Below are 144179 nucleotides of genomic sequence, written 5' to 3'. Positions count from 1 at the left end.
TGTATGTTTTGCAAAGTATATTAAGTATAAATTATAATAATAAAGTAATAAAGTATAATAAAAAAGTAAAAGTATAAGAGTGCTATTTTCCTTTTTAAAAAACACATTGACATTTCTATTTTTAAGAGGCTAAATTGGATTAATGGTATTTCCATTCATTTCAATGGGGAAAGATGATTTGCGTTTGGAGTGTTTTGAGTTACACACATGGTCACAGAACAAATTTAACTCGTATCTCAAGGAACCATTTTACTTACATTAATGCCCTCACATGCGGGAAAGGAGAGCCACAGTCACCAATGCACTTTATTTTCTATACAGCTACATTTTATGCTTACAATATTTTGGGGTGTTCAAATATGTTTACTATGTGTTAGAAAAAATGCGTTACAATCAGTTCAAATGTGTTTAGAGCATGTGGGAGGGGTAAAACTAAACAAATATATGTTTTTCCTATGGTCTCTCTATATCGGGAATTTTCACCCGTTGTGGGTGGGTCTGGAATGTATGCCCTGTGGTCAACGGGGGGGGGGGGGATTCACTGTATGCAGCAACGACAACATCCTCACTGTTTGGTGCCCAGATCATCTTCTACCAAGAGCAGAGCTTCCGGGGCGACAATTATGAGTGCAGCAGCGACTGTCCCGAGCTGAGCAGCCACTTGAGTCGCTGCAGGTCGGTGCGTGTCAAGAGCGGTGCCTGGGTTCTGTTCGAGAGGCCAAACTACTTGGGCGACCAGTACGTCCTCACCAGGGGCGAGTACCCAGACTACCGCCACTGGAAGGGCAACAATGACAGCATCCGCTCCTGCCACCTTATCCCCAGCGTACGTTCCTAGGGATGGTCTGAAAACATTTTCAAAGGAAGCTTCATTCCTGCTGTTTGTCTGCCAAACACATTCAGAATCTTGACGTCTCAATTTCATGAGAAAAAAAATTAGATTAAGAGTCTTATTTTTGCGATAATATATATTATGAGAAACAATAAAAAAAAGTATGGGAGTAAACTTGTAATATAAATCATAATTTTATGAGAATAAAGTTGTATTATTCCAGGAAAGATTTACAGGAATAAAGTCATCATGTTTTGAGAATTGAGTAAAGTTGGAATATTGTAAGGAAAAAGTTTTAACTGTAGAAGAATACAGCGCAATTTTATGAGAATGAAATTGTAATATTTGGATTCAAAATGTAATGAGAATAAATATAATGAAAAAAATGCTCATGGTTTTCTAAAAATACAAAAGTAATATAATTCGTAAAATTGCAGGGAAAAAGGCACAATTTTATAAGAACAAAATTATTATACGATAAATAATCCACAATTTTATGTGAATAACTATGATGAATAAATAGTCACAATTTAATGAGAAGCAGGAAACTTCATTTGACAAGAACAAAGTTGTACTATTATGAGAAGAAAAGTTGTAATTTTACGAGAATAATAATCATAATAATAATTGTAATAAGTTAATTTACAAGCATACAATTTTAACATTATGAGGACAAAGTCATAACTATACAATATATTACAATTTTATGAGGAAAAAAATGTACGTAATATTAAAGGGACAATTTGAAGTTCCATTTTTTTTGTCATAAGCAAATGGATGGATGTTTAAAGTTTGTATGAACTGAAAGAAGAATATTATTAAAAGAATCTTTTGAAAAATCCCCATCTGGGCCCATCTAATTGAATTTTAATTATTATTTTACAGACGGCACGGTGGTGGACAGTTTAGCACATCTGCCTCACAGTTCTGAGGACCCGGGTTCAATCCCCGGCCCCGCCTGTGTGGAGTTTGCATGTTCTCCCCGTGCCTGCGTGGGTTTTCTCCGGGCACTCCGATTTCCTCCCACATCCCAAAAACATGCATGCTAGGTTAATTGGATACTCAAAATTGCCTGGAGCTGTGAACGTGAGTGCGAATGTTATTTTGTTTATATGTGCCCTGCGATTGGCTGGGGACCAGTTCAGGGTGTACCATGCTTCTCGCCCAGAGTCAGCTGGGATAGGTTCCAGCAACCCCGCGACCCTAGCGAGAATAAGCGGTATGGGAAATGAATGAATGAATATTGGATGGATGGATGGCTGCGTGGCTGAGCTTGGAAAGCCACCGCGCACGTCACGTCGCCCTTTTCACCAAGTCGGCGGGTAAATTGATCGCCTCTCATATTTGTATTGACTGCATTCTATAAAATACAACATCAAACCGGTAACATTGTACAAGCATGTTTAACACAACGTCCCAACTTCATTGGAATTGGGGTTGTATTTTGTTGTCCAAGTTTAGTAAGATGGAGGCGTTTCTTTGTGCAAGAGCAAGGGCGGGGAATGAAATGAAGCCGTATTGGAATACTGCTAGCAGTTTGAAAACTTGCCCATTTTCCCTTAAAGAAGAACAATTTAATGAGAATAGATATAAGAAAATGGTCAGAATTTGTCATGAGCTGGAGAAAAAGTCACAATTTAATGAGATGAAAAATTGGAATGTAATCTAATTTATGACAAACTTTATGAGAAAATAGTCACAGTTTCAATGAAGAAAGTTATAATTTTGCAGGAAAAAAATATTTTAGGTTTTTTTTTCAGAATAAAGTTGAAATATTACAGGAAAAAAGTATTTTACAAAAATATGTATAATATTTCTGTCCAATAATACACATTGTATTCTAATATTTTTAAAATAAATGTTAATAATATTGTGAGAAATATTAAAGTTGTAAAATAGGCATTCTACCTGAATAAAATTGTAATATTATAAAAATGTAGTACAAATGTTTTTACAAGAATATAACGTGTGATTAAAAAAAGTGAAAAGAGAACTTTATACAAGAAAAAGAAATCGGCTTTATATACAGTACATGGTTTCCAGTCCTGGAACCTTTCTGACACACTTCGTACTGTATGTTGTGTTTATGTTTGTGTGTTTCACCATAATATGACAAATGTAGCCTGTAATACATGTTCAGTAGAAAAACGCATTCCATTCCTTGTTTGTTTTCCAGTTTTCCGGCACGTTCCGAATCCGCATCTTTGAGAAGCCTGACTTCAGTGGTCAGATGTTGGAGTGCACGCAAGATGTCAACCAGCTATCAGACGTTTGGTCCCCGGAAGCCGTCCACTCGGCCCAAGTGCAGGACGGCTCCTGGATCTTCTACGAGCTTCCTGACTACCGCGGACGGCAGCACCTGTTAGAAAGGGGCCAGTACCGCCGTTTCGGCGAGTGGGCCGCCATGGAGCCCACGGTGGGATCCCTCTGGCGCGTCCGCGACATTTAGATGCAACTTTACTTGAAATAATGAATAAAGATAGAATGCAATGAATCGGAAAACTTAATTTAAAAAAAAAATATATATATATCCAAGTAATTTTAATACTATGAAAATAAAGTAAAAAAATAATTAATTTTACAAGAATAACGTAATCTTACAAGAACATACAGTGGACCCCTAATTTACTTCGGCATTCACGGATTTACATATTTGCAGATTTTTTTTGGGAAACCCATCCACCAGGATTCACCGAAACCCCCGCTTATATGCGATATTTTCCCCTGATCCCCCACTTATTATTATCCTTTTTTTTTTTTTTTTTACTCAATCCCCCGTTTATTCATGTTTTATCGAGCAGAAAAAAATCATGGCAATTACAATTATCATCATTTTATTTTGCTTTTTACATTCGGGCCAGGTTCCTATCCCCTGCAAATAGCGGATGTCCACTGTAGTTGTAAATTGTAATATTATGGGAACAAGCCAATAAGGGATTGTTCATGAATGAAGTTGAAACATGGAAACAAGTTTGAAATTCCAGAGGCTAATGTTGTGTGGAAAAAAAGAGAAAAAAGTTGTAATATTACAAGGACAAAGGCACAATATTATGAGAACAGAGGGGGGTAAATTGACACAAGTCACACAATATTGTGGGGAAAATCTTTTATTTTACAAGAATTAAGTAGTTTCATTACGAGGGAAAAGGCAAAATTTTACACGACGTCAGTTATAATGAAATTAGAAAAAGGAAGGATAAATGTAATTTTATAAAAATAAAGTTGTAGCATTATTAGGTAAAAGGCGAAATGTTACAAAAATAAAGTAGCACGGTGGGAAAAAGAATAAAGGATCAAAACATGATGTTACAGGATTTTGTTTTGTTGCACAATAGATTTTCCCAAATAAAGTCATCGTAACAACAATTACCAGAAAAAAGAGCAACGTTCACATTTTTTTCTATACGGTTTATCGTGATTAGGAGTACCCGAGGAAAACCCCACCTTCTTTTTCTTGTGAGAACTTGGGTGCCGATGAGGCCACGTCGCGTTGAGCACAAAGACTCGACGGGATTTGTCAGTCAGAGCGCGGACAAGCCAGCTGGTGTTAGGGAGCTGATGACTCAGCGGGATTTGTTAGTCCAGAGCGTGGTGCATGCCAGCCGCTGCTGTTAGGGCTGATGCTCAGCTCACTGGCACGACACTGAGAACAACTACAACACAAAGGAGGCATGGCTGCCAGGTTGTCACCTCCCTGTAGTCAACAAGCCCTCTTGTGGAGGACATGTTGGATGTGAGCTTGTGGCGTATACTTTGAAGTTGCTGTTCTGAATGGGGGAACAACTGACACCCTAAAAGAAGCTATACCTCAAAAAAGCGGAGGGCTACCCAAGAAGTGGAGCAATACAGACAAACAAAGTGGATATCCAAAATAAAATGGGTTCCCAAAAATTAGGTATACCCCCCCCCCCCCTCCAAACAAAAAGCAGATTTGCCCCCAAAAAGCGAGGGATACCCAAAAACTAGATGATACTCAGAATGTAGAAGGATATCCATCAAGGAGAGGGTTGCAAGCCAAATTCGGTGTGGTCTCCAATTGTGTAGTTCCACTGATATCCACTAGATAGCAGCACTGTTGCGTTACAATGAGTGTGCTGCACCAGCCAACCCCTGCAAGTGGATGATGTCGACTCTGACGTCCAAATATTTGAAGTGCTACTGAAGAAGAATTAATTTCATGAAATGCAGAGTCGTAAATTGTTATCTTTGGTTAAGGTAATAACAAAAGAGCTATTGTGATTTAAAATCACACACACACACACACACACACACGTCGAGTATTTTTAAAAACGGTTTTCAAGTGAGGCCTACGTGACGTCAAGCTACAGAGGCAACTGGAAACACCATTACCATGGAAACCAATCTGTGCTCCACTTATCTGTGATCATCCATCCTGGATGTGAGACCTAGAAAGCACTGTTAACTTTTGCAACCCAGTGAATAGCTTCAATCATTATTATGTAGTATTCTCTCATTTGGTCGTTCCCCCCTCCCACTATGATTCCTCGTCTTCAGCTCACTTGGATTTTGTTCAAGCTGCTGTGAACTCAACGCGCTTTGCTCTGCTGACGTCTCCTTGCTCGTCTCAGTTGCATCGGAGAGAAACGCTTGACAGGCCAAACGTCCTCACGCTGCATTTAGCCCCAGCGTGCATTTGTAGACTTCGAACATCCACGAGTAGGGCTGCCAATCAATCGCAAAGTAAGTCGCAATTCAATGGTAATATCAACAGATGTCGTTCACCATATTGACTTGTATCACGTTCCGTCCATGGGACGTGATGCTGCAGTCCGGACAAATACAACAGTGAAAGAACAAAAGGCGTAGGCGGGTTAGACGGGGTATTGGTTATTTCCTAGTCCAGCGAAAGAGGGACTGCGCCGCTGTGGGAGTGAATACAGCCCATTTCAATCATGTCCAATCAAAACGGCTCCTCTCCTTCCCTTTAAATGCGGCGCAATGTCAGCCTCGACGGAGACATCTCTCTGCGGAAGAGGACGATGTGTAATCACCGCTCTTGGCCGGTGTGGCGACAGACAATGTGAGCGGGCATGCTGGATCCTATCCCAGCTATCTTCCGGCGAGAGGCGGGGTACACCCTGAACTGGTCGCCAGCCAATATATTTTATATATATATTCTTTAACCATGCTTGATTTTGATTCTTCAATTGCTTGAGCTGTTTGGTTGGTGTCTTTTCTGTCTTGCGAAAAGCTTTTAACTCCGGCCAGCGCCACAGATGGCTTTCAGTGCACATGCACACTAGCTAAAGCAAACACTGCTTTATGACCAAAGAACAGAGGGACTAAAACCTACCCAACACGCAGACGCATAAGCCCGGTGGTGGGTGCCAGTGTTTACAGTGGCTTATGAGGGGATCCTGGGAGGGGGCTATTTTTAGCTCTGGTTTCATCATTCCTCTCCTCTGCTGGAGCTCTCTGCTGCATTCTAATGAAGAGACCTTGTGTTTGCAGTGCGCTCACAAGACAGGCACAAGAACGCCCTGACATTCACACATTTTTCTCCCTTGCTGGAATTCAGTGGTTGACAATGTTGCGTTTGCACGAGGGGTGACGTCTGAGAGGCATGACCAAGATCGCCACAACGTTCGCAAAATCTGCAACACAACATATAAATAAAGCATGACAGGAAGCGAATGTTGCCAATGGCGCGCCAAGGTCATATGTTAATTTGTAGGCGAGGCTTTGTCTGGTTATTTGTTTGTGTCCGTGCGACGTCTTTTTTGATCCATTGGCCCTGATTTTTAGGTACTCTTCCAAGGTTGCCATTACATTTACTGTATAGGATATTGCACACATTGATGACACCATAAAAATGATCACATTTTCCCACAAAAGTGTCCATACTTTTTAATGAATAAAACCTAAAGGAAAATATTCTCGGTAAAACAAACAACAACAACTTAAATTGCTTCTACAGTTAACAGTTTTTGTTTTTGTTTTGTTTTTTGCTAAGAACTCACTTATTTGCAGGTTTGGTGCTCAGGCCAAAATGACTTTGGCACCATCTTGTGGCATCTCAGTGCCACCTAACTCTGTTGAAGTGAGTTGAGGAGTTTCATTTAGACATAAGTACTGCTTTTCTGCCATCTTGTGCCATCTTTCGGCAATAATAAACCTTTACTTATTTGAGGATTTTTGCTATTTTCTTCCGGACTCGGCCCCTATTACTCACCAATAGCGGGGGAACACTGTACTCAGACCCATCGCTTGACCTTATTCTTAAGGAGTGCACATAAATAAATAAAGTTTTGTTGAATGCATAAATTCAAAAAATAGAAAAGGAAAACAATTGTCATGAGTTGTGCTCTGCAGTTCTTTTGTTGGAGCTCGGGTAGCGCTTTCCGCCCCTCTCGCTCTCTCTCTCTCTCCACCTCTCTCTCTCTTCCTAGTAAACAGCACCACCTGTCATCAATCAGCCTTCATCACCACCTGCATAAAAGCCTGCCATATCCAAGACTCCACTGCCAGAGTATTAACGTTCTCCTGTGGTACAACGGCTCTCAAGCATACAACTGAGCTACGCCATTCCTCGCTATTTTTCTGACCTCTGTGTTTCTCCTTGTCCTCAGTGCTCCCTCCATGTCCCTCGCTGAGTTGACTTCTTCCACCACGCCGCCAAGCCAGCCGCCTGTTCTCGCCACCGCCTGCCACACGTTCCCTGCCTCAACAACCCACCAGTACGTCTCAAGGACCATCTCCATTCCCTTTTTCAATAAACCTCTCAGCCTCCGCCTGCTTCTGGGTCCAGTCTAAATCAACTCGTCACAGAATACTCTGGCCACCAATGGACCCAGCAGCGTTAAAACGACCCGAGAGCGCCGTGGTGAGCCAAACCACTACCTCCCCTAGCTCTCACTCCCGTATGACGGCTCCTGCTTGCATTCTTGGTTCTGCTCACAACACACCTATAATTGCGCTCATTGATTCCCGTAAAGACGATAACTTTATTCTTGAAGGATTAGTACATCAGCACCAACTCCCTCTCCAACCACTCCCGTCTCCCAAGAAAGTCACAGCCCTGAATGGGCGAGTCATATCCCCTGTCACCGACCAAACAGGTCCATTCACCCTCCTTATTTCTGGAAATCACCGTGAGGACATTTCTCTTTTTGTCATCCCTTCCCCTGAGATCCCTCGAGTCCTCTGAATTCCCTGGCTCAAAAAACATAACCTAGACTGCACGCACTTGTCAATCACTGCATGCAGCCCTCACTGCCATTCACACTGCCTGCTCTCTGCCATACCGCCCTCCTGTAAACTACCATCGCCTGCCACACCTGTTGACCTCCCGAGTACCCAAAGAATGTCATGATCTCTCCCCGCTTTTCAATAAAGAGCTGTCCATTTCTCTACCCCCCACAATGCCCTTATGACTGCGCAATAAATCTTCTGCCGGGAGCACCTCTTCCCTACCGGCCGTCTCTTTAACCTCGCCGCCCTGAGAAAAAGGCCATAGAGGATTATATCCATGATTCTCTGGCTTCTGTACTCATTCGGCCTCCCTCGTCTCCAGTAGGGGCCGTTTTTTTCTTTGTCGAGAAGAAAGATACCACTCTTCGCCCCTGCATAGACTACCGGGGACTCAATGACATTACCGTAAAAAATAAATCACCACTACCCCTCATGGATCCGTCATTTGAACTCCTGTGTGACGCCCAGATATTCACCAAATTGGACCTACGAAATGCGTATCCGAGAGGGGGACGAATGGAAAACTGCTTTCAATACCTGCCTCGGACACTTCGAATACTTGGTCATCCCGTTCAGATTAACCAACGCCCCTACAGTCTTCCAAACATTCATCAATGACGTCCTCCGTGATATGTTAAACCGGTTTGTTTTTGTTTACTTGGACGTCCTCATTTTCTCCTGTTCCTCCGAAGAACACCACAGACATGTACGCCAAGTCCTCCAGTGCCTCCTCGAAAACGGCCTGGATGTCAAACCCGAAATATGTGATTTCCACCTCCCCTACGTACACTTCCTAGGCTACATCATTGCCAAAGGACAATTGCAACCAGACCCTGCCAAAATCCAAGCAATCATTAACTGGCCCACTCCCACCACCTGCAAAGAACTACGTTTCCTCAGGTTCGGCAATTTCTACCGCCGCTACATCCGCAATTACAGCAAGGTCGCAATTCCTCTCACTAGCCTTATATCCACCCGCTCCCCGTTTCAGTGGACCCCGGCAGCATCTCAAGCTTTCCACCAACTCAAGACCCTTTTCACTAGTGCTCCCATCCTACGCCATCCCGACCCTTACCTCCAGTTCGTGGTAGTTGACACCTCAGACACTGGGACAGGGGCCGTTCTCTCACAGTGGGACCCCTCTTCTCAAAAACTTGCCCATCCCAAGCCGCCCTTGGTCCCAAATTGCTCTGGACTTCGTTACCGGCCTACCTCCCTCTGAAGGTAACTCAATCATTACCACTATTGTCAATCGCTTTTCCAAATATGTCCATTACGTACCCCCCCCCAAACTACCATCTACCTTTGAAACTGCTAACCTCCTTGTCCAGCATGTCTTTAAACTCCACGGAATCCCCATCGATATTGTCTCTGACCGACGTCCTCAGTTCTCCTCCCTTGTCTGGAAGGAATTCTGTAAAGTGGTGGGAGCAGCAGCGAGCTTGTCTTCAGCATACCATCCACAGACCAACAGCCAGACGGAGCGGGCGAATCAGTCCCTGGAATTGGCCCTCCGCTGTGTTGTTGCATGCAACCCCTCCTCATGGAGCTCATTCCTCCTGTGCATTGAGTACGCCCACAACTCTCTCACCAGCTCCGCTACCGGTATGTCCCCATTCATGGCTTGCTACGGTTTCCAACCTCCATTATTTAGGGAGCAGGTGGTGGCGGTTCCCGCGGTAAAATATTAAATTATTATAATGTAATTATAAAGTATAATTGGGCAGCCTTAACCTGGTCCGCAGACAAAAAAAAAATGGCTCGTGGACCTTCATTGCTCTCCTACGCCTGAGTACAAGGTGGGTCAGTCCGTTTGGCTTTCCTCCCATGACCTGCCACTCCAGACGGAATCCTGCAAACTCACTCCGCGCTTCATTGGTCCTTTCCCTATCATGAAAATCATCAATCCCACCAATCTGTCCAACTGAAACTTCTGCAATCTCTAATAATTCATCCTACTTTCCATGTGTCACAACTCAAGCCTGTCTCCACCTGCGCTCTTAGACCTCCACCCCCCCACCCTCCCCGCATTATTGACAACCATCCACCCTTCACGGTTTCGTGCATCCTCGATGTGAGGCCCAGGGGAAGGGCGTACCAGTACTTGGTAGCCTGGGAGGGGTATGGTTCAGAGGAGCGCTCCTGGATTTCCTGCAAACTGATCCTTGACGACTCTCTTCTTTCGGATTTTTACGCGGAAGCCGAGCAGGACGCCAGGAGGCATGAACTGTGCCCTGCAGTTCTTTTGTTGGCGCTCGGGTGGCGCTTTTCGCCCTTCTCGCCCTCCCTCTCTCTCTTCCTCGTAATCAGCATCACGTGTCATCAATCAGCCTTCATCACCACCTGCATAAAAGCCTGCCAGATCCAAGACTCCACTGCCAGAGTATTAACGTTCTCCTGTGGTACAACGGCTCTCAAGTAAGCTACGCCATTCCTCGCTATTTTGCTGACCTCTGTGTTTCTTCTGGTCCTCAGTGCTCCCTCTGTGTCCCTTGCTGAATTTACTTCTTCCACCACGCCGCCAAGCCAGCCGCCTGTTCTCGCCACTGCCTGCCACATGTTCCCTGCCTCCCAACCCGCCAGCACAACTCAAGGACCATCACCATTCCCTTTTTCAATAAACCTTTCATCAGAACCTCTCAGCCTCCGCCTGGTTCTGGGTCCAGTCTGAATCAACTCATGACAACAATCTTCATTTTAGATTTCAAAAGGGTTCTGTTGCTGCTGTTTTCGTTTCTGCTTGAAATGGATTAAAATGGATCTTCGAATATTTAAGATTGCCAACCCGTTTTAACCTCCTTGCTTGCCGTACTATGAGTGTGCCAGTGTACCGCAGCGTACTCGTTCGGCCTGAGTTATTTATAAAACCTTACATATTTTACAGACATGGTATGGCATTATACAATACCACACAAGAAAATCGCAGACTCATTGTGAAAAATGTGTGGGATTATTGCGTACCAACATTGACGTATTTGCCACAGAAGCCTGCGCACCTAACATTGTTTTTAGTAAGGCCTTGATAGGCTGTTGCAGATTAAATTGGCCATAAATTGAAGAAAATCATACCATTTTTTTCGGTATATTTTTTGTTATAGTGATAAAGAACTCAACACCAGTATCACCAGATACTACTACTATGATAAAATAATAAAACAAAAATTACATTAAAAAATTATTTATTTTTAGAGATTGCGTCTCTAGTGGGGAGGGGGGCACAAGCACTTTGGTGGGTGGGCACAGCCCCTTAAGGCCCGCCCATGGAGACGGCTGAGACTGTTCTACTAATTTACTATTGCTACTACTACTACTTACTTTAACTACTACACCAGTTATAACAATATACTATACAACTACAAACTAAAACGGTGTATCACTATTACGACCACTATTCCTTTATTACTACGATTACTACTACTACTACTACTACTACTACTACTACGACGACTATTACTACACTACTAATAATAAACTGCACAACTACCACTACTACTGCAACAGTTGTACTATTAATAATATATCAGACTACTACTACCACACTACTTACAGGGCAGCGGATACTGTACTACTAGTATAGTATAATATACTACATAGTACTACCACAACATTGTGGAGTGATTATATGTCATGGTCTACTGGAATGGTAATTGTCAGGATCATTTTTAATACTGTGCAGGCAACAGTCTTGTTTAAATTGTATACCCCCACAGAAGAAGAAGAAACTGATTCGTTCATTCCAAGGGTGCTTTCAATGTCTATTTTGGGAAAAGTGTTGTCTTTGAAAAAGGGGGCGTGGTCAACTGATGTAACGAGATTCCCAAGGCAAGGCTCTATTAATAGCACTCCCGGCAAGGGAGAGGAAAAGCGACATATCTGTGATGAAGCGCTGTGTTTCCTTGCTGCCACCGCTGCTTTTGAACGTCACACACATTTATAGTTGGCCTGCTGGCACTCGCCACTTCTATTTTTGGAAATAAACTGAAAAGTATATCAGAGAGGTTTGTTTTCAAGTGAGAAAGAGAGAGACGATTGACATAATATTATTTTTGTCATAGAAGATCGTATTACAGTTTACTTTGGATTTTTTTCTTTTGCCTTTCACAAATTCCACACAGGTGTATTATTCATCTCATCAAGGCTTATGTTCCATTCACCCGATGATGTTTTTCTTTTCAGTGTAAAATTAACATAATCTGCAAAATAAATGTCTTATATTCGAAACACAAAATAAAATCCATTCCTTGGTATTTATGGTTACAAAATACCAGAAACAGTCAGCGAAGAAGTTTGAAGCTCGTCTGTACTCGACTACCACAGCCACCTTTTGGCACTTCTTCCTGTTCCCTCTCCATTTGGTGTCTTTTCAGCCATCAGCAAAGCATAAGTCATTTTACTTTGCTTTTTGTCTTATCTAGTTTTATCAAGTGTTTTTTTTCTTTAACATTTGTTTCACAGTTCAGGGTGTTAAAATGTTATTAAACTCAGACAAAACTGTTTTGCTTTTGCTTTGGCTTTCTTGTTAAGTTTCTTTTTTGTAATACTGCTGTAAACCTGATTATTGTGGGGTATCGTTACAGACCCACCTTCAATAGGTAAAGATCCGCGATACAAACAGACTGGAAGATTTTTTTTTTTTTTAATAGTAATAGTTATTTTCCCTCCCCACTCGCTTTAGATACATTAAAACTTAATAAAACATAATTTTTTAAAACGCTGTAAACATATCTTAACATACTAAAAAATTGCAAGCATAAAATGTCTGTACGTGTTGTAGTGTCAGTACATGTCTCTGCTTATTAAGAGGCAGGGCTTGGTTAGGTGGGCGTATAACATCAGCGAATCTGCGGGTGAGTGGGCGAGGTCTGGGGCCGACAGAAACTCTTGTGTGCATGTGCTAAATGTCTTTGTGTTTTTCTGTTAACCACAAATCAGGTGACTGTGACTCTCCTTTCCCACATGCAAGGGCATTAAAGAAAGTAAGTACTGTAAAAAACAGAAAAAAATGAACTGGTTCCCATCATATCACAGGGCACACATAGACAAACAAGCATTGACACTCACAGCGATTTAAATGCATGTTTTTGAAAGGTGGAAGGAAGCTGGCGTACTTGGAGAAAACTCAAACAAGCAGAAAACACGGAAGCCTGAATTTGAACACCTGAGCTCAGATCTGTGACACGTGTGTGCTGCCTCAATTATTTCCTTTGGGAAAAATAGTTTCCAAATCCCCACAAATCATCCGGGAAAAGATTGCATTCCACATTGGTGTTGTTTCCTGCTCTGACTGACATTTTGTCAAGGTTTTTTTTTTACGATGTTATTTGAATAAATGACATTTGCGACGACGAGTAATTAAACACTTGTGCAGCGGCAGCATGCATTAATGCATTGATTTGATTTGAGGCAGCGGGAAGGATATGAAAGGTGGCACGAATGGAGCGTTTTAATTAAAAACTGCAGAGACACAGTGACCCAGGAAGAAGAAGCACAGAATGTGCCCGATTCTGACCGGGCCAATCTATGACAAACAATAACGGGGAGCCAATTAGTTCCATCACAGGGAGTCGCAACTCTCTAAAAGCTCCCACTCTCTGTTCTACACACTCTTTGACTTCACGACCCACACGAGGATTTTAGCCTCGTGCTGTCATTACCTCTCTCTCTCCTGTCATCCATACTGTTCTAAAAGCTGCAACGCTGCATTGCAAATTGCCCCATTGTGGGACGAACTTATCTTATTACTGCAACATTGGCTCAATGAGCCACACTCATTGAGATAAATAACTATGCGAAGGTCTTGGGTATTCCCTCACTTGCACTCTGTTTCAATAGATGTTTCGAATTTACTCTCACTCTCACCACACTTCAGTTGTACAGCCGGGTCCACTACCTCTGTCCTGCATGCGTCCCGTCCTGCCCTTGTCCTGTCCAGTCCTGTCCTATATTGTCCTGTCCTTCTTTCTTTCACACTACTGCCCCATACAACACTCAAATCTAATGTGTCATTGTACTAGGCTCTTCCGATATGATTTTGTTTATCCTTTCACTGTCTCTCCCTTTTGTTTTTTCTGTCACTCCCCTTTAAAACTTTGTTCTGTCCGACTGTAATTTTCAATAAAAATCCATCAGAATACAAAGAACCAGATTGGCAGCTTAAAAACTCCATTGTGGCTTTACTGTTCCAGCATGAAAGGGATACAGATGCTTCTGCTTGACCTAACAGGACAAAAAAAAAAAAGAAAAAAGAAAAAAGACAGTCTCAACGGCGACATCTCTGTGCGGAAGGGGACGATGGGTAATCACAACGATTTCTGCGTGAGTGGAGCATTGTCATTGTTCTTGGGCCGGTGTAGCAACAGACAATGTGAGCGGGTACCCTCATTAAATACAGAATGAGCTGGTGATGATCGCCGGCGACTGAAATATGTCTACGGACCTCAATATCTGTCTGCTTGTGCCCCGATCAGATTAATCTAAATTGTGTTAGACCAGCTGCGCCGGCAGTTAGACATGGTTTGAGCAGACATAAATGTAGACTGACTTACTGCCACTGAATTGTCACTCCGCTGGGTGCATCTCCAAGTAAATACCCTCGCTGCACAGGAATGAAAAGCTTGGCGCAGACCGGGATGCCAAATTGGCACAACACGCAGCGAGTCTTGTGCTTGCATGAAAATCAGAATCCGCTGGCATTAGAGCCCCGCCACAGATGCGTTGTCAGAGGAGAGGAGCCATCTCATTCATAATATAACATGCAAATTGCACGCACAGGTGCTCCCGTCCTGTACTGTGCCGTGAACTTAAATTTTGATTCTATTGATTATTTTTGTTGTTCTGTTTATTTCTATGGAACATGTTGGCAGTTATCATGAATAACTTGTGAAAGCAGCAAATGTTTTCATGACTTGTCATGTGGGCTCAGGCATGGTTCGAATGGACTAGTGAGACTAAGTACTGTACACTTATTTTTCCAGTGCTTCAGTTTTAAATGATGAGCCTTCCATTGTGTAAGTGGCCGTTTGAGTGCCTGCTAATCACATTAGGCGGGAGACAGAGCAGAGTGCCCGATGGTGTTCAGTGAACTGAATCCACCAGCAAAGGTGTAAATGAAAGAAAATGATCAGGGGTGGGGATGTGCTAATCACGTGAACCCATTGGCTTTTCGAATCATCCATCCATCCATTTTCTGAACCGCTTCTCCTCACTAGGGTCGCGGGCGTGCCGGAGCCTATCCCAGCTATCATCGGGCAGGAAGCGGGGTACACCCTGAACTGGTTGCCAGCCAATCACAGGCCACATACAAACAAACAACCATTCACACTCACATTCACACCAATCGGCAATTTAGAGTCTCCAATTCATGCATGTTTTTGGGATGTGGGAGGAAACCGGAGTGCCCGGAGAAAACCCACACAGGCACGGGGAGAACATGCAAACTCCACACAGGCAGTTGCTCACGGAATTGAACCCCGCTCCTCAGAAGGGCGATGCTTCTACTGCGGGCGGTAGGGTCATTCCGTGAGCAACTGTCACGTCAAGGTTGCCGGTAAGGGCACGGGAGTGATGAGTCTAAATTTCATTAAGGAAGACCCTTCCCGGGTTCTTCCTTAAGTGACACGATGCTCTCCTGATCAAGAAATTCATACACCTGTATTAATTGACTCCGGTTCTGACGCAAACTTACTCAACTCCTTCCTCATTGGACGGATACACCTTAGAACCTTTCAAATAAAACGTCACCGCAACACCGATGCTGCAGACGGCAGTTTTATGGGCAAGATGACTCACCGCACCCAAACACTCACATTGACATTTCTTGATTCTCACTCAGAACGCATTCGTTTTCATGTTTTTGACGCCATGAATCACGACCTTATTTTAGGGAACTCATGGTTGAAATTACATAACCCACACAGTGACTGGTCCTCTGGGCAGGTTATGTCAGCAATTGTGCCCAGAACTGTTTCAAGCCTCCATGCGATGTTCAGGGCTATGTTTCAAATGAAAATCCACAGACCCCATCAGGGGATCCTGATTTATCTCAAGTGCCCACCTGTTAACAGGACATTAAATAATTTTTTTCCAAGTCAAAGGCCAAATACCTTCCACCCCACAGACCTTATGACTGTGCAGTTAACTTGCTGCCTGGAATCACACCTCCACAAGGGAGGTTGTTCTCTCTTTCAGGGTCGGAACACAAGGCTATAAAGGAGTATGTGGATGAATCACTGTCAGATGGGATTATTCGCCCATCTTCCTCCCCTGTGGGAGCCGGATTTGTCTTTGTGGACAAGAAGGACAAGACTCTGCAACCCTGTATCGATTACAGACGACATAACTGTGAAAAACAGGTAGCCTCTTCCTCTCATCTCCACCACCTTTGAGTTCCTTGAGGGAGCCCAGGGTTTCACCAAACTAGACTTAAGAAATGCATATCATCTAGTTAGGATAAGGGAGGCGGATGAATGCAAAACAGCATTCAACACACCAACGGGACATTACGAGTATTTGGTAATCCCTTTTGGACTAACTAACACTCCAGCTGTTTTCCAGAACTTTGTCAATGATGTCTTGCGTGACAGGTTGAATGTGTATGTTTTTGTATATTTGGACGATATTTTGATATTCTCCCCGGATGAGGAGACTCACATCATTCACGTCCGCTCTGTGTTGCAGCAGTTACTACAGAACAAACTTTATGTCAATGCTGAGAAATGTGAGTTCCACAAGTCGTCCGTTTCTTTTCTGGGGTTTGTGCTGGCTCCAGGTGAAATCAAAATGGACCCTTGAAAAGTTGATGCCGTGACTAATTGGCCCACTCCCACGTCACACAAGGATGTACAAAGGTTCTTAGGGTTCGCTGATCTCTACAGAAAGTTCATTAGAAATTTCAGTTCTATAGCCTCGCCTTTGCATGATCTTACCTCACCACACAGACGTTTCGTATGGAACCTGCTTTGTCAGGCAGCTTTTCAGAAACTAAAATCGAGCGTCACCTCCGCTCCCATCCTCAGTTTGTGATAGAATTTGATGCGTCTGATGCCGGTATAGGACCAGTGCTCTCCCAGTAATGTCTCAAGGATGGTAAATTACATCCTTGTGCTTATCTCTCTAAAAAACTGAGTCCAGCCGAGAGAAATTATGACACAGGTGACCGTGAACTGCTGGCAGTCAAGGTGGGTTTGCTGGGAGCGAGCCCGCCAGATGCTGCTGCGCCAGGGACGGTCCTACAAGACCCCAGCTGACCGTAGGAGGACAAAGTGGGTCAGCGAGTTGGCTCTCTACCAAACATATTCCAATCCGGGTGGAGTCCAGGAAGCTCGCTCCCAGATTCGCGGGGCCCTTCCCCATCACAAAGATCGTCACCCTGGTCAGCATGAAGCTTAGGCTCCCAAGGTCAATGCGGGTCCACCCTGCTTTTCACGTCAGCATGCTCAAGCCCGCCCGGGAGTCCCCTCTGGTCCCGCCTTCCAGGCCCCCGTCTACCCCCCGGTTCATGGATGGGGGCCCTGTCTTCACTGTGAGGCGGCTGTTGGAGGGGGAGGGCGTTTCAATATCTGGTGGACTGGGAGGGCTACTCACTCGTTTGGGACTTCCACATTGCGCATCCTGGGGCTCCAGAGCCGTCTGGGGCCGGCCGTTAAGGGAGGGGTACTGTCTTGGGTGTGTGTTCTGGTTGTTGTCTTCCCCCTGTCTCGTACACACCTGCTCCTGAGAGCATCTTCACCACCTGTGAATCGTTCATCCTAATTAACCCTTGCATTTAACCTTGTGTCTCATTCTTTCTAGTCGCCAGTTCGTTGTACTTTGTCGTCGCGTTCTAGCATTCCTTGTTTCCACGTCACCGACTCACAGTAAGACTAGACCCTGTACAGATTATCGACCTTGCCTTTTTGCCTCACGTTTTTGGATACTGTTGCCTTTTCGGATTGCCTGCCTGTGTACCGACCTCTGCCCGTATATTAAACCTCACTTTTTGTAAACTGTCCATTTGTAGTGGAGCCGTGCATTTTTGGGTCCTATCCTCTGTTCCGTTCATGACAGTTTTATATTTTGAACGTTATTTTTAACACTGTGATTTCTGTCATGTTGTACTATAAAAATGTCAACAGAATTATTTAGCATTTACCACGTGAAGAATTGTCAGCTAAGATTTATCTTCGAGTCATATGCAGTCATCAAAGGAGCCACGTGTGTGTGGCTCACGAGCCATACTGTAGGTTCCCGACCCCTGCACTCGTGGTACGCATATCACACTGTGAGAATCACTACATTACTGAAATGTATTTGTTTTAGGGCTAAATAATTTAATTACTGTTTAAGTGTCTTGCTTTGAGCCTTCATAAGAATCCAGCAGTACAGGGAAATACTTTTTGTGGTACTGTTTGAAAAGTCATGCAGCATGTTCGTGACAGAAAGTCATGTTGACATCATGTTAACATGATTGGCCCTCTGAAATGTCAAAACCCACACGTGAGGTGCCCTCGCTCACTTCATTGATCCTCAGTCAATCATTGTCTCTTCTGTCTTTCGATGCAAATGTCAGGCCGCTACATCCATGCAATAAAAAACTGCGTGTGTCTGGTGCTATAACTCATTACATGTTGCGTGTGTGGATAAATCTTCCCTGCTGAAGTGCCTTTAAAAAAACAAAAACGCTTCTATTTATGATATTGGAATTCTCTCCCAGTTAATGAAAACAGAGTAGATGAGACTGAAAGTAATAACTCAACTTAATTTCCTGGCTCCTCGATATTTTAAAAAGAAAAGAAAATAATCTCTTTATTGGCCTGTGTCATTCATCTGCTCTGGCCGCTACTTCCTAAAACAAGTCTCATGGTTCTCATCAATGACATTTTCAGCTCGCTGTCTATAAAGTTCTCCAGTTGTGTGCTGCTGGGCCCCAGGACTACATTTTTATTGCAAAAGACAAATGGCAAAAACTGTACCACACATAAGGGTGGTGTTAAATTAATCCTGGTCCTGTTTGGGACCAATTCTGTAGTCCATGCAACATATTTCAAAACATACTATGGAACTACTGAACAAATGTTTGCATTATGAGCATTTGTGGTTTAAATGTTTTGCTGCGTTTTATGACAATGACTAGACATAAAAGCACTGATGGAGTGCCACACACAGTGCCGCGTTCGCAAAGGCGTGCGTGTGGGAAGTGTTACCGCTTCACAACACATCGAAAAACTAAAAAGCAGAATGGTGTGCACAACATGAGCTTAACCTGCAATGATAAACCTTTTTGTTTGTTGTATTTTTTTTATGAATGCTATTTTTAGGTAAAAATAAATCTTTGTTCAACTGTCAAACCACACGTGCATTTAGTACCGCCTTCCACTTCCTGTTTTGTCGTCATGATTGTTGTATTGTGAGTGTCACACACTTCCTGTGTGGCCGCTGAAGTCATGGAGGTGACGTGAACTTTAGTTCAAATCTGCCTGCAATAACAATGCATCGTAGTCATAGTAAAACAAATGAACAACAATACATTACAGGGTGTCAAGTCAGGGTTTCAAAGTAGTGTTTCAATCGTGGTTCGTGATTTCCAATTAGGTTTTTTTTGGCTAAGCTCGAACTCTTCCCAGTACTTGAAAATCAAAATATGTTCACCATAGACAAAACATTTGTAATGGGTTTCATTCTTTGGACCGACATCCGTGGCACATAACAACACTTCTGTTATTTCAGGCAAATCAGTAAGATAGTTGATTCATTCATTGGCTGGAAATAAAGGACAGGGTGCTGCTGGAAATGTGAGAGCGAAGAGAGATGCAAAAAAAAATAATAATTGTGGAAGCTTTTTTCCGTCCTCTGGGGATGTGATTCTTTTAGGACTGCAACAGCAGTAAGTGGAAATGATGCTGAATTCTGAGAAATGAGAAAAAAAGCCCACTGAAAGACGGCTCTGGTGCATTACCGCGTGATTTGGCGTGTGCGCGCGTACGTGTGTGTGTGCGCGCGTTGAGCAGTTCAGGCAAACGGGGCGGGTCTGGCTTCGTTCATCAATGACGTCACGACAGAAATAGCCGGCAGCGCAACAACAGGCCGACATGTTGCAATGACACCTTTACTGGTGGCTGACACGCTGAGCAGTGTGTTTGTGTGTTTGTGTGTGTGTGCTTGAGTGAGCGGGAGGATCTACAGAACACAGCATGGCTTTTGGTTTTGTTTACCCAAAATTCAACAAAAATTTGAGTCGGTCAGTATAGCACTTAACCCTAACCCCAGCCCTAATACTAACCCTGAGCCACCTTAAACCACAAATTCTAACACCCCAATACAAAACCCACCACTAACTCTTATTCCAATTCTAACCTTAACCCTAACCCCAACCCTAACCCACTAAACCCAACCATAAGCAACATTAACCCCATCATTTAACCCTTACGTGTAACCTACCCAACCCTAATTCTAATCCGCCACGTAGGGGCCCGATGTGATTGGTGACTCTCGTGATTGGTCCGTTTTAGTCACATGCTGTGATGACGTACTCAGCTTTTCCCTTGGTTCCACAATACGGCCATCCTGACTTTCATTTAGTGGCCGCACATACCACCTACGCCGCCGCCTTCTTGATCGATTTTGCAATATAATTAAACGTATCATCTGGTCATTTAGGTCCATTTGTTCTAGCAGGCACTGTTCCACGGTCGCCATTGTTGTTGCTTTGTTCCTTGTTCCGGAAAGTAAAAACGGCTCCCGGAATTGGCCATAAAATGCAGAGGAAACTCCACCCTGTGGTGTCCTAGTCATCATCATCATCATCATCATCATCATCATCATCATCATCATCATCATTTCAGTTTTCATACTTTCTGTGACATTTTTTGTTTGGTGGCGTGCTGTGAATTTTTCCAATATAAAACGGTTGTCTTGGCTCAATAAAGGTTATGAACCACTAGCCTCAACCCCAATCCCAAGCCTAACCCAATAAACCCATATTTGTTGGTCTTAACAGGAACAGCAGGAAAAACAGAATGTGTTTTTTGGCACCCTAATATATTCCATAATGCACAAGCAACAAATTATCTAAAACAGGTGATAGAAATTGGAGTATATTTGATTAATAAATAGCAACAATTCAAAACTTTAAGATTATCTTTCATTATTTTCGTTGTATTATTTTATTACATTTAAATTGAATTTATTGTATATTTTTCATTGCTATTGTATTTGTATTGTATTTTGTTGCTTTTTATATGTATTTTTTTGGGATTGTAGTATATTGTATTGTATTTTTGATTGCAGTTCTTATCATCACTACCAATTTGTTTGTATTGCAATTTCACTGGCAAATTTACTGCCATATTTAAAATATTTTATTGCATTTTTCTTGCCTATTGTCATGTTTGTGTTTTATTGCAATTTAATTTAGTCATTTTTACTACCATTTTTGTAGAGCTTTATTGTACTTTAATTTAACTATATTATGTACTGTATATACAGTCGCTGAAAAAAATATTTAACGTGTCACAATTTTTTTTCAGTAAATATATTTCCAAAGGTCCTATTGACAGGAAAATTTCACCAGATGTTGGGAACAACCAAAGTAATTCATACATTAAAAAAAAGTAGAACAAACAAGCTCAGAAATGAAGTTGTGTGTAATAATGTGAAATAACACAGGGAAAAAGTATTGAACACTCCAACCAATGACAACTTCAAGACGCCTCCTGCATTGCTCTGGTGTGATTTTGGCCCATTCCTCCACACAAGCAGCCTTCAAATCTTGAAGGTTCCGTGGGCTTCTTTTATGGACCTTGAGTTTCAGTTCTTTCCATAGATTTTAGACTGGATTCAAGTCAGGTGATTAGCTGGGCCATTCTAGCAGCTTTTTTTTCCTTTGAAACCAATTGAGAGTTTCCTTTGCAATACGTTTTGGATCATTATACCTGCTGAAATGTCCACCCTCGTTTCATTTTCATCATCCTCATAAATGGCAGCAGATTTTTGACAAGAATGTCTCTGTACAATTGCCCATTATTCCTTCCTTCAATAATGTGAAGTATATCAGTACCATTTGGTGAAAAGCAGCCCCACACCATCATGATGGTGTTTTTGGGGTGATGTACAGTCCCATTTCTCCTCCAAACGTGGTGTGCATTATGGCATCCAAACAGTTCAATTTTGCTCTCATCCGACCAGACTATATTTTCCCAGTATTTAACTTGGCTTGTCCAAATGTTGTTCAGCAAACTTTAAACGAGCTTTGACATGCTTTTTTTCAGCAATGGGGTTTTGCGTGATGAGCGTGCATACAGGCCATGGTGGCGGAGTCCTTTACTCACTGTTTTCCTTGTGACAACCGTACCTGTTAATTCCAGGTCTTTTTGAAGCTCTCCATTTTGTTGGCCATCAATTCGTACTGTTGCGGATTGATTATTGACAGATTGTAGGTGTTGTCTTGGTTTTCCATGCCTTTTTGCACCTCCCTTTCTTTTTGTGTTTTTTTCCGCACAACTTAATTTCTAAACATCTTTGTTCTACTTTCTTTGAATGTATAGATTACTTGGGTTCTTCCCAACATCTGGTCAAATTTTCAGCTCAATAGCACCTTTGGAAGTATATTTAGTGAGAAAAATGGTAACGTGTTAAATACTTATTTCAGCTCCTGTACTGTATATATACTGTATTATTATTAAAAATGACAATTAGTATTAAAATCGTACACAAGCAAACCGGATGAGATTCGACATTGCAGCATGTGACATTGCAAACACATCTCACATTTTGTTCAAATCACATGACGGACGAGGCATTACAAAAGAAAGGGATGGCTCAAAATAATGATCCTCGGGTTTTCGTCTTCAAAATGTGTTTATCTTCACCAAATAAATGAAGTGAAGTTGCTCACAAGCGAACAAGGCAATGAGTTGCTAAAACGTGAGAGGAAACAGAAAGAGGGAAGAGAGCGAGAGAGGGAAGCACACAAGGGTGAGTGAGAAAGAGAGAGAGAGAGAGAGAGAGAGAGAGAGAGAGGGGCAGAGCTTCAGAGGGAGGAAAATAAGGTTTCTAGCATTCAGAGTGGAGGAGGATGAGGTGAGGGTTGTTGCTGCTCCCGCTGGTCCTGCCGCCGTGTGGACACAACTCTGCGGGCTTGCAACCGCAGGATCGGCCCCTCGCTTGGGCTCCTGCTCGTCTGGGATGTTAAGCCGCCTTCGTCCTGTGAACGGGAAAGAAACCAGGTAGGGAGGACTTTTGGCTGTCATTCATGCTGTGTTATCTTCCTTCTACATCTTCATTTGGCTACCTTCAAGTTCACTTTGCACATCTGCTGTAGCGCTTTAAGATAGGCGTGTTCAACCTCTGGCACGTGGGTCATTCATCATTTCCATGCAAACCTGAAAACACAAAACCTCAGAGGAACTGTAATAAAAAGGCCCACAAATATTTGACCTACAAATGCTCCGAACATATAATGATAAAACATTGTGCAAATCATTTTTGTTATTATTTGTAGCATGGTGGGGTAATGTTTGATCACCTCTGCGTCACAGTTGAGTAGTTCTGGGTTCGAAGCTCTGATCACGTGTGGAGTTTGCATGTTCTTCCCGTGTTTGTTTGGGTTTTCTTTAGGAACTCCGGCACCCTACCACGTTCCAAAAACATGCAAGGAGAGCTCAGAATGTGAATGATTTATTGTCTATATGTGCCTGGTAATTGGCTAGTGACCAGTCCAGGTAATAATAATAATAATTTCATGTGAATAACGTTTTTACCAACTAAAACATTATTCTGTTTTGTTTCGTATTTATATGACTAAGGGCCCCATTTTCGTGACTATTTTAAATCCGGCGCGGCGGGTGGGCATCGCAACTGTGCGCCAAGGCCGGGTAGGACTGGTGCTGGTAATTTTGTAGACCAGTGCAGCCCGGCGGATCAAGAGGATGATGTGCATTTGCAGCTACCTGTTGTGATGAAGAGAGAGCTAAGCCAAAAGGCAAAGCTCTCGATTTACCGGTCAGTCTACGTTCCTACCCTCACCGATGGTCACGAGCTGTGAGTCATGACCAAAAGAAAAAGATCGCGGACACAAGCGACCGAAATGAATTACCTCCCCAGGGTGTCCGGGCTCTCCCTTAGAGATAGGGTGGGAAGCTCGGTCATTCGGGAGGGGCTCAGTCGAAACGCTGCTCCTCCACATCGAGAGGAGCCAAATGAGGTGGATCGGACATCTGGTTAGGATGCCCCCCGGACGCCGCCCTGGTGAGGTGTTCCGGGCACGTCCCGCTGGGAGGAGACCCCGGGGACGACCCAGGGCACGCTGGAGAGACTACATTTCTCTGCATTGATATTCAGTATAAATATATTTTTTGTCATCACATAGGTTGTTATGTTTAAATTGAATGCTAAGTGAGTGGAAAAATTATTTCAGTGACTTCAAATTTAGCACCAGATATCAATGTTTATTACCACTCAGTGTTTTAGAGGCGATCAATATCCATCTCCAAACCTCCACCATCGGACCCGTCCCACACAGACCTGTGCGAGTCATCGTCACTTCCTGAAAGATATGGTTCAAATGAAGAAGGTTGAAGTCCTTCGTTATAACTAGTTCTCTCCTCTTCATCACTCAACCTAGCGTCTTCCTCAAAAACAATCAATAAACCACTCCAACCTTTGCTGAAATCGCTCAGAACTTCGTCCGCTTCAGCGTACCTTTAAACACACGTATACCAAACTAGCTAAAAACACTTGCTCATTAAATGCCTTATCATATAGTTATTGATTTATTCACGAGTTTGTCTTGTCGAGTGACGCTCCAGCATGAGGCGGCTGACAGCACGTTTAACGACATCTTGTGCAGCCGGATGAGATGTTTGTTGATTCCGAGGCACCATCCACTTGTCCGTGCTTTAAAGATGATGGTTCTACCATTTCAGATAACATCGGTCCATAAAAGGTTTTCTTTCACTTTCAAAAGCCATGAAAGCATAACAGTTTCCACTGTCAGTATGTTACAAGCTTGTAGGATGCCATCTGACTGCAAAATAACCTTAGTGTTGAATGTATAATAACCTGGGGTAGTGTAATAGGTATTTTATAGTCAACAGATAGGTGCCAATATTTTTCAAAGTCAAAATGACATGAAAAAATTTTGCTTTTCAAAGACGAGAAGATTGCTCCTCCAGCCAACACTGCAGTGTGCCGCAAAGTTCAGCGTCAACTTGGTTTTGAGATTGAGCGCGTCGCATGTTGTCACTATCCGTTTACATCAGGGGTATTCACCTAAAATTTTAAAAGGTCCAAGGTCCATTGAATCGGATTAAAAAAGAAACTAAAAAATCAAAATGGAAGACCTTGAAAAATAATCTTAATAATTACAAATCATACTTTTGACTGACAGAGTTTTGGTCAATCAGGCATGCACAAGTGCATACGCAATAAAATGTAGTTGCATTTGGCTCAGCGCAGCTTTTGGGCTCTACATTTCAAAATGTAATTCATAGAGTAAAATAAAAATGCACAAATGTAGTTTAGAAACGTAGGCAGCAGTAAATTAAAAGTGCATAAACAGTCAGATTTTGAGAACTGCAGTCATATACAGCATAACGTGGGAAGATGAATTGGAGCGGCGTTCTGTAGGGGCATTCGCTTAGCTGTCCGTTCACCCTGCAGCGGCACTTCCCCCTCCGGTCACGCCGCCTCCGCTTGCTCCGCTGATGGCTTGTGCTGCTAAGCGAGTCCGCTGCTCCGCCGGCCGCTGGGTCTTTCCACTTTAAGCTCTCCGAGGCTCGCAAACGCTCAACATGTCACATTAATAATTAATTATGATCCTCAAGTAAACACTGCTTTAAAAATTGCCAGCGTGTTACAGATTTCTCTCGTTTTGGTTCCGAATATAGAAATCTGCTCAGGGCAGGGGCGAAAGTATTCTAGTGGGATAGACCACAAAATCATGAAAAATCAGAAACTATTTGCCTTATCACCTTCCACAGAAAAGCAGTTTCTCAAAATAACTAAAATATCATGGATACTGTAATTGCTTGAATAATTGGTTTTAGCGTGTTTAAAAAAAGTCGAAGGATGTCAAAGTGGCCCTCGCATCAATTTTTCTGCATGCCGCCCTCTGAGGAAAACGTTTGGACATCCCAGGCTACGAACAAAGTCAGACAGACAGAGAAACAAATAAACAACAACAACAACACCACAAGGATAATGAAACAAGTTTAATAAGATCTTTGAGGTATAAACAAATGAGAAAGTAACACAAAATATAAAAGACCTAGAAAAACAAATTGACGTAAAATGGAACTGCAAAACTTGCAAACACGAAATTAATTTGTAAACTATGAAAGATGTTTTTTTTTTTTTTTTTTTTTTAACAAACGTAAAAGGCTTTATGCGCCACCAACTTCCACATTCGGTAAAACATGCGAAAACAACTTCCGGCACAGGTAAAGCGGAAACCTACAGCAGGTGACTGGGACATAGCACCGGTGACAACTTTAAACATCTACAATGTCTTTTGTCCCCCACAGATAACAATATCCAATGGTTAGGCTTTGTTCATGTTTACATACAGTATATCATATTTGTATAAATAAAGGATATACATGCATCTAAATTTGAACCTGTCTTTTCTTTATTGAACGTCACCGTGCTGCCGAAGCCAATCATGTGCTGTATGCGATAGTACAACGTTGCATATATAAGGTATCCTAAACCAGCTGGTGAAGTGTGTTGTAAAGTAATAATGACATAATAAAGTACGAAGCTAATCATATCATCCAAGTGTAATGGAGATTTGAACAATTAAAATACCACCTATATTCAAGCTAGAATTGCCAACTGTTTCATCATCCTCATAGTTATTTTATATTTGCATGTTTATTTGTCATATATGCACTACATACAGTATATACTGCACGCATATACACAACACACACACTGTATATACATTATCATATAAATGCCTACGCAGACATATGCACTTACGCTCCCCGCTCCCCATCCTTATTTTTAAACATAGTTCGGGAGCAACAGGATTTCAATTCATGATCATAATCATTCCAAAGGTTGAATCCTCTTACGGAGACACCTCTCTGTTTTATATTTGTTGTTGTTGTATATATTTTTGAAACCCCCCTGTTCCTCTCAGATTATAACAACTGTCTCTTATTTCGAACATCCTCTGAAGTACTGTGGCAAAGTCGATTGTGCTGTGCTGCTTTGAATTCAACTACGTCATCGAATTTCAGTGTATTTAAGTTGATACATAGTTGATTGGTTTGTTCTATATAGCCGGTTCGATGAATAATTCTGATTGCCTTTTTTTTTTTTTAGCTTGAATTCCTTGATTTTTAAAACCACGCTATTACTTTACATTCTCTTTTATTATATTTAATTATATTTTTATGGTGTTTTTTTTTTTTTTTTTTTTTCTTTATTACAAACATGGATTTGGGAGCAGGAAGGAATTAAAGGCATATGCAAGTAAACCTAATTCGGAGCTTGGTCAACTTGTAAGTCAAGGTACCACTGTATATACAATTTGGTTTAACCAAGTCAGTAAAAGGGGATGCATGGTAGTTAGTGTGGTTAATGGTTAGCACGTTCTTCAAATCCCTCCAGTTTTCTCCGGGTATTCCGTCTTCCTCCCAAATTGATAAAACATGCATGTTAGGTCAACAGTAGATTTTAAATTGCCCATATTATCGTAGGTAGGGTTTGTCGTGGTGGAATGGAAGCAAAGAAATGTTGGTTAACCCAAGCGCAGGGAAGCCAGCAAAGCATGCGGGGTAGGAGGGAATGTCAAAAAAAATAAAATAAAAAAAAGAGACTATTTACAGAAGAAGGAAAACAAAGGTACATCACACCATGTCTACACGTCGTATGTGCTGTGATTGACTGTCAATCAGTCCATTGTGTACCCTCCCTCTTGCCCGAAGTCAGCTAGGATGCGCTCCAGCTCACCCGTGATACTAATGAGGGCAAGCAGGATAGGAAATGAATGGATACCCTACATCTCTTGTAAGTTTGGGTGGTACGAACCCTTTGATTTAAACATTTTAGTACAGATTCATTTAGTATAGATGGAAAAAAAATATACTTGCTATGATAAAGTTTCACGTGTCCCTTTTCATCTTCAAAAGAGACATTTTACAAGCGTTATGTCATTTTAAGGATGAAAAACAGAAGCCAGTCAGTGGATGCAGTGTTATTTAGTGGGAGCTTTACACCAGTGTTTCCCAACCTTAATTGAGCCAAGGCACACACACTTTATTTTTCATTCGTCAACATCTCACAGCACCTCACTAAATGATAATTGTCACAAAAAAATTAAATACACAGGTTTATTGCCATCTGGTTTAAGACCATTTAATTTTCTGCCTGTACTTATATGTTGCTTGTAGATAAACAATTCTAAATTTTTTTGTAGTAAACATTTTGGGGGAAATTAGGTCTGCTAGCAACTGGCTTATAGCGGCGTCCAAATTTAGCAAACACTTCGAAAACATCTTTGCTGTTTGACACTAAGTAGAAGGAGGAAAACGCTTCTGCGTAGTAATCGCATTATCACAAAAGTCGTACAGCTTTCTCTAGTGGGTGTCTCCGCAATGACAGCGACGAGACTGCCATCTCGACCGGGTCTGCTGCACTTCCTGTCAAGAGGTTCGTCCCCGGAGCAGCTACAACACGGGGGGTGTCAGTTCGGCACATCCTGTGCAGAAAAAAAATGATAAAACAACAACATTATTGTCCTACTTCCTGCATGACCATATGTCAGCAAGCACCCACCCCCCAACCCGCCATTGTCGCTGCAAAAATCTCCTGTAATAGCGGCACTGCTCTCCGTGTGCCTTGTAGCAAGTGAATTGACATTTTACATGACAAAGGTGGCCTGTGTGGGCAGACTAAGTGAAGAGCAGTCACAGGCACAAGTAAGCTTAACAAAGTGACATGCAAGCGCCATGGCAACTGTGCAGGTAGAAAACACCAAAAAAGGGCCATGGAGATCAACCGACGTGAATGCTTGTACACTTCTTTTATTTCTTAACAATAAATGGAAAAATAATCTTCTGAACATCTTTTTTGATATTGTCTAAACGTCATTTCAGTTGACCGTAATCTAAATTGTCTTTAATGTTTACGGAAATGTACATTAGATTCCCTGAAGACCAAATTGTCTTCAGTGTTTACGAAACACATACATCGAGATTCGAAATTGTCTTAGATGCTTCCAAAGACACGTAAATGTGGTTTGTTTACAAAGATGTACATGAAGTTCCAAACCTTGGATTGTATGTTGGGTTTATTGACGACTAAGAATTGTCTTCTGTTTAAAAAAGGTTAAGTTTGCTGCAATGGCTTGCTTCGATGTTAACGAAAACACAAAGTTGGGCTCGCTGAAGACCCCAAATTGTCATCTGTTTATGAAAAAAACTTTTAAGCTTTGCTAAAATTGTCTATGACGATTACGACAATATATGTGAGGCTCATCAAAGATTTTTGTCTCAATTGTTCACAACAAAATTTGCATGTTAAACTTGCCGAATGCCCCAAAACTGGATTAAAATCTCATGTTGAGTTGACTAAAATGTTCTTTGTTTGCGAAAACATATGCAGTATGTTAGGTTTGTTTATGAGTGTATGTTAAATGGATCAAAAATGCACACAATGTTTATAAAAACATGTACATTAGGTTATTGAGGACAATATTGTGGTTGAAGCTAACAAAATAGGTAATTTCGTGTCATTGTAGACTCAAATTCTCGTTGATGTTTATGCAAACGTACACTAGGTTTATCAAATATTCAATTCTCTTTAGTTGACCAAACGTATGTCAAAGATGAAGTTATCACTGATGTTTCAGAGGATGATGGCACGGTGGACGGCTGGTGAGCACATATGCCTCACAGTTCTGAGGACCTGGGTTCAAATCCGGCTTCGCTTGTGTGGAGTTTCCATGTTCTCCCCGTCCCTGCGTGGGGTTTCTCTGGCTACTCTGGTTTCCTCCCTCAAAAACAATGCTCAGTAGGTTAATTGAAGACTCTAAATTGTCCGTAGGTGTGAATGTGAGTGCGAATGGTTGTTTGTTTCTATGTGCCCTGCGATTGGGCCTTGCCTCTCGCCCAGAGCCACGACCGGAGTGAGAATTAATGGTACAGGAGATGGATGGGTGAGTTTCAGAAGATATGTAATTTGTAAGAAAACTCAAAACTGCGATTAGCTGGCGACCAGTTCAGGGTGTACCCCGCCTCTCGCCCAGAGTCAGCTGGGATGGGCTCCAGCACGCCCGCTAACACAAATTAGCATAGATGTTATGGTATTTACAAACTTTCCAACAAATACTACTTTAAGACATGGGAGCAGTATCACATACAACAAGAGAGATTCGGACTTCGAAGCCACTGTGTATGGGTTGACTATCAGATCGTGCAGGTGTATCTAATGTTGCGACTGCTAATAGTATGCTGACGGTGTATGCGAAAAGAAGCAGATAGCGATCTATGACGGGTAAGTCAAGTGCCCTTCATGTAGTCGTCTCTTTCCGTCGTGGTGTTTCTCTTTGCACTGCAGCGACGTCATGGTTGCCCAGCAACCCATTGAGCAAAACAGAATCCCTCTCTGCGCCAGAGGGGGAGGCCCCCTGTACACACACACAAACACACACTCTCACACACACACACAGGCAAAGACCTTCACACACGCACACACTAAAACACACAGAGATCCTCCTTTTGTCCCTTTACACAACAACACATGCATGTCCATGAGTACACGCGTGGTACTTTGAGAAACACATAATCTATTGTATGTGTTCTTTCATGTTTTAGCCGATATGTTGAGATGATGCGTGTGTTGTCTGAAGGGAAAAATATTCAAATTCAAACAGTTGAAAGTGGCTTTAAATAAAAAAAAACAAAGAAATCCTGTTTGCAGAGACAGGTGATGCCTGCTTGAACCCCTGACGTCACATAAATCCTAATAATCTTTACAATAACAAAACACATTTATATTTTTGGGGTGAAAAATGATAAATATCCAATCATCTATTCTCTTGACTCTGTATTCTGTTCAGGGTCCTGGGAAGCTGGAGCCTATCGCAGCTGACTTCGAGTTAAAAGCAGAATGTAATAGAATATAGCTTTATTGTCACTGTCACAGGCAGGGGCCTTAAGTGCCCAGGGAGCAGTTCAGTGTACAGTACAGGTGTCTTGTCACAACTGTGGGTCCGGGGGGATGTTGAGGGTGGATGGTACATTGCCGCATCCTCTCAAGCTCTTGCCAAGTTGTTTCAGATTTTTTTTTTGGGTCCACATTCTTCTGGCACTTGGTGACTTGAACCGGGGTCCCGGGGTATTTTTCCATTCCATCCATTCTCCATACAGTTTATCCCCATCAGGGTCGCGGGGGCGTGCTGGAGCCTAGCCCAGCCGACTTCAGGCGAAAGGCGCTCTGGACCGGATGCCATTGAGTACGTTTATCTTGTCTCTGTCAGCATCGGCATCAGAAAAGGTTTGTGTCCTGTACTGACGTTAACTATCAAGTAGCGATGCATCAAAATTTAGGCGGCTGAAATATTAATATATATACAGTCTAAAGTCGTGGTTTGATCAAGACATAGTCGTGCAGCATAAATCATCCATAAATGTAACAGTTAAATAAGGCCCACATTCAACCAGTGCTAAAATAAACACATTAACAACAAAACTGAATGTCTACATTAAGTCAAGAATTCAAATTTGCATGGCACACTGAATTGTGGGAACCGCGCGGCTTTACCATCATTATCCTAGCGGCTCGTTCAAACTGGAGCGTCCCTAATGTCGCCCAGCCTTGCTGCTTTCCATTGATCGCTTACTAAGGTGGAATGTACATTCAGATAATACATATTTAGAGTATAGGATAACCTTTATGAGTCCCACAATGGGAAATTTGCACCATTTCAGCAGCAATAATGGATACTGGAAATACAAAAGGAGCATACAAGAGAAGACATTTGGCGGCTGCAAATGCATCCGCCAGACAGTAAAATAACAAATATTTATGCCATAATCTATTAACGATTACAATTAATTACAACCGAACAGTATGCAAAATTATTTTTATCCTACTTCATCTCATACTGCAATAGCGGTCCTACTTTTATGTTATTGATATAATAAAAAAAAAAAAAAAAAAAAAAGAAGAAAGACAATTCAGACAAATGTTTCTAGAAGTGAATTTCAATGGGCAGTTATAGCCATAAACGCAATTTTGCCAATGATTGGCCAAGTTTTATAATTAATAATTGGAGGGTTTGATTTATGTTTATATTTTAATTGATGTAAGCGGTTTGTGTTGAAAAGCGAATGAAAAGAGCTTATTAATTCACTTTGATTGATGCTTTCAGATTTTGACCTTGGGCTCCCCAGTTTCTGTTTTCGGGTTCGATAAAGAATCACTACTGTCAAGCAGAAGTGCGAACTGTCGAATGCTCACCATTATTCATCTTTACATTCTCTAATGGTCAGCTTTTCCTTCTGAGACTTAAAGGATGTGGTCTTCAAAACGTTAAATGCTCTCTGCAGATATGCTGCAATTCACTTGTATTAATTCTCACCTGCTGCATTTTAATGGGTGACAATAGAGTTCACACAATTTATTCAGTGCATAAGTGTTTTTTGCTCCACCTTTCTGCAAATAAAACAGCAATACGTTGATCACAGAGCGATTACATGTCTCACAGTAAAGAACACTGGTATCAGCTGACTTTGTGTAGCTCTCCAGTGTGTGTGCAGGCTGCAACTTGGCTCTCAACTCCCCGCTCCTGGTGTGTGCGATGCTCTGCGTTATCCGTGAGCTGCCTTCACATGAATGATATGCACCCTCAACATTCACTCCAAGCCACTTCAGTAATGGAATATTCTCAGAATAGGAAAATAGGAGACGTCCTTGTTTAGCTTCAGGAACCCAGGAAAAAAAAATATTCCACAGAGCTTGCTGATGTTCTTCATTGAGTTTGTCTTGCCACCTCGCAAGCTGATGATTCGATATTTCTTTTTGGTCAGTTTGTTTATGAGCAATAATTTGCGCAACATTCACATGCTCCTTGCTCTATTTAGGTTTGTCCAATAAATATATATAAAAACATTCTTTTTACACAATATTTGGCCAAAACGGAATTTAAAGCTAAAGCTAACCGAAAAGGCGTAGGATGAAGATTCAAGCTTATTATGCATTGTTAGACATTTCATAGGGTTTGTACAGTAGCTTACTGTTGCCAGTAACGTACGGTTGCCAGTGACTTACTGTAAATTCAAATTTACAGTCAGTAAATTAGATTACGCAATCTAAGGTGAGTCTGGCTTCTCACTGTCACTCTTGCCCATGTATAGGAAAATTGCAAATTCAGCAATTTTAACAATGAAATCATGGACATTATTGTATTCAAAAAGAAAGTCAATATGAATCACAGACGAGGGAACGAAAATCGTAAATATTTGATGTTATCATTGTTTTTTTTTTTTTTTTTTTTTACTCTACACCAGAGCCTCCCCTGCCTTCTCTAACCGCACATCCCTGATGGGTACACAGTTTTCATCGACACTGTTCATTTAACAATATGTTTGCTATGGTGGATGGTGCAGAACTGCACTACATCATACACAGATCTGTTTCTAATATTTGGGTTAAAGGTTGCTGTGTTACTAAGTGTATACGTTTGCGTGCAGGTGTGAACATGGAGTCATGAGGAAGACATCGCCAAGATGACAATCAGACAGGTTCTATCTGGCCTGACCTCATCCTGACACATCCTCCTCCTCATCATCACAGCTCATGGTGGACATTTTATATATATATATATTTTTTTTAATTAAAAAAAATTCTAAAAGAATCAGGGACATAATTCTCCTCCAGGACGAGATGACCAACCTCTTAACCTCAGTCTTCATCCTAAAGCTGATCTGAGATCAGACCTGTTTCTGGTGGAACTACATCCCCTGACCTCATCAAATTAAGCAATTATGGGAGACAGGAGCTGGGTATGTCTGAGCCCGGCTGAGTTCAACCAGCTGCAACAGTACAGCGAGTGTAAGTATTTACATACCATGACACACTATCTATGTTGGTGTTGGTGTGTTTGTAAAAAACAAAGTGGTGTGTTTTAGTGGTGTTGTTGGTGTGATATGTAAAAAAATCATGGGGCTGTTCCAACCAGGTTGGCTACATACCAGGAATATTATATTGGGTTTGTTGAAGCCTCTAAAGTGTCTTTGACGTTGAAAAAAAAGTTGGATTATTAGAAAACTAAATTGTCTTTGATGTTTTCAAAAACATGTACACTTGGTGATTCACTGATGGTGTAGTGGTACACTCACCTGACTTTGGTTCGGGCAGCTTGGGTTCAGTTCCCACTCAGTGACAGTGTGAGTGTGAGTGTGAATGGTTGTTTGTTTGTATGTGCCCTGCGATTGGCTGGCAACCAGTTCAGGGTGTACCCCGCCTCTTGCCCGATGATAGCTGGGATAGGCTCCAGCACGCCCGCGACCCTAGTGTGGAGATGCGGCTCAGAAAATGGATGGATGTTTATGAATGTTTACAAAAACTATGCATTAGGTTAATTGAAGACTACATTTTGGTCGATGTTTATGAAATTATGCATGTCAAGTTAATTGAAGACTATATTGTCTCTGATGTTTACACAAATTGGCATCATAACAATCAAACTTCACCCTCCTGCTTTACGATTATTTTGGTTATAAACTGAACAACCAGCAAAAAGTAGTGCTCTGTGGGATTTTGACCATTTTTCTTCTCCGCCTTGCCAAATGTTCTCATGGTCTATCATAGTATCTATGATGGACTGTAGGCAGCACTGCTAAATCCTGAAGGCACACCATGGTTCAGCCCGCGGTTTACCACAGTTGCCAGTACGTTCGCCCTGCCGCATCATGTTCTGATCAGGTCCCTCACACTTTCTACGGATGAAACGTTGAAGCCAGGCAACTTTGGAACAGGCTTGTGGCCCCAAAAGAGTCGAATAAAGCTCCATTTTACCTGCCTGGCCCGGCTTCAGAGTCAGCATCAGCACAGGGGGGGAACAAATTGCCACTCAATTAATGTTTGATTGTTTTTTAATTCACAAATCCTTGTCTTGTACCAAAACTTACTCAAGAGCCCATTATTGGCATACACACTGCACAGTGCACTCTCATATCTAGAAAATGTCTGCTGTGTCAGACCGTAGTCGAACGTAACTAGCATTTTCGCGCCATGTCCATTAACCATCACACGTAATTGAAGGCGATAAAACAGCGACCCTTTCCCTATTTTTCTGTGAGAACAGTGGAAAAATGGGACAAAACATGCACTAAATGTGGCAGAAGGTAACACAACCTGCAAGGGCCGTGAAACGCCTTGGAATACAACGGCTTACCGTCCCTCTACGGACCTTCTCCTATTTCTGCCCTATTATGTAAGGTCAGGTTTAGATGCATTCACACCATTTTACTACAGAGGACTAGGTTTCCCATCCGTACCGTGACTGCCGTGGCAACGTTTTTCACTGTTTAAAAATCTCACCAGGCATCGATGGCAATAATGGCCTGTCACTTTAGCATGTTGTGCCCCCCACCCCCACCCCCACATAGTATGGAGTAAAAACATATAGGAACATAGTACAAGCAGGCATACATTCGTCCTCTGTGATGATGATGTGTGCTGTTCATGGCAAGACTGTACTGTCATTATTGTTGGTCAGTCTCCATGCCTGTCATCAGACACAGAAACACTGATTGTTCGAGTTGTCACTCAGTGTGCTTTCAAGTCCACCTATTCAATTTTACTGAAATCTGTCTATGAAAATACTTATTGTTTGATTCATTGATAAAAGTGCAACATACATATCTATATATATACACACACACACACACACACACATATATATATATATATATATATATATATATATATACATACATATATACATACATACATACATACATACATACATACATACATATATATATATATATATACATACATATATACATACATACATATATACATGCATATATACATACATACATATATACATGCATATATATATATATATATATATATATATATATATATATATATATATATTGCCATGGGTGTGTGTTCCAGTTGTTGTTTTCCCCCTGTCTCGTACACACCTGCTCCTGAGAGCATCTTCACCACCTGTGCCTCGTTCATCCTAATTACCCCTTGCATTTAACCTCATGTCTCATTCTTTCTCGTCGCCAGTTCATTGTACCTTGTTGTCGCGTTCCAGCATTCCTTGTTTCCACGTCACAGACTCACAGTAAGACTAGACCTTGTTCCAATTATCGACCTCGCCTTTTTGCCGGCCACCGCCCCCGAACTACAAAGTGGGTCAGCGGGTTTGGCTCTCAACAAAGCATATTCCACTCCGGGTGGAGTCCAGGAAACTCTCTCCCATGTTCGTTGGGCCCTTCCCCATCACAAATATCATCGTCATCGTGAAGCTTAAGCTCCCAAGGTCGATGTGGGTGCACCCAGCTTTTCACGTCAGCCTGCTCAAGCCCGCCTGGGATTCCCCTCTGGTCCCGCTGTGAGGCGGCTGTTGTCGTCTCATCTGAGGGGGGGGGGGGGGTTCAATATCTGGTGGAGTGGAAGGGCTACGGGCCTGAGGAATGTTCATGGGTGCCGTCTGCGTTTATTCTTCCACGTTGCTCATCCAGGGGCTCCGGGGCCATCTGGGGCCGGCCGTTAAGGGGGCGGGGGAGGTACTGTCATGGGTGTGTGTTCCGATTGTTGTTTTCCACCTGTCTCGAACACACGTGCTCCTGAGATCCTCTTCACCACCTGTGCCTCGTTCACCTTAATTACCCCTTGCATTTAACCTCATGTCTCATTCTTTCTCGTCGCCAGTTCATTGTACCTTGTTGTCGCGTTCCAGCATTCCTTCTTTCCACGTCACAGACTCACAGTAAGACTAGACCTTGTTCCGATTATCGACCTCTCCTTTTTTCCTCACGTTTTTGGATACTGTTGCCTTTTTTGGATTGCCTGCCTGTGTACCGACCTCTTCCCATATATTAAACCTCTCTTTTTGAAACTGTCCATTTGTTTTGGAGTCGTGCATTTTTTGGGTCCTATCCTCTGTTCCATTCATGACATATATTACATCAGTCTGCTGGTCTGCAGCTCCAGTTATATAAGCAAACCCTAACATAAACATGGACATGCACTAAATGGGACAGGGACTTTCATCTGGTGGCCTTGTGGCATATTTGTTAGTCAAACAAGCACGTGCCTGGACTCTTCTTCTTGTCCTTGTGCGGAGGTTTATTACCGGTTATCAATGTCTATCCATCATTCCCTGAGAGAGTCACTGTCTAAGGTTATTGAGAATAGATGTCTGATTAGTGAGACACTGCATTTTACCAACAATAGTAAATTCTGGGGCTGGCTACATAAGTGGCAGGCTATGCATTTAGTACCTGGGTCTTCAGTGAGGATTTTCCCGACTTAATCCAACTCATCTGAAGCACTTCAGAATCAATATTTGTCTAATAACATAACAAAAACGTAATCACCAGAGATTCTGATTATTAAATGTATAATGTGAGCAGATCGCTTCAGGGCTGTTTTACTAGTCAAACTCAATTTGCTCTGACCAACCAATCAGAGGACAGAAAAATGCTGACATTATTGTGGGACAGCTAGTTGACCTTGTGAGGTGAATTTGAAATCTGATTGGTCCAAGAAAGAGTCCCATTGCTAATATACATTTAGTTACAGTACATCGGCCGGCACTGCTGATTCTGAAGGCCCTAGGCAGATAAGACTAACAAGGCAGTATGTAGAGCTGGAAATCTGATAGGCCAAAAAAAATCTAACATCCAAATATACGTACATGAAGCAGTGCAGCTATTGTGAATAAATTAACACAATTTCATGGAAGAAATGTTAGAATTTAGTTTGGAATTGTAGGTCATTGTAGAGACAGCCAATCTCCGAGTCACAAGAAAGATCCAGGCAACTGGTTGTCATTTTGACGAAGCAGAAGAAAATAATATGGTGCGGGATGAGGGCAGACAGATCTGCCCCTAAAACGAGCCAGTTTCACCATGGAAAGGAATGTGTGCAAATAACGTATGTCTCTAATTTTTTATCCCTAGGGTATTTTGATGAAAGCATGATTAAGACATGGGAACTGTATTAAATTGAGAAGAAAACGGCTCCTTTAAGTTACCAGAAAGCTTTCTTTGTTATATAAAGGCTATGTGGCATTGAAGATTCTTTAAGGAAAAATATAACAATATAGAAACTGATGAAGCGTGCCATTAGTATTTATTGAACTGCTGTGAGTGATTTTTTCCCCCTCTCTTTCCTCCACAGACTCGACAAAGAAGTTAAGGGATGTTCTCGAGGAGTTCCACGGTGAAGGAGTGCTCTCCAAATACAACCCTGAGCAGGTGTGTGCACATCAGCGTCATCTTCATTCTCTTATTTTTATCACTATTGTATTTTGTAATTGAGTTTTGGCTACAGGCAAGATACTGCATCTATCCATTTTCTTCTGCTTATCCGAGGTCGGGTCTCCGGGGCAGAAGCTTTAATAGGGAACCGCAGACTTTTGTCACAGTTGGTAACCAAACAATATTGGACTGGACTCAAAAGCAGACTGAGACTGAGGAAGCAGTGTGAAGGGGTTTATCGGGGTGAAGCGCAAGGTCAAGAATTCCAAGGCTTGAGCTGGGTACGGAAGAGCTGGGACTGGAGCGTGAGCAGGTGGGTGAACTTGGCAGTGCAGTTGGGATGAGCGTTGTGGCTGGAGGCACAGGAAGGCACTGGAGGAGGAAAACAGAGAGTTATTTCATGCACGGGTAATTAGAGAATCTATCCTTATGAGCAGTAGTAACGAGTCGGCCGGTGTACCGCATGGGAGCGAGAATACTCTGGCGCTGGAACACTGGAACTGGCAGGCTTAAGTGCAGGCAGTGATGAGTGCTGATTGGAACCAGGTGCAATGCAACTAACGTAGGCACTGTATGTTTGTTGTTGTTGTTGATGATGTTTTGCTCTTTATTAGACTAATAAAAATTATAATGCTCTCGCTGGTAATAGCATAAGTGAGGCAAAAATAATTATAAGAAAAAAGATCAAAAGAAATGCGCAGAAAATTGGCCAACAGAGCAATTAATCTTTTAAATGACAATGTGTCATCCCTCATCGGTTTGTTGCGCCACAATTAACCACTGAATTAGAAAAAAAAACAGACAAAAGGAAAAACAAAATCTGAATGTCCCTGTGTTATTATGGAAGGAGGGTCTTCTTCAAAGAGCTCTGATCTTCCTCCTCTTAACTCCACCTTAGTTAAAGTTAATGAGCAATAAACGGTTATCATATTTACTGTATGTAGTGTTTTATTTCTTTATAATAGTGTGTTTTCACTTATTTCTGTATTGCACTGTATTTATTTTTAACCACACACTGATAAAAAATGGTAAGTGTAATTGAATTTGGAGGCTGGAACAGATTAAATGCATTTCCATTCATTTTAAAGGGCAAAATTACCTCAGTTTAAGAACGTTTCAGGTTACAAAAGGGGTCACCCAATAAATTTAATTTGTAAACCGAGGTTCCACTGTACTGTTTTTTTTTTTTTTTCTTTCTTTTTTTGCAGGAGGTGGGGCTTGAAACAACCCCTGAAAATGCTTATCAGCAGTTTATCCATCCATATCATATTATATCATATCCATACTCATACCCCTTATTAGGGGTTTAAATTGTTCAATTGTTAACGCCCCGTTTCACATTCCTCCGTGCCGCTGCTGTCCGACTTTTTTCAGCCTTATAAGAGCACAAGATCTCACCCAATCAAGATCTCAACCAAGTTTGACCTTTTCTCTGTCTAGTAACGTCTTTTATTATATTGTGCCGTCATCTGCAGAGGTTGAAAGAACAAGTCTATTTTGACAATGCAGGGATTATAATGTACATAACTCTTGTCAAATGTAGGGAGTAAAATAAACAAATGTCTGAAAAAGAAATAAGTAAAGAACAAATACTGTACCTGAAAAATCTAATTAAGTATAGTTATGAAGTATTTGTACTTAATTTCTACCCACCACTGCCCTAAGGTTCATTTACAACTGAATTGTCACAATTCTACAATAGGTTTATTGAACATCGTGTGATACGATGCAGTTCAACGACCACTTTCATCATTGTTGTCAAGAATATTTCTGCTTTTCTCATCTTTTCTCTCTTCCACCTTTGGCTTGATGATCGACGTGAGCGCTCCTCCCTCTGAATCCGTGTGGGCCAGACAGAGTTTGCACGCACATGCACGTGGGCTCACCTGGCGCCACAATGGCTGACTTTGGCCTCGCTCGCTGTCATCTATCAATTTTCTTGTGCTTGCAGGCATGAGTCATTTGGTGCACTGGAGCAACCGCAGTGTGAATTGCCGACAAAGGAGGCGTCTTCCATCTTGTTTCAAAAAGGAGGGGAGATGAGCAACGGTTTTTTTTTGTTTTTGTTTTTTTGTCTCGTAGTTCGTTTGTATCATAACTCTTTGAAACTGATGCGTGGGTAAAACAGACGGCGTCCACACACCCACATGATATCCCTGCACCATCACATATGATCTATTATGAAGCTTGCTGCAGAGCTGCAGTGAGTTTGGTTGAATGCAAAGCTTAGTGTTACCTTCTGATAAGTGACACGTACTTGATTGTTCGGTGACGTTTTTGACTTGATGAGGAGTGCAGAGTTTTTATTTATGGCGATGGGCCCACTGCACATATAGACTCTTATTTAGAAACATATGCTTGGATTTTGACACAAGCACCGTGCCGTGAGTCGCCTGACATAGCATGCACCAAACTGAGAGAGAAAAAAGATTGGCGTGGCGGGGCACGCCTCCAATCCATTGTACTAAGAGAGTGAGACTTTGTGTGAAGAAATGCCTATATACTGTATTTATCATGTATTGTTTTTTTTTTTTTAAAGTAATTTCGTGTGCAAATGTCCACATGTGCAGTTAAAAACGCGTTTGTGACGTTAATTGGGACATGCGTTTAAGCCCGGATAAAAAAATGGCTGGCAAACAAATGATGCGAGTGACTCGCTGTGGTGACGACCCATGGCAGGAAAAAGCTGAAAGTCTCTTCTTGGGTTAGATGTCGCCGACAAGCTAAACAAATGTATGAGAATTTAAAACAATTACTCAATAAGTTGTGTTACGCAAGGTACATGCAGTTTATAGATCGACTGTGATCTGTAAGTTGCAACTGTAAATGAAAACTGATTCATAATAATTGCACTACTTTTTATGACATTTGAGATTGCTCATATGATTTGAAGCAAGATTTGCAACAAGATAATAGTCAATAAATGTGAATATTGTCCCAAAATGTAGTTGTAATTACTATGTGCACCCAAAAAATACTCGCCATTGGCCGGTATAGTATATGGGTGGTGGCTCATTTGCATGGAATAGGACCACCCCCTCAAAAAGGGTCAAATAAGCGATGTACTGAGCTAGAATTTTCTATCCCTTGGCTATTTTGACAATAGTTTTTCAAGCATCAGACATGTTGGGGACGAGTGGGCAAAAGTAGTCATGTCCACATACATTTTAATGATGATTGATTGCAGTTTTCTGACGTTAAGTGTTGTAAGCTGTTTACATAGCGAGCGCCCATATATGGAGAGCAAACGCTTGTAACATCCATAAAATCACAAATATGGGGTTATCATCAACCTGTGATATTTTCACAGGTTGATGTGGGCGTAAGTAGAAATGTCCGCATACATTTTCGTGGTGATTGACTGCAGTTTTTGTCCGCTGAATGTGCTAAAACCACATCCACGGTGTCAATCAAATAGCATACATCTTTCTTTTACCTGCCCGTCCCTACATGTAGCAAATATATATCAGGGTGAATACGTCACTCATTGCCCAAGTGCGTCACTCGGCTCCATTTTAGCCACGGCCCGAAAAATCTGGACTGAAGTGGTGCAAAACAGTTTAATGCGATATTTCCACAATTGAGTCTTTTCACACAAGTACAGAATCAGACTCAGAATCAGAATCATCTTTATTTTGCCAAGTATGTCCAAAAAAACACACACAAGGAATTTGTCCCTGGAAGTTGGAGCTGCTCTCGTACGACAAGAGACAGTCAATTGACAGAGAATACTTTTGAGACATAAAGACATTGAGAAAAACAGTCGCTGAGCAGCACAGTGGTCGACTGGTTAGCACATCCGGCTCACAGTTCTGAGGACCGGGGTTCAAATCCCGGCCCCGCCTGTGTGGGGTTTGCATGTTCTCCCCGTGCCTGTGTGGGTTTTCTCCAGGTACTCCGGTTACTTCCCACGTCCCAAAAACATGCATGGTAGGTTGACTGAAGATTCTAAAGTGCCCATAGGTGTGAATGTGAGTGTGAGTGGTTGTTTGTTTCTATGTGCCCTGCGATTGGCTGGCGACCAGTTCGGCGTGTAACCCCGCCTCTCGCCCGAAGATAGCTGGGCTCAGAGGCTCCAGCACGCCCGCGACCCTAGTGAGGAGAAGCGGAACGGAAGATGAATAAATGAATGAATGAATGAATGAATGACTTACTGTTCCTGCCGACTCTTCCTGTCCTTTCCTTGCAGTGTGGTGCAGCGGAGCCTTACCTTACTTAAAACACAGTATAGTTAGAGTCGCTGGCGCATATGCCAACATTTGTTATTGGGCTTCTGATTTCCAAATTCTGCCGAGCGAAAAGTGTGACACAACCAGGCAAATGAATTAATAGTAATAATAATAATTTATACATAACATAAACCTGATTGACTTGAAAAGGGGTTTAACAAAACGCATACAGGCTTTCATTTGCCTGCTTTGAATGCAAGATGAGGATCTTTATTGCCATGTGGTTGAATGATCCACTCTGAGCATACATTTCATGTGAGATGCAGCGGCCCCTTTGTCCATCATTTTGAACGTGCCAGACGAGCTCCATCAGATGTATTGTGCCCTTCCCAAATGAACTATGCAAAAGTGTCATGGCTGTCCTTGGCAACGATGTCACGTGGGCCATGTGAAACCTTTTAGAATATTATTACCACAAACGCATCCATCCATCTTCAGCAAGTACACAAATGGAGTGGGCTTTAATATTTTATTGGCATTAGTTTAGCTGCTCCCAGGCCTCGTGGATAGGCCTCCGCTGCTGCGCCGCTGTTGCTGCTCCTGCTTCTCCCAGGGCCTGTTGACAACTCCGGTGTGGCCCACCGACCGCTACGAGTCATGCTTCCCTTTTGGAAAGGTGATGCCCAGTCCTCCTGTACCCATTGTGCCAACTCCGCAATTCTTGACACATGACGATCTCTGCTGACACTCTATTTGCTTGTTGCGGGGCGACTCACAGTGACACAGCCTATGATTACTTCCTGGATGGTCCTCTGATTCGCACTTTGGAGTACCTACAGGATTTCGCCACTACTTAGCCACTCCTACTACACACCGGTAGCACTGCCAGGCTTATCCTGCCCTGTTCTGCCTGTCTAAAGCTAAAACGTGCAACAGTGGAGACACGGGTGGGTAGAACAAAAAACGTTACCGACTAACGTGATATTGCGTTGCATTGTGGGATAGCTATCAAAGATCACTGGTCCAAGAAGTCACCACTCAAAAACAAGTAGAAAAAAAGATTTGGTCTGTTTGAGTCTGCTTTGCAAGTGGATCAACCGCTGATGACGTGGGAATACTATCAGAATTCATGTTAATAAACTTGTTCCAAAAAAGTGAAAAAGAGACAATGTCCACAAACCAATGTTGATATTCAAGCTGTGATCTATGAAAATAATCACCTCATCTTCCTTAGTTTCTGCTATAACAGCTGCGTATGTGTGTGTGCTGTGCGCTTATCGCACAATGCATGGCAAATTAAAGTCTGCCGGTGAGTTTTACCAAAAAAGGAAAGAAGAGTGCGGGTGGTGGTTTCTTTGAGAGCTGGCGGGGTTAAACCAACAGCGGCAAGTTGGGGGGGGGGGGGGTGTTTCGTGAATGACGGTGGTCTGAACCCACTGCGCAGCTGCTTGTTTCCATTCCAAATCCTAAGGTGCATAACCTGATCTGCTTTACCTTTTTTGGTGTACAAAAGTTGGCCCCTTCGATTTTTTGATGGATGTTATCATAGAACTCACTGAATAACATTTAATTGAAATATACCACAAAAATATCACAAATGTGGTTTCCTTCTCTTAAAGCGTATTAAACACTACAGGGCCTTGATTTATGAGTTGCATTCGTTTCATTTTTCATTTCTTCCCCACTGAAATTAATTGAAACGTCATTAATCAGAACCAGCCCCCACCCCCAAACCCCCCAATAGCACTGTATTCTTCTCAGTGCTCCTTGCAAGTATTTTCATTTTGTATTTGACTGTTTGACTATTTGTCCTGTTCCATTAATGGCTGAAAGTGCATTGGGGAATGTCCCTCCCCTTTTTTCTTTTCTTTCCACTCGAGCGGTGGCGTTTCTGAAGCTCGCTCATAATTCAAATTTTGGCTCATAGCACAAAACAAAAAACTGACCAGGTTACGGCTTGTAACTCTTAAATTATAAGTCCAGGTACTACCACTGCACTACACAACAAGGCTTGGTAATGTTAACATTTTGAGTTGAAATATTCTATTTGAGAGCGGCGTCGCTGGGCTGGCGGAGTGATTTCAAAGTGCTAACCGCAAACCATAGACATGAATAGAAGACGAGATAAGGCAGCACGTTATAGCAGCCCGGCGAAGCGACGTGCCTGCGGAGGGGCTACGTTAGTGGGGTCAACGTTCCCATCAAATGCAATGCATGTATATTGAAAATAAATATGTGCTTTCTTATTTCTCAACCGATTTTCACGAGGTTCACATTTTTTTGTCAGCGTCAAAGCATGTGCTCAAAGTAGTAGGCTAGGAGGGGCAAAGTGTCAGAATACGTCATAGCTACCGATGGTTCATATTTAGTATGACAGCAATAGATCTACCAGCGGAAAACCATCTATGCCCCTTCCTGATAGGCCGCAAAGCAACCACTTCCAAACATGGACAAGCTTGCACCGGACGTATGTAAGCGAGCAATCTTTTTTGAGGACTGTAGACATTAAAAACAAAGAAAAGTAACAGACTTCGCTGTGAAAATGATATGAGAGTGGAACGAAAGAGAACAGCAAAATCACATTCATGTACAATTTTCATTGAATTGAGTTGTTGTTGGAAATGTTTTTCTTTGTTGTGTGAAATTCATGCTGTGTTGGTTTTTTTCTTTGAACAACGTGACTTTGTGTCCAACGTTTAAAAAAATATATACATACCTGTTTTACATTTGAAATATCCATACATCCATCCATTTTCTCTACTGCTTATCCTCACTAAGGTCGCGGGTGTGCTGCAGCCTATCCCAGCTATCTTCGGGCGGGAGGCGGGGTACACCCTGAACTGGTCGCCAGCCAATCGCAGGGCGCATAGAAACAAACAACCATTCACGCTCACATTCACACCTACGGGCAATTTAGAGTCTTCAATTAGCCTACCACACATGTTTTGGGGATGTGGGAGGAAACCGGAGTGCCCGGAGAAAACCCACGCCGGCACGGGGAGAACATGCAAACTCCATACAGGCGGGGCCGGGATTTGAACTGTGAGGCAGATGTGCTAACCAGTCGTCCACTATGCCGCCGCCTTTGAAATAAACCACATTGTATTTTTTCAATTCAGAATGGTTCTGTAAATGGGAGTGTGAAACCTGCGGGGTTCAGTACCTCCAACAAGGTTAAGAATCACTGCTGTAAAGAACTCAATAGACAATTTCGTCTCAGTCTGCCTATGTCTTCTTCAGACTTCAGAGAGACTTCAGAGAGGAATTATTACTATATTAGTTTTCATTGTGGCGGCACGGTGGCCGACTGGTTAGAGCGTCAGCCTCACAGTTCTGAGGACCCGGGTTCATTCCCCGGCCCCGCCTGTGTGGAGTTTGCATGTTCTCCCCGTGCTTGCGTGGGTTTTCTCCGGGCACTCCGGTTTCCTCCCACATCCCAAAAACATGCATGAATTGGAGACTCTAAATTGCCCGTAGGCGTGACTGTGACTGTGAGTGTGAATGGTTGTTTGTTTCTATGTGCCCTGCGATTGACTGGCAACCAGTTCAGGGTGTACCCCGCCTCCTGCCCGATGACAGCTGGGATAGGCTTCAGCACGCCCGCGACCCTCGTGAGGAGAAGCGGCTCAGAAAATGGATGGATGGATAATTTTCATTGTATCAATTTAGACGCCACTCTCTGGGCCAGTGGGGGAAATTGTCACGTGCAACGTGTGCAAATGCACTGGGCGGCATTGACGATTGGCTTTCCAATTTAAAGATCTACCACAAGCTGTTTTCGGACTGTATTTGAAAGGGGGAATAAATATAGTCAGCTGGAATGAATATTAAACAGTGTCATAGCAAAAACGCTGTAAATTCTGAATGTCACGCAACACAGGATGGCTGAGGTCAAATTAGTGGTGAATAGAGTTATCTAAAGTTTTCCAAAACAGATCGTCAGTTGTATGTCATAACGAGAACTGTATTGGTTTTAAAGAATGTATGACACCTGATGCATTTAAATATTCCTTCATTTGTATTTTGCCCTTGTCTACTAGGCTTTCGCCATTCTTCTGGATTGGTCAAATTGTTTCAAATTCATGGTTGTGAACATCTCTATTCAGATTTGTACAATTTTGTAAACTTTTTTTTTTATGAAATATGTGTTGAGTGGACAAGCTGATTTAAAATAGTTATGGACGTGGAGACTAATGACATCATCTTGAATCCTTTTATCCTTCCTTCCTTCTCTTCTCATTGCTTGTGATCTTTTTACGAATGCTCACATAAAACAGCAGCGAGATGTTCTCGACAAAGTAAGGCTCGGCCCAGGTGGCGCTGCGGGCGCATGCTGTGTGTATGTCTCTGTCAGTGAACTTCATGTACATTGGCTCTCAACATTCACAACATGCTGCTCAGCGTCACCCGACAGCAGATGTAAAGTGGCAGCAGGGGGTGGACTTTACTGGCTCAATACATGCAAAGATTGACAGTGCATTGTTAAGTGGCATTAAGATTATGCTTTACCGTGGCAACACTGACAACAATTATTTAGCCGTCTGACGCATACTGTATGTGTTTAAGGTATTCATTGTGCATGACGGTGACCATTCTAACCCACTTTCCATTGTTTTTTGTTCTGCTGGGTCATTATTGTCATACTGTGTACCACTCAATACAGTACATTGGCATCTTAACACTGCACAGTGAAACTCAACAATGTGCACCAAATTGACAAAAGCATTGTGACAGACCCCACGTACAGGAAGTGAAAAGTTCATCAAATATAATGGTCTTGTAACATTTCCGGAGGTATTCCACGCATACACTATATGGACAAAGGTATTGGGACACCTACAGAAAGTGAAAAGTGGCGATAATATAATTTATGGAGGAAATGAATGGACCTAAAACATTTCCCTGAGGAACTCCACTCACACACTATATGGACAAAAGTATTCAAACACGTGGCCATTGTGGGTATGTCTTTTGGGCTTGTTCTTCCACACCGTACTAATACACCAGTCTCATATTATAGACCTCGCTTTTTGCACTCGGTACAGAACAACAGCCTTTCCCAAACTGCTCGCACAAAGTTGGAAGCATACAATTGAACAACTGGCTTTGATGAGATGAAGAATCAAGAAGTGGCCAAGTCCAACCCACAATTGATAAGTTAATTAACCGATGTATCCCAAAACTTGGGTCCATACAGTGTACTTTACTTTCATCAACAGGCACGTTTAAGTGTTTTCGATATCAGAAGCTCATTGTGTTGCTATTGTTTCATTCATTCAATCATCTTTCTTTCACAGAGGCTTAGTCCAAAATATTTTTCAGGTTTTTCTGCTGATATGAAGCAAAATTAATTATGCCGTACTTGTCATCAACTAAATATGTGCCCCTCGTGCAGCCAATCGACTATGAGGGCTTCCAGCTCTTCATGGCCACCTACCTGGAGAACGACATCCCGGAGGAGCTGTGTAAGCATCTCTTCACCTCCTTCAAGAGCAAAACGGGCGGCACCTCGCCTGACCATTGTCGAGCAGCAGGAAGCTTACTGGGTGAGCTCCCCTCACGTTAAATTCATTCATTCTTCTTGCAGTATACAACGCGACAACTTTGAACGTGGAACCCTTAACCTGGAGAGGGACAACATTTAGCAACATAAATGGAGGTTCCAAACGATCGTCATATCAGCCTCATAGCTCTGAGGTTGTGGGTTCAAATCTCAGCCCCAGCTTTCCTGTGTGGAGATTGTATGTTCTCCCGTGCTCGTCTGGGTGCTCTGGCTTCCGATATGTGCCCTGGGATTGGCTGATGACCAGTTCAGGGTGTCACCTGCCTGCGTGTCACTCCTAGTCGGTTGAGATAGGCGCCAACTGACCCATGACCCTTATCGAGATAAGCAATATCGAAAATGGATAGGTGGATAAATTCAGCTTCACTATAATAATATCACAATAAAAGGATAATGGCAAAAGAAGAGGGAATAAATCTAGGGTTGACATTTTGAATTTCAGTGAGGGTTAAATGTCTTCATTTGTGTCCTTATTCGTATGCGTGGAGATATACAAACTTTGCATAATTGCTAAGTAGCACAAATACTGTTATGAAGAATATTTTAATGATGTTTCTGCATCTTTTTTGTGTGTTTTAATTACCCATAAGTGTGAATGTAAGTGTGAATGGTTCTCGGTGTTACCCTGGTCCCCTACTTTGGACCTTCAAATATATCTGCTGAGATAGGCTCCTGGTAACCCGTGACCCTAATGAGGACACACGCTCGAGAAGAAAAGATGAATGGATGGATTAAAATAGGATGTCAAGGTGTTGGAAGCGGCCACCACAGCTGCCTCACAGTCAGAGGTTCAGCGTTTGAATCTCAGCTGTTTGGGTTTTTCTCCGGACACGCTCTTTTCCTTCTGCATTGAGGATTCCAAATTGTCCGTGGGCGTGAATGTTGGTTTGTCTACATGTGCCCTGCGACTAGTTGGCAACCATTCCAGGGTGTCTCTCTCAAAGTCAAAAACTGGAGAGGCTCCAGTTTAGCCACGACCCCAATGAGAACAAGTGTTGGAGAAAATGGATGGACAGTTGTTTCGGCCTTGCACTGCCACCTGGTGTTTGGTGAATTGCAACTAACACGGCGAAGGAGGGATTGAGTTTGCTATTTTCACTAGTGGCAAACATCGGCAATGTTCTCGGGTAAAGAAGAGAGAAAGAAATATTAAAGCTACAACATGATGTTCATTCAAGGCAACCGTTTATGTTATTGCTTAACATTTTCCCGACTCTTGTTGTAATTACGGTAGAAGAGAAGGTCAAGCATTGGAATTAAGGCCCATTAGTCCTGCGTCAATGTTGTCTTATTGCTGCTCAATGTGTTTCCTTCTCAAAGAGTCCTGCTCCATTGATGCTGGTATCTCTATTCACACCGAGGTGGCCTGTGCCCCCATCACAGGTACTAGCACAACTGCCTTGACAGGCTGGCCGTAGCCCCTCTCTACCACTGCTTGTTGTGTTAGTTTTTTTTTACATTGTGGAATCCATGTCGTGACATTTGTCATAACTTCACCTGCCTCCGAGTCCCCATTGAGTTTCTTTTCTCTGAGATATTATTGTGTTCTGCTCCTTTGCTTTAAACTAACCAGCGTTTGGCTCCTTTGTTTTTTGTTTTTTTTTTGCAACAAGGGAACCTCTAAAGTCGAATGCCCAAAACATGTTCAGTGAACATCAAATGGCTTGTCGCTACACAGTTTGCTTTTCTGAAACACTTATTGCAATCAAGGATAAGCTTTACCGTCTGCGCTTACTTGTTATCAAAGTTAAACTGATAGCGTTTAACTCCCCCCTCCCCCCCCCCCCCCCCCCACCCAAAGAATTCAGGATTGCAACACAAACTCACGCAAAACTAAAATGCTCCTTTTCACAAAATGGAAAAAGCCTTTCTCACATACACGACAGCAACTCATTTAATATATGTGAAATGTGCTGCGTATTTATGAGTCTTTCACTTGTATGTCAAAGTAGTGTGTCAAACCTAAAGCCTGGGCCAGAGCTGGCCCACCACATTATTTTGGCTTGTGAAAGCAAATTATGGGTGTCGACTTAATGTTTTGGGTTTTTTTTTTTGCTAAAATATCAAAATTGGAAATTGTCTTCATTTTTAATAAGGTTGAGATATTGCGAGCATTTTTTGTTACCAAGCCCCGTTTTAAAAAATTGTATAATAGGTGAACAAACCAAGTTTTACTGGCTTCTGATTTTCAAATCTAGTTCTACATCAATTGGTTGTGTATTTGTAATAATATTAGATAATCATACATTTATATGGGTTCATAATGGCCCACCAAGGGAAACTACTGTGGCCTGTGCCAAAAATGATTTTTACACCCCAGAAGTAGAGTGTTTTGTTTTTGTCTTACAACGACTAACTTATTTTTACACTTGCATCACAATTAAAAATGGTAAAAGGAGACATCTCCTACATTGTTAAGAGTGTTTAAATTATCACCATTAACCATTTTTATTTGTTTATTTTTTTTCTAAAATAAGGAGCAAAATAGTAAGACTCAAGCATCAACATACGCATCATCACATCTGAGTATTTTATTGCTTTTATAGCTTACTTGTTACAGTGTAGAACTTATTTTTACACTTCTATGGCACTTTGGAATGTTAAAATGTGACACAACAAATTAAACCCGGCAACTGATGATTTTCAAATGGGAAACATTGTTTCGGGTCAACTAAAGGCTCGTGTTCGACTTCCGAAGTTCGACTTGATTCCTTCTTTAAATGACTCCTTCCTTTTGTGTCCAAGGCATGAACGGTAAGAGCATCCTGTCGGCGATGGGTCGACACACGCCAGAGCTTGCCTGCGGCACCGGGGCCCCCGCCTCCCCTTGTTCGTCTCGCTCCTCCTCGCAGAGGTCCCGAACCGGGACCCGCACGCCCGGGGGACCCCACCGCTCTCCGTGCAGCCAGGTCAAGTCTTCCCAGAGCAGCAATAACACCCTGACCCCCAACGCTGGCCCTGCCCGCTCGCCAGTGTCGCCCCCGAAACTCTCACCAGGTAAGCCAGGCAACTTATCTTAAAAATCTTCGTCAATTGTAGCGCAACTATGTCAATTTAAAAAAAAATGTATTTCCATTAATAATTGGATTTGTATTCACTTTATTGGAATGTATGAGAAACTCCACAAGCTATATAGTTGGATACACTGCGGTTGTCAGCAACCACATATAGTGGTGCCTTTAGGTACGAGAGACAAGACTTAAAAGTTGTTCAAGATAAAAGCTATCATTCGGTCAAGTTCTTTCTCTGACTTAACAGCAAAAAATTGAGACACGAGCGCTTTGCCTTAAGTCTGCTTAGCTTAATGCTAAGAAACAATGCAAAAGGCCTCAGAAGGGCTAACCAATAGCGTCTGTTGTTGTGTTATAGCTACACTTTACACCGATCTGATCGGCTTGATCGGTATCGGCTGATAATTATAATTTTATGCTGATTGGCTGATCGGCTTTAATGTCATAATTTGCCAATCTCCGCAAAAGACATTTACTCCGTTGTGTACCAATCCAAAAGCTAGTTTATTTTTAGCCTTGTCGTGTGTCTTTTGACGTACTATCGTAAACATCTGACAGCCAATAAAGTGTTTTTTTTTTTTTTTTTTTTTTAAAACATGTCGCCGGTGTGCGACAGACAACACGTAAGGCCCTGATCAGATGACACGACAAATTCGGTCTTTCACGATTGCACTATGTAAGACTACTGCAATAAAATCTTGTATTCCGACACCACCGCATCCCGTCTTTTACGATCACTGGGCTTTTTCTTGTCAACTCAAACGCGACCGGATACACTCGTTACCATGGCGACGACATGGCGCCGTTATTATAGGAACACAATGGGGGGAAAACGTGCGGTGGTGGTCACCGGTGCTCGGGAGATTCTGTTCATTTAAGCATTGCTTGAGGTATGTTCACATACTTTTAATACGATACGGCTCACAAGCAGGTTTCGGTGTGTGTGATGTAATTTAAAGACAATAAAGTAATTAAATTACAGTCAGTTAGCACCCATTATTTCAGTCATGTTGCAATGATGGTTTGCCCTGATTGATTAGAATACATGACCTGACTAGAGCAGTGATTTCCAACCTTTATGGCGTAAAGGCATATGTTACAATTGGCAAATCTCACGGCACACCAACAAACAAAAATGTCACAAAATGTAGATACACGGTAAATACTGTATGTACTTCTTGCCATCTAATAGAACAGCATTTATTTGTTATGTCTGTTACTATGCCTCACTGACATAAACAGAGGAACAAAGATACGTTATTTCTTGTAAATCAATAATGCTTTTGAGCAATTCAGTAAAAATTGATAATTTGCCACGGCACACCTGACGATTGCTCATCGAGTATATACAGTAAATGACCAAGTCATTTAAATAGACACATCGCTCCATCTTGTGATAGGATCGGTGATCGGTTATTGTTTTTTTTTCAACTCGCTGATTGGTGAAACCAAAAATCCTGATTGTGTAAAGCCTAGTTATAACCCTTTAAGCAATGGATATTTGAACACAAACGGTGCAACAACACATATAGACAATGTAAAAATACAGGCACATATTCTTTCGCCTCTGTGGAAAAATATTAAAAAATGACTGCAGCTTATTGAGTCACAGTAGTTGTAAAACTTTGTTTGTATCTGTATGACTAATGCACTTTCCCCGGTAGCCAAATTGCTCAAAGCAGGAGAAGCTGCAATGAATTAAAAATTATCCACAAACTGTTCAATTCTTTACATCCTATTTTATCCATCTATGTTCTTTGCCCCAGTCCATTTTAATTTGATTTAATTGTACTAATCTTAATTATCTGGAGGGGGGGGGGGGGGGGGGGGAGTTTAATTTACATTCTTCGTTACATTTTTGGTTCCATACCACACAGAGAGGCAGGGCAGAAAGATATTGATAATGATGTCATGGAGATATTTTAGCCATTTATGTATTGTATGTACATTTACAGACACCAAAATAATAATGCGATTGTACAACTGTGCTACACCGTAGATCACTGTTTGATTTGTTGATTGATGTTAAAATAACATCGACAGAGAGAAGCCGCTCTGAGAAGCCTTTGTCGCTGCGGAGGAGCCCATCGCGCCACAAAGGATCCCCTCAGTCAGTGCCGCAGGTGGTCTTCCTTAAGGACATCGTCTGCTACCTTTCCCTGTTGGAGCGCGGCACGCCAGAGGACAAGCTGGAGTGTGAGTGACAGGCATGGGGACAGAATGAATCAGGTTTCTAATTCGCCTCAGACAATAACTTTCCGCTGTTTGATAGGTCATCGCAAAACCGTTACAGTTTGTCTAGCGAAACATGTCGTTAGCCATCGGCACACATTAATACATTAAACTCTTTTATGCCCACAATGGGTCACGGAGGTGAAGAAAAGAAGAAAGCGAGAAACATAAGGCACAACCATAATGTTCGGAAAACACACACGCAACTTAAAATTTACTTTTAATCAAATTAAAGTGTTTTATAATGAAGATCTCAAAGATCCTGTCAAGGAAACACACAACGCTGTGGAGTGAGCACATGCCAGAGTCGACGAGAATGCTAATCCCTGTGTAATGTAAGAGCATCCTTACAATGATGGCACATGCCACCTGGGGCGAGTATTTGTCTTTGACACGCCGCTGTCTATTAGTGGGATGGCCACAAGCAGCTATGGTCCGATCCCTGCCGCAAATAGCGACAATCCACGTTTCATGCCCACCTAAAAAGGTTAATAATTGCCGATAGAGGCCATAAGATGGTTGCAAAGCACAACTGTTGTCTGAATGAAACTCTTCAACTCACTTTACCTTACTGTAATTCCCTGACACCAAGATGTCACAAGATGGCAAAAAAGAAAATGCACTACCTTTGTCGAAATGAATCTCCTCAATCTCTCCTTGTGGTATCTTCCTTGGCACAAGATACCACAAGATGGCGTGCAAGTAAAACATTTATTTCTTTGGCCCGAGCACGAAAACAGGAAAATGTTGAGTTTTTCAGCGAATAGCGGTGGCTAGGTTCCCCAGTAACATCCGTGCAAAGGTTAATTTGCCGATATGCAGGTGTTCGCTGTACATATCACTGATCATGCTATGATGCTAAAGCCCCACTTGTCTTGGGTGCACATTGAAGAGGCTCATTTCCACTCACTGGAAGGAATATTCAGCCATGTGAACTGCATTCCTGACCGTTGAGCAGTCATGAGCGCTCTCTTCGTCTCCCTTCCAGTCATGTTCCGGCTGTACGACACGGACGGCAACGGCGTCCTGGACAGTTCGGTGAGTTTCCCCACCATCTTCTTCATCTTTCTGTTGTCTTTCCCTCCTCCTTACTTACCCATTGTGCTAAGAATAGAAGCTGGTTGGCAGGCGGCGTGTTGACATTAAGATCGTTTGTAACCCTCAGTCCGTTTTAATGCTAGCCAGATTCCGAGGCATAAACAGAACATTGCAGACTTGGTAGCATGTCTTTACATCACGTTTGGATGTGAGAGGTTGTGTGATCCATGTGCCGCAATGCTTTGTTTTGTCCTATTTGGGATCTTTGGTAGGAGCTGGACCGCATCATCAATCAAATGGTGCATGTTGCCGAGTATCTGGAGTGGGACTCGACAGAACTACGGCCGGTGAGCAACAGAGCACACACATTTATAACCACTGTAAAGTAAATAATGGGCATGAGGTGGGGTGGTCCGATACCCTAGCCCCTCCCTTTGGGACTGGTCGGGGCGCTTTGGTTGGGCTAGGGGACCACCGTGGGTCCTGGGGAGTGAGTGGCGTCTCCCCTGGCTGGGTCCCCCGCGGGATGGACCTGCTGGCTTGGCCCCCCCTTGTGGATGGAGGGGGCCGGGGCCACCCTTCCTCAATGTGCTGGCTCAGCAACACCAGTTGACTAACATGCATGTGATATGGTGTTCATTCACTCATAAGTTGAAACAAGGCACGCTATAGGCTTTAATTGCTTGTGCTAAGACAACTAACAATAAGCACAGCTTATATTAAGTTAACACCTCACAGGTCTCATCTTGTCGTATTGGTTAGTTGCCGCATGTCCTCAACGGGTGTTCCCCCCTCCCCATCAACAAATAAGAACACAGTTTGACTTTTGTAACGTTACTTGTGGTCAAATATCTAGACTGTCTAACTATTGTTCGCACCCCTATGCCCCTTGAAAGAACTGTAACTTCTTGCGCTTTCCTACTCTGAAAACAAATATAGTGCAGCTGAGCCTTTGGTCGGTGGACGTCAAGACAAGCGATATGCCTTTGGCGGTACAGCAAACTCATTTGAAACGGCATTAGAAAATATAGCATACAGTAAATGTGTTTCACGGGCTATTTTTAAACAAAAACAGGCTTTATTGTTCTTAACTTGTATGAAAGTGGGTCGTGACTTTGCAACAATAGGAAAATCCCGGGTCCCAGGGTGACAACAGTTGAGAACCACTCTTTTAGATGATGTGTGTCCAAAGTCTGGCCATTGGCAACCCACTGAACATTTTTTATTGGTCTGTCCCATAGTGTAATAATAATATTAAACACGGCCTGCAAGATTACAAGAAAAACGATAAAATGTTGGCAAACATAGCACACATTTCTAAATGAAAAATAAAAATATGTGTAAAAATAAAATTATATAAAATAATGGAAATTAAATCATACAACGTGTCATACTTTATTGAAAATATGTCACATGATCACACCGATAACACCAAACTGAGATTTAGACCGTTTTTTTTTTTTTTTTTTTTTTTTTTTAATATTGTATGTTGAGCTGCTTAGCACATGTTGCCCAAGAACCGGGGCCTGTTTTTAAAAATAGATCACCAATGATGGGACATTGTAAAATCCTAGGAATGTTGTAGAATTGATCACTTGAAAATAATTATAGAAATAAAATGTTGCATATTGATAGTTATCTGTTTCCTACCTTGTTAAATCATTGCTGATAAATATTGAGAGAAGGAAATAACATGTCTTCTCCTCGACGAATATAATTATTTTAAAATGGTTTAATTATTATTATTACATATTTATAAGAACATATTATGAAAAGTATTTGACCACATTTTTAATTTCAGAAGTGTGTATCAAGCTGGTAGCCCTTCACAGTAATCAGTACAAAGAAGTAGTGCAGAATTTCAAAAAGGTTGGCAACCCCTGACCTGCAGGGTATCGAATTGGGTTTAGCATACATCATAAACACAAGGTGAGGTGGAGCCCCCTTCTTCCTTCCATTTTTCCATATGTGGCCTTCACTGGAATAATTTTGGGCACTTCTCCCATAGACACCCACAGAGACACAGTCTCCAGGTTTGAGCACCAAATTCTACTACTTTTGAGGGGTTACACTATGTATTGTATGTCGAAATCTCAACGAACCTAATCTAATTGGAGCTCGAAAGGGTTTCTCAGGGCTTCCGCTTCTACCATTGTAGATTCTGAAGGAAATGATGGAGGAGATCGACTACGACCGGGACGGCACAGTCACCCTGGAAGAGTGGATCCGAGGAGGCCTGACCACCATCCCCTTACTGGTTCTGCTAGGCATGGATGCGGTTTGTGTACACATTTCTCTAATTGCTTGCCCCAAAATTACAACTATAAATGTCTCTAAAGTCTAAATGATGTCATTCATGGGGGTTTCAGTGAACAAATGTACTCATGAGACACAAGAGACCTCTGCCAAGGTGTAAACATTTGTCACCTCAATATTTATGAGGGAATGAGTACCAAGGGAACAAACTGTAATGTAGTTCCTCTTCTACCCTGTAAATAAAAAAATCTATAGTCATCTGCAAGCTTCTGTTGCACAATCTATTTAGATATGTCATCTCAATAAAATGGAATTAATATATTCTAATTTACTGAAACCTACCTGTATAAAATAAAACTCCATACCTCAAAGACTGTCTGCAGTCAGGTTGGCATTGCAAATATGAATCAGTTGTAATTGCCTCACCTGGATAAAGGGTTAGGTTTTAAAGGTATATATTTAAATATTTAATTTAAATATAATATTAATATATATCTAATATTTAAAAAATATTTAAATATAATATATATCTAATATTTAAAAAATATTAGAAATTTTTTAATGATCAACATCAGCCCCATTTACTTAAGCTATCCTGAACTAATTAGTGCGATGGAAACGCAAACCACATGGACCACAGGAACCTTTTGCTCGCAGGAACTCAAAAGTTCCTGGGCTGGTTGGTGGCAAAGCTCCTAAGATTTAGAGGTTAGCTGTTGCAAAACAGCATACTAATTATAACACAAATACGGGTTCCTCCCACATCCCAAAAACATGCATGGTAGGTGGATAGAAGACTCTAAATTGCCCGTCGGTGTGAATGTGAGATGCGAATGGTTGTTTGTTTATTTGTGCCCTGCGATTGGGTGGCGACCAGTTCAGGGTGTCCGGGTGATAGTGACGCCCGCGACCCGAGTGAGGATAAGCGGTACAGAAAATGGATGGAGGGATTTCCACATTTAAATCTACATCCAAGTGTTTTTCCTAAATTGTGCATTTCAAAGTTACTCATTTATTTATTGTGTACATGCAAAAAGAAACCATTTCTATTTCTCCCACCAGAATGTGCAGGAGGACGGCCAGCACGTTTGGCGCCTAAAGCACTTCAACAAACCGGCCTATTGTAACTTTTGTCACACCATGTTGCTGGGCGTGCGCAAGCAGGGCCTCTGTTGCTCCTGTGAGTGGGTAGCTATGACCATGCTAATGTACATGTATGCGACATGTAAGTTGTCACTAAAAAGTGTTTTTTCTTTTTGTTTTTTTTGGGGGGGGGGGCGGTGGATAGTATGCAAGTACACCGTGCACGAGCGCTGTGTGTCCAAAGACATTGCCGCTTGCATCAGCACCTACGCCAAATCTCGCAGGCACACCAACGTGAGCACATAGGCACGCACACACACACACACACACACACACACACACACACACACACACACACACACACACACACACACACACACACACACACACACACACACACACACACACACACACACACACACACACACACACACACACACACATCATACTGTATGTACTTCCGGGTGGCAAGATACTGAGCTTTCTCCGTTGGAACCACTGGTAAACAAATCCTTGTACAGTATGTCATTTGACCAAAGCAGAGCAATTAAGGAAACAGGGTAAATGGCTTGAATGGTGGTTTTAGCCTTTTTCTCTACCGCCGTAGTTTACAGTTTTTTTTACAGACCTGTGAGAAAATCCCTTCCACATAACCTAGGTGATGGAGGTTTGGTTCCCAGTCGGTCTCGTTCAAAGTTGCTACCACGTCTTGTGAGCTTCTCTGAGAACAATTTACGACATTCACTCGATTTATCCTCCTCAACAAAGGGCTACGCTGGACTCATTTGGATTTATTTTGATGGAATTTAAAAAAAAAAAAAAAAAAAAACGAAACCTTTTGGGGGTATATCTCGATGCAACACCAAACACAACAAATATCACTCCAAGTGTGCAGTTTTCAATTACTTTTCTGCCACCCTGAAGTACCCTGGAACCTATTGTTTACACGTTTATGAAAATTATGTGGTAACTTTGATTGACTTGTTTGTGTGTGTGTGTGTGTCTGTAGGCTATGCAGCACGTGTGGATGGAGGGCAACTCCCCAACCAAGTGTGACCGATGTCACAGGAGCATCAAGTGTTACCAAGGCCTGACCGGCCTCCACTGTGTGTGGTGTCAGATCACTGTGAGTAAGGATGAATGGATGGATGCGAACACTTTAAAGGTGAAGCACTTTGGCTTTATTGTCTTGTATTTATTATTCTGTGACTAAAAGCTCTTTAGATTTATTGACAGTTATGATTGTCAAAATGTTACCCAAAATACGGCCTCCACAGGCGATAAAGCCATTATGATTGCAACCGTTTGTGCCTGTAACAGATTGCAAGGGCTCCTCGGTTTATGAGGCCGTTCCATTCCTATAGCAGAGACGTACACTGGATCCATACATGAGTCGATAATTAAGTGAAACTAACGCAGCACAGTGCAATATAGTTCAGCACAGTCATAATCATAGTCAATATTTCAATGAAAAACACTTATAGACCATAAATATAAAAGTTGTGATGCACTGAATCTTCGGCCACTGAAAATATTCAGCTGAAAATGGCCCAATCGGACCGAAATACTTTTGTCACTGAAATAAAACGGCTAAAACAGGATGTTGTTAAGATGCGAGCAAAAACTGTGGCCAGTGCGCAGTCGTGTACACTATATTGTAAACTGAAAATAAAGTAAAATAAAAAATGGCGCGTCCACATTGAACAGTCGCCCAACTTGCAGCTGTTTCTTCCTGTTTCGCACGAGCCCTATCTATCCCGATTGGTCGAATGGAGCATGTTGATTCTTGGAGCAAAAACCTACTGACCACTGTAGCAGGGCCCATGCTCTCAGGCGGGAGCACCAGAAGCTCAAAACAAGAGTCATTGGCAACAGACAAATAAGCTGGTTGGCACTGCCAGAGAAGATTTGGCATTTTTTTCTTCGTGGGTCCAACCCACTTACATAGTCAGCTGTGCCGTTGATCCCACAAATGTATGTTCCTTACAAATATGGTATCATTGAAAAGGGAAATAAACAGTCTTACCAACGGTATAAAGTTTACTACAAAGAAGCATCGTTGCAACAAAGTGATAATCTACCAAACACAAATGTCCTTTTTATTTTTGGTGTACCGTTTGGTTGCAATACTACTTATATCCACTAGAGGTCCTCACTGTCTTGTTTTTAACATCAAAGCTGCGCCACAGAACAGCAAGCAAATGCCATCAAGTCTTTTTCTGTCTAGACTGTTGTATAATATGTAAATCACATCATACTTAGCACTATTTTTGTATTCAGTGTATTATGTAAGTGTAGAATTTGCATGGTCTCCCCCCCACCCTCAGTCCTCCTCCAACGTTCCCCAAAATATGCATGTTGGTTAATTAAAGATTTGAAATCGTCCATAGGCCCCTCATTGAGGCGTCACCTTTTCGTGGTGGAGGGGTTTGTGTGTCCCAGTGATCCTAGGAGCTAAGTTGTCTGGGGCTTTATGCCCCTGGCAGGGTCACCCATGGCAAACAGATGCTAGGTGAGGGACCAGACAAAGCACGGCTCAAAGACCCCGTATGAAGAAGACAAATTATGGACTCAGGTTTCCCTTGACTCAGGTCACCGCAGCCCCCCTCTGGAGCCAGGCCTGGAGTTGGGGCAATCCCCGAACCCGTTGGTGGACACCAATGGTGAGGGATGCCGTCAAGCTGAAGAAGGAGTCCTATCGGGCCTTTTTGGCCTGTGGGACTCCTGAGGCAGCTCATGGGTACTGGCTGGCCAAGCGGAATACAGCTTTGGTGGTCACTGAAGCAAAAACTCGGGCATGGGAGGGGTTCGGTGAGGCCATGGAGAAAGACTTCCGGATGGCTTCGATGAAATTCTGGTCCACCATCCGGCGTCTCAGGAGGGGAAAGAAGTGCACCATCCACACTGTGTATAGTGGGGATGGGGCGCTGCTGACCTCGACTCGGGACGTTGTGAGCCGGTGGGGAGAATACTTCGAAGACCTCCTCAATTCCACCGACACGCCTTCCCATGAGTGAGCAGGGTCTGTGTTCTCTGAGGCGGGTTCTCCTATCTCTGGGGTTGAGGTCGCCGAGGTGGTTAAAAAGCTCCTCGGTGGCAAGGCCCCAGGGGTAGATGAGATTCGCTCGGAGTTCCTCAAGGCTCTGGATGTTGTAGGGCTGTCCTGGTTGACACGCCTCTGCAACATCGCGTGGACATCGGGGACAGTGCCTCTGGATTGGCAGACTGGGGTGGTGGTCCCCCTTTTTAAGAAGGGGGACCGGAGGGTGTGTTCCAACTACAGGGGGATCACACTCCACAGCCTCCCTGGTAAGGTCTATTCAGGGGTGCTGGAGAGGAAGTTGAATCCCAGATTCAGGAGGAGCACTGTGGTTTTCGTCCTGGCCATGGAACAGTGGACCAGCTCTACACCCTTGGCAGGGTCCTCGAGGGTGCATGGGAGTTCGCCCAACCAGTCTACATGTGTTTTGTGGACTTGGAGAAGGCGCTCGACCGTGTCCTCGGGCGGCCCTGTGGGGGGTGCTTCGGGAGTATGGGGTACCGAAACCCCTGTTACGGGCTGTTCGGTCCCTGTACGACCGGAGTCAGAGTTCGGTCCGCATATCCGGCAGTAAGTCGGACTCGTTTCCGGTGAGGGTTGGACTCCGCCAAGGCTGCCCTTTGTCACCGATTCTGTTCATAACTTTTATGGACAGAATTTCTAGGCGCAGCCGAGGCGTAGAGGGGGTCCGGTTTGGTGGCCTCAGTATTGCATCTCTGCTTTTTGCAGATGATGTGTTTCTGTTGTCTTCATCAAGCCTTGACCTCCAACTCTCATTGGAGCAGTTCGAAGCCGAGTGTGAAGCGGCTGGGATGAGAATCAGCACCTCCAAATCTGAGACCATGGTCCTCAGTCGGAAAAGGGTGGCGTGCCCTCTCCAGGTCGGGGATGAGATCCTGCCCCAAGTGGAGGAGTTCAAGTATCTTGGGGTCTTGTTCACGAGTGAGGGAAGAATGGAACGGGAGATCGACAGGCGCATCGGTGCCGCGTCTGCAGTGATGCGGACTTTGTATCGATCCTTTGTGGTAAAGAAGGAGCTAAGCCGAAAGGCGAAGCTCTCGATTTACCGGTCGATCTTCGTTCCTACCCTCACCTATGGTCACGAGCTGTGGGTCGTGACCGAAAGAACGAGATCCCGGATACAAGCGGCCGAAATGAGTTTCCTCCGCAGAGTGTCCGGGCTTTCCCTTAGAGATAGGGTGAGAAGCTCGGTCATCCGGGAGGATCTCAAAGTAGAGCCGTTGCTCCTTCACATCGAGAGGAGCCAGATGAGGTGGCTGGGGCATCTGATTCGGATGCCTCCAGGACGCCTCCCCGGTGAGGTGTTCCGGGCACGTCCCACCGGGAGAAGATCCCGGGGACGACCCAGAACACGCTGGAGAGACGACATCCTTCGGCTGGCCTGGGAACGCCTCGGGATCCCCCCGGAAGAGATGGATGAAGTGGCTGGGGAAAGGGAAGTCTGGACGTCCCTGCTATAGCTACTGCCCCCGCGACCTGACCTCGGATAAGCGGTAGAAGATGGATGGATGGATGGAAATCGGCCAAAGTCAGCTGGTGTAGGCTCCAGCACAGCAGCGACCCTATTGAAGACAAGCTCTTGAGAAAATGGCTGAATTATCACATTTGTGTGCGCGTCTTCGTGCTGTCGTCCGCAGCTCCACAACAAATGCGCGTCCCACGTGAAGCCAGAGTGTGACGGAGGGGCCTTGAGGGACCATACTCTGCTGCCCTCCTACATTTGTCCTGTTGTCCTGGTGAGTCACATTCTACACTTCATATTGTACCACATTATACAATGACGACTGACTACAGGGGCTGTCCTGAGCGACCAACATGAAACAGGTGTGGCAAAAGTGCTCACACCCTGTACTCAGTGTTGGGCAGTAACTAATTACGTGTCACTACATTACGTCATTTCAGGACAAAAATGATGTAGTCCATTACATTAATGGCAGAAAATGTGATTAATTGTCAAATGATCTCCAAAACCATTTTGAGAACTTGACAGTTCGGCGCAACGAAAAATATTCTATGCCCAAATAAGTGTTTCGCTCATGTCAATCATCTATCTTTATATTCAAAGAAATAGCTTTGCTAAAGTAGCAAATTGAGTGACAGAAAATGCTGGTAGACAACCCATTCGCTACAAATCATTCTTGTAGCCAACAGCATCAGACCATTCTCTTAAATAAGGCCAAAGATGGACAATATCTTGCTTCTGTTGTCGTGGTTGTTAAAATACTCAAGTAAATTACATAGTCCCGAAAAATCCACTGAAATACAGTACAGAATTGTTTTTACTCTGTTACTTTATAACCGATACACTCTCCCCGATTTGGCCTGTCAACAACACGTTGCTTATTTGCCTTTGAAAAAGATCACATCACTTTCGGGCGAAAACAGCAGGTGCACACGCCAGTCGGAGCGTCACGCCGCCGCTCTTATTAACTGGTCTTGTCGGAATAAGATTTCAGTTAGCACCTGCCTCCATTTCATACTTTGAAATTGATTCTGTTTTGAGCCTATGTGACCTCCCAAGAGCCCTCACAAGTGGCTTTAAGATAAGGAGAGAGCCTATAAGAAAAAAAATACTTGCTCATTGTTTGGAATTTACCTCTTTCATTTTGCTTGATACACATCATTATTATTCATTTTTCAACTTAAAGGAAGATGTCCGCTGGAATGCGTTGTTCATTTGAATGTGATTTCAGCAATTTTATTTTATTCTCCGAGTGTTATACTTTCATGAGGTCATGTATGCAGAAAATAGGCTTGTTGTTGCACTTAAGGTATTTTAGAATGTCTACAATTCTCATTGTAACAGTGGTGTAGTGGTTAGCACTGCTGCCTCACAGTTCTGAGGTTATGGGTTAAAACCTCGGCGCAGGCATATTGCATATTCTTCCTGTTCTTTGCGTGGGTCTAATTTGCTCCCACATTCCAAAAACATGCATGCTTTTTACGTTGACGATTCGAAATTGTCTGTGGGTGTGAGTCATTGTTTGTCTCAGGTGCCCTGCGATTGGTTGGCTACCAATTCAGGATGTTCCTGCATCTCTCACCTAAAATAACCCTCATGAGGATAAGCGACATAGAAGATGAATGAATGGATGATTTATTCTTTTAAGGTCTAAAGCTGCACATGACTCCACTCGCGTCATCTTTCACCGGTCTTGTCTTCAGGACCGCCAGTCAGTGGTGAAACGCGGCGAGGGCGAATCGCCTCCCTGCATCAGCCCGGACGACATCAACCAGATGCTCAAATTCTGCCCTGGAGACGGGCAAGCCCTGCAGGTAATTCACCGCTCCTGGCGGGTCTCCAAGCAAAACTTGATCTGTAGGCTAAAGAATTGATACAACTTCCTCTCTACAGATCTCACCCTTCCCAGGCACTCACCCGCTTTTGGTGCTGGTCAATCCCAAAAGTGGCGGAAGACAAGGGGAACGGTAAGACTTATTTTCTCTCTCTCTCTCTATATATATATATATTATATATATATATATATATATATATATATATATATATATATATATATATATATATATATATATATATATACACCTTTTGTCAACCTTTTGCATATGTTTATTGGTGGTTCCCCTTCCAAAGCAAGAAATTCACTCACAGCTCTCTGCTTCTGACTGGCATCTGACAATGACGTCATTTTCCAAAATGGTTGACAGGAAGAGGACAGGCTTCAACAAAACTGCTTTTTAAATTAACCTATTAACATACGGATAGTTTGAGACGACAAAAATCAAGATATGGACAGTAGTATGGGGATGCATGACCATGACACCAACAGTACAGGAAGTGAAAAATGAAGAAAATGTGTTCTGACTTCTGAAAATGTCTAAGTAGTGTAGTAAACAAAGTACAAATACTGTTACTTTCAGGTAACTGTACTTTACTTGACTATCTAATTTTCTGAGGACCTTTGATTTTACTCCCTACTTTTCAAAACAGATAATAGGATCATTACTTTTAGCAACTTCCACAGACAACAAAACGAAGCAAATTATCACCATGAAGTGCTTTTGGTATCTTCTTTAGGGTCACTCAGTCATCACGAAAATGTAGCCGAATAATGAAACTCAGAGGTCTTATTACTAGTGGCCAAACATTTGCACACATGCCAGTACAATCATTCTCTCAAAATGTGTTTTCTATATTATATACCATTTTCTTTCCTCATTTCATTTCATGTACTTGATTTTGGCATGTCCCACTCACTACTGTGCTCACCGCACTGTTTGGAGTGCAAATTATACAAAATAAAATCCTGGTTTTATTCTCCCGAACAATTTGCTAAACCCATCCATCATTTTGATCATCTAAATTCTATTTTCATGATCATATTGCACATTTTGCATGTCTCCTTAAAATTGCTGTCCACCCTGTCATTATGGGGTAACTGTGCCATTAAGAAATCCTCTGATGATTTCAGTGACATTACTGTCAGCATTTTCTTTCTTCAGTGGAGGCTGAAACAGTGGTTAGTTGCAGAGTAAATATTTAGATTTATGTTATATAGTTTTAATCATATGTGTGCAGTTGGATGTTGTCAAGCTTAAAATGTTCACTATGTCACAGTGCATATCTAACAGCATCACATCTATTTAATGCAGTGAATATGAAGATCAGTGGAACATTTCGGAGATGTTTTTTTTGAAATGCGAAGTCTCAAAGGCGCCTAAGTGATATTTCCTCAAAAAAAGACTTAAATTGTAAAAAGAAGTAAAGTCAACCACAATTGAAATCTTTATTGATTGAGAACTTGATTGATTCAGAGGTTGGGGACCTTCAGGTGGATAAAACAGGGACAGGACAGGGACATAAAACAACGTGAACCAGGAAGCATTCACGAATATGAGTGAACAGAATGGGAGACGCACGACATTCCCCATTCATGGCCTCATTTCGAAGAGTATTGTTTCATCTGTGTCAAATGCATTGTGCCTTGTGACCAGCAGTTTTTGGCATTCAAAAATTGAAAGTTCAATATCATTTGCTAGTTCAGCTTTTTTACAGTTTTTATTATTTTTTTATTTTTTTATTTTTGAATGTTCATAATGCAAACAACGCTATGGGAAAGCAGTGTCTTAATGGCATAGCCGGCGGATTATTTAAAAAAAAATAATAATAATAATAATAATATATATATATATTTTTTTTTTTAAATTTTTTTATTTTTATTTTTGATGACCACTTCGTAAGTTCATAAAAAAGGGAAACCATTATTGGTGCAAAGTTTTTTGTTATCACAGAGGGAATTGTATATACGTAAGTGGCAGTAAACATTTATTTTTACTTTTGTATTGAAATAATTTTATAACTGAATTTTACTTAAGTTGAATCAGTACTTCTACTTTTATCAGTCTTTTTTTATACAAGTACAGTATCTGTACTTCTACATAAGTACAGAGTGTGAGTACCTTTGCCAATTCTGTTCTTTTACCCATTGAAAATAAATATTTAAATATAGATACAATTAAAGAAGATTTGACCAGATTTTTAATTTCTGTTTCGGGCTTTCAAAACTGGATTCTTCTCCTTCTTCTTCAGGGTTCTCAGGAAGTTCCGGTACCTTCTCAACCCACGGCAGGTGCACAGTTTGGACCAAGGTGGCCCAGCGGTCAGGTAAAGTGCTATGCATTCTTTTGATTTAAATCTAATTAATTATCGACATGGTCAACCTTGACACTCAGCAGCCAAGACATTAGGTACGCAATCCAATGGATGTAGGTCGCCTACAGGGTTAACTTGTTTCTCAAAAGAGGCCGAGTGTTGCCATGGTGCCATAGCAACGGGCTCAGCTGGCAGCGAGGTGAGAGGGAGATTGGCTTTGGCCCACCAACACACGCATGTGTTAGACTGTCGCTCATAAAAATCCCAGTGCAGAACAGACAATAGGGATTAAGTGGATTAATGAACATTTCACAGTGACATAGACAATGGAAGTGACTCATGTGTACAGAAACTCCAACCCCCTAACCACTGAGCTATTTCCACAATTCCCAGCAATGGTACAAACCCTAATTTTCTCTGGATCCATGGGTACATATGATAAGATTTAACATAAATGCAAAAGAAGTACAACTTGATGAGATTTGACAGATAGAAGCATCTGAACATGTTAAATGGTATTTGCCATGTTACATCTCAATTACTGAATTCCTCTGCATCTTCATACTGCAAACAAATACAAATTTACAAGAAATAGACCTGCCAGAAATATTCTTAACAATATTGCAGACTGTCGATGCCTCTACTCCATAACAAACATGTTCATTCGTACCGTGTATCATATGAATTCTGCGGGTGTATACTGTATACTCGGGACTATCCGTGGGCGTTAATGGTCCGCTGAGTGCCAGGTGGCTGGCCAGAGAAAAAGGCGTCTTTGGCCACGTGCAGCTGCCACAGATGAAAGCCTCCATCGGCACCTTTGTCCCGACTCAGATGAAAGGTCCCTTTGAAGGTCACGTGCCCGCATAGGAAACTCTCAGTTGAAGATGGTGAAGGTGGAGTGAGCACATGTGGATGGACAGTCTCTCTTCATCTCATTCCTAGGCTTGCAAAGGGGTGGAAAATCTCCAGTAAATCTCTCTCCGTGCCGGGTACTTCGGTTTCCTCCCACATCCCAAAAACATGCACAGTAGGTTAATTGAAGACTATAAATTGCCTGTAGGTGTGAATGTGAGTACGAATGGTTGTTTGTTTCTACAGCATGTGCCCTGCGATTGGCTGGCGAACAGTTCAGGGTGTACCCCCACCTCTCGGCTGGGATAGGCTCCAGCACGCCCGCGACCCTTGTGAGGATAAGCGGTACAGAAAATGGATGGATGGATGATGCAGTGCATTAAAGCAAGAATAAGTATTCGTGAAGCACCCAAACTCAAACGGACCAAACGGAGCGTCCTTATTGTCGCCCAACCTCGCTGCTTTTTGCTGTTGGGGGTGGAATGCTTATCTACGAGCTACAGCTAACATGGCTAAATACGATGCCGAGCCGAGGACGTGCTAAGTCACAAAAGTCACTAATCATCGCCTCCATGACAGCGAATAAACTACACTTTTAGACAAGTATCGTAATAACGAAGGATGGGCGGAGGATAATACAAGAGACCGACGAGAGAAGAGGAAGAGCAAAATAACAGGCATTTTAGTACATGTTTATAGAGGAAAATATTGTAATATTTGAAGCCAGAAATTAGTACGTCACCTCTGCTACGTCACTTGAAAAAATGAACCTATAATTTTAAAGTAAATTAATATCATGAATTGTTATAATATAAGATAACCTTCATTAGACCCACAATGAGGACATTTGCATTATTTCAGCAGCAGTAGTGGATACAGGAAACACAAAAAGAGCATGCAAGAGAAGACAAATGCATCCGCCAGGTTGATGCAATACAGTGTATACTGTATTTTATAAAACAAATATTGAAGCCATAATCTATTAACGATTACAGAATAATAACTACGTTGTGAAAATGCACAGTATGCAGATTTTGTTTTTATCCTCTTACATAACATAATGCATGCAATATCTGTCCCGTGATAATGATCTTGACATAATTTTTAAAATATGAAACATCAGACAAATTATTCTGAACGTGAATTTCTATACGTTGGCAGCTCTGCAGTCATAGCAATAAATGCAATTTTACTAATCATTGTCATTGATTTATAATATATATATATATATATATATATATATATATATTGGTAATTAGTAATAATACTAATTAATTAATTAATAATTGGTTTGATTTTTTTTTATATTTTAATTAACGTAAAGCACTTTGTGTTGCATTTTTTTGTATGAAAAGCACCGACAAATTCAATTTGATTGATTGATTGATAGTCTATTTCTGTGTTTTGGCTTTCGGTTTTCGGCCCTGGGTTCCTCAGTTCCGTTGTTTTGTTGTTGTTGTTGTTGTTGTTTTTGGTTTCCGTCAAGAATTTTCATTTCTATAATAAGTACTTCATAACCATGGCAATTGTATAATTTGAATAGCATCTGTCATTACCATAGCGACCAGATCGGTGTCTTGCTAACATAACTTCAGAATTGTGTCGTGCCTTTACGAACTTTGGCAATTGGGAAATTTCCTGAAAGCAGTATTAACACCAGCGAAGCTAACATATTATCACATATGTCCCTCCAGGCTCAACTTTTTCCACGACGTCCCTGATTTCCGAGTGCTTGCGTGCGGTGGCGACGGCACCGTGGGTTGGATCCTGGACTGCATAGGTACCCGTAGGACTCCACTCAATTGAGCTGTATTTATGTCACCCCTCTCAATTTGAGATGCTGCACACAATTGTGATGTGTTACAAAAAAATGTTGAAAGGAACTTTTTTGTGCTTTCTTTTCCAAACCGCAAACTAACCCAGATAAATGCAGACTATGGATAAAGCTATGCAGTCATCCACATATCATTTGAACCCCTACATTTGACCTCTATTTACAGTACAACCTACATTAAAATAGTGTTTCCATGAAATGTTATAGATTTATTGCCAACAGGCCGGCACGGTAGATGACTGGTTAGCACATCTGCCTCACGGTTCTGGTTCGAATCCCGGCCCCCGCCTGTGTGGAGTTTGCATATTCTCCCCGTGCCTAAGTGGGTTTTCTCCCACATCCCAAAAACATGTGTGGTAGGTTGATTGAAGACTCTAAATTGCCCGTAGGTGTGAATGTGAGTGCGAATGGTTGTTTGTTTTTATGTTCCCTGCGATTGGCTGGCGACCAGTTCAGGGTGTCCCCCGCCTCCCGCCCCCCGCCCGAAGATAGCTGGGATAGGCTCCAGCAGCCCGCGACCCTTGTGAGGATAAGCGGTAAAGAAAATGGATGGATGGATGGATATTGCCAACAGCCTATTCTCTTTATTTCGTAGCATTTCGCTTGGCTGCACTGCTTTCAGGTGCATGTATGATTTATTTTCCCATCAGATTTCAGCCTCTGTCTGTCAGATGGCATGTCAATCTAATCTGCCTTCAGAATCAGTAGTGCCGGGCGATGCATTTCAAACTATATTAGCAATCACCAATTAGTTGGCAAATTCACCTCACAATAACAGCACCATTTTTCGGCCCTCAGATGGTCAGAGCAAGGCAAGTTAGACTGGCAAAACACATCTGTAGCAAACAGCACACATGAATACATTTAAAAATCAGCCTCTCTGGTGATTATGAAGTATTTTATTCACATTCTTTATGTTTTTGTCATGTTATTAGATCAATTCTGAACTGCTATGATATACGTGGAAAGGTTTTGTGCTGTTATATTACATTTTGGTATAGTGTTGATAACTTCTTGGTTTCTATAATTGCAACGTGCTAATGGTTGTATTAAGAGGTGGATAACTCCCCACTGACGGCCCAGGTACCAGCTACTGCTTTCAAGGGACCCAAGGACCCTTTGTTGATGGTAAACAATGTACAGCAGGGGTATGGTCTGTAAAATAATGCAGATAAATGCAAGCTACAAATAAAGCTATGCAGTCGTCTACAGTCATATGAATCCCTTTAAAAATCTACAGGCACGCCTTTGTCTGTTGGATAAAGCTACGCGGTTTTCCACATAGTCATTTGATTCTATCAAAACTCCTTTGTCTGTTAGCGATGTATGCGTTAGCCTCAATCTGTTTTTGTTTTTCACGATTTTCTAGTTTCACCTTGATATAAAGTATGGTAAAATGTAACTTTCAAAGGCATTATGCACACTCCTCTGCCTGCTTATGTGACAAAAATGTTTTGAAACAGAAAATTTGTGAGGTCGTCATGACCGATGATACTAATGCAAATGAAAGCCTCCAAACCTTTTTGGAAAAAATAAAAATAAAAAAAAATAAACTGCCCTTTCATCCTGTCTGTTCAGTTACCGGTGAGCAAATGTGACAACAGAAATATGTCTCTGCAGACAAGGCCAACTTCGCTCGGCACCCCCCGGTGGCCATCCTCCCGCTAGGGACAGGCAACGACCTGGCACGCTGCCTACGCTGGGGGGGAGGTGAGACCCCTTACTTGCTACCCTACGCAGGCGAAGTCATGACTTAAAAGTGCAAACCGTTTATTGGAAACAGACTATTGAACAATATTTGTTTGTGATACTCCAGCTTGCAAAAATTGTGTGCGAAATTGTACACAGCACGTTAATTACATCCACATGATAGAATTACATGGCAATAAAGATATGTACTGTGGCTGCATTATGTAACCTCATGACGGGAAAAAAGGTTATTAAGATGTTAAGTGGAAAGCGGTTAAAGCCTGAATCATGAGTTTTTACTCAAGGATGAGGGGCACACAGTTTTCATGAAGTTGCTGTAAAAAAAAAAAAAAAAAAAGAATAGACAAATGGATATTTCAAAAAAAGGCGAGCTTGTGGCAACACAGCCATTTCGTTGATTTACCATCTTATGTGACAAGCTACACTGCTCAACCGTGAGTCACCCAGAGAGAAAATATCACCAATTGCTCGATATTTTTAGGTTTGAAGATACATTGACAGGATACATAATAAAGTACTGCCTATGAGTTTCATAATCCACTGTAATAGAGTCACATTAATAGTCGTTAAATAAAGGCACTTAAAGTAAGGCAGTTATTTAAAGTTAGACCCAGGAGTATTTTGACTATGGCATATGTTGTTTTAATGATATTTGCCTCTATACACCACCGCAAATGATTTGAACCAAAATGATCACGATGTGATTGAAGTGTGTGTAAACAGTCAGCCAAGAGGTTTCACACAAATATCACATATACCATTGAATTCGGTCAGCCATTTTTTTGGTGTTTTGATGCATCATTGTCCATAATTTACCCAATGTGCAACAAATAAGGCTTATTCTATTCTATTTTTTGTATATATACTACAGTAAATGTGTGTTATAATGTGTTGTCAGGATACGAGGGGGGCAGTTTGCTAAAGTTCCTGTGCGACATCGAGCACAGCATCGAGGTGGTGCTGGACCGCTGGAACATCGACATAGTGCCCGATGACAAGGAGGAGAAGGGCGACCCGGTGCCCTACAACATCGTCAACAACTACTTTTCTATCGGAGTGGTAAGAATGTTTAACTGTAACATATTCGCTACTGCTGCGATTGGCTGGTGACCAGTCAAGAGCATACTCTGCCGCTCGCCCAAAGTCAGATGGGATAGGCTCCAGCTGTTGTGTTTTGGATTAGACATTCTTAAAAATATATAAAGTTACATGTTTTGCGTTTGACAGCCAGAATAAAACAACCGATAACCCGTTGAAGGAATTTAGTAAATCTTTTTTTTGGGTCAGAAAAAAAAAAAAAAAAACCCTCATACGAAGCATGCCAACAACCCAATATAAAACATGATTTTACAAGATGACGTCTGTAATTCTGACTGGCATTCCAGTAGACTCTGCATTATGATCACTGCACAATGTTGTGTGTATCCATTTTTATGGTCTCGGTAGCTACTGTATGTGAATTACCAGTTCTGTCCTCTCGCCATAATTAGCATAATTATCCTTTGTATTTTGTCTTTCAATTTACTGTACCTAAATTATAATACACAGGTAACATTGTTTCATAGTACTGTATGCCAAAATATGTACTTACATACATGCATGTAATGCCTCACCCTAATAATAAGATGACTTCAACATGTAGCAGATGCATCATTGAGTTGGTCCTTTTTGGACAACTTTCTTCATTGGTTGATTCAGTTGGTTGCCAGGTTACTGTTACTGAGCAACCCATCTTATGATCGACTCGTGTTCCAATGGAGTTACTGGCCAAAGGACTCATTTATGTTTTTTTTTTTTTTTTTTTTTGTGGAACAACACACACGCACACACACACACATTTATCTTCAGGTTGGTCAAATGGTTATGTGTTGTCACACATCAACAGTGTAGCATCGTCATGGCAACGCAGCAGCTGTGCAGTCGATACTCACTTGAATGAAGCCTCAGTCATTACACTCACTAGATCAATAACTATTTTGCAGCTAGTTAACTAACTAACTAACTAAATAGTTGTTGACCAGTGAGCTGAAAACAAACCAAATCCTGTAGGTATCTAGCTCACTAACTAAGAGGGTACCTAACTTACTAGGTAACTCACTAACTGGCTACATAACAAAATAATTAGATATCAGTTAACTAATCATTTGACTAACAGGCTAGGTATTCAGAGGTGAGTAGAGTAACCAAATATTGTACTCAAGTAAGAGTACTCTTACTTTAAAATAATATGACTCGAATAATAATAATATAATAATATGAAGAAAAAGTAAAAAGTAGTCCTCCAAACATTTACTTGAGTAAGAGTAAGAAAGTAGAGAATGTGAATGTGAGTGTGACTGGTTGTTTGTTTCTATGTGCCCTACGATTGGGTGGCGAGCGGTTCAGGGTGTACCCCGCCTCATGCCCGAAGATAGCTGGGATAGGCTCCAGCAGCCCGTGACCCTAGTGAGGATAAGCAGTAATGGAAATTGATGGATGGATGGATATATTCCCAAAAACTTTCAAGATAAACGACAGTATCGTTGACATTTTTATGCCACTGATATAATGATATTAGAGCAAAATAAAGAATTTGTACACATCTTACAAATTGTGCCCTGGTAATCAAACATATGAGCACAAGTGTGTAATGTTCTCTCATTTACTAAATAAAAGTAGGGGGGCATTTCACAATAAGCGCAAGTTAAAAAGAGCAAGTTAAACGTGTTCTAATCAGGTACTGAAAAATAAAGTTTGAGTTTCCCCCTTTCTGTTTGGCATCTTGACACAACAGTGAAGTCTCAAACAATTTTACACATTTTAATTTAACAAATCGTAACTGAATCATTTTAGAGGTTATGTTTTTTTCAAAACGTTTGTTTTGGGTCATAATGACGTTGCACATTGCACATGCATTTTTAATAAGCGCTCCCAGTGGTAACCGTGTGGTCACCTCGATAAGGAGCTCTCTAGTTCTGTCTGTTTTTGTGTTTTTTGTTTGCCTTTGGAGACATTACGCGACTTACTTGCTAAACATTAGGGAGTCTACTCCGGACTTTCTTTCACCAACTTTCACAATTTCTTTACTCTGAGTTACTCACTGGTGGAGTGGCTGTGATATATGGCACTTTGAGGCGACGGCACAGGGGGAAGCAAGCCGGAGTGCAGGTCAAGCTCCGGAAGAGAGGATTCCGAATGCCGCTCCCATCGATTCGCCTTGCAAATCTACGCTCTCTACCCAATGAAATGGCGAGCTTCATCTTCTCACAAAGACCAGAAAAGACTTTGGACCTTCCGCTGCCCTGTGCTTCACGGAGACATGGCTATGTGAACACATCCCCGATGACCCCGCGTCACGGAGCTATCAGGGAAAACACCAGACGGCGGAATATGCTTCTACAACGAGAAATGGTGTACTGATGTCTCGAAGCTCAACACACACTGGAGCCCGGACTTGGAGTCGCTGTTTTGAACTGTAAGCCATTCCACTTGCCACGCAAAGGTCGCCTCTTTCATCCTCGCCGTGGTTTACATTCCTCCCCAGGCTCATACGAACGCCACACTGCTAAATCTTGCCAAACAAGTAAACGAACTTGGAAAAAAAAGCACCCAGATTCACCCCTCTTGGGGACTTTAACAAAGCTAAACTCAACCACAAAGTCACTAAATACAAGCAACACATTGACTGTCCTACCAGGGCCAACAATATTCTAGACCATTGCTATACCATGCTAAATGACGCATACCGTCCTATACCCGTGCAGCTCTGTGCTCATCTGATCACTGTTTAATTCACTTAATTCAAGCATACAGGCACAAACTTAAATGTGCGAAGCGTATGGTGAAAGTAGACCAATGAAGCAAAGCTAGAGCTTCAAGGCAGTTTAGATATTATGTCAGTCTGTGTGACGATGTGTGTGTACCATCAAAGACATTTTGCACGTGGTTCATTGCCAAACTTCAGGAACTCCGCCAGGCTAAAGAGGACGTCTATCGAAGTGGGGACAGTGCTAGGAATCGTGCTAGGAATCAGCTGACAAAAGAAATTAACATCGCAACGAAAATTATGCAGAAAAGCTGGAAAAAAGGTTTACTGCCAACTAGGGTTGGGCTTCGAGAATCGAGAACCGATTGGAACCGGGACAAACGTTCCGGTTCTCCCGGAATTGTTCAAATTTGAAATTTTAGTTCCCAGTATCGATGCCTAGTCCGCTGACCCCGAAGAAGAAGTGGCAAAAACCAACAAAGAAGAACTCACACAAGATGTGCTTGTGTCCAATGGCGGCAGCGGCGAACAAAAGTGTGTCTTAACGTTGTTAAAATTAATGACCAGAATTTTAATCATGATCGAGATTCTAGCTGCCACGATTAAATGAGCCTGATCATCGGCGATTTTGTTTACTTTTAAAATACAGTCACTGCTGCACATGAAAAGTGCTTCATATGCAGCAGTACCCGCAACCTAGTCAGCCAGCCACCAGGGGGCAACACAGTTAAGGCTTCATGAAGCCCCGACACCGCGCTCCAGGGCTACCTTCAAAATAAAAGCCTAAAATGGCATTTATGTCCATCCATCCATCCATTTTCTGTACCACTTATCCTCACTAGGGTCGCGGGCGTGCTGGAGCCTATCCCAGCTATCTTCGGGCGAGAGGCGGGGTACACCCTGAACTGGTTGCCAGTGCACTGAAAACTGTTAATGAAAACCGTTACATTTTGTTTGTTGAAAGGTAGTGCAATAAAGAGATTTTCCCCTAACATGAAGAATAATCATGACTAATAATCGTGATTGTAATATTGATCAAAGTAATCGTGATTTTTATTTTGGCCATAATCGTGCAGCCACCTGTTGGAATTCATACAACAAACTCCTGTAAGGCATGGCTTCCCGCGAGTATCAGCTTTGTGTTCAATTAAACAGGCCCAAGTAAGTCCATATGTTGCTAAGTTGAGATAAGGCTACCGTTATTTAATTGTTCGTACTTTGTGTCACATTTTTTGTTTTGTGGTGTCCCATAAGATTTTTCCAATCTAGAATGGGTGGCTCAGCCTAAATGTTGTTAAAATTTAATATTGTGCTAGATAACTAAATAATTACATAGCAGTTAACTAACCTGCTGGCTAACTAACAGGCTACGTAACTAAGTAGCTAAATTAACTAGTAACTTACTAAATAACTGACTGGATAGCTAGCTAGCTTCTACTACATTCCAAAGCATTATATACATTATATAGATATTTACACAAGACGGGTATTTGTGGTGTTTAGTCAAATTCTAAGCCGAGTCATCAACATACCATCTTAAGAGCCAACCATCTGTTGTAGTTTTATCTTTTTTTCTTTTTTATTACGTTCTGTGTCACACTCCCCAGTGTCATGGCATAACTGGACGAATACAAATAACTCTTAGTCATCGCATGTACAGTTTATCATAGAAAAAAATAAGATGCAAATGCCCAAAAAGGACATCGTGTGCACAGGTAGAAGAGGATGCACCGTGGCGATGTTACACAACTGCACCCCCGCTGATGTCTGCGCGCTTGCCAGACTGAACACACTTGTCAATGAGTGAACTGTGTCTTCTGGTTTCAGCTTTCTGAATTGTATCACTTTCATTTCCCATTCAAATCTACAAACAGTCACAGTCCTGTGTGACGATGATGTTAGTTTCGTAATATTACTATATAGAATTTCCTAATTATTTAGTTAATAATTTAGTAAATCTTTGCATGAAAAAGTAATCCATAAATCTTTGCATTAAAAATTCATGCACTGTTAATAAAATTTTGCAGGTGAAGGTTACTTGTTTATTAGTTTATTATTTTACTATACGATACAGTGAATCCCCGCAGAGTCACATTTTGAAATTTGCCTTATCACAGATTTTTTGGGGAGAACTTCATCTCATCTATCCATCCATCCACCGCTTATCCACACAAGGGTCGTGGGCGTGCCGGAGCTTATCCCAGCTGACTCTGGGCAAGAGGCGGGGTACACCCGGAGAAAACCCACACAGGCACGGGGAGAACATGCATACGCAACACAGGGGAGCCCGGATTTTTAACCCGGGTCCTCAGAACTGTGAGGAAGACGTGCTAGCCAGTCGGCCACTGTGCCGCCAAGCTCATCTTTTTGTCTTTTTTATGCTATCACAGTATTGTTGTGCTGCCATCTAGTGGTATCTTGGTGCCAAGGAAACAATTTGGAGTGGGGCGCATCATTAAGACAACAGTAGTGGTGGCAAATGGATGGATGGATAGCCCTAACCCTCCATCCTCTTGTGGCATCTATAGGCAATTATAAACCCATTTCGGGGCATTAATTCCTCACATAAATCCGCTATTTTCTGCAGGGCTTGGTCCCTGTTCCCTGCAAATAGTGGGGGTTCTGTATATACTGTACAAACTCTAACCAACTACAGTGGAACTTCTTTTTTTTTTATATATTTGAAATTCTGTCCATAAAAGTTATAAACAGAATCGTTGGCAAAGGGCAGCCTTGGCGGAATGCAACCCTCACCGGGAACGGGTCCGACTTACTGCCGGATATGCGGCCCAAACTCTGACTCCAGTCATACAGGGACCGAACAGCCCGTATCAGGGGGTTCGGTACCCCATCAAGGTCAGCAGCGCCCCATCCCCACTATACACAGTCTTGATGGTGCACTGCTTCCCCCTCATGAGACGCCGGATGGTGGACCAGAATTTCCTCGAAGCCGTTCGGAAGTCTTTCTCCATGGCCTCACTCCTCCCTCCTCCCATGGCCTCACCGAACTCCTACCCATTTGCTTCAGCGACCACCAAAGCCGCATTCCGCTTGGCCAGCCGGTACCCATCATTCCGCTTGGCCAGCCGGTACCCATCAAGGCCCGATAGGACTCCTTCTTCAGCTTGACGGCATCCCTCACCGTTGGTGTTCACCAACGGGTTCGGGGATTGCTGCCACGACAGCCACCACCTTACGGCCACAGCTCCGGTCGGCCGCCTCAGCAATGGAGGCGCGGAACATGGTCCACTCGGACTCGATGTCCCCCGCCTCCTCCGGAACATGAGCAAAGTTCCTTTCGGAGGTGGGAGTTGAAACTCCTTCTGACAGGGGATTCTGCAAGACATTCCCAGCAGACCCTCGCAATACGTTTGGGCCTGCCACGTCGGAACGGCATCTTCCCCCACCATCGGAGCCAACTCACCACCAGGTGGTGATAAGTTGACAACTCCGCCCCTCTATTCACCCGAGTGTCCAAGACGTGGCCGCAAGTCCAACCCCCCTGTCAACAGACGCCTCCCGGCATCCTGCCAGGCCCCCCCGGGTATCCGCGTAGAAGTCATCCAAAAGGGTATGATCGAGTATACCTTCCAGGAAATCCAAGACCCCTCCTCCGGCCCGTACCCTTCCCAGTCAACCAGGTACTGGAACCCCCTCCACTTAGGCGTCACGTCGAGGATGCGCGACACCATGAAGACCGGATGCTTGGCAATAATCCGGGAGGATGGAGGGGGTACGGCCGGAGGGTTTAGGGCGCAGGTGGAGACAGGCTTGAGCAACGAGACGTGGAAGGCCGGGTGAATCTTTAAGGACTGTGGAAGCTTCAACTGGACGGAAGTGGAATTAATTATTTTGGTAATTGGGAAAGGGCCAATGAAACGGGGAGTGATCTTACCTGATTCAGTTTGAAGTTGGAGGTCGTGAGAAGAAAGCCAGACAGATTGGCCCACCTTTTATTGTGTGCGGTAGACCGGATCAACGCCGCTCTGACGTCTTTCCACACTGCCTGGATTCTCCGGGGATGGTCCTGTTCTTTTAATAATGGGGGTTGGTAACCATAGCAAGCCATGAATGGGGACATACCGGTAGCGGAACTGGTGAGGGAGTTGTGGGCGTCCTCAATCGACGGGAGGAATGAGCTCCAGGAAGAGGGGTTGCGTGCGGTAACACAACGGAGGGATGATTCTAGGGATTGGTTTGCTCGGTCCGTCTGGCCGTTGGTCTGCGGATGATATTCTGACGACAAGCTGGCTATTCGGTGGCTACGGGGAATGACGGAAGTGCGGAAGACTGTGCGGAAGGCGGATGTGAAGCTGACGGATGTGGGCTCCTTGGAGAGCCAGTGCGTTCATCATTGCCTCTGGAGTTGCTGGGTCCATAATGGCCAAAGTATTCTGTCACGTATGGGGAGTAGCTGGACCCAAGAGCAGACAGAGGCAGATGTAAAATGATGACGAGTTAGGAAAGGTAATGGAGGTGGTCCCAGGTGGGTTGGCAGGCAGTGGTGCGGACAAGTGGCAGGCAGTGGTGAGGACAGGCAGCTGGCTTGACAGCAGGAATGACGTGGATCAGGAACACGGGAACAATGAGAACAAGGAGCGAGACAATAGTCCAAAAAGGTAACGAGGAATAGAGGTAAAGGGGCCGTGGTACCGCTCGAAGTAACTGCAATACTTTGGCGAGGATTTCCTGGAACAGGCAGGCTTATATACCGGTGGTGATGAGGCTGATTGGAGACAGGTGCTGAAAACAGAGAGGGGAGGGGCCCCTCTCTGTTTTCAGCACCTCTCTCACCTGTCTGTGAGAGAGAGAGGACGCAAAGCGTCCTCCCGGCTCCAATAATGGAACTGCAGGCAGTATATGACAGATAGTTTGATATATATATATATATATATATATATATATATATATATATATATAAACACACACACACACAATACTCATGAACACAAGTGTGTAAACCTGATGTCATGGGGCCACGTGTGTGACCTTAGTGCTCTTGAGCAGAGTTCCTCTGGTCTTAGATTCGGGATTGGTCTCTCAGCATGGTTATTCATTACCGTCCATTATTCATAACCTGGCATGGACCTGGCAGCTGCTGACTTCCTGTCAGTGATACTTCCGCTGACCTTCACTGAATGCCAGCAATACTCCAACGGATGCACGCACACACACACACACACACACTCACACACACACACACACAGACGCATGCAGACACACATATCCACTTGCACACAATTAAATGTTTTTATTTTTTTTGCACGTCTGCATGTTCTCAAGCAAAGATAGTCATGAGGAGTAAATGTGAGTAAAGAGTAAAGTTAACAATAACACGTTAGTTAGTCGTGGTTGCTCACCTAAAACTAAATCTATGGTCATAGACAGCCGCACTGTATCCCACTGGACACCCTCCAGTTTCCTGTGATACAGCATATCCAATATACCCTACTTGTAAAGATATTCAGCTTTCAGGATGAACCTAAAATGCACTATGACATGTACATGTAAACTTAATTTAACCTCCTCTTAACTTTGAAATGCACTTGTCAAACTGTTCAGTGTTTCAGTACTATTTTGCACAACTTGCCTTCACTTTAACAAGGAGCTGACCACCAAAGTTCACAACAGGTGTTTGAGCCATAAACCGGCCAAGGATAGTTCCTGGATTAATTAGAATTGGCTTTTAATCATGCTGTTTACGTTTCGACGTCACAAGACCATTATTCAACACTACCTTGCCATTGCAAACCTTAATGCAAGATGTTCTCAGAAGGAAGTGGCCACTGAGTTTAAAATGTTTCAGGTTTACTTAAGGAGGTTGCAACAAAGATACAGAGAGACTGGACGTGTCACGGAAAGACAGAGAAGTGGACGTTGTTGTTGTTTTCATGGATCAAACACCTGTTGTGAATTTTGCCATTCAGCTCCTTGTTAGAGAACAGTTGTGCAAAATATTGAAACACTGAACGATTGGACATGCATTCAAAAGTTTAGAGATCAAATTATAACTATAAAGGTTACAATGTGTTTCATCCTGAAATTTCACCTGAAAACATTTTGTGAGTAGTATCAGTCCCATAAAATTTGCTAAACAAAATGTACAAAATGAATGAACAGAACACGTGGTTCCGGTCTGGAACGGATGGTTGTCACGGTAACAGACAGTACAACACTTTTGTTTGCCAAGAACATGCGAGTCACGAGTTTTATGAAAATGAAGAAACCAACAATGTGAGATACACTCCTCTCCAGCTCAGGATTCATGCTGCTTTGACTCCACTCCCCACATGCCGTTCAGTGTATGAATTATACAAGACTTGTTTGGCTGTTGAACTACATTAGTTATAGTGAGGCAAGGCTAATAAATTGGCATGCAGGAGCAAAATAATGACTGAATGTCAGATGTTATGGGTCATGTCTTGCAATATTATGCGTCTAATGCGGGCAAGTTCGGTTGAGTCCCCAGCATGTCTAGATGTTGGCACAATTGCGTGATCACGTTCGCGTCGCATTAGTTCTATTTAAGCGTTTTACGGCTGTGTCGATGCCGGTTTGTGTCTAGTGTGACACTGGCGGTGCTAATCTCTTGCATGCTAGATTAGAGGTTTCTGTCTCCACCAGTTCCTGTGGATGTGTCCTTTCCTGTAGCACATCCTGTTTCAACTTTAAAAGTAGTAATAATAATAATAATATGTGGTCTTGAGGGGCTGCCCACGGGCACCGTGTTGGTGACCCCTGCTTGAGAAAAACCTTACGTAAACATAACCCCAAGTAAAGAGTAGTCTTCCAAATAATTACTTGAGGACGAGTAAGTATTCAGTGAAAATACTTAAGTACTGTGTAAATGACAAGTAATTATTTGTTTTATTTTTTTTAAATCACAGCATGAATGTCAAATAGACCAAAATATGAAATAGGAATGGGCAACTTCAGATATATCCCGCCAATATCACTTTAAGTAAAGCAATTAAGTTTAACGGTCATAAAATAACATAAAATAAAGGAAAATACAGGCCACCAGAAATGGTCTTAAATTATCTTTGTTTGCTTGCACTCATGTAACAGCACAACAGGCTCACCAGGCAGAGATTACATAGAAAACCGCTACATGTTTTTTCAGGTTCTTGTAGGCTGAAATGTGGACATTGTTAGGTAGATGCATATGACGAAGGTAAACAGATTGATTGTGAGGCCAGGGTTGTTGTGCCTATTCTGACTGCAAGTTGCACGCCCTGGTTTCTTCGATTGTTTCTGCTATGTTTCACGAAAATGAGACTTTTTTGAAAACTTTGCTTCTGTGTAGTGCAGCGGAGATTTTGTGTGCGGTCATGTCTGACTGTCTCCGCTGGATTGGTGAAATGGTGTCAAACATCGCTAGTGGTTATGTTGGACTGGTCAAACAGAGTCACATGACAGTGCCCGAGGCACAAGATTTTCTGATGTCATCGGGCAGGAGGCGGGGTACACCCTGAACTGGTTGCCAGCCAATCGCAGGGCACATAGAAACAAACAACCATTCACACTCACAGTCATGCCTACGGTCAATTTAGAGTCTCCAATTCATGCATGTTTTTGGGATGTGGGAGGAAACCAGAGTGCCCGGAGAGAACCCATGCAGGCACGGGGAGAACATGCAAACGCCACACAGGCGGGGCCGGGGATTGAACCCCGGTCCTCAGAACTGTGAGGCTGACGCTCTAACCAGTCGGCCGCCGTGCCGCCTCTAAGACATACAATATACAAAAAATAAAACTAACAAAAATAAATACAGATATTCACTACCACTGATTAACAATAACAAAAATATCCTATTCGTTTTGATAAAAAGAAAAAAGACAATTAATGTTTGATTTGTCCCACTTGTGTAACTAGGCAAGTTACAAATATTGTTAAATACCTCTACAAGAGCCAATCATCAACCATTTCTATTCATTTCTTGACTTTGATTGTGTGTCTAATGTTGTTGTAAGTGAGTATAAACATACAGATTGAAACACGTTTGGGAAGAGGAATTAGATTAAGATCCAGATTTGAAGTTTGCTTCCTCCCTGCTACCGAAATATACCAAAATGCATCATGTATTGCTTTAACACAGTCTCAAATCTGTCCATTTTCTACACTGCTTGTCCTCATTAAACCTGCAGAAAGCTCTACTTCGAGACTGTTTGCTCAGCAGATACTGTAGCTCGCTGTGTACGCGTAATTTTCGGAGAATTTTCGGCCTCACGAAGCATTGAGACAAATATCTTTTTTCTCCTTGTGTGCGTGCTACTTGAGCTACAACCCCAATTCCAACGAAGTTGGGACGTTGTGTTAAACACACACACACAAACACACACTCACACACACACACACACACACACACACTGGGGGTGGACTCAGGTTGCTGAAACAGCACCCCTGACACCTGATTCCTCACAATATCTAGCATTTCTGGAAATGTCTGACTTGAATATTAATTTTGAAGTATGTCCAAGACCAAGTACATTTCTTTCAAGAATTCAGGTTATAAGTGTAGGTGAGTGCCAGCACAGAGGGCTTTTCTGGCTATGACAGCTCCGCACCGATTTTTGGGTTGTTTCGCTGCCAGTTTATGCCCAATGTGACACCTGCCAATCTGGTGCATGCTAACGAGCTATAAGATCTTTCTGTCCACTGGGTCATGTGGGTTTGTCCTTTCCAGTTCCACTTTGTGATTCGACAACTTTCAGATCAAAACAACTTTGATGCTTGCGACGACTGGAGGCGACAGCAAATATTTTGGGATTTTCTGATGTGACTGTCAGTCATGTTCTGAAAAGCTTCGGGTTGTCCTAAACCCAAAAGAGTTACAAAAAACATGTTTTCATGCACGCCACTTCCCGAGGCCATTTGATTCACCCCCTCCCAAACCCTCAATGCTGCCGCGTTTTCCACTTTTGTGCCTCGTTGTTGTTATTGCAGTCACCTTGCCGTAGTGTCTCGAATGTCGTGAGGCACTTCAAAAAAAAAAAAAGCTCCATATTCCTCATGCTTCCTATCAGTCCATCAGATTGTCTGTGATGTCCCGTCGCTCGGCAGGTCTCAAGTTCTCTGCCAATTAACGCGGAGCAGGCACTTCTATTTTGAGAGATGAAACTTGCTGATGCCGTCAGATTGGTGCATCAGTGTCCGTCGGGTCACACTGAAGGTGGCATCTCGCAGAAAGCCGATAGAATCCAAATATGATAAGATAACCTTTATTAGTTCCACAATTGAAAAATATGAATACTGACCAAAACAAGAGCGAAATGTTACTTAATGCTGCAAAGCACTTATCATGAATTTGTCAAAGAAAAATTCTGTAAGCTTTTTAATTGAGTGAAAAGAAGTTTGTATTTTGTGGTCAGCTCATCTGTCACACAATACAAAGGTTCTTGGTTCAAATCTTGGCTCTGGCCTTTCTGTGTGGCGTTTTCTCCTCATTTTTGTGGGGGTTTCTTTAGGTACTCCAGTTTCCTCCCTCCACATTTCAAAAACAAGCATGTTAGGTCCATTGCAGAGTCTAAATTGTCCATAGGTGTAAATATGAGTGTAAGTGGTTGTTTCCCATAGCCTGCTGCACTCTTGAGCTATCTGCTGAGCAAAAATTCACTCAAAACCATTTGCTCAGCAGATAGCTCAGTTTTTATGCGTAATTTTGGGGTTTGAGACAAATATCTAATATCCATCCATCTATTTTCTGTACCGCTTATCCTCACAAGGGTCGCGGGCATCCTGGAGCCTATCCCAACTATCTTCGGGTGAGAGGCGGGGTACACGCCGAACTGGTCGCCAGCACATATAAACAAACAAGCATTTGCACTCACATTCACATCTACGGGCAATTTAGAGTCTTCAATCAACCTACCACACATGTTTTTGGGATGTGAGAGGAAACCGGACTACCCAGAGAAAACCCACACAGGCACGGGGAGAACATGCAAACTCTACAGAGTTGGGGCCGGGATTTGAACACCAGTCCCCAGAGCTGTGAGGCCGATGTGCTAACCAGTTGTCTACCGTGCCGCCGAGTAGCTAACAATTGATATTTTTATAAATATTTCTATAATTTTTTTTTATAAATATCAAAATATCAACCAATTTATACCCCAATTCCAATGAAGAATACAATGATTTGAAAATCATTTTCAACCTATAATTAACTGAATACACGACAAACACAATATATTTAATGTTCAAACTGATATACTTTATTGTTTTTAGCAAATAATCATTAACTTTGAATTTAATGGATGCAACACGTTCCAAAAAAGCTGGTACAGGTGCCAAAAAGACTGAGAAAGTTGAGGAAGGCTCATCAAACAACTGTTTGGAACATCCCACAGGTGAACATGCTAATTGGGAACAGGTGGGTGCCATGATTGGGTATAAAAGCAGCTTCCCTGAATTGCGCAGTCATTCACAAGCAAAGATGGGGCGAGGTTCACCTCTTTGTGAACAAGTGTGTGAGAAAATAGTCGAACAGTTTAAGGACAAAGTTCTTCAACAAATCACTACATGTAAGCGGCAAGGCCGAAAACCAACATTGAATGCCCTCAGGCAGCACTGCATCAAAAACCGTCATCAATGTGTAAAGGATATCACCACATTGGCTCAGGAACACTTCAGAAAACTAATGTCAGTAAATACAGTTCGCCACTACATACGTAAGTGCAACTTGAATCTCTACTATCCAAAGCAATAGCCATTCATCAACAACACCCAGAAACGCCGCCGGCTTCTCTGGGCCCGAGCTCATCTAAGTTTTAAACTTTGCTCATCGCAAAGTTTAAAAGTGTTCTGTGGTCCGTTGAGTCCACATTTCAAATTGTTTTGGGAAATTGTGGACGTCGTGTCCTTCGGGCCAAAGAGGAAAAGAACATCTGGACTGTTATGGACGTAAAGTTTAAAAGCCAGCATCTGTGATGAATGGGGCTGTGTTAGTGCCAATGGCATGGGTAACTTACACATCTGTGAATCCACCTTTAATGCTAAAAGGTACATACATGTATTTCATTTTACTTCACATGCAACAGCAAGGTTGAAAGACAGACAAGAAGAACTGTGAGGCTGACGCTCTAACCAGTCGGCCACCGTGCCACCGCGTGAGGAGCCACTTGAAGTAAATTCCCTTAACCTTCGAGCAGCAGCTGATGATATCATTTTACTCTACAAGGATGATGATGATATCATTTTACTCTCCAAGCATACAAAGAAAAACGCTTTGGATAAACCATTTGTTACAACCCCAATTCCAATTAAGTTGTGTTAAACATAAATAAAAACAGAATACTATGATTTGCAAATATGTTCAACCCTTCTCTGGGCCCGAGCTCATCTAAGATGGACTGATGAAAAGTGGAAAAGTGTGCTGTGGTTCGACGAGTCCACATTTCAAATCTTTTTGGGAAATTGTGGACGTCGTGTACTCTGGGCCATAGAGGAAAAGAACCCTCCGGACTGTTATAGCCGCAAACTTCAAAAGCCAGCATCTGAGATGGTATGGGGCTGTGTTAGTGCCAATGGCATGGGTAACTTACACATCTGTAAAGGCACCATTAAAGCTGAAAGATACATACGGGTTTTAGAGAAACATATGCTGCCATCCAAGCAACGTCTTTTTCATGGACGCCCCTGCTTATTTCAGCAAAACAATGCCAAACCACATTCTGCACGTGTTACAACAGCGTGGCTTCGTAGTAAAAGAGTGTGGGTAGTAGACTGGCCTGCCTGCAGTCCAGACCTGTCTCCCAGTGAAAATGTGTGGCGCATTATGAAGCGTAAAATACGACAACGGAGACCGCGGACTGTAGAACAGCTGAAGCTGTACATCAAGCAAGAATGGGAAAGAATTCCACCTACAAAGTTTCAACAATTATTGTCCTCAGTTCCCAAACGTTTATTGAATGTTGTTAAAAGAAAAGGTGATGCTGTCATGGTCTGTGTTTTGGTTTAGGTTGTGTTGAGTTTTGTTACATGTTTTCCTGTGTTCCATGTTCCTCGTTGTCTCGTCAATCTGTTTGTATTTAGTTCCCTGGTTTCTTTCAGTTCTTGTCGGTTCACTGTCGTTGCCACATGTATTTGCAGTATGTCATTGTCAGAGGTCTTTGTCTCTGTCTGTGCCATGTCATAGTCGGCAGTTGTCGCTCAGTTATTTCACCAGTCATGTCTTGTTTCTTGTTTTGGGTTTACTCAAGTGTTTCTTTGTTACTCTGTGTTTAGATTTTGGACTTTGTTAATTTAGCATTTATACTTTTTCATGATCTTTGTTTTCCTTTGTTTTTGGAATTAAATATAATTTTTTATATACTCCTGCACTACTGCGTTGCCTCCCTGCTTCGCTGCACTTGGGTCCTCCATGTTCTTGCCTTGCATTCCTCGCCTTCGGACAAACCCCAAACGTGACAGATGTAACACAGTGGTAAACATGACCCTGTCCCAGCTTTTTGGGAACGTGTTGCAGCCATAAAATTCAAAGTTAATGATTATTTGCTAAAAATAATAAAGTTCATCAGTTTGAACATTAAATATCTTGTCTTTGTAGTGTATTCAATTAAATATAGGTTGAACATGATTTGCAAATGATTGTATTCTGTTTTTTATTTATGTTTAACACAACTTCCCAACTTCATTGTAATTGGAGTTGTATACGTTTAACGCTGACAATATTTAATGTATGTTCTTGTGCCATATCTCTGCCTCTATGTTTGTCTAATGTGTCACTTAGAGGCTGCTGTTTAGCTTTCTTTTTTTGTCTTTTTTTCTTTTTTTTTTTTACACACAAACAGGCCCCTTCCTCAGGCCTTGGTTGCTCTGCTCAAGATCAACCTGCCGTCCAATTAAATGATACACAGCACACACTCATGACCAACTGTCAATAAATCATGAGCCATAGAGTCCTCCTCGAACTAATCAAAGTTATGTCAGATTACCACATTTCCTCAAAATAGTGCTACAGTAGTGGTAATAATAATGGGAGTACTGGTAATTACGTTTGCTATTATTGCAGTAGATGTGTTTCTACACCACCACCTCTCCCCTGCAGAGCAAAAAAAGGCATTTATGGTTGACTCCCAGTAGAAAGGAGTGTTCCATAACACAAGCTGATGACAATTTGGGTGGATTTATGCCATGTACAGGGTGTCCGCAGATCCTTTGATTATCCAAAATTACAATATTTGGGGCGGCAGCAGCTCATCTTTTGAGTCCTGGTGGGGACAAAATGAAAAAATGGCTTTCGGATTTTCCACAGACTTTTATGAGCATTTCTGTTATGTAGTACACTATACTAGATGGAAATAAAACTAAAGGCCTAATTCGAAGCCATATGAACACAGCAGCAATAAAACTTGTACTTCACAAATTTGGCTTCGGTGATTCATAGGTACACTGGATCACAACGTTATACAACTCACTCAAAGCAACTGTCACCACAGATGGGGTCATACCACAGTTTCACTTTACAAAGAGGAACTAGACAAAGATGCCCACTTTCGCCCCTGCTTTTGGCACTATTTATCGAACCCCTGGCAATAGCGATACGACAGACCACTAGTATCAAATGTATCTGTACTCATGTGTCAGAACAGAAAATCAATCTTTACGCAGATGATATCCTTTTTTATTTACTAGGACCCAAGGCATCACTTCAATTTTTAACCTCATTAAGACATTTTCACAATTATCAGAATATGCTATCAATTGGTCAAACTCAATAATACTCCCGATAACTAAAAATCCAAACTTTCCTTTTCCGACAGGAAATATAAAATATTGAGACATCAATATATCAGCAAAACCTACAGAGTTAAATAATTTAAATCATGTACCTCTACTGGAAAACATTTGTGATGATTTAAAATGTTGGAACAGTCTACCTATCTCACTTTTAGGGTGTACAGCTACGGTAAAAATCAAAATATTACCACAAGTAAACTATTTATTTTCAATAATCACAGTCAAACACACATTTAAATGGTTCTAAATGATAGACTAAAAATAAGAAAATAGAATTATCATAGCTACCCTTCAGATAGGTAAAGCAGAAAGAAGACTTGACGCACTCAAGTTTAAACACTATTACTTAGCTAGCCAAATACAGCACCTCGTGAAATGGTTATATCCGGCGCCCATGCCCTTCCCTTTAATAATAATGATTATACTTTACTGTATATTATTTCTTTTTTTCTTTTTTTTAAATCATCGTCTCATCAGTAAGGCATGGAAACTTCTTGTACTACATGAATAAGATGCTAAACAGGACAGGTTTGAAACGATTAAACTAATGAATTAATAAAATAAGGCGCTTGCTCCCTAATGGATACCTGGTACTCACTAAAAATGCGTAAATAAACACAAGGAAAGAAGAACTCATAACATTTTGTCCAGATCCGGGAATTTGTTGCAATGTTCTCCTAATTTCAGTTATTTGTCCAAAAATGAGCGATCACTAAACATTACTGACGTGTGGCTTCCTTTATAGTGAAGGGTTTTATGTTCTTTCCTGCACAGGATGCCTCCATCGCCCATCGCTTCCATCTGATGAGGGAGAAGCACCCGGAGAAGTTCAACAGCAGGTTAGGAGATTTACTAGTTGACTTGTCTAATGAGCATAATTGGCTGAGATCCCCACTTTGTTGCTAGCGAGTTAGTTTGCAGCATTGCCTACCATTTAGATTTTTATGTTGGAGAGGCAACAATTGACCTTGCACTTTTAATCTGGAAACGTGAGCCAATCGAAACAAATCAATAGTTGCCTGCCCAGCTGGATCTGTTTATTGATCTATGACATACAATACAGCACATCATTGTGTACAATTGAATGAGATCCAATAGAAAATGTTGCCTTTTCAAAGATACAGAATAATGTTTAGTTTTGATTGAGACGGCCAGAAAGTTACTGTATTCATCGTTGTCAAATGAAAAGCCCTTATGCATTGACTTTAATTTTAAAGAAAAGAAAACGTTTTTTAAATTGCTTTTCCGAGTCTATTCATTTTGTCAGTTTTAAAAAAAAAATAAAAGAAAATTTGGCAATACACTGTACATGCTTTTCATTGGACAGCAGCAGTATTTATTATTTGGGTTGTTCTATGTTGTGCCAGACATAGGGAGAATCGAAAATTTTCTGAAATGACCCTCAGTGCAGTGATAAAGTGCAAGGCTGTAGAATATATGTTTGTATATCCATCCATCCGTTTTCAATAGCATTGGTCCTCATTGCGGTCACGGCTGAGCCTATCCACACTGAATTTAGGAGAGAGGCAGGGTGCACCCTGGACTGGTCAGCAAACAATTGCAGAGTACATTCGAACAAATACCAATTCACATTTAGACACACCTCTTTCTTCAATAAGTCCAACAAGTATGCTTTTGGAGGGAAGATTCTGTAGTACCCTTAAAAAACACACACACAAGCACATGGTGAGGATGCAATCTCGTCACAGACTTGAAACCAGGAACTCCTGAATGTCAGACACACGTGCTAACCATGAGGCAACCATGCGTCCCGCTTTAAATACTGTATATAGATACAAATCATGCAAGCGAGTGTTGAATGAGATACATAGGATGGTGCAAATTTAAAAAAAATGCATTATTGAGTGAATGAGGTACGTATGACAGTTCTTAGAATATGGTGCTGCTCACACTCTCAACTGCAGCACTGTTGATGGTCAGTAGGGGTGGTTGGGAGTGTCCTTGCCTTAAGTCCTTAACTTTTCTGTAACTGGTCTCGTCATCATTGGAGATGAGACCCACCACTGTGTCGTCTGCAATTATGACCCTATCATGCAAAAGCAATCCTCGCTATGATGCTAAAAAGAGGTGATTTTCTACAAAAGAGTGCTAATGCCAGCAGTTAGCCAGTTTTTTGGTTTTCAATCCTTTAATTACCAACAAGGTACAGTATATTTGTTATATAATATAACAACAGCCCATGACGTAATAAATTTGCCTTTTTTAAAACACGGTTATGCAAAACATTTTAAATTTAAAAAAAGTGGTATTAGTATATTATCACGTTATGTGCTCAGTTATTACATTTGTAATTTAGAATTTTAAAAAAAATTTCCCAGGCCATTCATGTAATAATCAGCCAATAACGTAATAAGTTATTGCCTCATTTGCCATAAGTTATTACGTTATAGGTTCAGGACTTTTATTATCTTATAGGCCAGTTGTTACATTATGGCCTATTACATTAACAAAGGGCAAATTTATTTCGTTACGTGCCATCATACATTATGGTCTGTTATTACGTTATAAGCTTCTAGTCTCCATTGCCCCATTCACTGCTCGTTGTTTTCAAAGTTTCCCATATTGCCAGCCGTTTTAGAGCAGAACAGCGACTGTGACATTTATATTTTTTGCTTTTGTGATAGCTCAAACTAAAGCAATGAAAACAACAAAGAATGGACTTTAGATGACAAAAATAATAATTTCTGTGCAGATGTAAAACTAAGAAACGCGCCACAAGCGACGCAGACTCACCACCCAACTTGAGTTGAACGTCTGTGACTTTTTTTATGTCGTTCGTCATTGTACCTAGTTTGCTTTGAGACATTGTCACCCATGATTGTTTTGTAGCGTTGATGAGTCATACAATACAAACAGAGTCTCTTTCACCTTGGGGAAGGAGGCTTTGTCACATAATTATCAGTTGACAGTTCATTTAAATTGCATTAGGAGTTTCTGTGTCCTCCAAAAATGTGGGGCCTTTGAATGTTGGGACTTTGACAGGAACATCTCGGTTGACATGATGATTCGGAGAAAGGTTGATATATTGTGTGTCCAGGAGACCAGGTGGAAAGGCAGTCAGGCTAGAAGTTCAGGGGCAGGGTTTAAATTATTTGACCATGGTGTCGATGGGAAGAGAAATTGAGTAGGGGGATATTTTAATGGAAGAGTTAGCTAAGAAAGTCTTGGAGGTGAAAATAGATCGAGTGATGAGGCTGAAACTTGAAATTGAGGGTGTTATGTATAATGTGATTAGCGGCTATGCCCCACAGGTAGGATGTGACCTAGAGGTGAAAGACAAAATTCTGGAAGGAGCTAGACGAAGTAGTTCTGAGCATCCCAGACAGAGAGAGAGTCGTGATTGGTGCAGATCTTAATGAACATGTTGGTGAAGGAAATAGGGGTGATGAAGAAGTGATGGGTAAGTACGGCATCCAGGAAAGGAACTCGGAGGGACAGATGGTGGTAGACCGTGCAAAAAGGATGCAAATGGCTGAAGTGAACACCTTTTTCCAGAAGAGGGAGGACCACAGGGTGACCTACAAGAGCGGAGGTAGAAGCACGCAGGTGGATTACATCTTGTGCAGACGATGTATTCTGAAGGAGGTTACAGACTGTAAGGTAGTGGTAGGTGAGAGTGTGGGTAGCCAGCATAGGATAGTGGTGTGTAAGATGACTCTGGTGGTGGGGAGGACTATTAAGAAGACAAAGGCATAGCAGAGAACCATGTGGTGGAAGCTTATAAAAGGAAGAGTGTTGAGAGTGAATACGTTGAGATGTGACGTAGCGCAAAGGTAGAGGTGGCAAAGGCCAAACAAGAGGCATATGATGACATGTATGGCAGGTTGGACACTAAAGACGGAGAAAAGGAACTATTCAGGTTGGCCAGACAGAGGGATAGAGATGGGAAGGATGTGCAGCAGGTTAGGGTGATTAAGGATAGAGATGGGAATGTGTTGACTGGTGCCAGTAGTGTGCTGGACAGATGGAAAGAATACTTTGAGGAGTTGATGATTGAGAAAAATGAGACAGAAGGAAGAGTAGAAGACCAAGTGTGGTGGACCAGGAAGCGGCAATGATTAGTAAGGGGGAAGTTAGAAAGGCATTAAAGAGGATGAGAATGGAAAGGCAGTTGGTCCTGATGACATTCCTGTGGATGTATAGAAGCATCTAGGAGAGGTGGCTGTGGAGTTTTTGACCAGCTTGTTCAATAGAATTCTAACGGGTGAGAAGATGCCTGAGGAATGGAGGAAAAGTGTGCTGGTGCCCATTTTTAAGAACAAGGGTGATGTGCAGAGCTGTGGGAACTATAGAGGAATAAAGTTGATGAGCCACACAATGAAGTTATGGGAAAGAGTATTGGAGGCTAGACTCAGGACAGAAGTGAGTATTTGCGAGCCACAGTATGGTTTCATGCCTAGAAAGAGTACCACAGATGCATTATTTGCCTTGAGGATGTTGATGGAAAAGTACAGAGAAGGTCAGAAGGAGCTACACTGCGTCTTTGTGGATCTTGAGAAAGCCTATGACAGAGTACCCAGAGAGGAACTGTGGTACTGCATGCGGAAGTCTGGAGTGGCAGAGAAGTATGTTAGAAAAATACCGGACATGTACGAGGGCAGCAGAACAGCGGTGAGGTGTGCTATAGGTGTGACAGACGAATTTAAGGTGGAGGTGGTACTGCATCAGGGATCAGCCCTGAGCCCCTTCCTGTTTGCAGTGGTGATGGATAGGCTGACAGATGAAGTTAGACTGGAATCCCCGTGGACCATGATGTTTGCAGATGACATTGTGAATTGCAGTGAAAGCAGGGAGCAGGTGGAGGAACCGTTAGAAAGGCGGAGGCATGCACTGGAAAGCAGGAAAGAAGATTAGCCGAAGTAAAACAGAATATATGTGCATGGGTGAGAGGGGTGGGTGGGGGAAGAGTGAGGCTATAGGGAGAAGAGCTAGCAAGGGTGGAGGACTTCAAATACTTTGGGTCAACAGTCTAGAGCAATGGCGAGTGTGGTCAGGAAGTGAAGTAACGGGTCCAAGCAGGTTGGAACGGGTGGAGGAAGGTTTCAGCTGTGTTATGTGACAGAAGAGTCTCTGCTAGGATGAAGGGCAACATTTATAAGACAGTGGTGAGTCCAGCCATGATGTACGGATTAGAGACAGTGGCACTGAAGATACAACAGGAAGCAGAGCTGGAGGTGGCATGTTGAGGTTTGCTCTAGGAGTGACCAGGTTGGATAAAATTAAAAATGAGCTCATCAGAGGGACAGCCAAGGTTCAATGTTTTACAGGCAAAGTTAGAGAGAGCAGACTTCAATGGTTTGGACACATCCAGAGGAGAGATAGTGAGTATATTGGTAGAAGTGCGATGAGGATGGAGCTGCCAGGCAAGAGAGCGAGAGGAAGACCAAAGAGAAGGTTGATGGATGTAGTGAGGGAAGACATGAGGGCAGTTGGTGTTAGAGAGAAGGATGCAGGAGATAGGCTTACATGGAAAAGGACGACACGGGACAAGCCGAAAGGAGAAGAAGAAGAAGAAGAAGAAGAAGAAGAAGAAGAATGAATTATGAAAAAACACAAAATATCATTTTAATCGTAACACATTCAAATAATTTTTTTTATTTACAGTATGCATATTTTTTTGTTAAACTGATTTTGCCGCTTATCAGAAAGAAATCACGTGCCACCTGGTAATTAATGGTAATAAGTCATGTTTCCAAAGTAATTGTAATTGTAACTAGTAATTGTAATTGATTTAAAGTTATAAAGTGAATTTTTAACAGACATGATTTTTAATATCACAATCATATTGAAGTCCAAGTGTTTGCCCATCACATTCTTTCCAGAGCTCTCAACATTGGCCTGTTGGGTCCTCCATGCTGACAAGGCAGTTAAGTATAAAAGCTTGTTCCGCCATCCCAGTGGGAACGGGACTTGTTTGCCTGATAGCATGAATTCAGCCATCTCCAACTACTCCGACTATGAAGCGAGAGTGTGAGAGTGATAGTGAGACATGTTGTTTACTCTTTGAATTTGAATAATTGATGCAGAGGTCTTCCATCTGCTGTTCTGTATGTATTTGCTGCATCAATGGCTGGAGGACGTGGGTGGCAAAAAGATACCTAAGTTCTCCAGTGGAGCTTTAGTCTGGAGCTTTAGCATTAGGGGAAGGATTACACAACAGCATTTTAACATAAAAGCAAATAATTACAGTGATATTTTAGCTGCTCATTTACACAATGACGTTTTGGAGAAGGAAAGCGTCTCATGGTGGAAGTTTTTTTTTTTTTTTGAAAGGTGGTTTTATGGTGTCTGTCGAAACACTGAAAGTATGCATATTTTCTAAAAAGATATATCTTCAGGCATTTTTACAGCCCAGTGCGAATGGGGACCGTTGTAAAAAATATTGTCCTCGCTGTTATCATTGAAATGTTGATATGGAAAAAAGCAGTCTCCTTTGGCCATCAGTCTGACAATGTCGTTTTTGGGGCCTGAAAATGCAGATATTTGATAACATGTCTCAAAAGCGGGAGTTTTAAAAAGTTGATTGTTTAAACGCTGAAAATGGATTACAAAAAAAAAAAAGCTGTCATTTTGGCCGTTTAATCACGCAACTATGGCGTTTTGGGGCTTTAAAGCGCAAACAATAAACAGGTCTCATAAAAGAAAAAGTTGACACTTATCGTTTTAATTGCTGAAAAATAAAGAACTCGTGCGCACGTGTGTTAAGTGTTCAAACCACACAAATAACATTGGGCCAAAGCTTACGTGTTCCATTTCTTATTTAAAACTCTTTCCTGGAAAAGTGTACGATTACAACACAACTCCTGCATCTAGTGGAGTTGCATTACTTACATACACTAAAGTGTTTCTCCAAAATGGCCACCACTTTGAGAGTGCAATGCATTACTGTACACGGGACAGTAATCAGCAGCTCATCTGTCCAGAAGCATTTTACCAAATGGGCAGACCGCTTCCTTTCTAACATATTGAGGAAAATGACTGTGATGTCATTGTTTATCATAAAATCCACAGTGAATGTGCAGTAAATATAAAACTGTAAAGAAATGCACGGATTCACTGTACCCACACTATTCTTGTTATTTTCCTTAGCAAAAAGTGTACTCGATTGTTGTTACTTTTTTATTCACACATTAAGAATAGCGTTTTAATGGCTTAAGCGCGCAATGCATTGCGGGTCAATTATTCATAACGAAGTGCGCGGTCAGAAATCGTCATGGAAAAAAAGGACTGACTCACTGAATGACTTACAATACTTTGCTTAAATAATATTTACAATAAAAAGTGAGAGTTTTCTTTCAATCCAGTAATCAGTAAAGTTCCTACTTTTTCAAAGTAACTGTGGCAACACTGCTTACATACGTCAAATTCTAAATTAACCTCACTTATACTCGGACAACGCATATTTAAAAATTCTCTTTTGGAAAAGAACAAGCAGCTGGTATGCTTGCACGCAGTATTTCTATACCAGTGGCATTGGCAACTTCGAGCTTGGCATGCATATTACAGTTGTTTCTTTACATCGATTTAATAACCTGGGACAACCTAATGCAAAGCTTTCAAAAACCAAGAGGAAAAGCTTTCCCATAACCCTAAAATAATAATGATGAAGTCTGGAGCCTTGCAGTGTAATGCTAATAAACTATGAGTGACAAGTGAGCTCCTTATGGCCGCCATCACACTGAGACCCCAGCGAGAGCGCTAAAGTGACACTTTTGTGACACGCTAATCAACACTATTTACAGTAAGCCAACACTGAAGGCTATTGTTCGTCTCTGAATGATCCTCTGCAGAGCTACGGACAGCTGATTGACAGCGGCAGCTGTTCCATTGTGGATATGACTTGGCACTTTGCGTCCTATTCGTAGCCGTTTGACTAGAAAAGATGGTGTGTTTTTTTTATCTCCCCTGGTGACAAGATGATCGATCGCCTTTGACCCAGAGGGGGAGGCCCATAGCAACATTAGCTCGCTGCTGTTTTTGTCCTCCTTGCCACTCACACACATTCCCACTTGTGTCTTTTCATGCACATCTCACACACACACACACACACACACACACACACACACACACACAGACACACACATACATACATACCGCCCCCAACCTTAAGCAGCATTTTGCCGTCCAGAGCCTGTTAGAACAGAATGTGTGTGTGTGTGTGTGTCCGTGTGTGTGTGTGTGTGTGTGTGTGTGTGTGTGTGTGTGTGATGTGAGACCAGGTGCCAGGGACTTTTTACACAAGCTAACAAGGCTGACAAATTAAGCGTTCACATGAAGGGAAAGACGTCAGCTTGACGTGATTGGAACTGGAAGCGGTAGCCGCTTGGTCCATAATAGCTTTGGGAACAAAGAGTTGATGCGTCAAATTTAGCTGCAGACACAAAAACAGAGTTAACTAAGCACTATCAAAATGCCATTGAGCAAGGCACAAAACCTCCAAATCACTTACAAAAAACGCGTTAGAAACTTCCCATTCCTACTGCAGTGTCCAGAAGAAAACTTAAGGTAAGGTTATGTTTTTTTGCATTTGTTATTTCTAGCAGTGTATCTCAAATGTTATACAGTGACAGTCAATGACGCCACTCATATTGCAACACACTTGTCAGTGTAACATTTTAAGATACACGCTAAAAATGACAACAATTAGTCAAGCTAACATTACCTTAGCCTGTTAGTGGGCCTTATTATACTCCACAGTCTCCATTTTGCTGCAGCACCCACTTTTCCCGCTGCTCTCAGTCTTAGTTATAATCTGCAAATACAGTATAGGAGACCCTCATTTGCCTCCATTGTTGTTGTTTTTCAGCTTCTCTTGTTCTGACTGTTGCATTCATTGCTTCGTGGTTTCCTCAGGTTGTTGAGACATGAAACATTTATACTAAAAAAAAAAAAAAATATTCTGTGTATAGTTTACTTTTGTGCAGTGTTAGTAATTGATTAATTAATTAATTTATTTATTTTTTGGGTGGGGGCGGGGGGTCACTGGTGACCTAATTTCCACTAAGTGTTAAAAACACTGTCCTGCTAGTTGACCGTTGACGTCTTGATCATCATTAGCTCTCTTTCTTGTGAGCTGCCTAGAGTAAATTATGTCATCATCTGATTAATGGGGATCAGACATCAGCACCTTCTTGACCTCCGTCTCACAACATTATGGCTCCGTGGATTAGATCAGAAGGATTTTGTCTGCAATTCTACCTCAGTCAAGAGTTTCAGGCCTTCCTGTGTGGAGTTTGCATGTTCTGCTGACTCTAAATTTTTCATTGGTGTGAATGTAAGTGTAAATGGCTGTATGTGTCCTGCGATTGGTTGGTGACCATTCCACTCACCCAAAGTCAGCTGGGAAAGGCTCCAACTCAGCTGCGGCCCAATGTTTTAATTATTATATGATTTTTATTACAAATACAGACGGACCTGTGTGTTATAATATATAGATGGATTTGTTGGTTCATTGCAAACTACTGTAAATTTGTGCATTTAGCAAGTAAAAACTATTTTCAATGGGTGATGAATTATTTTTTTGTGTATTGTACATAAAAAAAATACAAAAATAAACAGAGGTTAGTTGGTAGGCAATAGTGGGTAATTGTAGAGTAGGTGGAGGAGGGGGAGAATCTTGTTGTCATTGAGTCACTGGTCATGTTGAGGATTAACGGAGATGGTTATCAGGAAAGAAGGGGAATCATTTGGGGGGGGGGGGTTGAGGAGTTGGCATAGCTTTGCTCCAGATCCTCAACTGTGTTTTCACAACAGCATGCTTCCACCCATCACCTCCCTGCACTGAGGGCAAGTAGCTGTTTGGGACGTAAAAGTAAAGAGATAACATTTCTTTTAGATCTGTAAGATCTCATGCTTGTTTGGGAGTCAAACATCTACAGCAGCTGCTGTTCCTGTGAACATGCAAAACCACTAACTATAAGAATTTAAATGGTGATAAGATGAAGAAATGAGAAGCTTGTGGAATGTGAGTTAATTACATCTTTGCAGGTCGTCTCCAGTGGAAGCTGTTTAATGAGCTGCAACACATTTCCCTCACAGAGCAACGCAACTGTTCCTAATTGTGATGTCACATTAGCTCGCAATCACTTCTTCTGATAAAGCTTGCTGAGGGAGATGAGACTCTTTAGCCCCTTTCACACTGACTATTAAAGCTGGGAATTTTCCACCTTTTGAGGGTGGGAGTGCGGGGGGAGCTGAAGTTAGAGCCATATATAGCATTAATATACGACACTAGCTAAAGTCTTGGGCGGCTGTTCAGTTGAAAGCCTGTTTTGTTGAAAGCTAAATGACAAGTAGGCTATATTATATGTCACACAAGATGTCATGTAATTATCTAACTGCATAGAACAGTGCAGTAGGATATCTCTTTGAGTCGCTGTTTTGTGTTGTTGTGACAGACAGCTTGTCAACTTCAAAAGTGAAAAGAAGATAAAAAAAAAAAAAAGCTTGCCTCAAAAGCAAATCAAGAAAACATGTCCTCCATTGTCGTTTACGGCGTCAACTTTCTATTTTGAATTCATTAACTAGCACCTTACAGTGTCAGGTGCTAGCTAGCTAGGCTTACACTGTATCATCAAGCTATGTCATGCTAGTTACGTAGCTAACAAAGTGTGAAAACGCAAGGCAGAAAAGGATTTGCTATTCCAAAATGTACAGTAAAGAGCAGCTGGACTGTATTACTTGGTGTAAATGTGGTTTTAAACAGTAGAAGAACATCAAACTGAAACTAAAAGAGGATTAAGAGTATGCCTTAAATGCAGCCCTATGGGGAGCACAAGCCAGCGCAAGCTGTAGCCCGGTCCCCAGCCCGGATAAATGCAAAGGGTTGCGTCAGGAAGGGCATCCGGCTTAAAACTTTGCCAAACAAATATGAGCATTCATCCAAAGAATTCCATACCGGATCGGTCGTGGCCCGGGTTAACAACGTCCGCCACCGGCACCGGTGGAAATTCACCTACTGTGGGTCGAAGTCGAAGAAGAAGAAGAGGCGGAAAGCAGGTTCTTCGGCAGAAAGAGGAAAGCACAGAGCCTAGAACTGAATGTGGGGACTTTGAATGTTGGGACTATGACAGTAAAACCACGGGAGTTGGTTGACATGATGATTAGGAGAAAGGTTGATATATTGTGTATCCAGGAGACCAGGTGGAAAGGCAGTAAGGCTAGAAGTTTAGGGGCAGAGCTTAAATTATTTGACCATAGTGTAGATGGGAAGAGAAATGGAGTCGGGGTTATTTTAAAAGAAGAATTGGCTAAGAATGTCTTGGAGATGAAAAGAGTATCAGATCGAGCGATGAGGCTGAAACTTGAAATTGAGGGTGTTATGTATAATGTGGCGGCACGGTGGACGACTGGTTAGAAAAGGCATTAAAAAGTTAGAAAGGCATTAAAGAGGATGAAAATGGAAAGGCAGTTGGTCCTGATGACATTCCTGTGGAGGTATGGAAGCATCTAGGAGAGGTGGCTGTGGAGTTTTTGACCAGCTTGTCCAATAGAATGCTAGCGCGTGAGAAGATGCCTGAGGAATGGACGAAAAGTGTGCTGGTGTCCATTTTTAAGAACAAGGGTGATGTGCAGAGCTGTGGGAACAATAGAGGAATAAAGTTGATGAGCCACACAATGATGTTATGAGAAAGAGTATTGGAGGCTCGACTCAGGACAGAAGTGAGTATTTGCGAGCCACAGTATGGTTTCATGCCTAGAAAGAGTACCACAGATGCATTAGTTGCCTTGAGTATGTTGATGGAAAAGTACAGAGAAGGTCAGAAGGAGCTACATTGTGTCTTTGTAGATCTAGAGAAAGCCTATGACAGAGTACCCAGAGAGGAACTGTGGTACTGCATGTATATACAGGACATGTACGAGGGCAGCAGAACAGTGGTGAAGTGTGCTGTAGGTGTGACGGACGAATTTAAGGTGGAGGTGGGAATGTAACAGGGATCAGCCCTGAGCCCCTTCCTGTTTGCAGTGGTGATGGATAGGCTGACAGATGAAGTTAGACTGGAATCCCCGTGGACCATGATGTTTGCAGATGACATTGTGAATTGCAGTGAAAGCAGGGAGCAGGTGGAGGAACCGTTAGAAAGGCGGAGGCATGCACTGGAAAGCAGGAAAGAAGATTAGCCGAAGTAAAACAGAATATATGTGCATGGGTGAGAGGGGTGGGTGGGGGAAGAGTGAGGCTATAGGGAGAAGAGCTAGCAAGGGTGGAGGACTTCAAATACTTTGGGTCAACAGTCTAGAGCAATGGCGAGTGTGGTCAGGAAGTGAAGTAACGGGTCCAAGCAGGTTGGAACGGGTGGAGGAAGGTTTCAGCTGTGTTATGTGACAGAAGAGTCTCTGCTAGGATGAAGGGCAAAGTTTATAAAACAGTGGTGAGGCCAGCCATGATGTACGGATTAGAGACAGTGGCACTGGAGAGACAACAGGAAGCAGAGCTGGAGGTGGCGGAAATGAAGATGTTGAGGTTCGCTCTCGGAGTGACCAGGTTGGATAAAATTAGAAATGAGCTCATCAGAGGGACAGCCAAGGTTAGGTGTTTTGGAGACAGTTAGAGAGAGCAGACTTCAATGGTTTGGACACATCCAGAGGAGAGATAGTGAGTATATTGGTAGAAGTGTGATGAGGATGGAGCTGCCAGGCAAGAGAGCTAGAGGAAGACCAAAGAGAAGGTTGATGGATGTCGTGAGGGAAGACATGAGGGCAGTTGGTGTTCGAGAGGAGAATGCAGGAGATAGGCTTACATGGAAAAGGATGACGCGCTGTGGCGACCCCTAAAGGGACAAGCCGAAAGGAAAAGAAGAGTATGCCATAATTTTAAGAATGATAAGGTCCTCTGCTGAACATAGTGGCAGGCAACCTCGACTCTGACATGTGCATGTGACACTGAGCTGTTGCATCAATAGAGTGTCATTGCCTGATGTCAATAGCAGCAGCGTGCCTTCACACCAATTAGTGTACATATTGTGAGACATATGTCACTTGGCGAGCAATGGAGGGTGAGATGTTTCAGACTCAGGCGGGGGAATCATGATCATCAGAACATTGAGTCACCAACATTCTTAAACTCAGACAAAACTTACAGTATCAATTATAGCACATTTCCACCACAGGAACTTTACCTACTTTACCTTTACCTCAAGGAACTATTGAAGAACCATTATGTGTTTGGACCACGGGAACTTTTGAGCGGTCCAGGAACCTTCGGAACAAAATGTTCCTGGAAGTTTCGGTGGAAAGATATCTCTGGTCAGATCTATATCAGGCACAAATCTCAATTAACTTGTTTTTTTTTTTTTTTTTTTTTAGGTAATATTGTTATTTATGATTGTGAAAGACATATAGGTGTTAAATGATATACAGTATGAGACAAAATGTTTGAAGTAGCTAAGGACAATCCATCTGCGTCCCGTGAGGTACAAGGTACACTACCATATGCTCAGTTATTGGACAGTTAGTTACCAACTAACTGTCCCTAAAAATGTACGAGTATATTCCCAACATCTATACAGCCATCAATTTTTTATACTGCTTGTCCTTATTAGGGACGACTATAGATGCCTATTCCAGCCATCTCATCCAGCTGACTGTCGCCGAGAGGCAGGGCACAACATGGACTGGTCACCCGTCGGTGGGGTTACAGAATCTTTGAGGGTTCCACACTAGTGCCAAAAAAAAAAAATTGTTTGCCAAAATGATCTCTGGTATACTTTATTGCGAGTGTTTATGTTCCCTTTCTGCTCTATCTCTTCATTGTAAATGACTTATCAAAGTACAACAGATTTTTGTTTTAGAGTCCAAGTCCTCTCAGAAACAAACCAATGAAGAAAATACTTTAAACCAGTTCCTCGCTGGCCATCGGTAGTGTAGTTGTTCACATAGCTGTTGGTTCCTTCCTGGACGTCCTTAGTGTATTGCTTCCCAAACCTGTTGGTTCAACCCTGCCTGGCTATCGATAGTTTTGTGATTCACATAGCTCCTGGTTCATTCCTGGCCGTATTTACCATTTTGGTTCACATAGCTGTTGCTTACTAACTCGCCATTGGTAGCGTAGTGGTTCACAAAGATGTGGCTTCCTCGCTGGCCTTTTGGTAGCCGAGTTCTTCACATCGCTGTTGGTTCTTTGTTGGCCATTGGTAGTGTAGTGCTTCACATACTGTAGGTGTTGTTTTCTCCCTTGGTACTGGTAACATATAACAGACAGATGTTTTACAGACGAGTCGACTAGTCAGCGTTCTATTCAGCAATGACATTTGGAGTGTGATGTGAGGCAGAGCCGCTTACAGCAACAGATGAGTGCGCTGAATATAATTAAACTGTCACCTTAATTGATTTTAATTGTCTTCTATGGTATTTCTGAATGTGCAGCTTTAGTAAGTGAGAGAGAACCAGTAAAGGGGGTAAAAAGCCTAACTCAAGCAAAAACTATTTGGCCAACACTGTGGTGCAACTGTGTTGTTATACTGACGTACTGTTATTTTTGAAGGCCTAACTTTACCGACTAAAGGATGTTTACACTGATGATGCCTGACTGTTGTCAAGCAAACCAGGGGGGTTGTTGCTGCCTGCGGTTGTGTAGAAAACCTTGCGTTGTGGAATACTGTACGTCTTGCCGTCTGTTTGAACCCCTTGATATACAATGTAACACACTTTCAAAGTGGAAGGAGAGCAGGTAATTATTCCACCGCACACAAAGAGGTCAGTGATTGTTTGAAAACACTGCAAATTCCTACCATGCAGAATCCACTTCCAAAACTGTTCCAACTCATAAAAGGATGACAAGAAATGACATCCCGTCCATCAGGATACCTTTGACATGTCTGTCTCTGGGGCACTTCAGGGCACTGTCGCTTCACAGGCCTGTAGGTTGCTTTGACTGACGATTGGTATTTGCCCTGATTTATAGTGTCCACCAGCAGTGTTTCACAGCCCGCTCCACCTGAGGCAATGTTGTATGCATCCTGGTGAATACAGTCACTGAGGACTTTGTGGATGCTGTTTCCATAAAAACAGCAGTCTAATTCATTCATGCAGCTGTAAGGTGCACGAGGGGAGTTTTGCCCTGCTGGGTCAAATTACCTCGAGCTGTCCTGAGGGTTGATTGACATGACTCAAGACAGCAGACAGCTTCAATGTCAACAAGAAAAGTGTGACCTCACATGTTGCCAGGACTAGCATTGTTCTTTAAGTCCTTGATTGAAAATATTTCTGTTTTGTTGGTTAGAATGAAGAACAAGCTGTGGTACTTTGAGTTCGGCACCACTGAGACCATTTCAGCCACTTGCAAGAAGCTCAACGAGTGCATCGAGGTCGAGGTGAGTCAATGCTTGAGAGTCTGCGCTGCAAAAGATGATAATGAGCAAATGAAAAATAAAGTAGGTCATCCATTCGTCTTCAAAAGAAAAACTTCCCAACCTAGAACACTCACCAGCTGCAACAAGGAAACTCAGTACAAGAGCTCTAGCAAACATTCTGTCTTTGCAAAGATATTGCTTTCAGAGAGGTAATTATTTCGCAATATATTTATTATTGTGGTTATAGTTTGCTGTGTATTAAATAAATGATTAACAAAAGGTTTTTGTGAAATAATGTCTTGGAGTACAAAACCCGTTCTAAACATTAATGATGACTGTTGGATTATTATAGTGGAATGCGCCAAAGCGCCACCCAAGTTCAGACGATGACAGTACCCCCCTCAACGGACGTCCTCCCAGGCTTCCTAGGATGCGCAGCATAGAAGTCCTTAATCACGGACTCATCCAAAATGAGCTCACGAGAGATCCAGGAGTGTTCCTCACCCAGTCAACAAGAAATTGGAACCCCCTTACACTTTCATTCCAATATGACAAGGGTACATATGACTGCTTATATGTAGAGTTGTGCTCATAAGTTTACATACCCAGGCAGAATTTGTGAAATATTGTTGTTTTTTTAAGACGACTGATGACTGAACAACAACCACTATTAATTTCTTTATGGTTATGTTTTGTTTACAGATAATGCTTTTCTGAAATGCTTGACAGTTTAATTTGAAACCCATTAAAATAAAATTAAGTGTTTCGCCTGGTCCTGCATGTTTTCTTTAAAGAATTGTACACATCTTACTAATTCTGCCTGAGTAATCAAACATATCAGAATCAGAATCAGAATCATCTTTATTTGCCAAGTATGTCCAAAACACACAAGGAATTTGTCTCCGGTAGTTGGAGCTGCTCTAGTACAACAGACAGTCAATTTACAGAACACTTTGGGGACATAAAGACATTGACAAGAAAACAATTGTGCAAAAAGATGCAGAGTCCTCTAGCACTTAGAGCAGTTCGAATGACTAATATTGCAATAGTCCGGTGCAATGACCATTGTGCAAAGGGCGCTGAGACTTCAAGGAGTGTATGCGGTTTAAAGTGACGAGTAGTACGATCATCTGGGAGTGTTTTATAATTTATTTAATAAAAGTAGGGCTGTGAATTTCAAAATAAGAGCAAGTAAATAGAAAGTATTACATGTTCAAATAAAGTGCTTAACTTCAGAATAGTTATTTGAAAAAACTAACAAAATATAGATAATACTTCATGGGGTCAAAGCAAAGTCATGCACTGTAAAAATGCATTATACATAGGTAAAGGGTTTTCCAGAATTTTGAGGTCAACTTTGGAGGTGCGTATTATACATGGGTGAGCATTATACACAAGAAATTACGGTAATCTGCACTTCTACTTTTATCAGTGTATTTTTACACAAGTATCTGTACTTGAGGCGCCACGGTGGTTTGAGCGTCTGCCTCACAGTTCTGTGGACCGGGGTTCAATCCCCGGACCCGCCTGTGTGGACTGTGCATGTTCTCCCCGTGCCTGCGTGGATTTTCTCCGGGCACTCCGGTTTCCTCCCACATCCCAAAAATATGCTTGGTAGGTTAATTGACAACTCTGAATTGCCCGTAGATGTGAATGTGCAAATGGTTGTTTGTTTATATGTGCCCTGCGATTGACTGGCAACCAGTTCAGGGTGTACCCCGCCTCCTGCCCGATGATAGCTGGGATAGGCTCCAGCACGCCCACGACCCTAGTGAGGAGAAGCGGCTCAGAAAATGGATGAATGGATGGATCTGTACTTGGACCTAAGTACAGAATGTGAGTAGTTTTGCTACCACTGTCTGATCACCTGCTACCTTTTTGTGCTGTAGTGCGACGGGATCATATTGGACCTGAGCAACACCTCCTTGGAGGGTATTGCCGTGCTCAACATTCCCAGCATGCACGGCGGCTCCAACCTTTGGGGCGAGACCAAGAGGCGACGGAACTACAACCGCATGAGCAAGAAGGTTCCCGACAGGATGCCAGGCAGCACCGTCACCGACCCCAAAGAGCTCAAGTTTTGCGTGCAAGGTGAGTGCAAATCAGCAAGTTTCGTGTCCTGAGTGATACAACAATGACAACAATGGAACTCGCTATCGTCTGTTTCCCTGTACTGCCTTGTTGCCATGTTACCATGGAGACGGCAAGGTTACGCTCAGAAGGCCGAAAAGAACATCAGGAGAATGCCTCAATGACTCATTTCAGTCTGTTTTTTTTTTTTATTTGTGCAGCCATTAGTCTCACACACAGAGCACTCATTGAGCTCCATTAGTATAACAAACCCATATTGGTACTGTAAAGTCAATCGTAATTGTAAGACAGGGAGGTGAGTGACAAGGAAGCACAAAGTATCGCTCCCCTCAATTAGTCTTTCTTTGCATGAGATGCTTTTGTGAAACAGGAAAATCATGAACAAATGAATTTATTCAAAAGTTCAAAAACAAAAAAAGTCGAATGCAGATCAGAGCGTGCAATTTGGAATCAGATTGTTTTATGATGGCTGCAATTTGACCCTGATATATCCATTTATCCATTTTTTTATACGACTTATATAACTCTATCTCAGTTGATAGGATACACCATCGCCAGCCAATCGCAGGTCACATGTAGACAAACAACCATTCAGACTCACATTCACACATATGGACAATTTTGAGTAATCAGTTAACCTACCATGTGCTTTTTGGGAATGTGGGCGGAAGCTGAAGCACCCGGAGAAAACCCAATCAAGCATGGGGAGAACAGCCAAACTCCACAGAGAGTTCAAACCCCGAACCTCAGAACTGTGAGGCAGATGTGCTACCCACTACTACCGTGCTGCTGACCCTTAAATTGATTGTTTCTTTTTCCATTATTTCCTATGGGAAAAATGCTTGTACTTTGTTCTTATGAACGAGTTTTATTTCATGTTAAATGAAAACAAGAAAATGGCAGACCTCAGTTGCGAACATCAAAGGAATTAATCTGTTTGGTTTTTGTAACTTTTTTGTGACCTCAATTCCAAAAAGGTAGACACTGTAGCTACTAAGTTGTTTATTGCTTTATTTTTTAGTTAAGTAGTTAACTTTTTGTATACTTAAAATTTGTTCAAAAGTAAGGTCCGTGAGGCGCATCTGGGACACAAATCAGCTTGGCGTGAATCCGTATATTGAGAATTAAAACATCCATCCATCCATCCATCCATTTTCTACACAGCTTAGCCTCACGAGTGTGGTGGGTATGCTGGAGCCTATCCCAGCTAACTGTGGGCAGGAGGCGGGGTACACCCTGAACTGGTTGCCAGCCAATCGCAGGGCATATATAAACAAACAACCATTCACACTCACATTCATACCTACGGGCAATTTAGAGTCTTCAATTAACCATGTTTTTGGGATGTGGGAGGAAACCGGAATACCCAGAGAAAACCCATGCAAGCACGGGGAGAACATGCAAAATCCACACAGGCGAGGCCAGTATTGGAACCCTGGTCCACAGAACAGTGAGGCAGATGTGCTAACCAATCGTCCACCGTGCCGCCAGAATTAAAATATTTATTTTTTAATACCTTTTTTGCTTTTACAGTTAAAGGATTTGTTATGACAACATTTTGATCGCCAGAATCACATTAATTGTGCATTTTAATTTTTTTTGGTCAGTTTCTCGTTAAATTTACTCTTGTAATATAATGACCTTTTCTTTAGAGAGAAAAAACATTATTCCTGTACTATTCGGACTATTCTCCTAAAATTACGATTTGAATGTCCTAGAATTATGAATTTTTAAAATGCATCTTTCGTCTCATAATACAACCGCAATTCCAATGAAGTTGGGACGTTGTGTTAAACATAAATAAAAACAGAATACAATGATTTACAAATCATGTTCAACCTATATTTAATTGAATACACTACAAAGACAAGATATTTAATGTTCAAACTGATAAACTTTATTGGTTTTAGCAAATAATCATTAACTTGGAATTTTATGGTTGCAGCATGTTCCAAAAAAGCTGGGACAGTTTCATGTTTACCACTGTGTTACATCACCTTTTCTTTTAACAACCTTAAATAACCGTTTGGGAACTGAGGACACTAATTGTTGAAGCTTTGTAGGTGGAATTCTTTCCCATTCTTGCTTGATGTACAGCTTCAGCTGTTCAACAGTCCGGGATCTCCGTTGTCGTATTTTACGCTTCATAATGCGCCATACATTTTCAATGGGAGACAGGTCTGGATTGCAGGCAGGCCAGTCTAGTACCCGTACTCTTTTACTATGAAGCCGCACCGTTTGGGAACTGAGGCTGATGTCTTTGTAGTGTATTCAATTAAATATAGGTTGAACATGATTTACAAATCATTGTATTCTGTTTTTATTTATGTATAACACTTCATTGGAATTCGGGTTGTATTATAAATTTATTCTTGTTGTGTGAGCACATCCGCCTCACGATTCAGATGTCATGGGTTCAAATCCAGGCGTCCTATGTGGAGTTTGCATGTTCTCCCTGTACCTTCATGGGTTTTCTCTGGGTACTCAAGTTTCCTCCCACTTTCCAAATACATGCAAGGCAGGCTAATTAAAGACTCAAAATTGTCCCTAACTGTGAATGTGAGTGGGTATGGTTGTTTGTTTATATGTGCCCTGCGATTGGCTGGCAACCAGTTGAGGGTGTACCCAACCTCTCACCCAAAGTCAGCTTGGATAGGCTCCAGCATACACACTTGTGACCCTAGTGAGTTTAAGTGGTACACAAAAGACATGGTCATGGTGTGTACACTGATATTAAAGCGTGTAGACACTCACACACGCATGCACGCACACACATGGCGCGCGCACACACACACACACACACACACACACACGATGTTCTGAGTGGTTGTGAGAGCCTTTCCAGCCTTTCTTGGTCTCTGCTTTAAGCGCTGACCTGATTCTTCCACACAGTCCTGAAAGTATCCTCTTAAAACACACCGTCCTCACTCCCAGTTTTATCCTTATCTCATCACGCAGACTGACCAGTAATACAATACTGTACTCCCAACACAAACCCACTAGCCTCCTACTCTACTTCACCTCTAGCTGAACCATCTGACCTAGTGTGTACACTCGATGATGATGTTTGAATTTCATGTATTTCTTAGGTAAAAGTGCCAAACAAGTGTTCGAGGTTAAGTTTTTTTCTATATGAGGACATGCTATTTTCGTCTGTAGTGTACCTTGTTTAAACTGTTTAGCGTTGTTGGTGCTTTTTAGATGTAAAAATAAAATATGCTCATTTGGCCCACTGAATTTAAAAATGATCATATGTGTATTAGATTAGATTAAGCATATTAGTGTGTACAAAAATAATTTAAGAACTGAATCCCTACTTCAAGAATAAGCATGTTGAATCATGGAACCGCGAAGGTTGAATAAAATCTGTTCGGGAATGGTTAGATCTGAGCACCGATTTGTTCGGATTTAGATTTCCCATAGGAAATAAACAGTTTCAGCTTCAAACTGTGGCCATCATAAAACCTTGATTAACTGCACAAGTTGTTTTAAGTAACAGTTTAACATTCTTAACTGTCATGTACTGTAAGTGTAAAAATCAAATAACCACAGTTAATATTTGTACATAAAAAGAGTGAAATAATAATTTAATGAGAAAGTGTGATCGTGATTCACATCGTAACATTAATGATTGTCACAAAAGTGTAAAAAGAAATGAGCAGCTGTAGAACGCAAACTCAAAAAAAAGATCTAACCTACATTTGACAAGCAACGACACGGTGACACTGGAGTCTTACTGCTTTTTAAGTCGCAAAAATTCAAATAAAAAGCAAAACAGCACCCGCAGACTTAATCCTTTGCTTAAATTTTCACACATCTACAGAAAATGTTGGTTGTTTTTCCAATCAAAATTACCAAAAGTCACCAATACTATGTAACATACTGTAGTTCCAATATGAGGACAGTTACTGTAATTTCTCGTGTATAATGCGGATTTCCTCCCCCAAAAAAATGTCAAAAGTCAATAGTGCACATTGTACATAGGTATAGGGGAAAATGGATAAAAACTTTCACATTTTATAAATGTATGCCGCCATCTAGTGGTTATGAAAAAGCTGTACACTTTCATTCTAAAATGCCACCGCCACCCAGTGGTTGTAAAAAAGGTGTAGCCTACAGTTTCATCCCAATATGACAGGGGTACATATGACTGCATATATGTAAAGTTGTGCTCATACATTTACATGCCCTGGGAGAATTTGTGAAAAAGTTTATATATATATATATATATGACTGATGACTGAACAACAACCATCATTAATTTCTTTATGGTTATGTTTTGTTCAATGATAATGCTTTTCTGAAATGCTTGACCGTTTAATTTGAATCCCATTAAAATAAAATTCAATATGTTTCGCCTGGCCCTTCAAATATTCTATAAAGAATTGTACCCATCTTACAAATTCTGCCTGGGTAATCAAACATATGAGCACCACTGTATGTTTTCTAATTTACTAAATAAAAGTAGGTCTGTGAATTTCAAAATAAGAGCCAAGTCAATAAAAAGAAAGTATTACGTGTTCAAATAAAGTGCTGAACTTCAGAATAATTATTTGAAAAAACTAACAAAATACAGATAATACTTCATATGGGTAGAAGCAAAATCATGCATTGTAAAAATGCATTATACATAGGTAGAAAACGTCTGAAAAATTCTCGACTCTTTACTTTATCACCAAGCCGTTTTTTTTAAATACATAACTATACATAATATTTATAAATATTATAGAAGTGGTTTACATAATTTTTACTGAGAATGATGGCTTGATTTTAGCATGGTAAATAAATTAAAGGTAAAGAATGTTTGAAAAAGAATTAAAGTTGCCCTTGCATCCTTCTCTTTATCGGTGTGTGGCCTTTGGAAGAAAACTTTTGGACACCCCTGCAGTACACTTATTGGAAGCAGTCCAGCCAAAATAAATTTAGGAACTGAAGAGAATAGAATCAGACTGTTGGAAGTAAATAAATACAAATAACAAAAAAACAAATATGAATATTTAGGTTGTACTGTAAATGTAGGTCAGTGCTTCTGATAATGTTTAGGCCAGCCAGTAAGGCCTTGCTGCCCTGACAGCTCACCGCTGGGATATTCGTGTATGACGTAGTGAAGGTAAGAACACATGCTGGAATTTTAGCATCACAATTCATTAGCTTCTGCTGCTCCTAATGCTGTTTGCGAACAGGACTCATAGTCTGGCTCTACGTGCAGGCACGTGTGCATGTGCGCGTGAGTGTGCCTTTATCATACTCCTAATTGCTTATGGCAGTAGCATTGTCTGGTGCAGTAAAGTGGAGCTTTTAAATCCATTTGCTGGAGTTAATGTCATCTTCCAGAGCGACCCGAAATGCTTTGCGAAAAGCCCGGGGCGTGTGCATGTCTGTACCACTTTCATCTTGTTGTGCTACACCCGTACACATCCTGAGATGGGGCTCAGGTACGCTGGGTGATAGCGTCATTTGCGTCTCTTAAGTGATTGACAACAAAGTCAATAATCTCCTGTGCTGAAATGCCTTTAGGTATTTTTGACGTGCATTGACATTTAAAACAACATGTGAGCTCCGCTGCAAGGTATGTCATTCCATCCCCTCAGAGGAGATTAGATTTTCGTCGCCGTTTGTTTTCCAGTTAGCAGAACAACTTAACCAAATTAGAAGAAAGGGGCAGGGCCCCAAGGAAGAACTCAAAAGATAGTGTGAATGGAATGGTCCACCCCAGATTTTTTTTTTAAATCATCCACTATTAACTTTGGGCAAAAGGCAGACACTCTGGATTGGTCACCAGTCAATAACAGCGCACGCATAGAGACAGGCAAGCAATCACACCGTCACTGAATGCAAACTGAACGAACCCACGCTGCCTGCACACGCGAGTGAACCACTACAGTATCAATAACTTGAGCGTGCCAACTAAGAAAAACACATTTTCCACTTTGTCCAGCTATTAACCAGTTGGACTTTGCGCTACCATGTCAAATATTAACTCTTGCTTGAAAGTTAGCAGGATTATGCAAAAACTAGGTAACCAATTTCAACTGACTTTCCAGATGAACTTGTTTAATGAATGTGTGGGTTTTATCATTAATTATTATTTTTTTTAATATTTATTTTGTAACATTTGAAGCACTGTTTTTCAAAATGAGCAAGATGCCAAATTAAAAAATTATCAATCTTGCCATACCACTCATTGTGTACAGCCTGGTCATCAAACTCATTTATTTTGTGGGCCACATTATTGTTATGGTTTCTCTCCAAGGGTTGTTATGAAAAGCATATACACATACTGTAATAGCATCATTGTATTATCACATATACAGTACTTAATTTGACCTGCATTTGATTATCATATTTTTTAACAACAAATTTAATTTGAAATCAGTAGTCATGGAAAATAGTGATATCCAAATACATGAGTATTGAACTTATGCAAAGAAGGAATTTTGTGAAAATAATGCTTGTAATACCTGTTAAAATTGACGAAAAATTTCAAATTTGGTACAGGTTTTCTGCCAAAATGAAAGGAACAAATCCATTTAGCAAGAAACATTAAGTAGACATTATTTACTTTCATGGGCCACATAAAATGATGTGGTGTCCCGTTTCTGCTCCGAAGATCTTGAATTTCACAACTCTGGTATACAGACTATATTAACTTTTGGGAAACATGTTCAGACAAAGTCAATGAATTGTTTTAACAGGATATACGTAGTTAATGTTTGTAAAGTTTGCAGGTCTGGGTAAATGAAAGTAATTTTTCCAATTTTTGGGAAAACAGCACTTCATTTCATTGTTTTTTTTTGCAAAGGGCAAGCAGTTACTAATTCCTCATTGCATGACTTTAAAAATGTTCAGCAGCAAGGAATGTACCACTTTTTTTGTGTTCCAATCTAGTTAAATAATGACTTCTTACACGTTACCAAACTAAAAAATAAATTAAAAAAAATAAAAGGTTCAGGCCTTCATGTGGTGACAGAAGTCACGGGGGGGGGGGGGGGAATGTCCAAAACAGTCTTGTCACTGGGCTAAAGACAGTCAGAAGAACATAGAGATGACAGGAGAGGATTTACATGCAAACTCTTCCCATCGTGGTGTGCCCCTTCCTCACAGTTTATCAGTGCGCCATCACTACCTCCCTTGTTTAGTTCCTCTCTGCGCTCAGATCAAATTTCAACTTCCTGCAGCCACTTGATGAACATAAATAAAAAAGGGGTGTTAGCAAGCAGGAATGAGATCAAATTGCAGAACTTTTTAATTCACATAATAAGAACTGGGTGTGTGCTGATTTCATGTTATAAATAAGTAGGCTATTGGCCATTAAATGTTAAGGAATTACATGACAAATAGTTCTCCCCTTGCTCATATTATTGTTAATCTGTGGATGGCTGCTTGATTTTACATCATAGGTAGCGATTTAATGAGGAACGCAATGACAATCTGCCGATATGATATTCTCGCTGGGCGGCTGGGCGGCTGGACGACTGGTTAGAGTGTCAGCCTCACAGTTCTGAGGAGCAGGGTTCAATCCCCGGACCCGCCTGTGTGGAGTTTGCATGTTCTCCCCGACCCTGGTGAGGAGAAGCGGCTCAGAAAATGGATGGATGGATGGATATTCTCACTAGCGTTGCTATATTTCAAGACAAGATGATTTTGGTATTATTTCCCCTTAATTGTCATATAAAATAAAAAGCATGTATCTCCAAATGTTGTGAGTTTTTGTTTTCATCCAAAACTTTTAGTTTTGTTGATCAATGCACACTCACGCCATTTGGACACCCCGTACAGTAAATGCTTTTCAATGCATAGTGCCAGTATGTATTTCCCCCCCTTATTTGTCCTGTCCAATAAAAAGCACGTCTGTATCTCCAAATTTAGTTTGCATCCGAACAAATGTTTAAAAAAACAACAACAACAAAAATTATACATTCAACAGATGGTGGCGGACTGGTTAGCGCATCTGCCTCACTGTTCTGAGGACTGGGGTTCAAATCCCAGCCCCGCCTGTGTGGAGTTTGCATGTTCTCCCCGTGCCTGTGTGGATTTCTTCTGGGCACTCCGGTTTCCTCCCACATCCCAAAAACATGCGTGGTAGGTTTATTGAAGACTCTAAATTGCCCGTAGGTGTGAATGTGAGTGTGAATGGTCGTTTGTTTATATGTACCCTCCAATTGGCTGGCGACCATTTCATGGTGTACCCTGCCTCTTGCCCGAAGATAGCCGGGATAGGCTCCAGCACGCCCGCGACCCTAGTGAGGAGGACCGGTACAGAAAATGGATGGACATGCAACAGGCATCAATATGTAATATATTTTCCCTTATTTGTTATGGCCAACAAAAAGCATGTATCTCCATATTTTGAAAATATTCATCGGAATACGCAAAAAGCAAAAAGCCAAAACATTTGGAGATACTTTATAGGGAATATATATTTTTGGTCCATCAACAGTGTGCTCCCACCGACAGTGGCTGACAACACTCATGCTCGGAGCTGCTATTTTAGGTCTGTCGCATCCAGAGACGACAAATTGTTTTCTTCTCACAGAACAAAAACAGCAGACTATAATTACCCTGATGCCGCTGCCAGTGTACACCCACCCCGACCGATTTGCGAGGCTCGAAATATTTCCTGTAGGAAGTCACTAAGCTGCTGACTGGCTGGTGGGAAAGTGGGTGACCTTTCACTGACACATTAATGTATGACAACTGCTTTGCGTCTTCAGCAGAGTACACATACTGATAATCGGGTCGATTTTGAGCATTTTTTCACCCTTCTTATCAAAGTGAGCAAAGGCTCAATCGTCGGATGGTTTTTAAAAGATTACCCTGGGATATGTTATGGGTACTTTTTCCTTCCTGATCTGGTTGGAAAACAGTCAGGCTGACAATCATAAATGATAAACCTGTTCAATATTTTCAATCACAAATCCTTCTTTGTGCGATCAACACTGAGGTTGTCCAAGTCGTGGATTGTGACGTGAACCGGAACATTAGCAAATTCGGAAGTGACATGAAGCACGCGTTGCTGCCGGACAAAATTAGAGAAGCAACTGATTGTGTTTGTATAGACCAATATACTGTAGATTATTTGTAAACAATTGGCACCAGGATATTTCCAAGTAACAGAATGCAAGTGACTACCTCTGACCCGAACCAGAACGATGACAAAAACGCGGTTGCACAATCAGATATACCCCAAAAGTCTTTTTTCATTTCCTTCCAAAAAAATGAATGAATCGACAACAGTGCACTTTCTATTTCACCGGCAAAAAAGCACGTCAGTGCCATTAATCCTAGCAACAGAAAACTCAAGCTCAAGCAGTAATGGCCTTCTTAGTTAAATAACTTGGGAATAGATCATCAACCATAGCAGATTGTACGTCAAACATTACAAGTTACCAAAAGAACCACTCAATGGTAGGCTAAAACCATTTAGAAATTATGGAAGTATGTCAGCCTTTAGGTTTAGGCTACATCTACCATGAACAAGGTTAAATCATTTCATTTATTGCCATTCCTTGAATTAATTAGCCATTCCCTCAATGATCATGTTCACTTTGTCTGAATTTTCAAGATGTCTACTTTTGAATCAATTTACCCGTTGAAATGTAAATTACGGCAGGTGATGCGTCTCCCTTCCAAGTAGTTTACCTCACGTAGCATCTTCTTTTCGACTTCACACATTCAAACCACGGCATTATAGAAGACTTCCCAGACCCCACGAGAAGGAAATTATCCTGCTTTCTCTACCAAATAACATAGAAGGGTTTGTTTACCAGTGGTGCCATCAGAAAACAGTTTGGCTTTTGCAACCTGGAGGAACATGTGATGTCTGAGAGAACTGTCCAAAAATGTCGCACGAGTCATTCACCACAAACCACGGGGCAAAGTTTTCAACCGCGATGTGGCTACGTGACAGTTCTAACAGTTAGGCCTCTATTCTTCTATTTGTTCTACTATTACTTATTCTTCTTTGTATTTTCCGGCAGTCTGGATGCTCTGTGGCACCATGCTGTCTTTGACATGTCAACCTTGGTACTACGACACACATCTGGTTTGGGGGAGGAGACTCGCAATTGTCGTACACTACAAAACCATGTGTTAAAAACCAGTACGTGTGTATCAGTGCGTAGTGTGTCCAACCAGCATCATTTTATTACTTCTTATGCAATTTGTTCACTTGATATTTTGTACGGTGAGATAATATCAGCAAAAGCATCGGATTGTTTGCGCGCCGTCTTCTACAATCCGCTGACATGATGCTTGTTTTAGTTTTGGACAGGATTATAGTAACAAGGCGTTCTTTGTCACACGGCCAAGTGCTCTCCCCCGACTTTTACCTCCCTTCGAGGTGATCTACTGTCGTTCCTCTTGACCATCTGCTACCACTCGGACCACCCTGAGACAATAACAGCCGGCTGAACCAGTGGGAAGAGTACACAAATACTGTATGTTTGCCTATAAAGTGTCACATAGATGGTTTAAAATGAAACCTGCAAACATTATTCAGTTAAATTGTTGCGTGTCTTTAATGTACACTCACCAGCCAATCTAATGAGACAAAAACCATATCAAACATATAACCAACAGTATAACAAAAGTGGAAAAAAAAAAATCTTAGCTTGTTCGTCCATTTGTTAGTTAGCACGCTACTTTCTGTTTCATGAAGAATAGCGTAACTATTTGCATTCTGGGATGGACAGTTAAATCGTGACTCAAAATCTGAAAAGTGAATATAAATTCCTCAATATAATGGTTAGTCCTGCTAACCCAAACTCTAATTTGAAACACTAACCCTGGTTTGAATCCTAATTAGAAATTCAACCGTTGCTCGAAACCCCCTTACCCTGTCTTAAAACCCTACTTCAAAGTCCTGCTTAAAACCTCCAACTCAAACCATGTTTAAAACTCTAACACAGGCTTGTAATTCTAATTTGAAAACCCTGACCCTTGTTTGAAAAACCTACTCAGACTAGAAACCATATTTTGAAACCTTAACCATTGTATGAAATCCTAATTTTAAAACTGAACCCTTGTTTGAAACCCAAAGACAGGCTTGACACCCTAACTTGAAACCATAATTTGAAACCCTAACCCAATCTTGATAACCTAACCCTTGTTTGAATCCCTAAACCATCTTGAACCCTTGTTTGAAAGCCTTACCATGGCTTGATACCCTAATTTGAAAACCCAACCCTTGACCTCACCCAGGCCTGAAACCCCAAATCTATGTAAAAATCCTAATTAGAAACTAACCCTGGCTTGAAACCCTACTTTGAAAACCTTGAATCCCTTGAGGTTTGATGCTTATAGAATACATTGTTTAAGCATCATGGGGTTAGAGATCCTTAAAAAACATTGTTTTTTATTTCAGTTTAACCCGTTAATAGTGCAAAAAGGGTAAGACAATGTTGTTGTTAGTATGTAATATATGCAGGCTTGGGGAGTAATGGAATACATGAAACATGATTATGTAATCAGGATACAATTTTTTTTTTTTTACTGTAATCCATTACAGTTACAAAAACAAAACGTAATCAGATTCATTACAAATGTTGATTATTTGGCAGGATTACATTTTTAAAGCGGGAAAAGAGAGGCTGGTTGTTGATTAGAGCCCTCACCTGCTTTGAAACTAGCGGGCCGAGCAACATTTTTCGGATTTAGCGGCGCAATAAGTGGATAAATGGTCACAATATAACTCAAAATACCGTAGGGAAAGTTTTTGTTGGTCAACAGGCAAATGACACAGGCCACGTGTGTACGTGTTGGCTTCCCAAACACATGGCCGGTTTAAAAGTGACTTGTGACTGTCTGGATCGTATTCACTGGAGGACTTATTCTTTTTGGAAAACATTGACAAAGTGAGCTGTCAAAGTCATCCGGACTGCTGGCGACTTTGGCAATACCAGTTGCTAAACTTGTCACCTATCTATCTATCTATCTATCTATCTATCTATCTATCTATCTATCTATCTATCTATCTATCTATCTATCTATCTATCTATCTATCTATCTATCTATCTATCTATCTATCTATCTATCTATCTATCTATCTATCTATCTATCTATCTATCTATCTATCTATCTATCTATCTATCTATCTATCTATCTATCTATCTATCTATCTATCTATCTATCTATCTATCTATCTATCTATCTATCTATCTATCTATCTATCTATCTATCTATCTATCTATCTATCTATCTATCTATCTATCTATCTATCTATCTATCTATCTATCTATCTATCTATCTATCTATCTATCTATCTATCTATCTATCTATCTATCTATCTATCTATCTATCTATCTATCTATCTATCTATCTATCTATCTATCTATCTATCTATCTATCTATCTATCTATCTATCTATCTATCTATCTATCTATCTATCTATCTATCTATCTATCTATCTATCTATCTATCTATCTATCTATCTATCTATCTATCTATCTATCTATCTATCTATCTATCTATCTATCTATCTATCTATCTATCTATCTATCTATCTATCTATCTATCTATCTATCTATCTATCTATCTATCTATCTATCTATCTATCTATCTATCTATCTATCTATCTATCTATCTATCTATCTATCTATCTATCTATCTATCTATCTATCTATCTATCTATCTATCTATCTATCTATCTATCTATCTATCTATCTATCTATCTATCTATCTATCTATCTATCTATCTATCTATCTATCTATCTATCTATCTATCTATCTATCTATCTATCTATCTATCTATCTATCTATCTATCTATCTATCTATCTATCTATCTATCTATCTATCTATCTATCTATCTATCTATCTATCTATCTATCTATCTATCTATCTATCTATCTATCTATCTATCTATCTATCTATCTATCTATCTATCTATCTATCTATCTATCTATCTATCTATCTATCTATCTATCTATCTATCTATCTATCTATCTATCTATCTATCTATCTATCTATCTATCTATCTATCTATCTATCTATCTATCTATCTATCTATCTATCTATCTATCTATCTATCTATCTATCTATCTATCTATCTATCTATCTATCTATCTATCTATCTATCTATCTATCTATCTATCTATCTATCTATCTATCTATCTATCTATCTATCTATCTATCTATCTATCTATCTATCTATCTATCTATCTATCTATCTATCTATCTATCTATCTATCTATCTATCTATCCATCTATCTATCTATCCATCCATCCATCCATCCATCCATCCATCCATCCACTCTGTATCTGCAGCACGGTGGTTAGCACATCTGCCTCACAGTTCGGAGGTTTTGGATTTGAATTCCGGGTGCTCCAGCTTCCTCCTTCATTCCAAAACCATGCACATTATACATTCATAAGATCGAAAAGACCAAATACATATATATAAACATATATTGTATTGAAATTAAATTTATTCGGTCTTTTTTAGTATAGATGTTATTGGAGGATGCAAAAAGTAATTAAAAGTAATCAAGTTAAATTTATTCATCTTATGGTACTTGAATTACATTACTAACATCTTTTAACAGGTAACTAGTAACTGTATCGTAATACATTTTTAAAGTAATCCTCCCAACCCTGCATAAATGTTGTATATGATTCACTGGCATCAGGCTGGAATTAGACAAAACAAAAAGCAGCCAATTCTCAGTGACTTGGCAGAGCAAACGGCATCCCATCCCAGGATTCAATGCTGCATGCTGGCGTTATGTAAGAGGCTGTTCTCATCTATTCTTAGCTCTACCTCGCTGATGCCGTTTGATGGCCGCTTCCAAAGCGCAGCTGATGTGAGAACACAGAGCGCAGTGGGGCTACTCCACCATCGTGCCTCAACCCAGCGGGGCACGGTCAGGTCGGTGTGCCCATGTTTGGCACGGGTGGTAGGAAGCAGAGGAGTGCAAGCGCATGTAGGCGTGGACTCAAGAAGGGCGAGCGGTTATATTAAACACTACATGTACAAACAATTATCTATGAATGGAGGTGGTTAACATCTCAAACAAAGCAGCCAAATCTTGCGTGTTGTGTTTGTTTAGTGCACTCAAACTCCTGCAAAGCTATGAAAATATATTCAGAGGTGGCAAACGTACTCACACTATGCTTTAGTGGAAGTACAGGTACTTTAAAGAAAAACAATTCGAAAGAATGGTAACATTAGAAGTACTGATTCAACTGTACTGAATTAAAAGTTTTTTAAAAGGTACTGTACAGACTGAAATGTCGAAGCACAAAAGTAAAAGGTAAAAATAAACCTTTACAATCAATTATATACAATACCCATTTTGATAACCTGGCACAAAGAAAAAAAACACTACATGCATACAAAATAGTTTCCCTCTTTTATCAACCTACAAAGTGCTCATATTGGGAAGAAGAAAAATAACAAAGGTTGCATGTGTTTGTTTAAGAGCCAGCGAACATTGGCTCGACGTTTATGCAATCAAAACACGTTCCCATGAATTTGCTAACATTGTGAACTGAATAAAAAAAAGAAATAAATAAATGAAACATGGCTCAGTCTCGTAGCTGACAAAATGAAACATTTCAAAGACCTTAGATGGGGATTTATCGGGTTGGGTTTCGTGGTTGATCAACCCCCCCCCACACACACACCGAAAAAAGAACTAACAAAAAGTAAAACAAAAGTTATTTTTTTTAGGGTAAAAATGAAGAAAATTTGAAAGAAAAAGAAAAACCTCGAATAGGTGAATCCGCTGGTGCCAAACCGCGAGTATGCGGGGGTCCACTGTATCTTTCTGAAAAATGTATCGAAGTACAATAACGTAGTATTTGTACTTTGTAACTTCCTACCATTCAATATATTAAGTATGGAAAATGAACAGGTTCACCAATCACACTTTTTGCATCCTATTGACGCCCCAGATAGGCAGTCTAGCCAACGACAGTGCAGTGCGGAATGGAGTTCTCACTTTTACATTTCATGATTTTGGAGTTTTGAAAATATTCCTGTTGTCCAATTTTAAAAAATCATTATTATTTAACAGTATGCTTGGGATGAAGCTACGCGGTCGCCCCCATAGTCATTTGAATCCATCAAATTTTACCAAAATTATCTTTTTCCGCTCCAAGATAACTAATACTGTATATAGTGGTACCTTGAATTACAAGTGTCCCAACTTATTGAGTTAAGAGCCCTTTGTTTGATCCTTTATTTGCTTTGTGCTGCATGCCCAAATATTTGTTACAAGCGAGCTTCGGATACACTGATGGTCGGGTGAAGTAGAAAAAATGAGAGCCACAGTCGTCGATGCACATTCAGCAATTTATTGAACAGTATAAACAGTCAAATTCACAAATACAAAATGACAGCGAGCACTCACAAGCAGCTACAGTAGGCCAAAAGCCCTGCACAGAGGCTCGCACGACTAACTGGCCATGTTCCTGATGTCTCTCACTAGACCACACCCCTTAAAGGCAAACAAATCAGGCAGTCAGTTGTTGTGACTTCCAGCTTGTCCAAACGTACAGTAATTACGCTTATAAAACCAGGAACGCCATGGCAGAATCTATTTAGAGCATCTTTATTTCAATTTTATATATGCCAAATTGGTGGCACGGTGGCCAACTGGGTAAGCCCATCCACCTCACAGTTCAGAGGGCGAGGCTTCGAATCCAGCACCGGCCTTGCTGTGTGACGTTTGCATGTTCTCTCCTGGTACTTTGGTTTCCTCCCACATTATACAAACGTGTTCATATTTTTTGTCTGTGTGTGCCCTGTGATTGGCTGGCATCCAATCCAGGGAGTACCCCACCTCTCGCCCAAAGTCAGCTGGGATAGGCTCCAGCACACGTATGAGGATCAACCATATCGAAAATGGAAAATACATGAAATGATGACAACTTTAAATGTTTATTTACGACAACTTAAAAATAGCAGTTTGTTCTAACAATCAAAAAGGGTTTACATGAAGTAAAGATTTGTATTTAAAGAATTAAGCCAATTTCATTATTTTTTATTTAGGTCCACCTGAAATAATTGATGCGGTACAGTGGCCGACTGGTTAGCACATCTCCCTCACAGTTCTGAGAACCCGGGTTCAAATCTGGCCTCGCCTGTGTGGAGTTTACATGTTCTCCCCGTGCCTGCGTGGGTTTTCTCCAGGTACTCCGGTTTCCTCCCACATCCCAAAAACATCTATGGTAGGTTAATTGAAGATTTAAAAAATTGCCCGTAGGTGTGAATGGTTGTTTGTTTATATGTGCCCTGCAATTAGCTGGCAACCACGTTTGCATGTTCTGACCTGGTACTTTGGTTTCCTCCCACATTATACAAACGTGTTCATATTTTTTGTCTATATGTGCCCTGTGATTGGCTGGCATCCAATCCAGGGTGTACCCCGCCTCTCGCCCGAAGATAGCTGGGATAGGCTCCAGCGCGCCCGCGACCCTAGTGAGGAGAAGCGGTACACAAAATGGTTTGCTTCACCTTAAGAAATTAGTTTACATGAAGTCAAACATGATGGACGATTTCAATTTATTTAAGTTCATCCAAAGTTTAAATTTTTCAGTGTAATAAATAGAGAACTACACTGAAAACAAATTAACAAACCTGTCACATATTTATTTTTTTTAAGTCAAATTATTGCAAATGTTTGGTTTATGATTGAAATGTTTTTTATTTATTTATTTATTTTTTACTTCACAGTAATTTAAATTTACAGCTTGGCACCGAACTGAAATATTTCATTTGGACCAAAGGATTTCATTTTATTGAATGTGATCTGCGCATGCATTGTGGACTTGGAAGGAAGAAGCGATGTTGACATTGATATGAAAAATTAATAAACTTTGCATTTACATTTAGTTTAAAGGGGACATATTTTTCCAAACCAACTTTTTCTAGTATGTGGGATGTAATATTGTCTCTGTGGTGCCTCAGTAGCATGTGAAATAGGAATTGAAATCATCCACACATTCCTGAGTTCCAAACATTTTTCTGCGAGGCCTGAAATCACGCCATTTGAATTTCTCGAGCTTATCTACTTCACCAGCGAAGATCTCTGCCCCCGAGCCAGCGCTGTCAATGTAACAAACACGTGTGCTCTCACAAGGGGGTCTTCTACATGGAGGCAACCAATCAGAGGAAAGGGGGCAGTCTTAGCCAAATATGGACAAACCGGATTCAAAAACTGGGTCAAACCGAAGTAGCTGTCAGAGGGGCCTTTTCTGGACACTCGTATGACAAAACCAAGATGGTTTTTGAAATGAAATTGACACTTTTATACTAACCCCATTATAGAGAGTCACTCTATGGAAGTCTAAATAGCCGAAATACGGCACCTTTAAAGTCATTTATGTTTTTAAGCATGTAGCTGACTGGACATAATATTCAGCCCTTGAATCTGACACATTACTGTCTGGGGAGTGCTGGCCAAGTAGACGGTACGCTATTGGGGATGGGAGGAGCTGCTGCTTAAATGTATATATTTCTCTCAGATCAACCAGAAAGACACCATAAAACATTGCTAAATAACAAAGGTAAAAGCTTCTGCCTTGTGCGAAGGTGGTATGAGTGTGTGAAAGTGTATGCGCACTGAGCCTCGCTGCTGTGCGTTTCAACTAAACTAATCTAAGTTAGCAAGAGCTCACATTTTGGCTAACACTGGTAACGTTTGTTCCAATATTCAAACATGGTTTACTTGAAATAAAAACATTCAGTGTAAACTTTCAGGATACACTCAATGAATCATTTTCATTTAATGATTTTTTTTTTTTATGTTCTGCAGTGTTTATTTCTTTCAGTGTATGCAGTGTTGCTCCAAAAGATCTTTGTCTCCATTGTAAGGCAATGGGTTAGCAATGTATGCTACATTAGCTTCAGTCTTTGTTGTGCATGATTTCCCTGTGTTACTTTGCCAAGGCGCATGTAAACTGGAAAGGTCAATTTTGTGCTTTTGGCTGCATTTTTGTTCTTTTACTCTTAACTAATATGTCAACGATGAGTCTGACAAAAATGAAAACTCAACTTGATGTATCAGTTTTTCCGGCCTTTAGTGTCGACTCAGCTTATGTAAGACTTCCAGTGTGCGGAAAAAAAGTTAGCCATTAGCTGGTTATTAACAACAAGTTTGGAGAAAATAAATATACACATGAGATCCCAAAAAATTCCACCTTTTCAATGATCATAATAACAGTTGAACTAACGAACTAGTTTAACAATATATTTATTATTGCAGTTGACCCCCTTCCAAAAAATAATTTACAGTAAAAAGTGGGATTCAGGCATAGATTTTTAAACTGTTTACTAAAAAGATAAATATTTAGGGTGCAGCACTGAACAAGACCCATAACAGTGTCCTGTTTGCATTTAGACACAGCAAGGCAGCGACAGGGTGAGCGAGCTCGAACCACATTGGGGAATTATTGACTTTGTTTGCACTGCAGTCATAACAGGCTGCCAGTCTGGACGTGTCTGGGCACAGACCCTCAGGCCATGCTGGGACCACTAACTAAATGGCTTTTCTTCTCTATGGACAGTCCCCTAGCAAGCACAGAAGGCTTTTTTTGCAAGTGTGCAGAGTTAATGTGAAAAAGTGAACAAACTCCTAATTTTCTCAGTGAGAGTTGATTGTGCTGTCGCAGCTCACAAATTATTACACCGGCTGTGCAAATAAAATTCATCTCACAAAAAATTTGTAATACCATGCAATTGTGTTTTGTAAATGTGTAATATATCAGAGTTGTATTAGACTACATGAACACTGAGTGGGGCAAATCCTAGAGATGAATACACCTGCCTCACAGTTCTGACATTCAGGGTTCAAATCTATTTGGCATTTTCTGCCTATGCTCTCGGGCGTTTTTTCTGGGTACTCTTGCTTCTTCACTTATTCCAAAAATATGCATGTTAGATTAATTGAAGACTCTAAATTGTCCATAGGTGTGAATGTGGGACTGAATGGTTCTTTGTGTATACGGCGGTTGGCTGGCGACCAGTCCAGGGTGTTCCCCGCCTTGCTCCTAAAGTCACCTTGGATAGGCACCAACTCACCCTAATGAGAACAAAAATAGAAAATGGATGACTGGGCGCACTACTGACATTTTGTCTATGGGAAATGAATGAATGATTACTACAAATCTAGCAAGCACACACGTAGGTTATTTTGAGTACAACACTTCGCTTACACACTTTGTCAGGAAAAATACACTTCTAAAGATGCACAAAATATAGCACCGCTACACGAGACCTCAATTTAGTGAGCGTCTTTAATTAATCATGTTTTTGCTTGTTCCTTGGCTTTTTGGTGACACTTATTCCAAAAGAAGCTGAGGGATGTTAAGAATAGAACAATGTGAACCAACATGGAGAACACCAGAGTGGATCATCTTGTCTCACGTTATTCCAATTATGTCATATGTTAAAAATCAACCAGATTCTAAAGTAAAGTTTCTTTATTTTGAAGGTCTGAAGGAAATAGCTTTTTAAAAAGCACACTATTGACAAGGATCCATTATGCATCCTCCAGCTCAAACATCTCAGGTTGGAAAACAGTCAAAATCAAGAGGGTTGTTGCTCTGAACTCATCTGCCAGAGTTTGAAGAAAATCCCTTAAAAACCAAAACACTGCCTCAGATGCATATGGTCTTTGAAGTCAGTTATGTCAAATATTACACATTGGATTGCATTTTTATTTTATTTTTTAAAGCATTCTCATGTCAACTTCCCCACATCACCGGTTGGATATAAATCAAAATCAATAGGGCTCTCGCAGACTTTGAAGAAAATTGCTTAAAAACAAAAACATTGGCCAACATCATTCTGGTCTTTGAAGTAAAAAGTCATGTCAAATATTAAGAATCGGATATCATTCAAAAGGAATAGGGATCTTGCTATGAAATAGCAAAATTACCCAAAGTTTGAAGGAAATCATTTTTAAAAAAAATAAAACTCTAAAGAAGAGCTTCTTCCTTTTAATCTTTGATCTCAGCTACCTCAAACGCCCCAGCTTTGATGTCTTTTAAAATCAACTGTTCCTTTGAAACACCAAACAAAACCCACAAAATGTAAAAAAAAAAATAAAAAAAAGTATTTTAAAAGAACAGCGAAGAGTTGTAAGGAACCATTTTTGAATCATTTTGATCTATGAACTCAACTATCTCCAAAAGGATGTACTCTATATGCCTGCAAATATTCTCATTCATCCAGGTAATTTCATTCTCAGGGAATCAAATCAATTGCAACCTGACAACCAGAACAGTCCAGATGCGATCGATTCAAGATACTAAGAATATTGTAATGTACATTGTTCAAAATCAGCAAGGTTTTACCTCTGTGTAAAGCAACTGTGTTAAGTGTTAGCTTGTGTCTTGTGTGCAGATTTCAGCGACCAGCTGCTGGAGGTGGTGGGCCTGGAGGGCGCCATCGAGATGGGTCAGATCTACACGGGACTGAAGAGGGCCGGGCGCCGCCTGGCTCAGTGTGCAAACGTCACCCTCAGGTTGCTACTACTTCTTGTTTCCTATCTGGTTCCATCGCTCCACATGGCTGTCCCGACAGCCACGAAAAATATAATATCGCCATTCCAGAAGCTGGAGGACAAAAAAAAAGAACAAAAACTCATTGTTGGCTTTTTTTATGTTTGTAAAAGCTTTCACAAGTCTATCAGTATTAGCACAGTGTTGTAGTGGTTATCAAATCTTTCTCGCAGGTGAGTGGTTCCGAGTTCCAATCTGGCCGCAGGCCTGCCTGTGGGGAGTTTGCCTGTCTGTTCCGTGCTTGAGTGGGTTTTCTCTCTGATGTCCAGAGTGTCCTGTATCAGTACCCAGGTATCAATATTGGGTCGGTACCGGTCTTATTTCAAGGTATTGGGTACTCATGAACGCTGCAGATCCCATCCACCGATACCTAAGGCACAAAAATCTAGCATTGAGTCATATTTCGTCGGTAGTTGGTGCTACACTGCGGCAGTTTGACACATCATCGAATCACCATGTGCGTCACATGGAACACATAAAAAATACTAGCGGTATTAGTACTCTGTATCAGTCAGTACTCAAGAGTGAATACCCGTACTAGTATTGGTCTAAAAAAAAAAGGCGTATCGAACAGCCCAATTTACAGTAAAACAGAAAGCAGGATTCATAAAAGGAAGGGTCACTGCACATTTTGTACGAGTTGAAATACATTTCCATTATTTCTTCTTATTATGCAGATTAGATTCATTGAAAATTAGACTAAAAGGAATTAGAAGCAATTTCCTGTAACATACAGCGGCTGAAATAAGTGTTTAACACGTAACCATTTTTCTCACTAAATATACTTCCAATGGTGCTATCCATCCATCCATTCTCTGAGCCGCTTCTCCTCACTAGGGTCGCGGGGGTGCTGGAGCCTATCCCAGCTGTCATCGGGCAGGAGGCGGGGTACACCCTGAACTGTTTGCCAGCCAATCGCAGGGCACATAGGAACAAACAACCGTTCGCACTCACATGTCATGCCTACGGGCAATTGAGAGTCTCCAATTCATGCATGTTTTTGGGATGTGGGAGGAAACCGGAGTGCCCGGAGAAAACCCACGCAGGCACGGGGAGAACGTGCAAACTCCACACAGGCGGGGCCGGGGATTGAACCCAGGTCCTCAGAACTGTGAGGCTGACGCTCTAACCAGTCGTCCACCGTGCCGCCCCAATGGTGCTATTGACCTGAAAATTTCACCAGATGTTGGAAACAACTCAAGTAATCCATACATACAAAGAAAATAGAACAAATGAACTAAGACATTAAGTTGTGTGTAAAAATGTGAAATGCCACAGGGAAAAAGTATTGAACACATAAAGAAAGGGAGGTGCAAAAAGGCATGGAAATCCTCAAATCTATCAATAATCAAACAGCAATCCAGTACCTTGTCAGTGCAAATGAATATCAGCTGGTTCGGTCCTAATTGATGGACTACAAAAAGGTCTCATTGCCAAGGTGTGAGTCAAGACACAACTCATAATGGGTAAGAGCAGAGAGCTGTCTTAAGACCATCGCAAACTAATCGTTGCAAAACATAATGGCATTAGTTACAGGCGTATATCTAAGCTTCTGAACGTTCCAGTGAGCACGGTGGGGCCGTAATACATAAGTGGAAAGCCAATCATACTACCATAAATTTGGCTCGATCAGGTGCTCCTCGCAAGATTTCTGACAGAGTGCAAAGAACAATCAGAAGAGTTGTCCAAGAGCCAAGGACCACCTGTGGAGAGCTGCTGCATCATGTTCTCCTCCTTAAAATAGACAAAGTTGGGCCTTTCTTTTCCAACAATCGCAAATACATATTGCCGAGATGCGGTCCAGTCAGCGTGGTAATTTCCTTCTAGGCTGTTGCGTCACCACTTCCAAATACGGGATGGCCGCACCCCCGTTGCCGTCGTCGTCCTTTGACACAGAGTAAGAGCAGTGTGAAAAGGTCTTAGACCAACTCGAAAACTAAATAACAGCATTGAGTGTGAAATACAATACAAGTGCAACTTTTGTCTCCAGTGGACAAATGTTTCCTCAATGTAAACCTCAAGTGATTTGTTCTGTTGAAAGCAACTCTAAAATGCAACTCTGTCAGTCTTGCTTCTGGTTTTAACCCATTTTAGCCTCATATGAACTTCTTTTTGTGACATTTGAAAACCCCCACAGTGTTGTTCCTTCTTTTTATTGCGTTAACGGCACATCCACCACAGTACAGATTCTAAACTGTGAATGATTGGCTATTGCATCCATCCGTCCTTTTTCGATAGCGCTCCTCAACATTTGGTTCGCGGGTGAGCTGGAGCCTATCTGAGCCGACTTTGGGCTGGGTACACCCTGGACTGGTCGCCAGCCAAATCAAAGTGGCCATTGCATAAAAATCTTAAAGGTACCATGCCATCATTTTTTTAACATACCGTAAATTTTGTCATAGTCTTTCATGTCATTTTATCAGGTTTGCAAGATCATTTGGGTTTTGTAAATGCCCAGGCTGTCCTTTTTCAAGCTATTCCAGTTGGTCTATTACACCCGGCAATTGAGACGGACAGTTTTCTCATTAATAATTATGTAAATAAGCTTTGCTCGGATTGTATCGCTGTTATTCTTAATTTAAATAGGGAAAACAGCTTTGCTCTGATTGGTTCTTGGCGATATCACTCGCTTGCTTAAAAAAATGGAAATGCCATGTTATCGTTCTGCTGAGTTGAGTGGGTGGGTACCAACCACGAAGTGGGCAGCTACTTGAATATTAATTGACGAAAGTCAAGCCTCGATATATTTTTTTTTCTTTAAAGAGCAGTTTTGCTCATCATTTTTTCATTTGACGAGCAACTTTCTAATTTTGAGGAGACATTTTTTGCAGGTTTATCACACAGGGCCCAGAAGCAGAGTTATTTTTAATTAAACAATAAAAATAGAACAATATACTGTGGGAATTGAATGGAGGGCTGCAGCTATCAAATATTTTAGTACTCAAGTATCCTCCGAAACTTTCTTCTGTTTGGGTACATAACCCATTCTACCCGTCAGTCCTCTCTGACCACATTTGTCATGTTTTCCACCTACATGACTAAAAGTTTACCCACTTACAGATCAGATGGAGGTAACACAGGCCATATGTCACACAGTGACTACACTGAGCAAAACTTTTAAGCACTCTGTATTTAAGTAAGGTTAATGTTAGGAAAGTTCCTTTTCTGCGCGAACCTGTTCCAAAAATGAACTAGTTCATAGTTCTTTTTTTCTCTCAATATGTTGCTGATGGGCTATTACCCTCAAAATACTGATATTTCATTTCCCCATTGTTGCCACCCATTCAGTCCACATTAGTAGCCAGCTGCAGCTTTCACCCTGCAATCTCAAAAACATGAGGAAAAAGCTTGAATGGTCTTTTTCTTTTTTTAATGAGGAATTAAAACAAAAATGTTTTTTTTTTCTTAATTTGCAAACAGAAACACGCAGCACAGTATGAGAGGAATGAATGTGAATGGACATTGATAACTTTGCCTTCATTGCAGCTCTGGCTGACTATATTAACAAAGAATTTGATCTGATCTATTCTTATATCACAAAACAAAATAAATTCCATTTTATGACAAAATGACCATAGAGTGTTTTAACTAAAGCAGTCTAATACGAATAATTTTCCTCGTAATACATTTTTACAAATATTACGCAGTGCCCCAAAACGCACCTCATGCACTCACCAGCTGCGATGTAAATATTAATAGCGGCAGCGGCCACACTGAATTGCTTGCCAAATTCGGGGTTTATGATAAACGAAGACGCCGGATGATGGCTGAACACACTATATACAAGCCTTCATATGTCAGGGGAAGCCCCTTGCATCTTCGGTGGGGAGAAAGGTTTGTGTTACAACCTCATCACTATGAAATGCTACCATACTTTCGCCATTTTCCATCTTTTGCTCTTGCATTCCTCGTATCAGTTCAGCTTACCCCTTTCCATGCCAGCAATCAAGCTTTGCTTCACTTCTGCATTTTACATGACAACATTTTCACCTCCATGTGTCCGTTGAGCACAAAGAACGATCTATGACTCGCAGCTTTGCTTTTCAAAGTATTTTATGAGGGGCAAAATGTGAATTATGACCCGCAAATAGCGATGCGAGACAGCTTAATTCCAGCCTTTGAAACTATATCACAACAGCCTTTTATTGACTTTTGCATTTAATCAACAAACCACATAGATGTGAAACTTAAACCATGTCATTCCGACCTATGTTATGCATACAACAATAGAACAAATAATATTTTAATGGTATGGGACATTTAAAATTAAGCATGCATGGCTTAAGTCTGTGTATAATATAACTCAGTGGTTAGTCTGGGTGTCATGGGAAAAAGTTTTCAATGTTTGTGCAGCGTGAACAAGATTTAGAGGTGTGTGCATACCTAATCTGACCCTTTGCATCCCGCCCTTCCCTTTGACCACCACCATCATCACTTTTCTTGCTCTTTACAGGACATCCCGTAGGCTGCCCATGCAGATTGACGGTGAGCCCTGGATGCAGCCGCCATGCACGGTGAGAGCCAGCGCTTTTGATTTGAGTTTGGGGTACCTGCAAGTGTGTAGCACGGTTGTAATGGGAGCTAAATGGCTTAACTGTGTTGGGTTGTGCCAAACAGAAACAAAAGTAGGTCTGCTAAAGTACATTGCTAACCATGCTGGGTTGTGCAGAACAAGAACTAGGTCAACATGGTGTTCACAAAAAAGTACATGGTTGGAGCTTTGGGAGCCAAGTGGCTTGTAACTTCTTAACCCTGGTAAAGGTACAAAGATCTTAGGCCACATTTCACCAAGTTAAGTTTAGTTAGCAACGGTACTGTTCTGAACATTCGGATCACACAGGGTATATATGGGCAATAATTAGCCCTACGGGGTACAGAGTACATTAGATCTCAAGAGACAGAATAGGACTTCTAAAGTATTGTACATGGCTTTTCAATGGGCTGCAACCCTGCTTTTGTACTGTTGACATTTTGGAATCATACAGTATCTCACAAATGAGAGTACCGGTACACCCTTGACATTTTTGTTGTATTATATCTTTTCATGCGACAACATTGAACAAATTACACTTTCCTGCATTGTAAAAGTAGTCAGTGTCCAACTTGTACAACTCCAATTCCAATGAAGTTGGGACGTTGTATTAAACATAAATAAAAAGAGAATACAATGATTTGCAAATCATGTTCGACCTATATTTAATTGAATACATCACAAAGACAAGATATTTAATGTTCAAACTGATAAACTTTATTGTTTTTAGAAAATAATCATTAACTTAGAATTTTATGGTTGCAACACGTTCCAAAAAGCTGGGACAGGGTCATGTTTACCACTGTGTTACATCACCTTTTCTCTTAACAACATTCAATAACCGTTTGGGAACTGAGGACACTAATTGTTGAAGGTTTATAGGTGGAATTATTTCCCATTCTTGCTTGATGTACAGCTTCAGCTGTTCAACAGTCCGGGGTCTCTGTTGTGTTATTTTACGCTTCATAATACGCCACACATTTTCAATGGGAGACAGGTCTGGACTGCAGGCAGGCCAGTCTACTACCCGCACTCTTTTACTACAAAGCCACGCTGTTGCAACACGTGCAGAATGTGGTTTAGAATTGTCTTGCTGTGGTTTGGCATTGTCTTGCTGAAACAAGCAGGGGCGTCCATGAAATAAACGTTGCTTGGATGCCAGCATATGTTTCTTCAAAACCTGTATGTACCTTTCAGCATTAATGGTGCCTTCACAGATGTGTAAGTTACCCATGCCATTGGCACGAGCACAGCCCCATACCATCACAGATGCTGGCTTTTGAACTTTGCGTCCATAAAAGTCCGGATGGTTCTTTTCCCCTTTGGCCCGGAAGACACGACGTCCACAATTTCCAAAAACAATTTGATGATATTATGGACCGTAGATGATGAAATCCCTAAATTCCTTGCAATTGTACGCTGTAAACTGTTCAACTATTTTCTCACGCACTTGTTCACAAAGAGGTGAACCTCTTGTTGCAGCCATAAAATTCGAAGTTAATGTCTATTTGCTAAAAACAATCAAGTTTATCACTTTGAACATTAAATATCTTGCCTTTGTCGTGTATTCAATTAAATATAGGTTGAACATGATTTGCAAATCATTGTATTCTGTTTTTATTTATGTTTAACACAACGTCCCAACTTCATTGGAATTGGGGTTGCATAACAGTATACATTTGCTGTCCGCTTAAAATAACTCAACACACTGCCACTAAAATGTCTTTTCTTCTATAAACAAAAGTGAGTACACCCCAAACTAAAAATGTCCAAATTGGGCCCAATTAACTATTTTCCCTCTGTGGTGTCATGTAGTGTGAATTGGGAGCAACTGTGTTAAATTGGGATAATGGTAGCCACACAAAACATTGACACTTAAGGCAAAATTTGAACATTTTCCCTTAAGGGTGTACTCACTTTTATTACAAGTGGTTTAGACATTAATGGCTGTGTGTTGAGTTATTTTATGGGGACAGTAAATTGACACTTTTATACTCGCTGCACACTGACTATATTGTAGCATAGTGTAATTTTTGTGTTGTCTCATGAAATGATATAAAATATTTACAAAAATGTGAGGGGTGTACTCACTTTTGTGAGATACTGTACGTGTACTCTTTGGTCTTGGAAAGGTTACCATGCAATCCAAAAATTATGGCAATCGGCATCATTAGTGTAGATTATACCACAATTTCTGACAGTGTTTACTCGTAGGAAAAAAAGTATGTCATGGTAATTTAGTACCCCAATGAAAGGGTATTGCTAAGTGTGAAAATGTGTTATCTTGGGATCGTGACAATGTAAAGGGCCAAATAAATCCTTGCTGAACAATTCTGCTTAGTAGGAAATTGCTACCCTCAAAGGTTTCTGCTTTTGTACCCGTGATGCTGTATTTGGGAACATAGCTACCTTTGATCCTAAAAAAGGTACATACTGTTACTATGGAGTACAATAATTACCTCTATGGGATATATTGGTGTAGATTATAAACCTATTTATGACAGTCACTTTAGGGATGACAGGGTCTGCTTTTGTATCCTTGACATCTTGGGAACATGGACATGTCCCTTTTTGGTCTTGGAAAAGGTTCAGACAGTTAACTCGACTGGGTATAAAAAGACTACGCACCCCTGTTCAAATTCCAGGTTTTTGTGACATAAAAAAAAAATGAGACAAAGATAAATAATTTAAAAGAAAATTACCATCATAAAACATACAACGCACATGGGAAAAAAAAAACATTTTTGAGAGGGGTAGTAAAAATAAATAACTGAAATAATGTGCCTGCACAACTGTTCAAACTTAACCAATTACATTCAGATTAAATGGAAGTCAGCATACCTGCCACCATATAAAATACCTCTGATTAATAAAATGCAGATCTTCTTGTAGACTTTTTGACATTTGTTTTCCTTTTTTTCAATTGAATTGCACAGATTATAGGTCACATTAATGGTGATTTATTTATTTATTTATTTTATCTTCCTCTTATTTTTATATCACAGAAACCTGGTGTTTGAACAGAGGTGTGTAGACTTTTTATATCCACGGTACATATATGAATGTAGATGTTACTTTAATGGCTACAAAGTCTCTCAACAAAGTACATAACTTTTCATGAAATGGTACATGGATTGTCATTGGAGTGTTACGCTCAAAGATTCCACATTTGTACCCTTGGTACTTTTACATCATGGGCAACGGGCCTGTACCCTTTTTGGTCTTGTAATGGTTGGAACACGTGGTGTCCTACTGTCCTTTATAATTATTTATGACACTGTATGGAAAGACTCGAGGCTATAAGACAGCAACTCGATGGCCTTTACTCCTCAGTGACGAAGCTTTGACCTGCATGAACCGTGTTAGTCTGGATGGAACATCAATGGGATAAAACATCCTGGACAATTTTGCATCCTTGACCTCATGTTCCGCTTTTTTTGTATCCTTTTGCCTTGACTCATTTGCTTTCTCTTGCACTTGTTGGCACATTTCTCTGTACACCCCCAGACTTTCAAATCCAACGCAGTCATGGTGTGCAATAGTGCAAGGCAGGCCAACACTGCTGTTTGTATTAAAAGAAAAAAAGAAGAACATCAGCTATTTTGTGTACTCCATCGCTCAGTCGAACATTTTTCATTTTACCACAGCGGGTCTTCACGGGGGCGGAAGAGCCACTGTGTTTCGTTGTATTATGTGAATGCTAAAAGGGATTTTTGTTTTTTAATCACTATGTACTCGACTGCCGGAAAGCCATTACTATCACAGTGTCACAACATCAAGAATAGGGATACTGTTCGAGTTCATCAGCGACCCTCTTAGACTCCCTGGAAATCTTCAGAAGCCTGTGTTTCACTGATAACGTCATTTCTCCTAAATTCTGAACCTGATCTTGAATCTGATTGGATGAACCAAGGCTATGGCTATTTGCACACTTGTTAGGTTTTGATTTTAGATAGCAAACTCCAAGAAGAATGGCAATGACAGATGAATGTTCAACAACTTCCAGGATCTGTTGAGCAAGACAACAATCATAGAGAACTGTGAAGTCAGAAACCAAAAACCGTACGAAGATACCCACTTAGCTAAAAACAATCACATAAAGAACTGTAGTTGTTTCAACCACAGAATCAGCTAATTGATCCCCCCCGTTGTCGCTTGTTGCCGTCATTACTGTGGAATAGCTTTGTTATTGTTTTTTTGTTGTTGTTTATTTATCGCCACCAAGGATTTGCATACATTTTCAAGGACATTAGGCCACGGTAGAAACATAAACTGCCTGTTGGCAGCTGCTTATTTCCTGGAAAACGGGGGACAAAAGCAACCCAGCAATCTCCCTGCTTCGGAAGTTGAATCAGAAGCTCAACAAAATCGAGATGTTGCCTGGAGCTGACAGCCAGAACGGGGGTGTGAACAACTATTTTATACAACACAGCAGACAGTGGTGCTGACTTCATCTAAATATCAGAGTGCATGACGCCATGTTGCTCTGTGAAAGCCCACGCAATTGGGGCAATATGCCGCCTTTGCTATGTTCTGTGTGAAAGGCAGAGGGTGATAAATGCCTGATCATTTGTTACAGATCTGATTTGCCAATTTGATTCTTGATTCTTTGAATTGGAAAGAGGCTATAGGTCCACTAAAACCTAGTATGTTAGTTCTGTGCAATAACGTACTGTACCAAGAACCAAACATTCCGTGTACTGGAACCAAGCAGGAACCACAATTCCAGGGACTTTTGGTCAAAATACTCCTTTTGTAGCTTTTCTGGGCCGAAAAGTAGCCTTATTTAAACATACCAGGTACTTGCGAAGGCTTCTGATTCCAGACACCAATACTTAAGGCAAAGAAAAGTGACATTGAGTAAGTCCTCCTCACCATTAGTTGACGCTACACTGCGGCAGTTTGATACATCGGCGAATCATTACATGCGTTAAAGAAAGAAAGGTCTTTGTTCACAATTATCAGTCATTGTGTGAATTGTAATTTTTTTGTATCAAAAGTAGTAGTGGTATCAGTACTCAAGAGTGAATACTCGTACTGGTATCGGACTGAAAAAAAAGTGGTAATGAACATCCCTACCAAAAAAGTACAGGTAAGTTACAAATGATATGAAAACCTAATGTCTAAGGTACTAAAGGACAACCTTGAATACATTGTAGCCCTAAATATGGTCTTGGTAATGTTCTCTGCTTTTTACAGATCAGGATCACCCACAAGAACCAGGTTCCCATGTTGCTGGGTCCACCTCAGAAGACGCCCTTCTTTATTTTCAAGAAGCGCACCCGCAGCCGGGACTAGAACACACACGTCTACATGCATCCACAGCAGACTCACTATACAATAACGATAAAGCAAACAAATAAACATACACAAACTATACAATATACAGTATATTGTACCGGCGGCTCAACCAGGTCTGAAGCTCTCTCAGTGATGCCTCCAGTCAACTGCCAACACTCGGCAAATGCCTGCCAAACATGAAAACAACTGCAAAGGAAGTGATGCAAGGACGACAACAGGAAGTTGCCTTCCGAGGCCAGCTTAGAACAAGTGGCGTGAAACACCATCACAAATAATTCAGCAGCTTGTATGAACGCTCGATTCGGGAAATGAAGCAGCTTCATCCATTATTGATCCCTTTTGTTGAGAGCTGGCTGGCAGTGGGTCGTCCGAAATGGGAGCAAACATGTCGGGATTTTTGCATCTCTTTAACTTCAGGCTGACTTCGGCGACACGGGCTTAAAATTTGAAAGTTGATATTCGAGTGGTCCAATTACTGTACATCCCCTCAGGGACTAACAGCCAGGCCCCTGCAGGTTTTTATGTACCAAAGCTAAAACTGTGATCCCCCCCCTTTCTAAATGCATCCCGCTATTTTGGGAAGAGTCTAATTCGCCTCCCACGAAACATGAAGCCTGATTATCGTGTGGAAAAGTGGCTTCGTGCTGCATATGTCCCAACTGTCAAAAGGTTAGAGAGAATATGTCAAACATAAGTCCAACTGAAGAACTATACAGTATTTGTATATATCAGGAATGTAGGATTAGATCATATGTACTGTGCATACAATTCTCTTTTAATATATCCTTGTCATTGTTAGCTCAGCACTTCATGTCAATGTTGTTCACTATCATCACTGGGTCAAGAGGTTTACCCCTTAAGTCAAATTCGCATCCATTTTTTTACTCAGCCGTTGGAAATCATTTTCGTTTTAAAATGTCGGAATGATTAAATTATCTCGACTTAAAAAGTTATGAGGGTGACTTATGGAAGTTAAATGCATACAGAAATACTGGTCAGCTGTTTGGAATTCTACACCATTTTCCCATCATAAGAAATATCGTAAATCAAACTGTCACCACGCAATTTGTCGATGTAATTTTAATATTCAGGATGCTGGTACAATTGTACAAATAAGACGAATAGATAAAACAATAAATAATTACTAAATAATGTAATGAAAGTGAATCGCATATATTAGATATAAGATGATGCTGGAATCTGGAAGTGGGTCCGCTTACCTCAAGAACTTCCCGTAAAAACCGATAAAGCAAAACACAAAATAAATCCTTTAATGCACGTTGAACTGACCTTGCATTTCAAACTCGTTTCTTTGCGGGACCATTTTTTCACCACGCAAAAATTGGCATATGACAATTTTAAAGTAACATTCAAGGATAAGAATTAGTCAACCGTCTTATTTTTTTTTTAAAACATTCTCAATCGTCCCACACATAAAAAGATCCTAACTACTGCACTATAAAACATACAAACAACAAACTGCTCTACATTAACTTTAACAACAAGTGACGACACATACAGTTTGGTGACAATGACCTCTTAATTCTGTGACAGTGACGTGACTTGCTGTGTGGGTTCCTCAGTTTATGATGGTACTGACATACGACGTAAAAATAATTACGAATGGTGTGCGATGAACTAGTTTGCACAGCAGCATAAGAATATGACATCACGCAGCACAAGAAGACACTCAGTTACTGCAATTATGACCGTTTTTCATTGGATTGTTTTATATTTATGGCCAACAAGTGTTTTTCATTCAAATATTTCATGTAATTATGACTTTACAACTATATTAGCATAGGTTAGTGTTAGATTGTGGCATGTTCCGATTCCGCACAAATTTGGGTTGGCGTTGCCACTGTAGCCGCTTAACTTCATGAAGTAAGTATCCCTGTATGTCGTTCAGATTTGGTAGCAATCAGATAAAATCTCAAGGACACGGAAGTGGGTTACACCCAGTGTTGGTAATTTCGTGAACCAGCACACCCCAGCACAACTAAAAGAGGGACGTCTGCATGTTGCGGGCGGGATCACAGCCGACTTCAATCCTGCCCAATCACAGCAGCTCCTCTCATTCGCTTTAAATGTGCCGCACTAGAAACGCACAGTCTTTGATATGGCAGAAGAAGCAACTGATTTGCTCGAGTCCAGGATGTTATTGATTTTAACAATATAATAATGATGGCAAAAGAACAAACCCCAATTCCAATGAGGTTGAGGCATTCTGTAAAATGTAAATAAAAACAGAATACAGTGATTTGCCAATCCTTTTCAACCTATATTCAGTTGAATACAGTACAGAGACAAGATATTTCATGTTCAAACTGATAAAACTGTTTTGTTTTTGTTTTTTTGTGCAAATATTCACTCATTTTGAGCGTGATGCCTGAAACACGTTCCAAAAAAGCTAGGACAGGGGCATGATTACCACTGTGTTACATTACCTTTCCTTTTCACAACACTCAATAAGAGTTTGGGAACTGAGGACACAAATTGTTGAAGCTTTGTCAGTGAAATTCTTTCCCATTATTGCTCGATGTACAACTTCAGTTGCTCAACAATCCAGGGTCTCCGTTGTCGCAGTTTGAATTTCATAATGTGCTACACATCTTAAATGGGAGACAGTTCTGGACTTCTGGCAGGACAGTCTAGTATTCACAACCTTTTACTATGAAGCTACACTGTTGTAACACATGCAGAATGTGCCTTGGCATTGTCCTGCTGATGTTGCTTAGATAGATGGCAGCATATCTTGCTCCAAAACCTGTGTGTACAGTACCTTTTAGCAGTAATGGTGCCTTCACAGATGTGAAAATTACCCATGCCATGGGCACTAACGCACCCCCTTATCATCACAGATGCTGGCTTTTAAACTTTGCACTGATAACAATCCAGATGGTCCTTTTCCTCTTTGGCCCTGAGGACTCAATGTCCATGAGTTCTAAGTACAATTTGAAATGTGGACTCATCAGACCACAGCACACTTTTCCACTTTGCGACAGTCCATCTCAGATGAGCTCAGGCGCAGAGACGCCAGCGGCATTTGGAGATGTTGTTGACACAGTGTATGGCTTTCACTTTGCATGGAAGAGATTTAACTTGCATAAGTAGATGTAGCAACAAACTGTGTTAACTGACAATGGTTTTCTGAAGTATTCCTGAGCCCACATAGCAATATTCTTTGCACAATGATGCCGGTTTTTAATGCAGTGCCGCCTGAGGGATCTAAGGTCACGGGCATTCTATATTGGTTTCGACACTGCTGCTTACTGAATCATTTGATGACATTAGGGAACGTAGATAATGAAATGTTGAACTGAACAAATGAGCCTTTCGCGGATGGACATGATACGAACCTGTTTCCAATTAATCTGTTCACCTGTGGAATGTTCCAAACAGGTGCTTTTTGAGCATTTCTCAACTTTCCCAATCTTTTGTTGCCCCAGTCCCATCTTTTTGGGAACATGTTGCAGGCATCAAATTCATCAAATGAGAGCATATTTGCAACAACAACAAAACATATTTGCAACAACAACAAAACAGTTTATCAGTTTGAACATTATCTTGTCTTTGTGGTGTGTTTAATTAAATATAGGTTGAAAAGGATTTGCAATTTAGTATTCTGTTTTATTTACATTTTACACAACGTCCTTACTTCATTGATGTTTGTAATAATCCCAGTAATAATCCCAGTAATGGTCCCAGCAGGTCTAGGTTTGGACCGACTTTCTGCTACCAAATTGTCACATGGGCGCATGTCAATAGACAAACCCTCGTTGAGCTGGAACGTTCAGCTTGTCGCAGACCGGTCTGCCAAATTGGCAAACGCATTACAAGTTTTGCGCTTGTACGAAAATCAGAATCTGAAGGAATTTGCACCTTGCCATAGATGCGCTGTGTACGAAAGTAGAGCCCATTGTCTTTAGCTGTAGCTGTCCAATGCAAAATACCATGAAACACAAAAACAAATTGTTTCGCTGTGTTTCGGAATAAGAAATAAAAAAAACGCCAAAATTTGGAGATACTGTACATGTTTTTCAGCAGCTCGCTTGTAATGCTGACATGATAGGGATGCGATTGCTCGGAATTCGACTTTTGGGGATAACCATCTCAGTCCAATGTTGTTTGCAAGATGCTCGGTGTGAGATGAATGAAGATGCGCTAAGGTGTGAGGCTTTGTGGCCTTTACACCAGGTTTTCCCTTTAAAAACACACTGATTTTCACTTCAACTTATCAATGCTGATACAAAAACACTGAGACTGTATATCACATAAAGTGCTTCTTGTATGTATGTGTGTGTGTGTGTGTGTGTGCGTGCGTGTGTGAGAGGTGGGGAGTCGATCTCGTGTTTACTATACCGTCACATTTACTGTTCAAACAATGTCGTAGACCACTATAACCACACTGAATGTACATACAATACTTGTCAGTGACATTTGATGTGCCGTCATCTAACCACATGCCTGCTGTAACAACAATAGAGTGAACAAAATAAGAGGAGATACTCAAAAAAAGTCGTCTTGGCTTGATTTATTTATTATTTTAAACAGCAAGTACGACACATATAGTTAACAGCAGGGGTTTGTAGTATTGAGTTACATTTACTCTGTTACTTTTACTTAAGTAACTTTTTGAACATTTTGTACTTGTCGGAATAGTTTTAATAATACTTTTGACTTTTACCTGTGAATTTTTGATAAGAAGAAACACTACTTTTACTGTCTTAGATTGCGCTACATTCTGCTCGCTATTTGTTTTATTTACAGGTGTTCATTATTGCTTGTTATTTTGGTTTGACAGAGACGAACTATATATGACAATTTAACTATTATATGACTTTTTCACCAATCCACTGTAAATACTAGTGACGTTTGACTCCCCTTGACCAATCAAACAGAGCTAGGCAGTCACATGACCGCACAGTCTCCACGCTGCGGCTCCTCACAGGACACAGGTGCAAAGCTTTCAAAGTGAAACATTTACATAAAATACGGCAAAAATGTATATTTCGCATAACACATAAGACATATTTTACTCGATCTGACGGAGGATAAGCGGTATATAAAATGAATGGATGAACTACAGCTATGTCATGCACTGTCATTTGTGTCTGCGTAAAAAAATTTCGGTATTTCAGCCTACAACAACTCCACTTTGAACTTGAGTAATATACAAGAGGCTGTCTCAGTCTGCATTTGCAAAATATAATGCTCATTGGAATAAAATCAGCACTTTAACCACAGCACGTGAATGCAAATTGCAGTTCGTCCGACCCAATCAGCCCCCATGGAGCTTTCTGTTCCTCACTGTAGAAAGGGTTGTGCACTTTCAAAAGTAGCAGGGGGGGTAAGCAAGCAGCAGTGTATCCGTCGCACTGAAGATGAAGATGTAAGTTGGTAGAACTCATATTGTTTTTGAATAATGAAACAGATGTCAGCATTGCTAATAACTGTGGGTGAATACGCCTTTCAAAGTCCAACATAAGTTATACAAACCCCAATTCCAGTGAAGTTGGGACGTTGTGTACAACATTAATAAAAATAAAAATAAAAAAAACAGAATGCAATGATTTGCATTTTCTATTGAACACACCATAAAGACAAAATATGGTATTTTGTGTTCAAACTGCTAAACTTATTTTGGAAAGATTTTCACTCATATTGAATTTGATGCCTGCACCATATTCCAAAATTTTTATACTCACTCAACACTCAATAAGCATTTGGAAACCGCGGACAATAATTGTTGAAGATTTGTAGGTGGAATTGTTTCCTATTCTTGGTTGATGTAAAACTTTCGTTGCTCAACAGTCTGGGGTCTCTTTGCGGTTCATAATGCGCTACACATTTTCAATGGAAGACAGGTCTGGAGTGCTGGCAGGCCAGTCTAGTAGTCACACGCTATGCTGTTGTAACACGTGTAGAATGTTGCTTGGCATTGTTTTGCTGAAATAAGCAGGGACGTCCCTGAAAAAGACGTTGCTTGGATGGCAGCATATGTTGCTCCAAAACCTGTACCTACCTTTCAGCATTAATGGTGCCTTCACAGATGTGAGAGTTACCCATGCACTAATATACCGCCATACCATCACAGATACTGGCCTTTGAACTTTTCGCTGATAATATTCCAGATGCTCCTTTTCCTGTTTGTTCTGGCAGACATGACGTACATGATTTCCCCCAAAAAGATTTTGACTCCTCAGACCACAGAACACTTTTCCACTTTGCGTTAGTCCACCCTTTCTGGGTGTTGTTGACACTGTAAATGTCTTTTGCTTTGCATGGTAGAGTTTTAACTTGCATTGGTAGATGTAGCGATGAACTTTGTAAACTGACTTGTTTTCTGAAGTGTTCCTGAGCCCACATGGCAATATCCTTAACACAATGATGCCAAATTTTAATGCAGTGCCCATTGAGGGATCGAAGGTCACAGGCATACAATGTTTGTTTTCGGCCTTGCCTCTTAGGTGCAGTTTTCTCCAGATTCTCTGAATCTTTTGGTGATATTATGGACCATAGATGACAAAGTCCCTAAATTCCTTGCAATTGTTATTTGATAAAGATTGTTTTTAAACTGTTGGACAATTTTCTCATGCAGTTGTTCACAGAGTGGTGAACCTCACCCCATCCTTGGTTGTGAACAACTGAGCCTTTCAGGGATGCTCATTTTATACCTAATCATGACACTCACCTGTTTCCAATTAACCTGTTCACCTGTGGAATCTCCCAAACAGGTGTTTGATGAGCATTCCTCAACTTCCTCAGTCTTTTTTGCCACCTGTCCCAGCTTTTTTGGAATGTGTTGCAGGTTTAAAATGAAAAATGAGAGAATATTTGCAACAACATAAAAAACAATTTACATCAATTTGAACATTAAATATCTTGTCTTTGTAGTGTATTCAATTTAATATAGGTCAATCGTTGTATTCTGTTTTTATTTACGTTTTACACAACGTCCCAACTTCATTGTAATTGGGTTTTGTGGAATTATCTCTGGTGAGCCTATTTTTCTGTTTCACTTGTGTAAACAAAGAAAGTTAATTTAAGGGTGTTTCTTGTTGTTGAATTTTCCTTAGTTTAGGTTATTTTATGAAAAAAATATATACTGTTATGTTATATTGTTGGCCAAGATTTGGATTTGCGCTTTCCTATTTTATATAATTTTCTATTTGACGTTCATGCACTATTTAAAAAAAAACTAATCTGAAGTTACTTACCAAATATGCAGCACTTGAGTAGTTTCTTCACTGAATACTTATTCAAGTAATTATTTGGAGGTCTACTTTTTACTTTTACTTGAGTCAGTATTCTAAAGTAACAATAGTCTAACTTGAGTAGCTACTCTTCCCTCCTCTGGTTAGCAGGATTAGCAATAAAAAATACCAACAAAAATAAACTACAAGGGTGGTGAATGGGCCAAGGAAGAAGCCTTTACATTTTGGCGAGGATATGAATTGATTTTCACTGTTTGATGGCAGCCTAGGAAGCATCCATGTCCCCAAGAATCATAATGGCCTGTAAACGAGGAAGTAGAAAATTGGTCTTGACAGAGGACTTGTGCTCTACTGAGTGACATTCTAATTATATGTGGTCATTATATTGAGGAAGTGTCAAAAAAGGGTCCCAAAACACAAAATTAGTTTTTCACATAAGTCTTAATTGAAAGCAATAGCCTCGAAGCAGCTAGATTATCTTATTTTGGCATCAATGTTGCATTTGAGAAAGCTATAAGTTTTAACAAAAGTTTGAACTTTAAAGCCCTCCAAGCGAACAAAGCCAGTGGTGGGGAAAAATAACATGGCTGGCTATTGTTAGTGTTTTTTGTTTAATAACAAACCTAATTATTTTTTGGGCAGCCTTCATTTTCTGTTTTATTGGCCAATAATTTCAGAAAGACATATTTCCACATAGAACCGATGACGAATGGCAATTTTTTGAATTCTTTTTTTATTAAAATAAGGGGGTTGCAACCAGGCCCAAGTGTACCTCACCTCTCGCCCAAAGTCAGCTGAGATAGGCTGTAGCTAACCCGTGACGCTAATGAGGACAA

General features: G+C 41.4%; 2 protein-coding genes across 7 annotated transcripts in view; both read left to right on the top strand.

The window, feature by feature from the left end:
* Positions 1 to 3281, top strand: part of crygs3 (crystallin, gamma S3) — a 7210-nt gene extending 3929 nt beyond the window's left edge. For both annotated transcript variants that reach the window (XM_061692971.1, XM_061692970.1), the window contains exons 2-3: positions 584 to 826; positions 3009 to 3281. In XM_061692971.1, coding sequence (XP_061548955.1) covers positions 584 to 826; positions 3009 to 3281 — 516 coding nt within the window. The remainder of the gene's footprint in view (positions 1 to 583; positions 827 to 3008) is intronic.
* Positions 3282 to 23089: 19808 nt separating this feature from the next.
* Positions 23090 to 140684, top strand: LOC133410532 (diacylglycerol kinase beta). 5 transcript variants are annotated; one of them, XM_061691854.1, is made up of 27 exons: positions 23090 to 23244; positions 33721 to 33829; positions 33908 to 34081; positions 38399 to 38475; positions 48043 to 48193; positions 49531 to 49593; positions 50956 to 51207; positions 53265 to 53417; positions 54442 to 54491; positions 54764 to 54838; positions 56650 to 56769; positions 57810 to 57927; positions 58036 to 58124; positions 58840 to 58956; positions 62529 to 62627; positions 64057 to 64167; positions 64247 to 64320; positions 66440 to 66514; positions 69052 to 69137; positions 70812 to 70901; positions 71800 to 71960; positions 89161 to 89225; positions 103628 to 103718; positions 105587 to 105788; positions 126137 to 126257; positions 130748 to 130808; positions 136025 to 140684. In XM_061691854.1, exons 3-27 carry the CDS (start codon positions 34015 to 34017, stop codon positions 136121 to 136123), a joined length of 2667 nt encoding a protein of 888 aa, XP_061547838.1. In that variant the 5' UTR covers positions 23090 to 23244; positions 33721 to 33829; positions 33908 to 34014; the 3' UTR covers positions 136124 to 140684. The 5 variants fall into 5 exon arrangements, with proteins under 5 accessions (XP_061547838.1, XP_061547833.1, XP_061547834.1 ...); XM_061691849.1 differs by lacking the exon at positions 49531 to 49593; XM_061691850.1 differs by lacking the exon at positions 49531 to 49593 and having other exon boundaries at positions 33721 to 34081.
* Positions 140685 to 144179: the final 3495 nt, after the last annotated feature.

Source organism: Phycodurus eques, chromosome 12 (assembly GCF_024500275.1).
Source record: "Phycodurus eques isolate BA_2022a chromosome 12, UOR_Pequ_1.1, whole genome shotgun sequence".
NCBI lineage: Eukaryota > Metazoa > Chordata > Actinopteri > Syngnathiformes > Syngnathidae > Phycodurus > Phycodurus eques.
The sequence above is the reverse complement of the archived record's forward strand: the minus strand, read 5'-3'. Positions and strand labels throughout refer to the sequence as shown.

Bases quoted from the DNA above. Each gene is read 5' to 3' on its own strand.
- LOC133410532 (XM_061691854.1), top strand. From the start codon at position 34,015: ATGGGAGACAGGAGCTGGGTATGTCTGAGCCCGGCTGAGTTCAACCAG. The intron at 58,957-62,528 runs GTGAGTAAGGAT...TGTCGTCCGCAG, and splicing joins GTGTGTGGTGTCAGATCACT to CTCCACAACAAATGCGCGTC. The intron at 130,809-136,024 runs GTGAGAGCCAGC...TGCTTTTTACAG, and splicing joins GGATGCAGCCGCCATGCACG to ATCAGGATCACCCACAAGAA.